We start from the raw sequence: 144179 nt of genomic DNA on the forward strand, positions 1-144179 counted from the left end.
AAAAATTTTACTTTGAAACCAAATTATTTCAAAAATAAGCACTTTGACTTGATCAAACTTACAGATCATATAAACACAACATAAGTAAAATAATTCGTGGAGCGGTAACGATTAATTTCATTTAAGTTGCTAATTAGGGGGTGGTCTTCCCGATTTTTTTTTTGCAAAAACAAAAGGAACTAACTTTATTTTGAGCGTAACTTGCTTAAATTTAATGCTAGAAACTTTTTGTAAAAACAAAAATAGCTTTTTTTAAACAGTTCAAAAACAGTTATTATGGGTTTTCCCCAAAAAGTGCTTAATTTTTTGGATATTTTACGTGGAAAAATTCTATTTGAAATTTGGTGAATATTAATCTATTTTTCAGTGGTTATAACTCTGGTTCTACGAGATCCAGAGACCTAATGCGTACACCATTTTTAAAATTTTTTTATGTGCTATATTTTTGCTAAGAACGTTTTTTTCGACAAAATACTTACTTTTTGAGTTATTTGCGAAAAACCGTCCAAAAATGTGGTTATTTTGTTGAAAAATGAACATATTCACTCGCAAATAACTCGAAAAGTGTTGACTTGGCGAAAAAACTCTATCGAACAAAAGTTACTTAAAATTAGTCAGTTTACCCATTTCCGGGCTTATTTTGGACATATATTTTTTCACCACCATGAGGGGGTGAAACTCACCCCCAGGGCAAAAGCACACATCGGCACAATATCACTTTTTTTCTTTGACATGTAAGCTATGCGTATGCCAAATTTCATGTCAAACCAAGCGGTTCTTTAAAATTTAGAGCAAAAACCGTGAAAGAATGGACTATATAGCGGACGAACAATAATAAAAAATTATCTACGTTTTGGGTTTTTACGGTATTTTACGCTTAAAGGTCGTTTATATGACTCATTAACATAGCCCCCTGTATACATTTTCACTATTAAACCATTTGCATCGATAGAGCTATTATTATCTCGTTTTATCTCTCCACTCGCACCAAACTGTAACTTGATAACAACTAATCAATGCTGTTCTGACGTTTGTATTTTCGGGATTTCTAAATAAACTTCCTGATTCCTATTTTGCAGTATCCATTCATCACGATGGTGTCCTAGAAATCTTGTTGGTCTAGACTTTCCGGCTTCTTCCATCTCCCGATAACCATGCGCGTTTCTCGAATCTTTCGCAAAGCGCAATTATTTTGAATTTGTGGTGCCTTTTTGTCGCGCTAGGCATTTTTACAATTTTTGGTAGGATAAACCTACACATTGTTCCTCAATATGAAACTGATCTTGTTATTACTTTTCGTTTTGTGTACCTTGATTTTTAAAAGTGAAAGTAATGTAAGACTGAAGGCGAATGAAGACTGGCGAGCAATGGAAAGAGCTAAAAGCATGTAAGTATGCCAATACATTTTAATTAATTAATTTAAATGAATACCCCATTCAACACGTTCTGTGCCAATCTAATTCATGTCGATTTTTACGAGAGCCGTTTACTTTTCTTGTTATATAAACGTTGAATTTTTATTATTTGCAAATATACGAGTAAAGTTGGTATTTTTAAATCATTTTTGTATGAATACAACTAGTATTGGATGTAAACGCACTAGAGCAGCGTTTCCCAAAGTTTTTTGGCCGAGGAGATCTATTCAGGACAGAAATTCTGTAGGGAGCACTTACCATATTGCACTTGAAACCTATATAGGTGTCACAAAGAACGAGAGATATTAGTTAGGGGTGGGAGAGTATTAACCATTACATTTTCTATTCACTTTATTCAATTTTTTTTTCAATCGCAAACATAAGAAACTTAATTACATATAACGAAAAACAAAAATAAATTGAACACACAGATCCTATTTCTAATAGTGTTGCCCAAATGCAAGACCAAGATGAGACTTAGACAGTCTTGGTCTTGGACTTGCGGCAGTACACCTAGTCTTGGTCTTGGTCTTGGTATTGCTGTCCCGGTCTTGGTCTTGGTCTTGCAGCAAGAGTCTTGCAAGTCTCGCAAGAGACTAGGGCCTATTAGCATATTGCCTATTGCATATCTTTGATCAACGTAACAGAGAGGTACATTTTAAGCTGGAATATCATAGCCATAGTAAATACCAGCCAAATTAATAAATATCTACACCAGCGGTTCTTAATCTGTGGTGCATGTACCACTAGTGGTACATATCATTATTTGCGGTGGTACACAAAACGCAAAAACAGCCAAAATCAGCCACAGTTATTATAGTTAATTAGATTACCTAGCTATTTCAGTTTGGTGGTAACAAAAATAATAAAAAGTATTTTGTGGTACATGACTCAAAAAGAATTACTGATCTAGACAATTGACACCGGGTGGGTTTGAACCCACGATCTAAGTGATCCGTGCCTATGTTCTAACTAATTAAAGTTTATTAAAAACTTATGTATTTTATGTATTATGTATAACATAATGTTAAGAAAATATGAGGCTATCGTTTTAATTTCAGTATTTTATAAATGCTAGAATATTCCACAGAATGATCATGTTTTGAGTATTCCTGTGATAAAAAAACACAGTTTGATTGGTACCTACACCCGGTGTACAATGACAATAATTGATTTGTCGAGCAACAATATTATTGCAGCGATATTTATAAAAATAAGACAACATATTAAAAAAATCACTTAAATCGGACAACATGTTTAGGAAATTCGAAACATTAACAATGACCCGTTTATAAGGTGGTGCGTAAATTTTTTGGAGAAGTGTATATCGTTATTAAATAATATTTCGGTATTTTGTTAGGGTATCCGGCATTATAATATTTTCTTTTGTCTCGGTATCATATTTTAAATATTATACGCGATACGCGCTGTTTCCGCAGATTTTGTTTAACCGAGTGACCTCATAGCACATTCAGCAAAAACAATACATTTTTACTTACTATTCTATATACCGATAAGATTTGTGTGTTTAAATTCCTAGAAAACTAATAATGAAAAAAATTAATTACTTATTAGGTATATTTTTTATCAGCTAATTTTAAAAAGTTTGGATACGATATTCGATATTACTATCGGCGTCGCAAAGCAAGAATGTTATGTTATGATCAGAAGGCGACTATTCTCATAACCCGGATAATTAATTTCAGAGAAGTCGTCTGCTGGGAAGGAATGTACAAAATATTTTATTTTTACATTGTAATAATGACCTCTGATTACGTGTCAAATAATGTGTGAAGTGTTCTTTAAATGGATATTTTGATAAGCTATGTATGTTTATGGTATTGTTCGTAATGCGCATAAGTCCAATTTTCAAAATTTTTGTGTTTCTCATAGAGTATCTAAGAATATAGTCGAACTAATATAATACTTCCTAAAACGACCCTCAGTTCTAACTTCAAGACGCAAGAGTCTCGCAGGCTTAGTCTTGTTCTTACTCAAGTCTTGCACGGTAAGTCTTGGTCGTGGTCTTGCTAAAATTAGGTGATCTTGGTCTTGGTCTTGGTCTTGGTCTTGGTCTTGGTCTTGGTCTTGCGAAAACGCAAGAACAAGACCAAGACTGCAAGACCAAGACCGATTTTGGGCAACACTAATTTCTAAAATCTTAAAAAACGTAATGTCTTCATTTTAATGTGAAGAATGAGGCTGCCTTGCTACGAAAAAATGCATTCGGTGACATTAATGGTAATTAATGTTTTAAAACTTATAAAATGATGACTTTCAACCGTCAAATATTTATAACAACTGTGTGTTTAATTGTATTAATTTGTACTTACATAAATAAATTACAATAAAATTTTGGTTTTGAACAGTTTTATTCATGAAATAATCGCAACAAATTTCACTCGATCTCTAAAATTATTATCGAATTTTTGCCCTCGTGACACTTTGACATAAACTGACTCCACTTCGGGTCGTGAAATTAAAATTGTCAAAGTGTCACTCGGGAAAAATTCGATAATTTTAGAGCTCTTGGGCAATTACTACTGACAATGTGCAAAAATTTATGTCAGATAAATAAAAGGAATCTTTTTAAAATGTGCGTTAGAACACAAATTTATTATTTTCACACAAAAAGCATAATTTTACCAAGGCATATTAATCATTGGAATGTAAACTGTAAAGTAGATGGAAACAGCGAATAAATTAAATTAACAATAATTTTACTGTAATACAACTAAAGTTTTCGTGGTCTCCGTCCACAACAATAGGCGCCAAAGTGTCTATTATCTATTGATCTCGGTCTTACTGTTGTGTACAGAGATGCTGCAACGATTTAAAATTTTGTGAATCCTGTAATATCTCTTTTATGTAATACTCTATATCTCAAATATTATTTTAATTTTTTTTCTTCCAGTATCTTTATTGACTTTTTAATAATCGTGATTGAACCAGTTTAAAAATTAATAATTGAATTAAATATTTCGATTGGTATGGGTATGCCATTCCTAGGTCATAGATTTTTAAAAATAATAATTTTATTGAATGGTGAAATCGATTTTAAGGGCATGGGCGCAAAATGTCGCCTGTCAAAATGTTCAATGTGTTTTAATTGTATTCATTTTTTTCCAATCCTGAGAAAACTAATACATATTTTTGAAAAATTTAAACGCAGAATGAAAGATTACTTTATATTACTTTATATTACTGAGGGCCGGAAGTCCCTGGAAGCTTGTGTAATGTTTATTTTAATAAGTTACAGGGGTGAAAATAAAAGAGAAAATTTAGTTTGATTTTGAATTGCAAATATATCATTCAAAAGAAGGTTTTTATTTATTCTAAGTGACTTTAGGCCCTCGGTAATAACGTAATCTTTCATTCTGCATTTAAATTTTTCCAAAATACCTATTAGTTTTATCAAGATTCAAAAAGAAAGAATATGTACAGGGTTATTCACTATATTTTGACCCCCCTGTAAACTGCTTTATTTACAGAATTAGAAAAAAATATTAAATACAACAGTTATTCGATTTTTAAATAATGATTTTTTGACATATATATCATACTAGTGACGTCATCCATCTGGGCGTGATGACGTAATTGACTATTTTTTAAAATGAGAATAGGGGTCGTGTGATAGCTCATTTGAAAGGGTATTCAATTCTCTATTCAGTAATATAAACATTAAGATAATTATTTATACAGGGTGTCAATAAAAATTTTTTTAATTAAATTTATTGACACAAAAAGAAGAATGTATGTAATTTATTTATTTCAAAATATCTTCTACTGCTGTTAAAAAACAGAAATAAAAGTTTATTGCACAATAAACATTGCTTTTTACTTAAACTCAATGTTTAAACTGCCAAGAGGCAGATGGGTGGCAACTTGAACATGGAATTTAAGTGAGAAGTAATGTTTATTTGTTCAATTAACATTTATTTCTGTTTTCTGACAGCAGTATAATGTATTTTGAATTAAATAAATTACATACACTGTTCTTTTTGTGTTAATTAATTTAATTAAATTTTTTTTGGACACCCTGTATAAATAATTATCTTATTGTTTATATTACTGAATAGAGAATTGAATAACCTTTCAAATGAGCTAGCACACGACCCCTATTCTCATTTAAAAAATAGTCGATTACGTCATCACGCTCAGATGGATGCCGTCACTAGTATGATATATATGTCAAAATATCATAATTTAAAAATAGAATAACTTTTATATTTAATATTTTTTTCTAATTCTGTAAATCAAGCAGTTTACAGGGGGTTAAAATATAGTGAATAACCCTGTACATTTAAAACACTGAAACATTGAAAATTTTGACAATGAAAATTTTGACAGGCATCATTTAGCGCCTTTCCCCTTACGAGGAACGGAGCAAAATGCCAAATTTTGACGCATGTCAAAATTTTCAATGTGTTTTAAATGTATAAATTTTTTTTTGAATCCTGAGAAAACTAATAAATATTTTTGAAAAATTTAAACGCTGAATGGGAGACTAGATTATTACCGAGGGCCGAAAGTCCCTGAAAACTTCTATAATGTTTATTATGATAAGTTACAGGGGTGAAAATAAAAGAGAAAATTATTTAGTGTGATTTTTAATTGCAAATACTTCATTCAAATAACCTTTTTATTTATTCCAAGGGACTTTCGGCTCTCGATAATAAAAATATTCTTTCATTCTGCATCTAAATTTTTCAAAAATACTTATACTCTGGGCTAATTAGCAAAATACAAGGAAAAGTTATTTACCAGCAATTTTATTGCTGGAATCGAATCTTATTATTGTATGTATTAATAATATAGGTACGCAAAGTCTGCAGATAGTGTGCTACTTTTTTTAAAAACAAAATGGCGCCAGAAAATCGTGCTTTTTTCAATTTTTGCTCTATAACTCCAAAGATTTTAACTTTACACCAAAAACACCCAAATAACAATTCACCGCAATTAAGTTATGCATAGAGACGTGTTTTTCCCGATTCACTTCGACGAAAACTTTCCCCGGAAAAAGCGGGTTTTTCCAACAAAATCTTTAATTTTCAACTAAAATTTTAGATAAGTATTTGTTAATCAATAAATAAATAACTTGGTAATGTAAAAGCCCTTTTCGTATGGATTATAATTCCACAAGCCGATGGAAATTGAATGAACAGTTTAGCAACAATTGAATTGTTAATTAAAAATTTATGGTCGCTATAATAACGACAATAATTATGATGCATAAGAATAACTATGATTTTTTCATAAAAAGACACTATACCTATCTAATGTACTTTACAGAATTAAAATTGGACTATTTAAGCGGCCTCAGGAATATTTTAAAATTATAAACAATTTTTTTGCTAATAAACAAATACAATATCTCGGGAAATATTAAACTAAATTAAATTGTGGAAACGGTATTCCAAAAACAGCGGAAGGACGCTTCTTTTAAAAGAAAAAAACGTTTAATTGTGACGAGTGGTTTCTGAGATACAACCGGTCAAAGTTGACCGGAATTTACGGCAAAGATATAAACAATAGGATCATAATTTTTAAAGCATCACCTTTTTATTTTTGTCCTCTTTCTCCACACCAATTTTCATATCTTTAAAATACTCATAACATATAATATTATAATAAAAACTATCGATAATACGTGTGAAAATTGCCAAAAATAGCAAAATTCCAATCAAAAATTAGGTTGGAGAAAATGTAACCCTCAAAGATCAAAATCGGTATACGTTAAAAAAATGCATTTTCTCGGCTTCTCATGAAGCAATTTCCTTCATTCTCTTTTTGTTCCCTAATAACTCGAGTAGAGCCATCGAACTAACTCATTATTAAATGTCAAACTTGCTTTTGTTTTGTTATAATAGATTAATTTATTTAAAAGAACAGAAAACTACATATTTTTTCCAGTTGTAGGCTTTTTTTAGATAAACTTACTACAAGTGTACCTTTTAAAGTTAAAAACATAAATATTCTCATTTGAAAGCTGTATAATTATTTAAACAATTTTTATTTAAACAAATTAAAATTTTGTGTTATAATAAATTAATTAACTTATTATAACAAAACAAAAGCAAGTTTGACATTTAATAATACGTTAGTTCGATGGCTCTACTCGAGTTACTTGGGAACAAAAAAAGAATGAAGGAAATTGCTCCACGGGAAGCCGAGAAAATACATTTTTTTAACGTATACCGATTTTGAAGTTTGAGGGTTACATTTTCTCCAACCTAATTTTTGATTGGAATTTTGCTATTTTGGCAATTTTCACACGTATTATCGATAGTTTTTATTATAATAATATATGTTATGAGTATTTTAAGGATATGAAAATTGGTGTGGAGAAAGAGGACAAAAATAAAAAGGTGACGGTTTGAAAATTATGATCCTATTCTTTATATCTTTCCCGTAAATTCCGGTCAAATTTGACCGGTTGTATCTCAGGAACTACTCATCATAATTAAACGTTTTTTCTTTTAAAAGAAGCGTCCTGCCGCTGTTTTTCGAATACCGTTTTTCTAATTTAATTTAGTTTAATATTTTCCGAGATATTCTATTTGTTTATAAGCCAAAAAATTATTTATAATTTTAAAATATTCCTGAGGCCGCTTAAATAGTCCAATATCAATTCTGTAAAGTACATTAGATAGGTATAGTGTCTTTTTAAAAAAATCATAGTTGTTCTTATGCATCGTAATTATTGTCATTATTATAGCGACCGCAAATTTTTAATTAACAATTCAATTGTTGCTAAACTGTTCATTCAATTTCCATCGGCTTCTGGAATTATAATCTATACGAAAAGGGCTTTTACATTGCCAAGTTATTTAATTATTGATTAACAATTACTTATCTAAAAGTTTAGTTGAAAATTAAAGATTTTGTTGGAAAAACCCGCTTTTTCTGCAGAAAGTTTTCGTCGAAGTAAATCGGAAAAAACACGTTTCTATGCAGAATTTAATTGCGGTGAATATTTATTTGAATGTTTTTGGTGTAATGTTAAAATCTTTGGAGTTATAGAGCAAAAATTGAAAAAGACACGATTTTCAGGCGCCATTTTGTTTATAAAAAGAGTAGCACACTATCTGCGGACTTTGCATACCTATATTATTAATATATACAATCATAAGATTCGATTCCAGCAATAAAATTGCTGGTAAATAAGTTTCCCCAAAAATGGCCTATTCTCCGATAATCAGCCCAGACTATTAGGATTGAAAACTACTTCGTCTCTGCAAAATAATTATTTTTCGAAGCTCTTTCGATCGTATCTCGGCTTCTACGCATTCAAATGAGCTTTACAAAGTCTCACTTTAAAGCTAAGGGGGAGGGGGGTATGGTTTGATATCAACCTTTTAAGCACATTTTTGTGATTTCCTTTAAACTACGGTAAATTATTATTTTTTTAATTAAATGAGCATATTAAGTACAACTCAAAGAATATTAAAAAAAAATGTTCAATAAAAAATATCAAAAAATAAACGGTGACAAATTTTTATAGACATCTCAAAAAAAGATTTTTCGGTGTAAAAAAACGTGGTGAAATAGCCAAACTCGAACAGATTAAAAATACCAAAATATACTATTCCGGAAATGATGATCCAATACATCGCAATGGAGTAGTGATTGTTGTGAAGAAGAGCTTTACTTGTATATTTTACTTCAGAGCTTCCTTATTTAAAGCTTTGTGTAAATCAGATAATATATTATATTAATAACACAACAATAAATTTCAGGGTGTCCATGTGGGCCAAAAAAATAGGCGCCAAACTTCAGCAGTTGAGCAAAAAGATGACAAGAGAAGACGAGGTAGAAAAGGTACATTACCTAAGGTCTCATCTAGCGCATAATAGATCCTAATTTATGTTATTTTTAGAGCTTTGTAATACTTGAAGACAAACTAGTCCAAGAAGATGCAGCAGATCTAATACACGACGTAGCCTATGATATTGAGACAATGATGAAACAAAAGGAAGAAGCTGTTCATGTAAGTTTTATTCATAAATTATATTAATTTCTTGCTATATCATTCGACAATGTTCACTCCCAATTTTAAATAATTTTATAAGTCAATCCTGAATAATAATTACTACTCTCCATGCTCTTCCCCACTCCTTCAGAAAACAGCAATACAATAATCAAATTGAACGAAAAATAACTCTCTCTACTACCCTCTTTCGAAGCGAATAGGCGAAAAAGACTCTCTATCTCTCTCTATCTCTCTCTATCTCTCTCTCTCTCTCTCTCTCTCTCTCTCTCTCTCTCTCTCTCTCTCTCTCTCTCTCTCTAATTTCTTCTCTGGACCTGAAAAGACCCTTCCTTTCTCTTGTATTGTCTATTAGTAGGAACCACTAGTACCACTAGATTTCGAGACAACCGTCACAGAATAAAAAGATAGGCTTCCCACGCTCAGATATCTGGAATTGACAATGAGGACCAAAGGACGGCAGGTATGCCTCGGCAGGGACGCCTCGTCTCGTCCATGCTTTTCAACGTTTACTCCGAAAGAATTTTCAGAACCCCACTTTCTGAAAAACAAGAAGGAATAATTGTGAACGGTGTAAAGTCATCAATAATTTGCGATATGCGGACGACACAGCACTCCTATAGCTTCTACTCAAGAAGATCTGCAAACATTACTTAATAGTGCCGTTGAAAGTTGTAGGAAGCAGGTCTGGATCTGAACATACGAAAACCCAAAATATTGGATTTCAGTTAAATTTAATATCAGTTAAATTGTAACGCAAATAATCACGGTGAAATTAATTCCATAATAGAGCAGTCCAGAGACGCAGCTAGAAGGATATCCAAGGTATTATGTAACAGAGACCTAAAATTGGCATTGACACCTAAATGTGGTGCTATAGAAGAATTTAAACAGTTTTTTGGGTGGAGAAGATTAGAAATTCTACAATACTAGAACATCTCAGCAAGACTACTGAGATTATAAAAAGCATTAAGAAGAGAATGTTGGAGCATTTCGGACATGTAATGAGAAGTCCCAAATATAGATCGCTACAAGATAATATGCAAGGGAAAATAGCAGGTAAACGCAGTCCAGGACGAAAAAGGACTTAATCGTTGAAGAACTTGTAAAATTGGTATGGTATTGATACAAGTGTGCTATTGCTGGCAGTGAATAAAATTAAGATAGTTAGGATGGTAACAAACGTTGTGAAACGACATGGTCCATGAAGAAAAAGAAGAAGATCAAGAAGCTCGGACAGATAACAATCCAATTTATATTCTAATAATACAATGGTATGTTAGCAGTTATTTTTTATTCCAAGTTAATGGCCCTGGCAAAGCCAAAAGTCCAGTCATGTTTCCTAATAGTTTTATCAACCAATGCTTACAGTATGAGACATGGTACATTGGGATACAATAAGTTTAGTGTGTTTGTAAATGCCTAAAGGTTTTTTTGGTTAGTTATATTTATTAGATATTATTGTTTTTCTTTAATTTACCATTTTTATTTTAATTTAAAAGTGAGTGGAAAAAATCGACTCGATTATTACGATAAGTTCGCCAGAAGTTATTTACAGGTATTTTTCTTGTTAGCATTAGAAGTCTGTTGGAGCAAATTTAGGAACACAGGAAAGGCTTACCTTGAACTATCAGCATGTGTCGTTCTCTGGTAGAATGCTCTCCTGTCTCATTGAATCTACCTTGAACTAAAGTAGCGCATGTTTGGATGATTACTCCATTAATCCATTGGTTCTGCATCCTCCATATATTTTATCACTCCGGAAAATCTTCTGATCCCGGCGACGTCCACATATTCTAATTCTCACTTACTCCATCGTATGATCCTTTCTATAGTACAGCTCTATTATATTCAAGATAAAGAAGTCTGAATATATAAATTAACCCGCGAGTAGTCGCGCGGTGAGATGAATCTCAATTTTTATCCTTTTCGCGATCACTTGATGAAAAATTTTGCAATTTTAAAAAAATTTCGTAAGTGCCCCGAGGAAGGGTGTAGTAATGCGTAGGAATTTTTTTTCTTCTTCTTTTTGTGGAATTTATGGCTTTGGGGAAAGCCAATTAGCTTTAACCCGCGAGTAGTCGCGCCGTTACATAGAATCTCACATTTCATTTTTCGTAATACAGTAAAACCTGTCAGTAACTTAGTCTTACACTTTCCAAACATTAAAATATATCGTCATGTTTATTAAAATATATATAAAACATATGATGCACTAACATGAAAAGTAGTAAGAATCGGCAAAAAATCACAAAATGCACAATAATTCTATACACTTTATAACACATTTTTTTGTTAAACTTCTTTGGGCTTCTTTGAAATTAAAAGCAAAATGGTGTAACACAATCAGCCAATCACATCGAGCAATTTTATCATGTAACAAATTCGAGCATGAGCAGCCTATGACAGTATCATAGTCATATCACAGCCACCTAAAAACATAAAATAACTCGGATAGATGTTCACTTTGGTTGTGACTAAAACTCCGATACTACTGTATAAATTTATATTATTTTGTTTATTATGTTTCAGAACATCGCCGATTACATGGAATTTATTCATTATCATCGTAATGATACACCGTTATTTGAAAACGGCACCTATGAGTATTTTAATGCTGATAATTTAACTTCTACTGATTATACTCCTGAAGCTTTGGACGATCTGCATTCTATTATTCTTAATGTAAATATGGCTTATGTTTAAGTGCTTTCTATTAGATATTAAGTAGATTTTAGTCTATACAAATTAGATGAGTACCTACTGTAGATAGATGCTATTAGTTACAAAGTAGTATAGTATAGGCAGAATTTTACTAATAAAATCCTATTTTTTATGTATGTTTATGTCTTACAAACATTATTACAAACTTGATTTTTATTATTTTTCACATTTAAGTGCAAACATTTCCAAGTATCGATATTTTTCTTTTATGTTTAACGGTTATTAGTAATAGTATATTTTCCTTTTAAAGGATTCATTTATATTTTTAAAATGTCTGTGAATTTGCGACAACAGGTGAATTTGAAGTTGCCTACCTAATAGAGTAGATGCAGTTTGTTTTATTGACGGCACCGGAATTATAATGATCCACGATAATGATCTTTCTCTATAAAATTCTTATGTCAAATTCAAATTGCTTTTAGTGGAAAGTTCACAGTATTTGAAGAATAAAAGACAAATTTTTGTTAAATATCAATAAAAATAAATTATTTTCGTAAGTGTCTGTGTTATTTCTCTGGTTGGTATGTAAGTATTTTAAAAATTAAAAACATAAATATTTTGTTTTAATATCTTTAGCAACAAAATTATTAGATAAACTACAGTTTTTAATCTTTTCATATCTACGAATAGGGTACAATATTTTTATCTCTTTGTTCAGTCTTAATAGAATACAAATAATTATTGTAGTTAATTAAAAATCATACCTATTTTACTAGAAAATTTAAAAGATATATTTTCTGATTCAGGAAAAAATATCGGTTATAAGACATTATTATAATTGATACTATTATAATACATAATTATATTAATTATTATTATATTTGAGAATATAGAACATGATAAATGACAATTTTATCTCATAACTTTAATTAATTCAAACCAAACAAGTTTTGTGATCTACATAATTTTTGCATTATTTTTATTATAGTGCTAGTCCATTAACTCACGGTAAAATATTGCAAAACCTCCGAATTTTCAACATTCGATTGACATGAAATTTGGTATACACATAGTGTAGGGGAGTGCTATAGATTTTCATTTCGGAAAAAATCAAACAAGATAGAACTTTTTGTAATTTCATTAAGAAATGTTTAATAAACAATATATCAAAAAGTTCTACTCGAGAAGTGGGTGCTTCATTTTTTATTAAACAAATGAATTGCGAAATTAGATGTTTTTTTTAAATAACTCCGAAAATATAAACTTTAGAAAATAACTGACTTGAACATTAAAAAATTCAGAAAATTTTACAAAAAAAAACCTTATATAAAGATTTTTCTAAAATTTAATCTGTAGCTTCTATAGTTTTTTATTTATAACGCTAAAGTCACCCTTCTCACAAACATTGGCGCACTGTAAACTAGAGTTCGGAGAAGTGCACGGTTGAGTTATTTTAATGTAATTCTTTAACTAATGGATCAAATGAAATTTTACAAATTGGACATAAAGGAAGACTAATTAGTCTATCTTATGGTTATAATAGAAATAAATAAAATATATGGACATAAGTACGGTGTGGGCGGAAAATGAGACTTATATGAATTTTGTTTAAAAATTATTTAAAAAAGTGTAACATATAATTTTTCTTATAAACTCTCAATTTTTCACAACTTACCTTTCAAACATTTTACTAAGCGATGTTATATTCAAAAAAAATCTCAAAAATTTAATTTAAATGATACGACACGTTTCAAAAAATGTAATTTTTGAAAACTTCGTAGTTTTACAGAATTACCACCAATTTAAGACGGTATTACTCATGTTTGAACAGATTTATTACACTTTTATAGGTAAGTTTTCAAAGCTTGGGATGTAATATTTAAAACGCACTAAATTATTTTACTTTAGAGATGAAATTAACTATTTCTTTTTGAGAAAATTAAGAAAGATAACAAAAATTTATTAAAAAAACCGAAAATTACCAGCTAAAATAATTTTTATACGAAGTAATCAAAACTTTTTTCTGTAAAACTTACCTAAAATAAATTTAATAATAAGCTTTAACAATAATAAATGTTCAACAAAAAAAATTTTTAGCTCTTATACAGTATGTCTGCGTAAGTTGAAACCTATTGATAACTTTTTTATTATCAGTTTTGCGAAAAAGAGTATTGTTTATAAAATACTCTCCATCGTATATAATCTAAGATGCAATCATCAAATACCAAATTTTGTTAATTTTATACGAGGTATGTCAAAAAATATTAATTTCACTCAAGAGTAAATTACCTTTATATTTCCCAATATCGAAAATTGTTATTAAGAAAAGTTGTTTTAAATTAAAAAATATGTTTCAGTGTTCAATTACATCCTTCTAATTAAAATCTTTTGAATAATAAAGGCACTTAATCATAAGAAAAATTTATATTTTTTACATACCTCGTATAAAATTGAAAACGTTTGATATCTGATGGTTGTATATTAGATTTTAGACCAGGTAGAGCATTTTATAAAAAATAACTTTTTTCGTAAAATTGATAATAAAATAGTTATCATACCTAATTTTAATAAAATGATGAGTATCCGTAATTTGAGAAAAAATTGGATTTTTTTTTTCGATTAGAATGATGTAGGTAATTGTATATTAAAACATAGTTTTTAATTTCAAACAACTTTTCCTAATAACATTTTTTGATATTTTGGAATATAAAGGTACTTTACTCTTTAACGGAATTCATATTTTTGACATACCTAACTCGTATAAAATTGATAAGATTTGATATCTGATGGTTGAGTTTTAGATTTTTGACTATCCAGAGCATTTTATAAAGAACAACTTTTTTTCGTAAAATTGATAATAAAAAAGTTTTCCATGTAGTCTCTAGCTACGCAGACATACTGTATAAAAGCTTCTGTATAAGAATTTTCAAATTGTAATGCCATATTCGGATTCAGCATAATCAAAAACAAAATAGAAACATATTTGATGAAATAAAATGATGAATTTAACTATATTTTTAAAATTATTTATACAAAACAATTGTTATTTTTTAAACAATTAATAAACAATTAGCGGCCAAATCTGCGAGTAGAAGTTTTTAATTTAACATGTATATAAACTACAAAAAAAAAGTTTTAAAAAAATATAAGCTTGTTTGAATTATTCCGAAACAATGCATGGTTTCGTTCTAATCCCCCCTAAGTTCTAAGCACTCCCCTATAGTAACATGTCAAAGAAAAAAAAAGTGATGTGCCATTGTAAATTTGTTACGTGAGCAAAAGATACGCTTTTGCCCCTCATCGCGCATCAGTGTGCTATGGGGGGGAAAGGGATGGCCTGGGGCATTGGAGCGAGGTGGGGTGATCCCTGTTTACACTCGGGTCAAAACACCTCGCCCCAATGAATTGTTACACCCGAATGTACTCTTTCGAGAGGGTGGACATTCCCACAGGTCGGGTTAAATCAAATTGCTTGCTTGCTTGAGATACGCTTTTGCCCTGGGGATGAGCATCACCCCCTCTCGGGGGTGAAAAAATATCCTTTCAAAATAAGTCCGGAATTGGATAAACTGACTAATTCTTAGACATTATTGTTCTGTGGAGTTTTTTCTATAGCTTTCTAAGTCATTATCATTACTTTTCGAGATATTGGCGAGTAAATATGTTCATTTTTCAACAAAAACACGTTTTTAGTCGGTTTTTTTAATTCAATATTAGAATAAAATGTTGTTTGGTTTTTTTACAATAACTCCGGTTATTTTAAAGATACCGTATCCTGTCTAAAACCATTTTAAAGAAAATTTGAATTATGATAAATCCATATTAATCACATATATTCAAAATCTTTGGACTTTATAAGGTAAAGTGTTAATTTTTTTTTAAAAACCCTATATTTGTACTTTAAAAGGATTTACAAAAATTAAAAAATGCGCTTTATATCTTGATCTTTTTTTTTCAAAAAACATGCATTTTAAACCTGTCCAACTTTTTAAACATAGAAATAATACTATAATAAAAGATATTATAAAAGGAAAACGATATGCATATTTTAAGAGGAAACAGTAGCGATCAACAGGTAGCGAAAACGCGTTCCAAGATTGCGGCTGTAATTTTGAATATTTTTTCGAAATATTTGGCACACATAATCGTAATATAATAAAGAATGTCGGTGCAGAGCCCAATTTGAAAAATATATTAATATGTGGAAATTACTCTGTAATTAAGTACAATATTAAAAAAACGAGCTTGTACCGCCATTAATAAGAACAAAAAAATACATTTTCTTCAATTAAACTTTTTTATCCGATGAACAGATTTTGTGTCATTTTGGAACTACTAATGAAATAAAAAAAAAATTAGTAGTTCCAAAATGACACAAAATCTAGGCATCGGATAAAAAAGTTTATTTGAGGAAAGTGTATTTTTTTTTGTTCTTCTTAATGGCGTTACAGGCTCGTTTTTTTAATATGGTATTTAATTACAGAGTAATTTCCACATATTAATATATTTTTCAAATTGGGCTCTGTACCGCCATTCTTTATTATATTACGAATACGTGTGCCAAATATTTCGAAAAAATATTCAAAATTACAGCCGCAATCTTGGAACGCGTTTTAGCTACCTGTTGATCGCTACTGTATCACCTTAATTTTAATTCTGGTGGATGAGGGGTTAAATATACTGGTAATTTTTTCTTAAAATACATTAGTCATCATTTTTTGCACCATATCTCGCTTAGTTTGAATGAATATTTATCAAAAAGCGAATCTCCTTGTTTTTTTATAAGCTACAAAAATATTTGTTATAGTTTTTTTTTTCGTTAGATGCATAGTTTTTGTATTCGTTAAAAACAACTATACTAAAGCAACTACATATATAAATCCTTATGATATACAGGGTCGCATAAAATTTGCGTTATGAACCAAACGGTTACACGGTTTTATTTTTCTTGCTAATATTATTAATTTAGCAATCTTAATATAATAACACAATCATTTTGTTGTAGACAAGGCGAAAATGGCGGGTTCGTTAGAAAAAATATTCCCATGAGCTTTTTTTTGCATAATCACATTCGTGAGACATCCCAGAATAAGGTTCAAGAAGTTGCCCAAGTGAAAAGTGGTACTTTTTTTAACCATTTTTTTTAATCAAATTTGTGTTAGGTTTTTTGGACCATTCTGGACAAAAAAGGTCTCTTGTAATTTTTCTCTAAAGTTGATCGTTTTCGAGTTATAAACAATTTAAAATTGAAAAAAACGAAAAATGGCGATTTTCAAGGCTTAATAAATTGGTTAAAAATTATTATTCTGAAAGTCAGAAAGTGACTAAATCAAAGTTTAAAGCCCCCCTACAAGATTCTGAAGAAATTTTTGTCATACTTTTATTACTAAGCTGTTATTTTTAAGTAATAATAATGAGCGCCAGCACGTATTAGGCGGCCGTCTATGGTGAGTGCGAGAGAGATGCCATTCCAGCAGTCCAATGGGGCATCTTACTCGCACTCACATTTACAGCCGCGTTACTGCGCTCTTACCGCTTATTGTTAATAATTAAAAATAACAGTTTAGTAATAAATTAATGACACAAATCTCTTCAGGATCATGTAGGGGGGCTTTAAACTTTGATTTAGTTACTTTCTGACTTTCATAATAATAATTTTTAACCGAGTTATTAAGTCTTAAAAATGGCCATTTTTGCGTTTTTCAAATTTTAAATTGCTTATAACTCGAAAACCATCAACTTTAGAGAAAAATTACAAGAGACCTTTTTTGTCCAGAATGGTCTAAAAACCCTAAAATAATAATTTTTGCAATTTGATTAAAAAAAATTGTTAAAAAAAATTGGACCACTTTTCTCGTGGACGACTTCTTGAACCTTATTCTGGGTTGTATTACAAATGTGGTTATGCAAAAAAATCTCATGAGAATATTTTTTCCAACGAACCCGCCGTTTTCGCCTTGTCTATTGATCTTTGTCTAAGTTTTTATATATGATTTTTTCTTTATTTTAGAATGAATGCCATTGGAAATGTGAACAACCAAGCAAGTCAGATCTTACAAATAACAAGTTTGCAAATCCAAAAAGAAGACTTAAACTTTTTGCTCCACGAGACAATGAAGAAGGCAGAGAATGCAACTGTAAGCATTTACCAGAAAAAGAAAGACCTCGGCGTACATATGAGAGTCTGCCATTAAAAGATGATTCCAGGTTTGGGACTAAGGTCAACTTGGATATTAGTATTGCTAAGTTAGCATTAAATGTATACGAGAGAGGTGAGTTTACCTATTATTATTTATTTCAATCACGATTACCCCATATTCACCGTTTGTTATTATTAAGCATCCGCTACAGAACCTCTGACGAAAATCTACTATGCTGTCGCAAGATCAATGAATGTTGTATGAGCATTTCTTTTCATTAGAGAAAATAATATTTCCTAATATTAGGCTATTGATTATGTTCAAAATAAGAGAGCTAAAAGGAACTACAACGTTAACGAAATTTTATTATTTCATATGGTCAATGGACATCTATGTATGAAAAAACCGCGGAGTGCTACAATTTAAATGGGTGCGTTTTTGAGAAAAGGGTGAATTAGTCCCTAGGCATAGGGTGAAGTAGGGTGAGTTCTATGCATTTTTGGTACAAACACGTCTACAGGAATATTATTACAGGTTAAATTTACTATAGAAATATCACTTTTTAAAGTAAAAAAAAAAGTTTTTACAAAAATATATTCAAAAGAAAAGCAAGAAAAAAACAAGAAAGAAAGCAATTTTGTTTTTTGTTCCATAATTTTTTTCTGCAGTGATATAGGTATAGACATTACTTGAGTGAAAAATAACTTCCATCCTTACTCTTTAAAATGACGTCTGGTAAAAGCCTCTAGAGTTTACAGTTTTCGAAATAGAATTTTTCAAAATTCGCCGTTCACAGCATTTTTTGCCATTTTCCCCATTATTTCGCAAACATTGTTCTGTAACTTTTTTCTACGCATTTCTAGGTATATTCAATGATACATTTAGTAGAAACAGAAGTCAATTACCTTTAAAATGGTCTATCGCATAAGGTTGTGCGACTATTTTTAAGCAAGTTATGCTTTTTCAAGGTTTTATACTTTTAATGATTTTTTATACTTATCATTATTTTTTAAATTTCTCATTATGACTTTTTTTTCTTATATATTTAGGTATATATATTATGGAATAAAAAAAGCTTATTTCCTTTACTTTAAAATGGTGTATTGCAAAAAATTTTAGGAATATCTTCAAACAAGATATCCAAGGGTATTTGAAATTTGAGAAACATTTTAATTAATTTTTTTTTATTTTTTTTTTTAAATAGAAAAATATTGCACATTATAACATAATTTTTAATTCCAAATAACTTTTCTTAATAAAACTTTTCGATATTTTGAAATATAAAGGTACTTTGCTCGTACACTATTGACAACATTTTATGTCTGATAATTGCATCTTAGGTTTTAGACTATGCAGAGCATTTTATAAAGAATAATGTTTTTTCATAAAGTTAATAATAAAAAGTTTTCCATATGGTTCCATCTTAGTGGGACCTATTATTGCATTTGTCACATTTTGAAAAAGCATATCTTGTAAGGAAAATAAGCGTTCTTTTTTATTACACAATGTATATACCTAAATATACAATAAAACAAGTTATAATGAGAAATTTAAAAATAATCGCAAAATATATCAAAAATCGTTAAAAGTATAAAGTTTGAAAAACCATATCTTGCTTAAAAATAGTCAAAATAGCCTTCTACAAAATGTAACATTGCATATACCTAAAGTTGCGAAGAAAAAAGTTACAGAACAATGTTCGCGAAGTAACAAGTAAAATGGCCCAAAATCGCTGTGACTGGCAAATTCTGTAAAATAATATTTTGAAAACTGTAAATCACAGAGCCTTCTGTCAAACGCTATTTTAAAGAGAAAGGACGAAAGTTTTTTGTCTGTGAAGCAATGCCTATACCTATATCCCCGTGGAAAAAAGTTATGGGACAAAAAACTAAATTGCTATCTTTCGTGATTTTTTCTTTTGAATATACTTTTGTAAAAGAAAATATTTTGACATTAAAAAAAATATTTTTTACTCTAAAATATGATACTTCGATAGTAAATTTAACCTGGAACAATTTTCCTGTAGACGTGTTTGTACCAAAAGTGCATAGAACTCACCCTAATTCGCCCTGTGCCTAGGGACTAATTCACCCCTTTCTCAAAAACGCACCCGTTTAAATGGTAACACTCCGCGGTTTTTTCATATTTGGAGGTCCATTGACTATATGAAACAATAAAACCCCGTTAACGTTGTAGTTCCTTTCTAAAATACATATCCCATATCATAAATCAATAGCCTATATTCCATTCTCGCAAACATCTTCATCTAAACCTAGGCGTCTCTTCTAAACACACAGTCTCATTTTTCCAATCACGCAATTTAAATTTTTGGTCCTTTTCTTGTCTTCCAACCATTTATTTGTTAAAAGGAAAGGAACATTTTGACGCCTGTCAAAGTTTTCAATGTATTTTAAATGTAATCATTTTGTTCGAATCCTGAGAAAACTAATAAATATGTTTGAAAAGCTTAAACGCTGAATGAAAGATTACTTTATTACCGAGGGCCGAAAGTCCCTTAGAATGAGTAAAAAGGTTCTTTTGAATGAGATATTTGAAATTAAAAATCACACTACATTTTCTCTTAGTTTTTCACCCCTGTAACTTATTAAAATAAACATTATACAAGTTTTCAGGGACTTTCGGCCCTCGGTAAGAACGTAATCTTTCATTCTGCGTTTAAATGTTTCAAAAATAGTTATTATTTTTCTCTGGATTCGAAAAAAATGAATCCCCATTTAAATACCATTGCAGCCGAAAATACGTACCCATTCTCGGAAAGGATTATTCGTTAAGGAAAAAGTATTATTTCATAGGAAGGTCAATGTAAATGTCAATATCTGTCTGTCTGTCTGTCTGTTTCTCTCTTTCTCTCTCTCTCTCTCTCTCTCTCTCTCTCCTCTCTCTCTTTTCAGTCTTGACTGAAGGAATGTAGTAGTTTCTTTTAACTCATGCATAGATCTTTTGCATAGTCCTGTAATTTGGTCAATCCATGTTGTTGGAGATCTTCCATGAGATCTTCGGCCGTCTACCTTTCCTTGAATAATAAGTATTTCCATGTTCTCTGTGTCTTCTCACATAACATCTGCAAAGTATTTTACTTGTTGGAAAGGGACTTTGCTGGAGAGACGTTTTCTGACCTTTAACTCGTTTAAAATTTAATTATTTGTTGTGTAGTCGGTCCATGAAATTAGTAACATTCTTCTCCAATAGAACACTTCAGTGGCATCTATCTTTCTTCTTTCCGCATGTCTTAGGATCCAAGATTCACATCCGTATGTCAGTATTGAGAATATGAAGCACTTAATCAAACTCATTTTTAGAGTTCGTGAACTGTGAGAGTCCTTCCATATTTTGGTCTTTTTCTAGACCACATATTTATACGTTTTATTTTTTCGTGTAGTAACCCTGTTTTTGTGATTAATGATCCCAAATATAAATATGAGCTCACAACCTCAAACTGGTCAATCGTGTTGATGGTTGTTATGAAGTCTATCCACTATTATGATGTACACACATACATACAAACTTATATGGAATCACCATGTATTTCAAAGCAATATTTATTTCTTTTAAAAAACTTGTTATTGTTGCGAATAATAAAGGTTTTTATTGAAAATAAACAAATCGATAAGACAATAAGATAGTACAGCTCGGTACGGTATAGGTTATTTGCTTGAGTTGCAAATTGAACGAAAATAAATAAACTAACTTTTGCGTCTAAAAACGAAAATATGCCTCATGTGGGGTTATAGAACTTACAACGGGGAAAGATTATTGGTCTTGTGGAGAAAGTAATGTTCTCAGAGGGACATAGCTGTAGAGCTAGGCGTAACACAGAGCGTTCTGTCCAAAATCTATGCTAGGTAACAGGAACTAGGAAAGATCAAAAATAAAGCAAGGAAAAGTCGCCAAAAAGTAATAGCGGCTCGCCACGATCGTTTAATTGTCCAATCAGCTAGAAAACACCCAACCATTTCTCACCTGCAGCTCAAAAGGCAGTTTTTGGAAGCTACAGGTGTAACTTTTTCAGTTGAAACGATAAGAAGAAGAGTTCGTGCCAAGAAGTATACAGCAGGAGACAGTTACGAGTTCCCAAGTTATCCAGGCAGCACAATATTGGTCGCCTAAATTGGTGTCTTCACCACCAAAACTGGAACATTGATAATTGATAAAATATGCTATTTTCAGGAAAAGTCAGGATTGGTGTAAAATCAGATGACCTACGAAATCGTGTATGAGGTCGAAGAAGACAAGCAAGAACGAAAACTGTCAGATCTGTTCACAAATATACAAGGGGAAGTATAATGTTCTGGAGAGGAATTGCGATCCGTAAAAAAACTCCTAATTTTCATCCAATCAACTTTAACTGCTCACAGGTATGTTGATAACCTGTAGTTAGGCTCTGGAGAGATACGAGAGGAGAAAATTTAATTTTCATGCATGATAATCGACCTCCACATACCATTAGAGTGACTAGAGACATCATTGAAGCAGAAGACATACCTTGTTTGGAGTGGACTGCTTGTTCACCCGAGCTTAACACTATAGAGTATTCGTGGGATATGCTTAAAAAAAATTAGAGCTCGCCGGGATAATCCACAAAACACCGCATGGCTAGTATAAGCTGCTTTTGAAGAATGAAGCAACCTACCATAACAAAATGTTGAAATTTGATTAGGAGCGTGCCCACTCAAACTGATAGGACTGGAGGTGATAACACTGACTACCAAAAAAATTTAAAAAAAAATAAATAAAAACAATTTAAACATTATTGGTTTTACATTGAAATTTTTTATTCAATTGACTTTAAAACAACTAGTTTTAATTTGTTTATTAAATACTTTATTGTTTTATTTAATTGTTACATATTTGTTATTAAATTAATTTTTATTGAGATGCCCTTTTTCCCTCCTTTAAATGTCAATCATAAATATTACCATCTGTGGCTTGTTTCTTAGAAGCAAGCTTTTCTTTAGAACAAATTATGTCACCATTTTGTATATTTTAGAACAAGATGTACTAGAGGGATTAAGATGGTCTGAAGCTTTAGATTTGGTATTTAAAGAAAATTATAAGAATGATCATACACTTACCTGGCAGTACTTTGCTAGTCCTAAAGGATTCATGAGACATTATCCAGGTATGTATTAAAAAAACCCAAATGAAAGTTTATACAGTGCATTCATAAAGTGTGGAAACGGTCTATTATCTCATGACTTAATTATTTTCAGAGTTAAAGCTCTGACAGGCCGATTTTTAATTTTAAATTACGATTTTTTGACGTATATCCTATAATAGTGACGTCATCGATTTGGGCGTGATGACGTCATCGATGATTTTTTTAAATGGGAATAGGGGTCGTGTGATAGCTCATTTGAAAGGTGATTCAATTCTATATTTAGCAATATAAACATTAACATCAATATTTATACAGGGTGGCCAAAAACATTATTTATGAATTAAATTAATTGACGCAAAAATAAGAATGAATTTAATTTATTAAACTCAAAATACATTTTACTGATGCCAAAAAATATAAAAAAAAATGTGTATTTCATAAACAAACATTGCTTTTGGCTTAAATTAAATGTCAAACAGTCTTCCACCTGCCTCTTCGTTTAAACATTTAATTTAAGCAAAAAACAATGCTTATCTGTCAAATAAACATTTTTTTTTCTCATTTCTGACAGCCATTCAATGTATTTTGAGTAAAATAAATTAAATATATTCTTCTTTTTGCGTCAATTAATTTAATTCAAAAATTATTTTTTGGTTACCCAGTATAAATAATGATGTTAATGTTACTGAATAGAAAATTGAATCACCTTTCAAATAAGCTACCACACAATCTCTATTCCCATTTAAAAAATCATCGATGACGTCATCACGCCCAAATAGACGACGTCGCTATTACGGGATATACGTCAAAAAATCATAATTTAAAAATAAAAATCGACCTGTCAGAGCTTTAACTCTGAAAATAATTAAGTCATGAAATAATACACCGTTTTCACACTTTATGAACGCACTGTATATTTTGTTCACTTTCTTTTTTAATGCCTCATCAATGTTAAATTTTTGTATCGTTTTTTAATGAGTAGTTGTTGTACATATTTTAAGTTTTCTTTACTTAATATTCCTTAAATATAATTGTATTGTCTTTTATGCAATTATTCGGGAAGATCTACTGATTCTGCACTGCATATCGAGTAGTGGAACAATTGAAAGATAATAAAGAATCCGCCCTAGGTATATCCATAGACATTGAAGGAGCGTGTGATAAAATCACCTTCCCAACGATCACCCAACAGCGCAATATCAGGAATATCCCCCTAGCCGTGAGCGAACGAATATTCAATATGCTCTCCAAAAGCGCAATAAGCATAAATAATGTAGAAGCCGTTTTGGTTAAAGGCGTGGTTATGAGGGAGTATCCACAAGGAGCGGTGCTATCACCATTCCTCTAGCTAGAACATTGTTCTAGACACTTTGGTTGATCAACTCAGAAGCAACGAATTCTACGCAATAGTCCTCTTTACCAGAAAAAGAAGCGTCACTTTTGCCCAGGGTGATCGCCTGGATCTACACTACTTTCATTAGGTCAATGCTAACTTACGGAACTATTGCTTGGGTACCAGAAGTACTACAGGCAACAGCGATCAACAAAATATACCATATTCAACGGTTGGCTAGCCTATTAATATATCAAGTGTCACGAAAACAACACTAACTGCTGCAATGGAGTTGCTCATTGGGATCACCCCGCTAGACATATATTTATAAAAGAGATGGCGTTGTTAACAATGGTACGATTCTGCTCAGCGGGTGCAAAAAATTCAAACATGGCAAATACATATTCCATATACACCGATGGCTCCAAAATGGAAGAAGGAGAATAAAGTGATACACTGGCGGTCAAAAAATTTAGGTCACTAGATGAATTATACAAGTTTGATGCATCGAATTTCCTAAACCTGTTGTCCGATTTGAGTGATTTTTTTTTTGGTGTTATGGCTTTATTATTTATGAATCTCAGTGTGTTAATATTGTTGCTAGACAGGTAAATGTCATTTTATACCGGGTGTAACAATAATATTGTGTTTTTTCCTTAAAGTTTGGAACACTCTGTGGAATATTATAGCATAGATAAAATATTGAAATTAAAACTTAATTGTAGCCTTAGTCTTTCTTAACATTTTCTTTTTTGATTAATTTGCTTACGGTAGATAATAAAAAAGTTAGGTACTTTAACAACTAGCCACGTTCTTTATCAGTACAGGGTGTTTCTAAATAAGTGCGACAAACTTTAAGGGATGATTCTGCATGAAAAAAATAATGACCATTTGCTTTATAAACATATGTCCACAAATGCTTCATTTCCGAGATACGGGATGTTGAATTTTTCTTAAGAACTGACGGTTTATTTGTTGCTCTAAAACCGGTTGAGATATGCAACTGAAATTTGGTAGGTTTTAAAAGGTAGTTATTGAGCATTTTTTGACATACAATTAAAAATTGTATATTCATCATTGGCGTGCATACGGGATGTATCTAAAATATTTATACCCGTATGCACGCCAATGGTGAATATAAAATTCTTATTTGTATGTCAAAAATGCGCAATAACCTACCAAATTTCATTTGCAAATCTCACCCGGATTTAGAGCAACAAATAAACTGTCAGTTTGTAAGAAAAAAATTAAACATCCCGTATCTCGGAAACGAAGCATTTGTGGACATATGTTTATAAAGCAAACAGTTATTATTTTTTCATGCAGAATTACCCCATCAAGTTTGTCGCACTTATTTAGAAACACCCTGTATTGATGAAGAACATTGTTAAAGTACCTAACTTTTTTATTATCCAACATATGCAAATGAATCAAAAAAGAAAATGTTAAGAAAGTCTAAGGCTACAATTGAGTTTTAATTTCACTATTTTATTTATGCTATAATATTCCACAGAGTGTTCCGAACTTTATGGAAAACACACAGGATAATTGTTACACCCGGTATAAAATGACATTTACTTGTCTAGCAACAATATTAATAGATTGAGATTCTTAAATAATAAAGCTATAAGATACTAAAAAAATCACTCAAATCGGACAACAGGTTTAGGCAATTCGAGGCATCAAACGTGTATAATTCATCTAGTGACCTAAATTTTTTGCTCGCCAGTGTATGTGGGCAAAATGCCAGCGTAGTTCCATACCCGCAAAAGAGATAACCCGAAAAGGTATAGCCGGTAAAGCCATAATAATAACCTAACCTTGAATTTGAATAGACCCCTCAGGTTTAGCAATGGATTGTCATGAGTCACTGTCTTAAGCTCCGGATGGCAATAACATCATCTTGAGGTGGGTTAAAGGGCACAATCGAAATAAAAGCATTGCTGACTAACTAGCTTGGAAGGCGTCAGGCCTAATACTCTTAGGACCTGGTGATATTTTTGGCTGGTCAACTACAACAATCGCGGTAATGGTCAAATGTCACTCCCACACGCAAACATCGAAAAGATGGAAAGAAGAGCAAGGATAAGGTTTGAAAAGTCAACATCAAAGATGTACTTCGGAAAATTAGGAAAAACGGAGGCTAGGAAGAACCTGCACTTGACAGTTGGTTTTTTTAACTGGTCGTTGTCAATGACCTGTCACAACAAACACCTGCCACACTTGAGCTAGTAGATATATTATCCATATGCAGGAAGTGTGAACGAAGAGATGAAACTGTCGAGCATGTCCTATGTCAATGCGGCTATGTTCAAAGTTAACGTCAATATGAGAGTATGCGTTCAGCGAGCCCTGGTCTACACGACATCACATGGATATGTACCCTGGTAACTTGTCCACCTGCCTGGAAATTGAGGATGGACAATGAGCTAAGGACGACAGCTCCGTGGGAAGATTCACAATGGATCAATTGTGGCCTAAATACTGTGGGACTGGTCCTCCCTACTCTACAGACAGATGATTTTGCCAAATCATTGTACATATTAATATTTTTTTTACTTTTTAGCTGTTCAATGGGAGGATGAAAACTACAAAAAAACCTATGACTTCCGCACACGAACTTGGTACACAGAAGCATTTACTTCTCCAAAAGATATAATCATACTGGTAGACAGATCAGGATCTATAATCGGAACAAGACGAGCCCTGTCCGACCAAATTGTTAACCAGATATTAGATACTCTCAATGACAATGATTTTGTTAATATCTATACGTTTGCAAATTTTACTGAGCCCCTTGTGAAATGTTTCAATGATACACTCTTTCAGGTAACAATGGTTTTTATAATTATTTATTGGTGGAAAAGTCTATTTTTCTTTTTGATATGCCTATTTTTCTGCACGTATCTTCGCTCAAGGTTCACGATTCAACTAAAAAAGGACAAAGAAGACAAAATTGATCCGTGCCTCACACCACACATGATTTTCACTTATTTGATGTGTTCGCCTTCAACTCTGAGGTTTGTGGTATGGTTCCAGTAAAGGTTTCTAATTATTTTCAGATGTTGGTTGTTAATTCCTGCTTCTTTTAATATTTTCATCATATTGGCGTGCTGTACTCCATCAAACGCTTTCTCGTAATCAACCAGACATGGGTATATATCTTAATTGACGTCTCTGCATCTCTGGAATAAGACTTGCACTGAAAACAAAGCCTCTCTCGTACCAACATCATTTATGATCCTGAACTGGATGGGGGAAATTTGACATTCATACAGCTTGTAAATTCTCTTATGGATTATCTGGAATCATAAAACTTCTTCTTCTTAAGGTGCCTTCTCCATTACTGAAGGTTGGCTATACCTACAGCAAATTGCTCTCTATCTTGAGCGGTTCTATATCGAATGTGTGTCCATGCCTGTTCAGTCCCTTGCGTCGTTCAGCCAGGAGCATTTTCTTTTTCCCGGACCTCTTTTTCCTTCCACTTGCCCTTCCCCTAATAACACAAAACATTCCAGGAATGTTCCTAGAAGGTACACACAGGACATTGAAAACATTCCTGGAATGTCCCCAAAAGCACACGAACGTCCCTGGAAAGTCCCAGGAAAGTGCTGTGTCAGCATTTTAAACATTCCTTGAATTTCTTGTTGGAACATTCCATGACTGTCTACGAATGTTCTTTGAACATTCACAGTATATTGTTTATACTGAATGTCTTGTTGAAACATTCCATGAATGTTCTTAGGACATTCAAAGTATATTTTTTAGACATTCTCTGAAATACATCGTCAGTGATGTGACAATACCTCCTATATGTTTTTTCATGAGTTTTGCAGGAGACGAAAAACATTTTTTACGGTCACCTCCTGTTTTCATACGCAAGTTTTGACTTGTTTTGTAGTAAATAGATAGTTGAATGTACTACAAAACAAATCAAAAAATATATGAAAACACGAGGTGGCCCAAACATTTTTCATCTCCTACAAAATTCATGAAAAAGCAGATAGGAGGTATTGTCACATCACCGACGATATACCAGAAGTACAGTAGGAAAAATGAAAGAATACCCATGAACGAACATATAAAACACGCTGTATTTTCCTGTCACCGTGTCACACAAAAAACTGGTCAGCACAAGTACATGTAATAATTATTGTTACTTGCACTGGACAACTTTCTTTGTGACACGGTGACAGAAAAATACAGCGTGTTTTATAGTTCATTCATGGGTATTCTTTCATTTTTCCGACTGTATATGTAGCCATACCAAATAATACATCCTTGATAAATATAAACATTTTTATTGCACAAAATCTTGTCATATATTTTTTTCCATAATCATCACTACGATGACGATTCATTGTATTGAATTGTTCATTAGAATTACAATCTGGTCATAACTCTGACTAATGAGCAATTTTAATTTAGCCTAAATTACTACTGTTCCTTAAAATGAAGAGCTTACCCATAGCGTCTCTTATCTAATCTAACAGGCACACAAGCACTATGCTCTGCTTTTCTAACCGCACTATTCTAACATACACATGCACACAAGCATTATGCTCTGCTTTTTACTATCACTCAAACTAGTTCAAAAGGCTTTGTCCTCTTCAATCTTCTAGTTTGCCCAGTAGTATCCAGCAGCTGGATTTCCTCAATATTCTTGTAGGTACTTACGAAGTTGTTGCTTGTGACTTCCAACTTTACTCCAACTTTAAAAACAAATCCAGCTGTAAAATATTTATGTGCCTGAAGGCTTTTGTATGCTTTCATCTATAATAGTAATTTGGTGAAATGCACTTTATGGTAAAATCCAATTCTGACTGAATTGTATATGGATCTAAATCCCCAATTATTTTCAGCTTCAATAAATATTTAAAACAATAAAAGAAATAATGTTATTGCTTGCAAAATTCATCAATATTGATAAATATCAGAGAAAAATGAACATTGATAAAAATTGTTTGCCCTACCTTTCTCCAAACATCTGGTGTCTCCAATAATAATTTCCTTAAATAATCACTTTGCAGTGTGGTAAAGTTTATAAAGTTCACAAAATACAGCAAACGAAATCCAAATGAATCCAAAATATGACGATAAACAGTGAAATGATGAAATGAAATGATATTACAAACATAACCTCTGTAACCTGTATGCCATGCCAACCAGAACCAGACAGAAGTCACGTGGTTTGGATTGCCTAAATACATATACACGCGCAGCAAATTTGAAAATGAATGCAAATTGAATATTAAATGGCCTCTCTTAAAATATAGGACATTGGTAGTATGTTCATAGAATGTCTTGTGGTAACATTCCACGAATAACTTAATCAGATATTCACCGAATGTTCCTTGAATGTCCAGTACATTCAAACATTAATAGAACTTTGATAGTACATTCCTGGAATGTTTTGTGTTGTTAGGGTCCATTATGAGTCGTAAAAAGTTGTATCTTTCTCCTCTGTAAATATGTCCTAGATTACTCGTTTTTTTTGTTTCTTACAGTATTTAGGAGTTCCCTCTCAGTCCCCATTATTCTCATCAGTTTTTTGTTGGCCACGTGCCCTGTCCAAGAGATCTTCAGCATCTTCCGAAAACCCATATCTCAAAGGCTTCTATACGCCTCATACTTGTAATTCCGAGAGTCCATGTTTCCACTTCGTATAACAATATGGAATAAATGAATGTTTTTTACAAATGTGTATCGGATATACAGGGTGTCCCCGAAAATAGTGCGTTCCTTAAAGGTATAGGTAGAAGGCACAATGTAGAGCAAAAAAGTCTTATAACATTTTTTTCTAAATTGATCCGTTTGACCAAAAAACGGAAATATATATTGATATGCAAATTGAAGTCTAGCAACAACGCGCAACTCAAAAGTCTAAAGATTAAAAAGTAGGTTTGTAGGTCAGTTGCATCTGGTAGGTAAAATAATGTAAATATCAACCAAACCCATATCCATTATTTTGCAGGTAGGTACCTACGATGTCAACAACCCCAAAAATCACACCTCAAAGTAAATAAACAAGGGGGTTATTAGGTTAAATTTCCACAGTCACAGCAAGTTCTTCTAGACTACGTTGCCATGTCATTCAAATTTATGAAAATAAAAATTCACTTATATGGAGAACAATGTAATTTTTTTCTTGGAAACGGTTAACTTTGGAAATAAAATGTTATAGGACTTTTTTGTTCTAAATTTTGTATTATATCCATTCCTTAAAGGACCGCACTATTTACGGGGACACCCTGTATAACGATAAGGTGAAGCTTATAAGGAATTTTTTCATTCTATAGGATATTCTATACGAGCACGTATTTCGACCTCGTGGTGAAGATCGCTTGTTATCCAGCCAGCAACCAAGATACAGTCGAACCCGCTTATTGGAATAGCTTTCGTGACAAGCAAAATTATTCCTATAACCAAGATATTCTAATAACCGATCGTTAGTGGCTAGTAAAAAGGTATCGGGGTCACAAATTTTTATTCCTTAAACCGGGATATTCCTATAAGCGGTATTCTAATAAGCGGGTTTGACTGTACTGGAATCTTTGTGAGGGTTCTATCTGTTTATTATAGATACGAATAGTGGAGTCACTGAAGGTTTTCACCTCCGATTTCGTTGAACCTTCATCGATTTTCATGAAAATTGGTGAGTAGTTAGAAGATACTTCAAGCAACAAAGGTGACATGATGCCAACTTGCGCTTTTACCTTGGGGGTGGATGCCACCCCTTCTCATGGGTGAATTTTTTTATTAAAAAAATACTAGAACTCGATAGAGGGGCAACTTCTAAGCAAAATTTGTTATATAAAGTTATTAACATAAATCAATACTTTTGGAGTTAATAAATATCAAAGATTTTATTTTTTCTTAAAAAATTCATGTTTTAAAGCTGTTTTTCACGTATTACTCAAAAACTATAAGCTTTTGTAAAAAAGCTATTATTACCAAAATTAAAGATAATAAAAAATTTAATACACTCCCGACTTAAAGAACTAAACTAATATTATTTCAAAGTGAGTTATGGGTAATTGAATGTATATTTTTTTCGACGAGTACTGAAATCTAAATATTCAAGCTTACATAACGGGAAAAGGATGCATTTTATAGAATATACTTGTTAAGCACTTGTCAAAGTACTTCGGAATACCTATCAAATGGGCTTCAGTAGAAGTTAATAGCATCAAAATTAAGCAAGTTATAATGAAAATAAGAGAACCCTTTCGATTTTTTTAGAAAAAAGTGAAAAATAAGACATACTCCATTTCCACAAAAATTTAAATTTGTAGTAATCCTCACAAGAATTTCTTTAGGTTAACATAGTTAATGATTTCAACAATTTTGACCGGTTTAGAATGCATATTTTTGAAAAAAATGTGTAATTAAAAAAAATCAGAATTTTTAAAATTTTCCTACTTTTCATTTTCTTTTGATAATAACTCCAAAAATGCTCAATATACGTAAAAAATGATATATAACTATATTTTAGTTTTTTCTGTTACAAATACTTTACCTATTTTACTATTTCCGTAGAGTAAAAAATAACCGAGATAGAAACGTTTAAAATTTCAATTTTGCTGCGAGAACCATGTAACCTGGACCCTTTAACCTTTTATTTTTTTTTTTAAAGTAAGAGGGAGTATTTTGACGTTTTTTAATAGCTCTTGGAATCATGTTTTAACCAGTTGTTAGATGAACTTGCTACCTTAAAAATTAACGGAGTTATTTACAAAGAAACAATAACATTTTTTAGAAAAGTTTTTCAAAGATACATTTTGAAACATTTTTGGTGCATAAACTTTAATGCTATCAACTTGTTCGAGCGCCTATTTGATAGATATTTCTATGAACTTTGACAAATGTTTAATAAGCCTATGTTATAAAATGCATCATTTTCCCGGTATTTAAGCTTGAATACTTAGATTTGGGTACTCGACGAAAGAAATATACATACATTCAATTACCTATAACTCACTTTTAGTTAACATTGAAAGATTTTTCTAGTAATGAATTTATTTGATTTTTTATTAGCCTCAATTTTGACAATAATAACTTTTTTGTAAAAACTTATAGTTTTTGAGTTATTTATGAAATATCGGTTAAAAACATGCATTTTTCTCACGAAAAATTTAAATCTTTGATCTTTAATAACTCAAAAAGTTTTGATTTATTTTAATAACTTTATATAACAAATTTTGCTTATATTTTGTCTCTCTATCGAATTGTGCGGTTATTTTTAATAAAATCATTTTCACCCACGAGGAGGTGTGGTATCCACCCCCAGGGTAAAAGCGCAACTTGGCACCATGTCACCTTTGTTCCTTGAGATATTCTCTAACCACTCACCAATTTTCATGCAAATCGATGGAGAACGAATTCGGAGGTAATAGCTCATATCTACCTTCAGTGACTGCACTAGAATATTAATGTCGGCATTTGTTGCACGTGTAACAGCCATTACTTTTGTTTTATATGTGTGTATATTCAGCCCCGTAAAGCTTATCGTACAGTAAAGGCCGTCCGCACACAGAGTTACTAAAAAGAAACTAAACTAGTTGGTAACTAGATTTACCAACTGGTTACTAAATAGGACTCGCACACTACGCTACTGAAAATTAATAAAAACGAGTCACTTCTTGACTGTACGAGTAGCTTTGTAATATAGTGTTTAAATTTTAAACCTTTATACCTATTATACAGTGATGAGCGTGCTAATAACCGGCAAAATAGCGCAAAAGATGGAAAACATATTAAATTGTGTCTTTAAAAAGAAATAAAACTAGTAGAGTTGTTAAATTTAGCGATAATAACATATAAATTGACATTATATTGATTGTTTCCCACCTTTATACGTATCAGAGAAGTATGTCAACTAAAACTGTCACTGTGACAGTGGCATTTCTCAAATTTGTCGGATATATCTAAAGGTGAGAAATAATCAATATAATGTCAATCTATAAGTTACAATCGCTAAATTTAACACCTCCACCAAGTTCATCTCTTATTATCTCACAACTTAATATGTTTTCCATATTTTGCGTTATTTTGCCGGTTATTAGTGCGCTCATCACTGTATTATTGAGTGTTATTATCGCGTTAAAAATGTCTAGTGATTCAAGATATTATTCTTTATTATTATAACAAAAGACGTAAAATGCAGAAAATAGGTGGTGTTGTGTTCATCCTTACGTTGAAAACAATATACATTGCAGAGCCTTTGTCGCTGCAAAATAATTACAAGAAAGTGATGCTAAATTTCTTGCATTTTATAGGATGCCAAAAAAATCTTATTTACATTTAGAACAATTGCTCGTACCGCCAATTCACAAGAAAAATACTTCAATGCGATAATGTGTTGGAGTGGAACAAAGGATTTTAATAACCCTCAGGTAAGGAAGTAACATTTATTTAATTTCTTTAAAACAAAACATAATAAAAACCACTAAACTAATAATATCTACTTAAGATATCGGTACCTAAATTAAACTTAGTATTAGGTACATATCTGTATTTATTATACCGGGTGTCCACTTATATTTTCCCCCATTTTAACTGCCTATAACTTCTAAACAACTCAAGATAGAAAATATGTGGTTTTCACTGAAATGTTTTATTTTAGTAAAAGTTTTGTTTGAATGGATTGAATTTTTTATATCGCTTTTAAATAAAAAATGGCGGATTTTTGACAAAAAACGTTGTTGACTTTTTTTAATGAAACATCCAATTTTTTTTGTAAATTGAAAGAACGATCATTAACCTATCCAGCGATATAGAGTTTTTTTAAAATCGGTTGTCAAATGACTGAGCAATTAATTTTTAAAATAAGAAATGCAATGTGGAAATCACATAACATAATAGCCCGATCAGGCAACACAAAATTTTACGAAAACCTCCAAAAAAATAAACGAAGGATGAATATTTGGAAATAGGTAGTTGAAATTGTTTATTATTATACAGGGTGTTTCATTCGGAAACGGAAATACTTTAACGGTGAATAGAGGTCATCGAGCCGGTTTTAGATATACTACATTGTTTGCCCTACCGACTTTTATAACCGAGTTACAGGGTGTTTTATCGATTTTGCCCATTTCTATCCTAAGCCATAACTTTAGAACCACCCTGTATATTTTTTTGATATTTGGTACACATATGTCTCATTCAAACCCCAAACGACCGACATACTAACCATAAGAAAAATCCAGGTCCGGATTAACAAAAAATTATAAAGTAATTGTGACCTTAAAAAAACACCCTGTATATTCAAATTTTGAAAATCTTTTTGCATATTTGAAAAGAGCACAAAAAAGTAAGTTTAACGGTTTGCTTCAATTTTTCGGTCAGATAATTTTATGACTTTAATTTTGAAATTATATCGAATTTTTTAAGAACTCTCACATTAAAAAGCAGATATTATTAACTTTTAGTTATAAATTATTAAAGTTAATGAATAAATAGTCATTTTAAAAATAATCAATACTTATTTACCACATTGGAACGACCCAATTACTAATGACAAGAAAAATCCAGGTCCGGATTAACAAAAAATATAAAGTAATTGTGACCTTGAACCAACACCCTGTATATTGAAATTTTGAAAATTTGTCTGCGCATTTTAAAGGAGCATGAAAAGCTGTGATTAAAGATTTATTTTAATTTTTGCGCCGTTGATTTAATTACATCAATTTTGAAATTATATTGAAATTTTAAAGAATTCTGAGATTAAAAACCAGATGTTATTAATTTTTTAAAATTTAATGTTATTGAATCAATACTTATTTTAAAAATACTTAATACTTATTTACTACGTTGGCTTCATGGATTCTATGGACTTGTAGCTGTATGCACATCGTTAAAAATTAGAATTGCGAGAATTGGGATATTTTAATGATTTAGTAAATTATTAAAAAAAAACAGCTATATCTAATAACAAAAATTCTTTTAAAGAATTCAACAATTTACCATAAATTAAAAATATTTGAACTTGCCCAAAATGTCCGCCATTTTGTTCGATGCATTTCCTTGCTCGTTTTAAAAGATTTCGAATCGATTTTCTAATTACATTGGGATTGTTCTTAATTTATCTGACAAGCTTTTTGTCATCTTGGCAGAATTAATGAATATGATTTCAAAATTGCCATAATTAAATTATCTGCGCAAAAATTTGACATGCACCTTTTAACGCAGTTTTTTATGCTCTTTTAAAATACGCAAACAAATTTTCAAAATTTCAATATACAGGGTGTTGTTTCAAGGGCACAATTACTTTATATTTTTTTGGTAAACCCGGACCTGGATTTTTCTTGTGATTAGTAATTGGGTCGTTCCAATGTGGTAAATAAGTATTGATTATTTTTAAAATGAGTATTTATTCATTATCTTTAATAATTTATAACTAAAAGTTAATAATATCTTCTTTTTAATGTCGAGAATTCTTAAAAAATTCAATATACAGTAGAACCCCGATTATCCGTGCCCCTCGGGACCGAAGGGTGGCACGGATAATTGAAAAGCACGGATAATCCGAACATGTATTTCTTATGTATAATACATATGTACGTATACACATACATATTTACCTACCATAAAAAATAACAGAAAAAAATAAATATTTCATTATGAGTCTCTCTTTCGTCATATACAGTTTCCGTCAAGTGATTTACGATGACGCTATTTTGATAAATCCTCAAAAACGCAACTTGAGTAATAGAAAATCATAACACTGATAATCCGCAGCACGGATAATCCGCACCCGGATAATCGGGGTTCTACTGTAATTTCAAAATTAAAGTCATAAAATTGTCTGGCCGAAAAATTGAAGCAAACCGTTAAACTTACCTTTTTGTGCTCTTTTCAAATATGCAAACTGATTTTCAAAATTTGAATATACAGGGTGTTGTTTTAAGGTCACAATTACTTTATAATTTTTTGTTAATCCGGACCTGGATTTTTCTTATGGTTAGTATGTCGGTTCGCTTGGGTTTTGAATAAAACACATGTGTACCAAATATAAAAAAAATATACAGGGTGGTTCCAAAGTTATGGCTTCGGAATGAAATGGGCAAAATCGATAAAACACCCTGTAACTCGGTTATCAAAGTCGGTACGGCAAAAAATGTAGTATATCTAGAACCGGCTCGGTGACCTCAATTCACCATTAAAGTATTTCCGTTTCCCAATGAAACACCCTGTATAAGAAAAAGTTTACAATTCTACATCCCCTCCATTTTACAAAAATTGGGAAATACGGGTGAAAAATATTTTCTCGTGAGTGAAAAAATATACGTTCAAAATAGGCCCGGAATTGGATAAAATGACTAATTCTAAGCAACTTTTGTTTTATAGAGTTTTTTCACTAATACTTTTCGAGGTATTTGCGAGTGAATATGTTCATTTTTAACAAAAAAAATACATCTTTATGGAAGGTTTTTCGCAGATAACTCAAAAAGTAAGTACATACTCTAGCGAAAAAAATATTCTTAGTAAAAATATAGCTTATAAAAAATTGAAAAAATTGTGTACGCCTGAGGTTTGCAGACCCAGTATAAGCAGAGTTGTAGCTAATGGAAAGTAGGTTCTTCTTCGTCAAATTCCAAATCGAATATTTGAATGTGAAGTAACCAAAAAACCGAGTACTTTTCGGGGAAAATCCATTACATCTTTTTTAAAGTGTTTAAAAAAGGTTTATTTTTGTTTCTTAAAAGAACTTGTAACATTAAAAGTGAGTTGCGCTCAAAATATTGTTGGTCCCTTTTAGATATTGGTACAAAAATCGCGAAAATCACCCCCTATTTAGCTTCCCAAATAAAATTAATCGTAACCGCTTCACAAGTTACGTTACTTATGTATTGTTTATATTATCTCTATAAGTTTGATTGATTCAAAGTGCTCAGTTTTGAAAAAAATTGGGTTTAAAATAAAACATTTTTTTTAATTGTGAAAAAAAAAATGGAATTGTTCATGGAATTAACTTAAAAATTATTAGTAATACCAAAAATCTTAAAGAGTAATAAAATGTACGTTTTGCTTTTCTCAATATTTTTCATTTTCTGTTTTCTTGTTATACTAAAATTGATTATGCTATGGCTGTTCAAATTTTGCCTAAACTCGTGATTAGTTACTCGTTCAAGCCATTTTAACTTCAGCTTTTTCAAAAATAAGCACTTTGAACCGATGAAACTTACAGATCATATAAATATTACATTAGCAAAGTAACTTGTGAAGTGGTATTTTTACCAAAAAATAAAAGAGGCCAACAATCTTTTGAGCGTAACTTACTTACTTTTAATGTTACAAGTTTTTTTAAAAACCAAAAATAATCCTTTTTTTAAACACTTTAAAAAACTAGAAATTAATTTCCCCGAAAAGTGCTCCGTTTTTGGGTTATTTCACATTGAAATATTCGATTTGGAATTTTATGAAGAAGAACCAATTTTTGATTAGCTACAACTCTGCTTCTACTCGGTCTACAGAACTCAAGCATACACCATTTTATTCAGTTTTTTATAAGCTATATTTTTGCTTAGAATATTTTTTTCGCTGAAATACTTACTTTTTGAGTTATCTCCGAAAAACCGTCAAAAAACATGTTTTTTTCTGTTAAAAATGAACATATCACTTGCAAATGACTTAGGGAAAAAACTCTATAGAACAAAAGTTGCTTAGAATTAGTCATTCTATCCAATTCCGGACTTATTTTGAATGTATATTTTTCACCTTCGAGAGGGGGTATTCCCCTCTATTATTGAAAAATGGAGGGGATGTAGAATTGTAAACTTTTTCTTATATAATAATAGACAATTTCAACTACCTATTCCCAAATCTTCATCCTTCCTTTTTTTGGGGTCAGATTGTTCTTTGATCGGGCTATAATATCAATTTGCTTAGTTATATTATTTAGTTATGTGATATACACGTTGCACCTCTCATTTTAAAAATTAGTTACTCAGTCATTTGACAACCGATTTTAAAAAACTTTATATATCTGGATAGGTGATTGGCCGCTCTTTCAATTCACAAAAAAATATACTGGGTGTTTCATTAAAAAAAAGTCAACAAAGTTTTTTTCAAAAATCCGCCATTATTTTTTCGTGATTGAAAGCGATATAACAAAACTCAACCCATGCAGACAAGACTTTTACTAAAGTAAAACATTTCAGCGAAAACCGCATATTTCTATCTTGAGCCGTTTAGAAGTTATAGGTAGTTAAAATGGGGGAAATTATAAGTGGATACTCAGTATTTCCCATAAGTTCATAATAGACTGTTCTACCAATTTCGCGTGTTAAACTCTAATAAAATATCACAACAAACTATAAACTAGTCCCCAAGCGACCTGCACGTCTACAATAGTCCGCTGTCGACTGATCACTGCTGACCGGCTACTAACTAGTAGCGCTGTGTGCGGATACTAATTAAATACATGACCAGTGACTAATTATAAACTAAACTTATTGGTATGGTAACTAAAGTTACCAACTGGTTTCTTTTTAATAGCTCTGTGTGCGGATGGCCTAATTCTTCGCATTTTTGACTCCTGGTGTTTTTGAAGATGCAATAAACTTAGACTTCAGCCATTCCATTAGTATTTCTCAAGAGTTGTATATGTTGTTGAGTATCTTTGTGATTATTGCTATTGATTCGTTATCCATTAGTTTGAGTAGTTTTGCTTGTATATTATTGGGGCTGGCTGCTATGCCATCATTTAATTGGTCTAAAAAATGACATAATGTGTTTTTAGGCAAACGAAGAAAATTTGAGATTACTAAGGCAAGCTATTCCAGTTTACGAAGAAATGTTTGCAGCAGATTTAACTATTGGTATTAGTAAGGCATTTGATATTTTAGAAAATTTCAGAAGGACGCAAACAAGTATGTATTTTAAATATGTCCAGTCAAATAGTCTTTTTATTTCATTTGTTTTTTATTACGGTATTTATTTCTAGTATTGTAAGGGTAGGCGCAAATATTTTACGGCTATCCCTACTTTTTCTTTCTTTCCACGGCAAATTACGTGTAGTAAAATTCTCACTAGTATGGAGATGTAAATATTAGTGGACAATAACATTGTTATCATTAACATAGAGATGGCTTTTGAATGTTCTTGGATAACCGTTATAATAACCGTAATAATATAATTATTTTTTCACTAACTTTGTATTCAGTGATAACAATAATTTATATGCTATACAAAAAAAGAATAAATAGAGAAGAAGTGATAAAGTTATTGTTAACAACAAAATACTAAGATCGTAGAATATATCCTGGTTTATTCTGTGCTTGGATCTTCCATAAATAATAAACAATAAATAACTTTTTATTAATTTCACGTCTTATACCAATTATTTATCAAATAAACTATCAGTATTGTCTAATAAATAAACAATTTAAAATATTCCTGAAGCAGCGTCAAATATTTAGTAGCCCTGTTTGTCACTGTATTGTCACCACATTCTGTTCAACTAAGTGCGTTGTATGACAAAGATAGCAAAGTTGGAAAATTTCACCACGGATATGGTATTTATGTTTTTCGAATCATGAAAAATCTAATAAATATGAATGTAAGATTACATTAATATCGAGGGTCGAAAGTCCCTTAGAATAAACCAAAGGTTTCTTTTGAATGAGATATTTGAAATTAAAAATCGCACTCAATTTTCTCTTTTTTCACCCCAGTATCTTATTAAAATAAACATTATAGAAGTTTTCACGGACTTTCGACCCTCTGTAACAATGTAATCTTTCATCCTGCGTTTCCATTTTTTAGTAATATGTATTAGTTTTCTCAGAATTAAAAAAAAATGAATGCATTTCATGAATGGTCCGAGATTTTGCGCCTACTCCCCTAAAACGCGTTAAAATGCTTGCAAGTTTTTCTTACACTATTTTTATGACAGCATAGGACAATAAATTGTAAAAACAGTTCGAAGTTTTAAATCCGAAGAACTAAAGGCTTCTACTGGGACCAAGTTCTGGTAAAGATGATTTAGAAGAAGACGAGGGGGAATATAAAAGCTAGTTTAGACGCTGCGATAAATGCGAGCAATTTATCGTAACGATCGAGTTGTTTTAATTTATCGTCGTGTGTAAATGGTACATCGCAGCTTTAAAATTGCATTTTATTATCTGTCTATTCTTCTATAGTATTTTTACTACAAAAACGTTATTACGTAGGTCAAAATTTTTGACGTAAGAGAACTGTCAAAACATTAGAATGTGACTTTTCATTATTTCCATGTTTATAATAAACACGGCAATAATGAAAAGTCACATTCTAATGTTTTGACAGTTCTCTTACGTCAAAAATTTTGACCTACGTAATAACGTTTTTGTAGTAAAAATACTATAGGTAAAAATATTAACAAACCTTTGTTCCCGGTACTCGGATAGTAGTAAAAAGAATAGAAAATGAAAATGAAAAACAGACTTTATTTCAATGCGTTCAGTTTTTCAATAATTTCTCTTTTTCATTTTAATGAATCTCTTTTTCTAGGTGCTAATTGCAACCAGGCTATAATGGTAATTCATGAAGGGCTTGATTATGACTACGATAAAGAAATATATGCCAATAGAAACTGGAAGAAAAACTTTCCTGTGCGAATTTTTACTTACCAACTAGGTCAGGATACAACAGACGCCAGAGAATTGGAATGGATCGCATGTTCAAATATGGGTAAGAGTTATATTTTTATTCTTCTTCTGATAGTAAATCTTCTTGGAGGAGACTACTAACTCAGTGAGCTTTATTAGTGGACTGTTTAGCATAGGGTGAATTTAAAATAAAAAAATAACAGTAAAAAACAGGACCTTAAAGTAAATTACAATGGAAACATTTCCTACCTTGTCACTTCTCGTTGACCAAGCTGGAGCAGGCCTGCTATTCTTCGTACTGCTATTGTTGAGTTGTAGAAATTACTCGCGAGGACTATATTTATTTTTAATACACTTGCGTACCAAGAGAGTTGGTTGGCGAATGTCTTTAAAAATGATACGAGTAGGTAGGTAATTATATACAAAAATCTTTAAGTTTTTTACTTGAAAAAAAGATAAAAATGAATACTCACTGAATTAGGTATTAGTCTACTCGTATATACGGTGTGTCCCAAAAACTAATAAATAATTAGAAACAATGGAAATAATAAATTCTTTCACTACTAATTAATTAAAATATTGAAAAGAAAATGAATTGAAATATTCTTTACAAAATCAAGAAAATTTAAAATTGTTATTCCTAGTGGTGTGGACGAACCAGATAGCACCATATTATATTGAACATATATATGTTGATTGGCAACAATCTCGCAAAATAAAGTCTATCTTTTGCAGCTATGAACAGTGAATGTGAGTTCAAAACAGTCCAATATATTTTTTAAAATTTTCAACCAGGTACGTTTACTTGTGGCATTTAAGGAATAAGAAGTGGAGGAAGACGAGATCACCTGTATAGACCAATCAAGTTAGTAAAAAATAAGCCGTTTTTCGACATAATTGAAAAGACGAGATTTGACAGTTGAAATGTGTAGTATGAGATATTACAAAAAGGCTACCATCTTGGGATTCATCAATTTTTTAGTGGAACATTTTTTAAATAAACAATCAAAACGTCAAACTTAGTTTTTTGCTCATAACTTAAAAACTTGTTTATTTAGAAATTTGACGTCCACAGGTAACTTTTTCAGAAAAAAAAGATACATCGAATGAGATACACCAAATTAAAATCGGTTAATATACAAAAAAGTTATTGCAAAACGGACGACAAAATTACTGTTTTTGAATATTGTTAATAACAATTTTATTGTTTATTAAAATATGTTTAAATATACCTAAACTTGAGGGCATTATGGTGTTTGAATGGTATGCAAAAAATGGTCCAGATCTGTTAAGTAGTTTTTGCAAAATTTAATTTGTCTATAAAATTTTTTGAAAAACGAGCTAAGTTCTGAGGTTGGTCCAGTTAATATGGCTGAATGTATCTCAATAATCAGGGACTCATTTCCTTCGTTAAGATGTATACTAATACCCTATGAAAAAAAAAAGTAAAAAAAATTACATGTACGTACACAAAATTATTTGTTAATAAATAGCAGTTTTTAAGCTTATAAACAATTACAATAATTTCGTAGAAATTAGATCAAATTAAATGGCAATAAAAAATACTTAAACCTGGTTAAAATACACAACTTATAAAAAAATTTTTAGGTCCTACGACCCTTGGGGTCTGAGATAGCCCCTTTTTTGAAAAAATCACTGTTACGTTAATTAACAACACTAAGATCTGAAATTAACCAATCTTTTATAAGAAAAGTCAAAGTTTTTAACAAAGTTTTTTGCAAGAAAAAATGTTAAAAATTATTTAAACAGTATTGTTATAAAGAGAGAGTATTTTGCGTTCCGATTAAAGTAAAAAAAATGATGGGCGCAGCCGAATGAGAATAAATTCGCGGACTAGCATTCGCTAGCGCTAGACCGTTGCAGCCAATTTTTAACATTGACAGTATACCGGATTTGAAGCTTAATATTATATTTATATATTTTGGTAGAAACTTGAATTTTATGAATATTATTATGTTGCACATTTATTTAGTAAAATTATATTTTAAATAAATAAATTTAAAAAATAACAATAAAAAGGCCACAAAGTCAAAATATGCAACAGAAAAAAAGTTACGCGACCTTATAGACGAGTGGTACTCCCCCCCCAAAAAAAAAACGCTCATTTCTCGAGATATCAACCACGGTGTAGTGAAAGGCTAATTTTGGTCTTACTTTATACTTTTGATGGTGCTGAAAACGAAAATGAGTTTTATTTTGAATTTTAGATGGGGAAACATTGTCAAAATCGCAATTTTACCCTAAAAATAAAAAAATGAAATCAAGTTTTTCTTAAAATTAAAAGTTACACCACTTTTTTCTATAAAACATTTTGTTCTCTGTACTCTAGATTTTAACTTAAAATTAATTAAACAGCTAAATTTCAAATTTTGTTATTCAACTTTTGCGATTAAACTTTGCAATTCAAGAATCTGCACCTTTTACTTCAAACAATTTATAACTTTCTTTATGGCAAGACAGAAATATTGAAGCAGGTCCCATTGTCTTCAGAAAGGTGAGAAATATATACTATAAAAATATCAGAACAAAATATTACAATGGAACAGAGTTGTAGCAAATTAAACTCAAAAAAACGTGATTTTTTTTTATTTTTAGGGTAAAGTTGTGATTTTGATAATGTTTCCCCACGTAAAATTCAAAATAACCCTAATTTTAGTTTTCAGCACCATAAAAAATATAAAGTATGACCAAAATTAGTATCAGTATCTCGAGAAATAAGCTTTTTTTGGGATGTGCTGCTCGTCTATAAAGTCACATAACATTTTTCCTATTGCATATTTTAAATTAAATTTTTTTGGAAAACTTCTTCATGAATTATATTTTATTTCTGTGTTAATTAAAATTATAAACTAAAAAGTTTGTCACTCAACTTTTTTAAGTAGACATGAAACTAATGAAATCTGACGACAAAATGTTTAAAAATTAACAACTTCTCTTTTAACGTGTTGAGTCATTTTGGACAAATCTCATTGTTATTTAAATGCTTCAAAGATAACACAGTAAAATTTTCAAAAGGAAATATTCACAGCGACTAAAAATACAGTGCATTAAAATTGAAAAATCATCAAAATTTATTTTTCGCATTTTTGCATAAAATTTGATTTTTGAACATGTTCCATTAATTCTAGAAAAAAATTAACTCCATATTCGGATTCAGAGACCTCGAAAACATAAGTAATGACGAAAATTTGTCATTCACTTTAAAATGGATTTTTGTGGTCGGGATAACGTAATTTTAATAGTTGCTGCCGCATGCCGGTCACCAACCGCGCCCACTATTCAGTCAGTCGACTACGCCCGCTATTTTTTACTTTAGTCGGAACGCAAAATACTCTGTGTTTATAACACTCCTATTTATACAATTTTTAACATTTTTTCTTACTAAAAACTTTGTTAAAAACTTTGACTTTTCTTATAAAAGATTGGTTAATTTCAGCTCTTAGTGTTGTTAATTAACGTAACAGTGATTTTTTCAAAAAAAGGGGCTATCTCAGACCCCAAGGGTCGTAGGACCTAAAAATTTTTTTGAAAGTTGTGTATTTTTATTAGCTTTCCGTATTTTTTATTGCCATTTAATTTGATTTAATTTCTACGAAATTATTGTAATTGTTTATAAGCTTAAAAACTGCTATTTATTAACAAATAATTTTGTGTACGTATATGTAATTTTTTTTTTACTTTTTTTTCATACGCTGTTAGTATGCATCTTAACGAAGGAAATGAGCCCCGGATTATTGAGATAAATTCAGCCATATTAACTGGACCAGCCTCAGAAATTAGCCCGTTTTTCAAAAAAATTTATAAACAAATTCAATTTTACGAAAACTATTTAACAGATCTGGACCATTTTTTGCACACCATTCAAACACCATAGTGCCCTCAATTTTGGGTATATTAAAACATATTTTAACAAACCATAAAATTGTTATTAACTATATTCAAAAACAGTGATTTTGTCATCCGTTTTGCAATAACTTTTTTGTTTATTAATTGATTTTTATTTAGCGTATCTCATTCGATGTATCTTTTTTTTCTGAAAAAGTTACCTGTGGACGTCAAATTTCTAAATAAACAAGTTTTTAAGTTATGAGTAAAAAACTAAGTTTGACGTTTTGATTGTTTATTTAAAAAATGTTCCACTAAAAAATTGATGAATCCAAAGATGGTAGTCTTTTTGTAATACATACTACACATTTTAACTGTCAAACCTCGTCTTTTCCGTTATGTCTAGTAAAAACCTAACTTGATTGGCCTAGTAGGATTATAATAATTTTACACAGGGTAGGGAATATTAGTCTAAGAGCTAGCGAACCCTCCGAGTAACGGTCTTCCTGTAAGGATAGAAATTTGTATAAATGATAATTCATAGCACATCAAGGCTAAAAATCATGACCTGGCATTTATCAGCCCTGTACGTGTATCTACCAGGTGAATCGAAAAGTGCAAAGGGGGAAAAAAACTTTCTCCTGTAAAGGGGGTTATTTACTTTATTGGTAGCTCTTGGAATCGGAGTAACCTAGTTGAGTCCCAGAATTTATAATCCGTATTTCTAATAGCCAAGTTGAGTCCCAAAGATGGGTAAATTGAGTCCCGTGTCTACCTGGGGCTTAGTCGGTGTACGTAATGATTTCTAGGAATTAGAAAACAATAATTTATTTTAGAGCATATAATTTTATTACAAAAATGTATACCTACAATATTTACAAAAAGAAATATCAGCTAGAATTACATGCTAATTCATTTATTTAACTATTCTAAATTTTTCACCTACACTTTTGAAGTAATCAAATTTTGATATTAATCTATTATTTAATTTTAAAATTTGTTCATCTACAAAGTTTTTTGATGTAAGGGTTTGTGCAGAATAATTTTTTTTACTTTTTTTTGTACACTTCTAATTTTAACATACGTTTCACTTTGAAAGTCTATTAAAACTGTTAAAAATTGAAAAATATGAGGATGAGCATAATAAAATGATGAGTTAAACCTGGAATGAAAACTCTCACATGCGTTCGTCGTCCGTTGTAAACTGCTTGACATCTCCGCCCATATTTCTGGCGGAAACTTAGCCGATTCTGAGACATAATTATCGACCAGATAGTCCGCAAATTCTACTATTCTATGATTTTGTGGGTGTATTGATGATAAAGCTTCAACAAAACAATCTCCTACATCTTCTGGGTTGAGAAATGGCATTCCAAAGCAGTATGTTAAATATTTTCCTACATCACTCTCTTTGTCTTTGTATAAGGATGTTAAACCTAGTGCCTGAATTTTGCGCCACCTGAAAAAAGAAGAAAACATCATTAGAATTACAACAGTATGACATATGGAAAATAAGTAAAAAACACCGGAAAACAAAAAGCATATATACACATCATCATCATCAAAAATACTATTCAAATATTCGTATGTTAAATACTTATCAGAACCAGGAAAATTACAAAAACGTGGCATATGGAAAAACAGTAAAAAACACCAAAAAACAAAAAGTTTACATACACATCATCATCATCATCATTATCATCAAAAAAACAAAAGATTCAAATATGTCAAATATGACTACTTATCAAGACCAGGAAAATTACAACAGCAGCGTGGCATATGGGAAATCAGTACAAAAAAAACCAAAAAACAAAAAGCACACATACACTTCATCATCATTCAAAAAAAGGATTCAAATATGACTACTTACCAGGATTGTCCTAAATGGAATCGGCAGCCCTTCAATGAAACATTAGTCCAAACTTCAGTGACACTTTGCTGAATTGCTTCTTCAAAATCTGCAAATACCGTTCTTAAAGCGAGTTTTTTATTGCATTTCTCAACTTGTTCTGTTAGGTATTTAAGTGCCAGTGTATATGTATGTTTTTGTTTATTTGACAATAAGAAGAAAACCAAAGGTATATAATGATCTTATTTTAGACCATGGATGGAGGACATTTGCTTAAAAAACTTTGGGCAATATTCAAAAGTTCCATCTATATAAATGGTGTCCAAATCTGCTAAAACTTCTAAATTGCTGCTACAGGAAAACATAATAATTTGGTTTCCTATGTCGTTCACCATTAGAAAATCCTCGTTTTTGTTGGTTTATACTGGAAATGTTTTTAATATATCATGAATTTCCTCCATACTTTTTGGTAATTTAGGCAGAAGAGATCGTCGGGCGTTATACATATTTTTTCGAACCAATGCCACGTCTTTGGTATAGTCTGTTCGCTAAACTCAGACGCAACTTTCTTGATATTTTAGTCGGTAATTTCCCCAATTTTAGTAAAATTGGCAAAAAATAATTACTAAATAGTTAATAGTCACTAAATAGTTAGTAATTTTGCCAATTTTTGCAAAATTGGCAAAAAACAAAAAAAATATCGACTAAAATATCTAGCCAGTTGCGTCTGAGTTTAGCGAACGGACTATAGACAAGGTACTAATATCTCCATTTCGTAATTCCTTTTGCAAAATTTTCATAGGTCTTTCACCAATGTCTTCTACGGCCTTTCGTTTTAAGGAGTTACTTAACATTTGACGGTTAAGTGCATCTTCGTTTAATTCGCTATGGTTGTGTTCATCCCGAATTTCCGTCACTACGTAGTCACCTTGGGTTTTTAAAAATGCTTTACATTTTTCTCTCGTCTGCGCACAACACATCCAATGCTTGTCGTTATTCTTTAAAGATTTGTGAAAACGATATTTGAAGCCATTTAACACAATCAATTGTTTTCCTTTTTCACTAAGAACAATTTTCACTGAACTCATTTTGGCAATCAACTTAACACCGTATGGTATACAGATAGATCACACCATACTAAATATTTTGTAGGATATTGCTTTTTTATATTTGATTACCATAAATGCATAACCAATAAAATCATTTCATTCCTCTATTGTTATTCCAGGTAATAACAATATTTCTAAATATGCTTAAGTACAAATTAGAAAGTATTTACAAATTAGAAAGCTATTAAAAGGCAATTAGAAGGATTACGATGCGCGGGACTCAATTCGACCATCTAAATATTTTGACCCTTCTTAATTCAGGTATATGGGACTCAATTTACCTATGCCCGTTGGAATTTGTGTAACTTTAAAAAGAGGTAGTAGGGGTGACTGAAGTGTAAAAATGTCTTAAATAATGTAGGGGGATATATCATTAAAAAACAAGCTCAGACTTAGGCGACTAATTCCGAAGGACCCCGCAGGCTGCCCGGATCCCTGAGGGTTTGAAAGGGTTTGAAAAGTGTGAATGTGAAGGAAGCAGTAAAAGGGGTGGAAAGTAATATTGTAAATGTGTTAAGAAAACAGTTGTCGATGGAGTGGTTGGAAGTCCCGATTGAACGAAACATGGCGGTTGACACAGTTCGGACTTTTTTTGTTTTTTTTTATTATTTCTAGGTCCTCGTACAAGTCCAATTGTAAGAAGTCTTTCAGTGGAACATAAATAATTTATGTTCCAATATCAATTATTGATATTTTTATTTTATTGTACGGGTGGTATTTTATTTTAAAATGTGATAAACTATAAGAATTGATTTTAATAGATGGTACGTTTTCTAAGTGCTAAGTGCTACAATAAAATATAGAAATAATAACAGAAGTGAGAAAGCAAGATAATGTTTCTTTGGTGTCTTTTTAGGTTATTGGGGCAATATAACAGATATGGGGGACATACGTGAGAAAATGCTCCAATATCTTAATGTTATGTCCCGTCCCATAAATTTAAAAGCTGACAAGAATCGAACATTTATATGGAGTTACCTTCACGTGGACCTTGCAGATAGAAGACTGTCAAACTGGCTGTGGAAAAAATTTGAGGGCATACGACAAAGAGATGTCTTCTTAGATTACATCAAAAGGGGTATTTTTCGACAGAATTTGATGTTAACCAGCGAAAAACATATGCTTTTAAAAGAGGAATACGTAAGTAATAAATATGTTGAGTCTATTATCATTGTTTAAAAAGAAGAGTTGGTCAACGCAATAAATAAATTTATTTGATTCTAATTGAGACAGTCACCAGATGTCACCACCATTTCTGCCAGGGTTGCAATGTCACGCGTAACTACGATAAATCCAAAATGCATGGAGACCAAGTTGGATACGACCCTATTCATAACACACCAACTCGCATAACATATTAAGGAAAATAAATACATGGAAGAATATTTAGAAATTGAATTAATGATGTCATGCTACTATTCGCTCCGTGCGTGACCATGGTGGGGATACACGAAACTCTGCCAGCGCCCGTAGCGGCAAAATATGACAACTTTAGCGAATAATGATTGAATAATAATTTTTTTCAATAGATATTTCGCTTCCATTATTATTGCCGTTTTGATTTTTATTATTTATCTCTATATTTGCATACTTATAAAAACTTATACTGAAATGATGGCATCTCCTGAGGTAAAATATACCGGAAGTAAAATGAGCCTCCGTTTGGATCCCCGGGTGAGGAATATCTCAGGGGGAACACCATTGCAGGTTAGAAAAATCAGGATAGGGTCGTAGAATCTTGGTAGTCTTACAGGTAAGAGTCTGGAGTTAGTGGATGCGCTCAAACGAAGGAGAGTTCAAATTGCTTGCATTCAAGAAACTAGGTGGAAAGGTCAAAGGGCGAAAGAGCTAGATGAAGGTTACAAATTGTGGTATGCAGGGAGTAGTAACACTAGAAATGGGGTTGCATAATTGCTGATAGTGAAATGAAAGATAACGTAGTGGAAGTTGTAAGAACGAGTGATAGAATGATGTCAGTGAAATTTGTAATTGATAAAGAGGTATTGAATGTTGTGTGTGTATGCTCCTTAAACAGGTCTGGGTGAGAATGAAAGAAGAGCTTTCTAAGACCAATTAGGAGACGTCCTGAGTGATATTCCGTCAGAGGAGAAAGTTATAATAGGAGGTGATTTCAATGCACCTGTGGGCCAAGCCAAGGCAGGATACGAAGCAATACATGGGGGATTAGGCTTTGGAAATAGAAATGAAGCTGGAGATTACATGCTTGAATTAGCAACAGCATTGGATATGGCGATTGTTAACACATTCTTTAAAAAGAGAGAAACTCAACTTATTACCTACAAAAGTGGACAACATCAATCCCAAATAGACTACTTCATGATAAGGAAAGAAGACATACGTGAATGCAAGGACTGCAAGGTAATAGTTAGTGAGACACTAAGCCAACAACATAAGCTGCTTGTTCTGGACATCGAAGTAAAAAGCGAAACTAAACAAAAATATCGGAGAGGACCACAAAAAATCAAGTGGTGGCTGCTAAAAAATGAGAAAGAAGGTCTATTCAAGAGAAGAATAGTAGAAAAGACATGTTGGAACATGAAAGGAAGCCCTAATTCAATTTGGAGAAAAATGGACAGTAGTATTAGAGAGACTTCTATAGAAATATTTGGGAAAACGTCAGGAAAAAAAGTTTGAGGATAAAGAGACTTGGTGGTGGTAAAACGAAGTACAAGGAAAAATAGAAGAGAAGAGAAAATTATACAAAAAGTGGCAAGAAACCAGATCCGACATAGATCTTCAAAACTATATGGTGGCGAAAAAGGAATCGAAAGTAGCAGAAGCAAAAGCCAAAGCAGAAGCGTATTCAAACCTATACGATCAACTTGATACCAGGGAAGGCGAAACGAAGATAATATATAAAATAGCCACACAGGGGAAAGAAAACAAAAGATTTTAATCAGATTAGATGTATCCGAGATTAAAATAATAAAATACTAGTTCACGAAAGGGATGTCAAAAAGATATGGAGAAAGTACTTTGACAGCTTATTAAATGAAGAATTTGACAGACAGCATGTAGAGTCAACGGAGACAGTAGCAGCAATGGTCACCTAAATAACAAACGAGGAAGTGGCTCAAGCGCTTCAAAAAATAAAGCAAGGAAAAGCGGAAGGACCAGATGATATTCCTGGGGAAGTATGGAGAGCATTGAGAGAGACAGGAACAAGGTGACTAGCAGGTGTATTTAATAGAATTATCGAAGTTGGACAAATGCCAGACGTATGGAGAAGCAGTATACTGGTACTTGTTTACAAAAACAAGGGAGATATACAACAATGTACAAACTACAGGACTATAAAACTGCTTAGCCACACCATGAAAATATGGGAAAGAGTAATTGATAGACGGATACGTGAAGAGACCGAAATATCCGGGAATCAATTTGGCTTTATGCAGGGCAGATCAACAACAGATGCAATTTTCATTATAAGGCAGTTGATGGAAAAATACAGGAGTAAAGAAACAAACGCTCGTATGGTATTCATTGATCTTTAGAAAGCATATGATAGAGTTCCTCGAGAGATGCTGTGGTGGGCTCTCTGTGGTGGGAGTCCCTGGTGAATAAGTATATATTTTAAGGGATATGTATGAGGGAGTAACGACTAGTGTTAGAACAGGTGTGGGAGAGACTGATAAATTTCATGTGAAAGTAGGATTGCACCAAGGCTCTGTGCTTAGTCCGTATTTATTCTCATTAGTTTTGGACCAGATAACAGCGAAACTACAGGGTAACATTCCATGGTGCTTAATGTATGCTGATGAGGTCGTGTTAGTAGGAAATAGTGAAAGAACAAAAACTGGAACAGTGGAGGCAAGCTCTGGAGGAAAATGGTTTAAAACTTAATAGGACAAAAACAGAGTATTTTAAATGTTCATTTAAAGATGGAGTTACTACAAATAAAATAGTATCTTTGAATGGTGAACTGATTGTAAAAAGCAATCGTTTTAAGTACCTGGGATCAGTATTACAGAGTAATGGAGAAATAGATGGAGATGCATGCAGTAGAATTAGGGCTGGATGGATGAAGTGGAAAGAAGCAAGTGGTGTGTTGTGTGACAGAAAAATTCCAATGAAGCTGAAGGGAAAATTCTATAAAACAGCCATAAGACCGGCTATGATGTACGGAACTGAATGTTGGGCAGTGAAGAAGAAAGAGGAACAACGAATGCATGTGACGGAAATGAGAATGCTTAGATGGATGAGTGCAGTGACAAAGAAGGATAAAATTAGAAATGAGTATATTAGGGGAAGTCTAGGTGTGGCACCAATTGATGCGAAAATGAGAGAGCATAGGTTAATATGGTTTGTTCATGTTCAACGTCGAGACGTTAATCACCCAATACAAAGAATAGCTGAAGTGCAGTTTCCTGGAAGGAGTAGGAGAGGAGGACAAAGAAGACCTGGGGGGAGACGATAAGGCAGGATATGTTGGTAAAGGGATTGACATTGATATGACACAAGATAGATTTGTGTGGAAAAATGCAAATAGGGAAGCCGACCCCGCATAGGGATAAGGGCAAAGAGAATGATAATGATGATATCTATATTTTCACACTCACTTTCATTCATTCCCCGATCTGGTCGTATATTCCTATCGTCAGCTTTTTCCATTTTGTGTTACACACACACCACAAAATTAATAGTTTAATAGACCCAGCGAATGCAAAAATTTTATACTAATAATTCAGACTGCCTAATTTCTGCCGATGTACACTTAATTAATGTTAACACTGACAACTAAACTATTACGAAATAGTAAAGGGAAACCCTTAAAATTGATATTTTCTTCAGATAACCGAGAACTTTCAATAATCCGTTTTTTAATTTGACGTTTATTTGACATTCGAACTTATTGTTTGTATAATAAATTTTATCAAAAATGGTAAATAAATATTACATTAACGTCAAATATGTCATATGTGTATTATACAGGGTGTCCCGGAAAATAGTGCGTTCCTTTAAGGTATGAAGAGAATACACAATTTAGAACAAAAAAGTCCTATACTATTTTTTTCTAAAGTTAACCTTTTCCAAAAAAAAGATAACATTGTTTTCCATATACCTGTATTTTAATGTTTGGAAATTTTAATAAACTGGCAACATCGTACGCACTACGGAATAATAACAGATAATAAGAACTCGTTTGTGATTGTGATTTACAGAATTTAAAATAATCCAACCTAATAGTAGGTACATATGTATTTACTATTTGTTTTTGTTTACTAGAATTATTTTCTTTTGAAATGTATTGAAATACCTATTGCATAATTTTAAACGAATTACACAACTTTTAACATAAAAACACATCTTTTAACTAAACTAGTATTAGGTATTTAGTAAGGTTTAAATGTGTTGAATGCTGAGTATTGCTGAGGGCTTTAACTGAACTAGGTACATAGTTTACAGCGGAACTTAAATACACCAGATAATGTCTCAGTAATTTGTTTACTTGTGAACTGAAATAATTAAGTTGTACTTGCTTGAAAATAATTATTATACTGAGTAGATGTTCCAAGTAACCCACTTTCACAAACATCATTCTTACGACGAGAAATACCGGCATAATATTTTGAAAGAAATTAATTATTATGCCTCTCCATTTAGTGATCTGACATAAATAATCAACGTAATAACATAATAGGTAATACACTCACGATCTGAAAACATTTTCGGCATTGACACTAAACAGGATTTTTTAAAACTATCTGTTTACTATCTGTCTTATATCTATTTACATGGGACATGGGACTGTCTATGCTATAATTTGCACACAGTTGTCAGATTTAAATTTGCATACCAAAATGTATTTTAATTTTTTGGTCAAACGGTTGCATTTAGAAAAAAATATTATAAGGGTTTTTTGTTCTACATGGTGCCTTCTACCTATACCTTTAAGGAACGCACTATTTTCCGGGACACCCTGTATGTTTAACGTCAAATTGTGTTCGTCAAAAATTTCAGGCGACTAGGCTAGGTGTCGCGTCAGTCATGCACGGAGCGAATACACTATAGGTACATATATAATAGCATGACACCATTAATTCAGTTTCTAAATATATTCTTCCATATACTTATTTTTTTTAATATGTATGCCAGTTGGTGTGTTATGAATAAGAGCGTATCCAACTTGGTGTCTATGCATTTTGAATGTATCTTAGTTACGCGTGACGCTGCGACCCTGGCAGAAATGGTGGTGATATCTGGTCTCGATTAGAATCGAACAAATTTATTCATTGCGTTGACCAACTATCCTTTTTTAAACAATAGTATTATGGCTTATGCCGCACTGATAAATTCAAAGTTTTTATCATTTTTAGACTTATCAAACTTACCTCTCCTACCAAAGAGATAATTCTGCATACGATTATATGACCACAGTTTCTTTACCTGTGTTTGCAAGAAGACCACATGAAGTAAGTATGGTGTTTAGAATACTGTCGTGAATATTAAGCTTTTTAAATGTTGAATGGGTTGCATGTGAGAGTTCATTTTAAATGAAGTAAAAGACAGACGTACTCTCAATCATTTATTGTAACTTCCGACGACCGGTTTCGCTCTCTAAACTATGCAGAGCATCTTCAGGTCAACGGTTACAAGTCACTAAATGCTACAAATAAAAAACCAGAGTTAGAACAACCTCTGGTTGTAAAAGATGCTAAAGGTCCATAAGATCAAGCCAATGTTGAACAACATACATAAAAGTAGTGAAAATAGCAGACAAATACACATGCATGTAAAAACGGGGGCTATAACACACGTCCCCAAGCTTACAAACACATGCAGATGTATATCGTCTATAATCATGCAATTATAACGCGTCGTACTTACATTCGGATACAAGGAGCTACTACCTCAGTATTCATTAACATGATGTTATTGCTTAAGTTATGCTAATGGGATATGGTGGAATGGACGGAGAATGTTACAAAGGTAAACAAGTTTATGGGATTTGGGAATTCTTGAGGGTGAAGAGATAGTTGTTGAGAGACAACCAACAAATCTGTGCTTGTTATTGTGTTTGTGAAGTAAACTTTAGTGAATGTCACATATACAATTTTTTTTTAAATTTTTGATGGTTTTAATGGTTTTAAAAATTTCTATTTATTAAAAGATTTTATTTTTATTTATATTTGTCCTAATTCCTACATTGTTGTCTATCAATTCAAATTTATTACTGTTTTTATTATATGACTGCTAATTTAATATATTTTTAGCTACAACTTTTTAAGCTTTCTGATTGGTCTTCCCTTACACGACCACTACTCCTTTCATTAAAACATCTAGAAGTACTGACCTTAACAATTTAGGTTACAGCTGCACATCCACATCTAACATACATAATACACATTCTACCCGTCTTGATCCAAACGTTGTTAATCTTACATTAACATATACATTAATAAATAGAAGTCTTTTAATAAATATAAATAAAAATAAAATATTTTAATAAATAGAAATCTTTAAAACCATTAAAACCATCAAAATTTTTTAGACATTCACTAAAGTTTACTTCACAAACACAATAACAGTCACAGATTTGTTGGTTGTCTCTCAACAACTATCTCTTCACCCTCAAGAATTCCCAAATCCCATAAACTTGTTTACCTTTGTAACATTCTCGGTCTATTCCACCATATCCCATTAGCATAACTTAAGCAATAACATCATGTTAATGAATACTGAGGTAGTAGCTCCTTGTATCCGAATGTAAGTACGACATGTTATAATTGCATGATTATAGACGATAAACATCTGCATGTGTTTGTAAGCTTGGGGACGTGTGTTACCGCTCCCGTTTTTACATGCATATTATGTATTTGTCTGCTATTTCCACTACTTTTGTGTATGTTGTTCAACATTGGCTTGATCTTATGGATCTTTAGCATCTTTTACAACCAGACATTGTTCTAACTCTGGTTTTTTATTTGTAGCATTTAGTGACTTGTAACCGTTGACCTGAAGATACTCTGCAGACTTTAGGGAGCGAAACCGGTCGTCGGAAGTTACAATAAATGATTGAGAGTACGTCTGTCTTTTACTTCAATTAAGCTTTTTGTTTAAATATGTATTATGTTTACATACTTATATTATTATTTTTAATTTTCCTTTCACATCCAGTCTAATAAAGATGGTGAGATTTTAGTACGACATTGGTTATGTTACATAAAAATAAAGATCGAGAGATGTTTCTGAATAAATAAAACGAACATTAATATACTCTATAATATATAAAATACAAAGTTCAGTTAATCTCTGTTTATCTTATCTCAGGGATTTACAGTTGGTTCACAGAGGGAGATCCTGGTTAATTCTGAGCATTAAAACAACCTATAAATACAAATATTTATTGAACATAAAATAAAACAGAAAATAAAGCAAAATATAAGGAGAATTTAATGACTATTGCAACTATTAACTATAAAATATAAAGTACTGTCAAGACTTAAAAAGACTCTAACTTATCACATACAATACACCGTTGTTACCTTGCAGTATATAAAATATGAATATCCAATACATCCTGATGAATAAAATGCACCTACGTTAAGCAAGAATCAGATTATGTAACGTAACCTTACTATATTAATGTTATCAAATATGAGGTGAATAATTTATACCCTGAAGTGTCAAATACCTACTTCTTGCAAGTCTACCTGTGGAATTAACTAAGTACAATAAGTATATCCTGTATTCACTCTGTTAATAGATAAATACCCTCGTATTGCGCTATATTCAGGTGTACAATGAGGGTAACAGGAAGATCTGAACAAAATGGTAGGTATAGCTACCATGCTGTATCTGTACCTACAGTACAGGATAGATGGTATATATAGAAAGAGAGGTTATGTTGTTATTGATACCGACTTATGGGCCTCTGTTCTTGCTTACAGTTTTGTAGGGGGGTGTTCCAGTGGTGGTGACTCTGGTTACACAATGTGTTGGTTGGAACTACCAGTTGGTTACTAGCTGTTGGACAGCTAGTATGTCTTCACGAAATTGACCTGAGTTGTTAGGTGGCCAACAGGGAGGGGTTGTAACAGGACCTTTCCTCAACCGCGGATGATGGACTAGCGTGTCTCGAGTTGGGGTTATGTCACAGTAACTACAAAATCCATTTGCTCACAAAATCTATAGTTTTAAATCCGTCTTAGACGATGGTTTTTTCGTAAAACCAAACTATTTTATGGCGGATGATTCTGGATTAGCAAAATACAACTTAATTTTGCAATGCCGAGCACTGTCGTCAAGACAAAAGACAGACAGGATGTCATCCGTCTTCCCTTATGTCATTCGATTCCAAAGCGAACATCGAAGCATGGAACCACGGTTGACTTAGTCACGTGACAAGAACCTATACAAAGATTGTGAGTCAGAAAAAGATAGCGGTACACACATTTCTATGTTCTCTGACATTCCTAAAACAACTCAACCAGGTAAAGTAGCCAGGGGGGTTTTAAAGTATTTAAATGTCTTGTGAAGGTTGCATAAAAAACCGTAACAGTTGACAATTCCATTCTGGCTAAACCCTTGTGGGCACATATGTGTTTCTGTATATATTTTTCTTCTTCTCGTAGCATTACAACCTTAAGTGGGTCTTAGCTGACTGCACAACTCAAATGGTCGTCCTTGATAATTTGGTCAGTAGGTAGCCCCATGGTTCCTAAATATGACAATGTGTTATCTCTCCATCGCTTTCGTGGACGTCCTAAGGACCTTCTTCCTGTCAAGGTTTCCTTCCAGATTAACTTGACAAGGCGGTTATTAGGGATTCTATGAACATTGCCTCATATTAGACGTTGGGATTTAATTTCTTGGACTACGTACCTAGCTCTAAACATCCCTCTGACCTCAGAATTTGTTCTCATTCGGTATTGATTAGTAATCGGGTCGTGATAAGATTTTTCTGAGGATTTTTGTCTCAAAACATCTTTTTCATAAATGTATAAACATTTTTAATCGGGGAAAACGGGGAAATCGGGGACGAGAGGAAAAATCCCCGAAACCGGTATATACTCTTCCTGCACTCTCCGATTTAACTAGAGTATAATGCCGCTGCGTTTTCGGATTGCAAAGAAATTGAAAATGTTTATACATTTTTAATTCATTTACTCTTTTGTGGAGTACTAAGGAATTTTTCTCGTTGGAATTTTTACCACGCTGAGCAGATGGGACGTGAATTATTCAAAATTCCCTCATTTCGTCTCGGCACCCGTATGGATTTATAATTTTTGAAAATCACGGGGGGTAGTAACCAGAGGAAGTTCCACCTGTTGTTATTCTGGTGGTATGGGAACGATATTTATTGTCGTTTTCTGTGCTACTTGATTGATAACTTATTTTGTAACATCTTTTTCAGTTTTCTTTCCATTGCTTTTGTCAGCGTCTACATCTCATATCCATACATGAGCGCCGTTTTTATCAGTGTTTTGTATTGGGACCGTGCAAGTTTGGCAAAGCGACACCTATTTCTACGCTCTGCAATTTTATTCGCACTTTTAATTATATTGGCCAATTATATTAGTCCTGGTTACTGGATAATTGTCAAGGCCATAGTCCAAAAAAATAATAAAAAGAAAAAAATAAGATTCAGGTTATGTTGTTAAAACGTAAACAATTATTGTAGTCAATAAAATTAGTTATTAAAATACAGTAATGCAAGCAAAATACAATTAATTAAATTTACCTTTATATAATTGCATATCATATCAATATTGTAGAGCAACATATAATTTTTCTTCTTCAATGACAGTAGATATGAAATGTACGTCAATTTGACAATTTCAATTGACAATATGAATTATTTAAGAAAGTTGCAATATTTCTCCGCTATTCGCGCAAGATCGTTCCTCAATTCCCTTCCAAGTACTTGCACACCGCGAATAGGTACTTGTGATTTTGTATACTTGTATTTTGTATACTTGTACATTGTGATTTTTGACGTTCGTGTTAAGGTTTTTAGATTTAATAAGGTTGTGGAGGCTATACAATTATACATGCATCTGTTTGTTGCTTGAATTCTCCTTTTATACTGGACACCTTAGAGATTTTTAACAGAGTAAGTAAAATGATCCTAAAGCGACAGTAACATATTATTTCGATCTTTTAGTATCAACTGTTGGGCGTAGCAGGCATAGATGTTCCCTTAAGTTTATTTAAACAGCTCATCCCTTACGAAAGGGTAAGGACTTAACATACATATTTTTTTGTTGTGTTAACGAATTGAATTTCAGTTAGGGGTAAATGGTTACGCCTTTATTGTTACTAATAACGGCTATATTCTTACACATCCGGATCATCATACAGAGGTATGTATTATTTTGTTTATTTCATAAAATATAAACTGAGTTACTTCATAAGTTCACAGTTATTTAGCACCAAATTTTGGTTGACTATCATTAATTCTTCAACTGAGTAAAAGAAACAAGGATTAGAAGCCAGTTATTGACTGGTATCTTCCTCAGAAAACTCTAGTTGCTCTTTAGAGTCCGTTTAGAGAAGCCTTTCTCAGGGCCAGCAGCTTAAACATCACATGATTTTATCTAAAACCCTGTAACATTATAATAACTTTACACCATTCAAAGGGTTTTTATCCGGATATTTTTAGCGGCTCAACCATGTGTACCTTGTAAACAGCACTGATGATGGAATTGCTATTCCGAAAACATTCTGTGATGTACACCGAAAGGTACTTTTTAATAAATATGCCTTTTTTAAAGGATTTTTTAATAAATTTTCTGAATTTGGGATAATTTACAAATACAGTGGAACCCCGTTAACTCGGATTAATCGGGACCGCGGCCGATCCGGCTTACCAAAAATCCGGGTTAGCCGGAGAAAATGGTAAAAATTAATATAACATGGTATGCTTACAGATAAACTCCGTTATAATTGTCACACAGACACTGGTAAACCACGTTCGCTTTAAGCACAAAACCACACATACAAAGCGTCGTCGAGAGTCATTTTTAGCTTTATTAGCTTTGCACCGATTGTCCAAACTGTCTTTTGTTATTATTTTGAAACAAAATTTTTCGATTTTAGTTCTATTTTTCTTCCAATCCGATACTGTAGATGTACCGACACCACATGATGCTGCAATATTCGCTCTATCAATTCTACTTAATGCTTCTATTTTATTTCCCATTTTTGTCACTACAACATTTTTACGTTTTGCTGCTCTTACGTAGACAAAAAACACGCAAACACAAAATCTGAATAGATTTACGAACGGAAGCGAACAATACGACTTTACTACACACAATACCGTCTCTGATGTTATGTTATTTAATAACAGTGATGACTAAGACTATTGTTAAAAAAATAATTTTAATAGTCTTTTAGTTTCTTCTAAACAATGCTAAGGCAGTTTCAAATAAATAAAGGATACTAGAGGTGCCTGTTGTTTTCGATAACACGACAATGAATGTGGTGTGCCATGAGTCATTATTTTTACTATGGTATATGTTGTTCAAATTACACAAATACCCATTATCTCTCAAATATTACATTACATACTTTTTTATTGCTGAAATGTTTGTCTGATAAAAATCGGTCCGGGTTAGCCGGAGTTCCGGGTTATCGGGGGCCGACTTATCGGGGTTCCACTGTACCGTTATTATTTTAGTTTCAGTATATTTTAAAACCTACGTTCAATCGAGTAGACATCTTAGAAGTAGAGATTCTAAATGATGATAAGGAGCCCAGAATGTTTGGAGACTCAGTAGTTAAGGTGAGCTGTTTCTATAAATAATCATTACAAGTTTTATGGTTACGCCTATTCGTGGTTTCTATTATATACTTGCAAACCAAGCGAATGATAAATAAAAGAAGACACGGGGAGGTCTAGAAATTGCACCTCACTACAGTGCACAGATTCTAAAAGTGCCTGTGGGGGATGGCGTCTATGCGCAATATTAGTCTGTGAATAACGTGGTATTTAAGTAGTCTTTGAGTGTGTATTTTTATTAGTTGTTGGTTAGTTTATTGTACTTACTTTTTCTTCTGTAAATTATCTAATTATTTTAAGAGCTTGTGTTTTCCTTCTTTTTGTTATTTCCAATTCAATATAATTTGTTTTGTTGTTAGATTATGTTAGATTATGTATAAATCGATTCAATGTTTTCCTTTCTTTCGCTAAATTTTGTTGGAGTTGGGAAATAGGTATTTCTATTATTCTGTTCTACTTAAATATTTTTCCCCTTCCTTCCCATTCCCCATTTCTTTCACTCTTGTTGATATCATCCGATGCCGCTATCTACACTCACCGGCACAAATTTCCGCCACCCAAAAATTTTGATTAAGTTTGACAATCTATAACTTTATTATTTGTACTCCAATTTTCAAGATTCTTGCATCAGTTTGTAGGTACGTGTATTGGTGTCGTTTTTTATTATTCCGGTAACAAAAATTTTTTGCTTAGATGGCATTATACGGGGGTGAATGGAAGCGTTGTATTTTCTCGTAATTTTAAAAAATTCTCTGAAAAATTTTAAGGGCTGATTTTGTTTCATACTTCTTTTGTATTATCCTGGACTACGGTTTTCTTTTTTGAATTATCCAAATATCTCTTTTCTTGTAAGAGCTGTAAATAAAAACACTGCTATGAAGGTTTTTTTAATTAAAAATATCAAACTCACTAAAATTAACAAAACAAAACAAAATTAACAACAAAACCAAACAATTCAATAGCGGGTATGTCCACCTCTTGCAGCAACGACTGCTCGCAATCTGTTTGGCATCGAATAAAGATGTGTTATCCTTGCCCATGGAATAGCCCGATATTCCTCTACCAGGACCATAACTGTACCAAATTTTCTGGACGCCTAGGATGACGGCGAATAGCTTTTTTAAATTCATCCCATAAATACTCAATAGGATTGAGAACTGGGCTGCATGCGGGCCATTCTAATCTTATCAATCCAACCTCTATTTTATGAGTCGATCAGTGTTTTATTTACAAAATATGGTACAGCTCTTACAAGAAAAGAGATATTCGGATAATTCACAAAACAAAATTTTAGTAATGCCTCCGGGATAATATGACAGGACTATGAGACAAAACCAGCCCTTCTATTTTTGCACAGAATGTTTTAAAATTAGGAGGAAATACAACACTTCCATTCACCCCCGTATAATGCAATGCAAGCAAAATTTTTGTGTTATCGGAATAATACCAAACTATATCAATACATGTACCTACAAACTGGTGCAAAAATCTTGCAAATCGGAGTACAAATGATAAAGTTATAAATTATCAAACTTAATCAAAAATTTTGGGGTGGCGGAATTTTGTGCCGGTGAGTGTATTTCATAAAAAAATTTGACTTGGTTAAAATAAGATATTAAAGTATAATACTTTACGCTATTTTTTTTGTACACTTTAAAATCATGTATTATTACTACAAAAAATTGAAATAAAACCTATAAAATGGTTGAATTTGTGATGTATATCTGTATAATTTTCGTTGCTATTGAAATGAGAAAAACCACTTCCATGAGAAAAACAAAAATTAATTTACAATCTCTCAAATAAGACTATAGTCTGGTTTTAAACCAAGAGGAGTAATTCAAATTTCCCGCGCCGTAAAGCTTGTTTGTAATTGGTCCAAACTCAGGCAAGTTTACTCCACTGTTATCACATTTTGACACTAATGACATTTATAAAATTTTGACACTTTGGCATTTCATAGGTTAATTAAGTTCTATCAGCGATTTTTTGTATTTTCTGCGTTATTTCTTTAATTTTTAAATTTTTAGTCCCTTTTTATATAAAAAACAGTTGTTTTTAGAACTCTTTAGCGACGTATTAGTATAATATAATATGTATGGATTACCGTCAAAGGCCGATATGATCAACCAAAAAAGAAGATGTAGGTATTTGGTGATATTTCTAGCGACTTTCTTGGGTGTGAATCACAAACCATACATACTCATAGACGTTTCACGACCATGTTAATCTTTCGGATCGAATTAACGCCATCTCTTGATTGGAATGGGAACTAAATTGACAAATTTTAGTTATGTAGGAATTGCAAATTATAAATTTTGCGGGATTTTTGATGAAATTTCGCAGGAAATTAAAACAACAGAAAGACAATTCAATGTTTTACTGAAAACTTCAAATTATGTTCCAATTTGTTTTCAAAATGCTATACACACTACTGCCATGTGTCACGTGAAAGCACTGATGTGTAATATTGAGTTGAATGAAAATTTTGGAAAGAATCTTGTAGGATGATTGTTTAGATAAATACCTTATAATCTTTTACAAACTTCCAAAAATATATAAGCCCGAAATGTTGATGACACACTTGTCACACTATTTCAGGATCTATTATATTGTTTTTTAAATGTGGAGAAACACAACACGGGATGATCAATGTAAACTAAAAATTCTACTCACAAAAACGGAGAGGAGGTTAATACAATTGATTAAAATTGTGATTAAATCTAATTAAAAACGTAACACCACTATAATAAAATATTTAAGCCACAAACTGTAAAATAAAAAGTAAATAACAAATTAATTTAATTGTCAACTGTCAGTGGTTAAATATGACAAAAGAATTGACTGCCAGCGACATCTCTGGATTGGAATGGTAACTAATTTGCTGTCTTGACCTTGACAATTTACGTGAAACGTCTATGAGTATGTATGGTTTGTGGTGTGAATCTGTCTGTTTAGTTTATCCCTCTAGGTACAAGGCATGTACCTACTCCTGTCAGGCCAGATCAATATTTAAAACTGTTGATGTTGCCATAGTAACTTTAAAACACACTCGTTTTTGAAAGTTGAGTTTAAACAGGCTGAGGCGTACTTTAAATAAGCAAAATGGGGTACCAATAAAAAAACTAATATGTTTATTGTGATTTTTAGTTTCGAAAAAAACTAGTTAACCAGGAAAGCAGTGTCAACGTAACCCTAAAAGTCAAATATGCTTTGAATGACAATGTAAGTAAACAAATAAGTTGCAATCTATTAATTCTTTTTTCTACTCTCATTACTCTAGTATATAAATTTCAATTTCAATACCTGTATCATAATGAGCTTCATTATGATACAGGTTTTCATTATGATATAGAATTTTAACCGAAAGAATAGCGAAATGACGTGTATCAAAGGTGGCACATGCGCAATGAGCAACGTCAAGTCAATTGCATACGGTACAATATTTTAACTCAATATTCAGATAATCCAAAAATCATTTTAAAATACAAAATATTTAATTACGATATTGTTTATATAGAATGTTAAATAAGAAACAAACCATCAATGTATACCACGAATATGGGGCATGCATTTTGATGACACGGTGACTTCTGCGAAGTAAGCAGTAATAGTATATTACATACCTAGCGGGAAAGTACTCTATTTCAGCCGAGCGGCAAGGTAGTTTACCGAGGTGCGAAGCACCGAGTTAAACTACAGACGCGAGGCTAGAATGAGTTCCCGCGAGGTTTGTATACTATTTTACTCACAATCGGTTAGTAGTTTATGGATTTCTAATACTCACAATCTACCAATAATAATTTCGTTTCAAATATCTGTATCCATTTTCATTATGTGTTAAGATGAATTATTTTAAGTAACCTGTGAGATCGTTGCTAGGTAACAAAACAAGTTTGTTGAATCTGACATTTAGGCGATCACGACACCATTAATTGTACATATAATCAAATTGTGTTTATTTTACAAAAATGTCTGATAGTGAATTTGAATGTACTTTGACAGATGCTAGCCGGGAAAGTACTTTCCCGGCTAGCTGGGAAAGTAAAGTAAGTAATAAGTGGCTTCCTGATTACTTCAAAGGTTAGAAATCAATAAATTACTAACCGATTGTGAGTAAACATATTATTATATCATACATGTACAAACTTGACATAGAAATGTAAGTAAATTGTATACAAACATATCGATCTAATAAATAGATACAAGGGGAATAATATACGGGGATTATTGCCTATTAGTTAGATTGCGAGAGATTCAGTTTGGGGTTCAGTGAGAGGTTTGGGGTTGCCTGCCACCTAGAGTAATATATGATCAGTGCCGTCATCAGCTGAGTACCATCCATGTTAAACAACTGTCGCTATTTAACAACCAATAAAATACTGATGGGTAAATAAGTATATTCCTGCTGGCCAAACCCATACCAAGGGCAAATACTACGCTACATCTTCATAATAAGTTTTGTACAAGTACAAAATAAAGCACCGCTCATCCCAAGAAGTATTGACGAAATAAAATGAATTTTGGAGAGAAACATCATATTACATAGATACAAGATGCAGAAAATAGCATTGCCACTTTCATTTATAAAAGTAAAGCTGACATGAGAGAAGTTGAAGAGTTGCCAGCTGACAAATATATTTGATCGCTTGGAGTGTGGCGTAGACACCATAGAAAATTAATGTATGACTGTGATTAAGGTATGTTGAGAATAAATTCAAGGAACAACATATTATTTACTATCGACAACACGCAGATTGAAAACGTGGAAAAATGTATGCATCTTGGAAGTGCCATAACAGAAAACGTAGATACAGAGAACGATATTCGTATGATGATACGAAAAGCTCAACAAGCATTCAGTATGCTCAACCCTGACTGGGTCCGTATTCTTGAATTTCAGGGAGTAGAAATGGTAAGAGAAAGTGACGTAAAAGTAGGCGTGGCTCCCTAAAACCGAAAATGCTGTATTCTTGAAAAAAATTCTCTTAATCTTTGAGAGAAATGTCACTCCCCAAGGGAGTAATAATTTCTACTGGTAGTATGTAAGAGAAATTGAAAATGGGAGCGAAAATAACAATACATAACCTTAAAAAAGCGGAGAGAAGTTTCAAAACCGTTTATTTTATTTCTATATCTGCTTTCTTCAATATCCATGTTTCGAATACCTAATATTATGTGGCTATGGGAAAAATTAGAGCTCTTACCAGCTTTTAATTTGTTTGCATAGTTATGGTTAAATTTTTCCAAATTGTTACGTTTCATCATATTCATAGCTGTTTTTGTGATAGTTTCTATGCATCTCTCTGTCACATAATAATATAATCTTTTCTATCTGACATATTTTAGCTGATCCAATTGTATCGAACTCTGGTTTTTAATTACAATTTAGAGAGGTTTTTTATTGAGAGTTCCCAATGTCAGATTTTGTTGTTTTACACTGAAAGTCCACTGATTGAAGTTTACACTTCAATCCACATGTAGATGTTATAATGTAACTTCTATAAATATACAGATTTATGGATAAATTTCTATCTATCTCCATATCTATAGAATAATGTCTATTAGATATCCATACAAAGCTATTCCAACAAGTCTGAATTATAGTGACTTCGAAGTAAATACATATTGGGATATTGGGAAGTGCTTCAATAACCAATATTTACGAATTACAAATGGTAACAACTCGATAACGTTCAGTGAAGATGTCACACATATAGTTTGTCATAAAATGGTAATTGTTTTAGTTCCATTAGTGTAACAATTCGAGTTATTTCATTTTGTAACTGATTTTTTTCCTAAGTGTTTTATTTTCTCAGTTGCAAACAGTTAGATTTCTAAATTTTACTCTTCAGATTTAGCTTTGAATGTTAAAAAAATTCAAAGACTGAATCTCCAAGGACAGATGATGAAAGAAAAATTTTCGCAAGAAGGCATATATTTATATATTTTTCCTGTAATGGAATCTCATTACTGCTGAGCTCGCACACAGGGAATATATTTACAGGGGGGTTGAACTTATCTGAAATGTATCGGTTGTATCTACAGCAGTGCACAGAAAATAATTGTCAGTATATTAAAGAGCATTTACATGGAAATATTTTTCAACTTCAATACTCAAAGCTGTAGTATGTATGTTGTTTTGACTTGTTAGCAGTTCAGGTTGTTCCAAACGAAGACAGAAGTGACTTTTTTTATAAAAGAGGGCTTGCCTGTTACAATAATTACACAATTTACGATGTACATAATAAACAAGGATATTGTTTTTTATGGCACGACGGGTAGATTGTAGGGGTGTTAACAAAATAGGTGGTTGTTTGTTAAAATATTTGAGCGATCATGTTATAGTAAAATGTCATATTTGATTTTATTTTATTTATTCAGTTAAGCTCATTTGTACCTTTCGGCATTGGGCTCAAAAACGTCATATTTTACTCAGATAATTGCACTGGTCAAAATAAAAATAAATTTATATGGGCTTTTTAATCATACATTGTCTTAAATACACATATTAAAGCATTACTCGTAAGTCCTTTGTGGTAGGACACATCCAAAACTAGGGCGATACAATGCACGCTCTTATAGAATGTGAAACATAAAATGCTCTGAAAGTAGGACCACTGTATGTGCCTTCACAACTAACACCTATATTAAATTTGGCAAATAAAACTGGAAAACCCTATATTACTATTGAATTTCGAGATTTCATGGATATTAAAGCTTTAGTTAAAAACACAGCTTAACTACACCAAAAATAACAGCGGGGAAACAATGAAATGGAATGGTGTGCATATTGTTAAAGTAGAAAAATTAGCCCCCTACACAATTTTATACAAAAAAATCATTTTTTGAGAAGAAATTCCAAAGTATAAATGTTGACTGGAGAACAAGAGGATAGCGAGCACATATTGATATCAGACTTCTCATACATATGCTGATCAGTTATAATCAACGTATAATTTTATTATCGATAAATAAATATCGTCGCCTCAAAGCAACAGTAGGATATGTCATATCCTACTGTTGCACTAGTGCACCGATCAACCAGTTAAGTGATATTGGACCGATGTGATGTGTGTGTATATACGCATATACGGTGCAATCATGCAACAGTAGGATATGACATCCTACTGTTGCTTTGAGGCGACAATATGTAAGTGGGTGTACAGATATTCCAGCCCTCATAAAATTCTTTTTTATACATAAAAAGTGTATGATCTCTCATTTTTTTGTTTTAACATAGTGCATAGTATTTCATGTGGCCAAGTTATAATCATATTTTTTGTGCTATTAAAATCATCTTTTGTATTATTTTATCCTGCTGTATAACAAAATGAATTTAAATAAAATAGATTAAAAAAATATGAATTTAATTTGTTGGTTACTTATTTACTTATTTATTCTACAAAGTTAGGTAGGTATAGTTTTATATATATTTAAAAAAACAACCAATAGAGACACTGAATAACAAACAAAACATGTAACTTTAGTGAGAACACGAAAAATCTTTGTCAACGTCGTGTACATACAGAAAGAGGAAATAAAGGCTGGCTTAAGCTTAAACACAGTTTAATGTTGAGTTTAAGAAACTTCAACAAAGAAATAAAACAGGTAAACAATAATACTACTATCACAGCATGTATATGCAAAGAAATTGAAAGCCACAATCAAAACAACTAAACTAGCCAAGAGATCTATTTAGGAAAGTACTCAGATACTCTACAGAAAAACTGTTTCTTTTTTGTTTGTCGAAGTCGAAAAATGGAAAAATCATGTAATGTAAACAAAAACAAATGATCAGGTTGACAGTGACAGTTGACGGTATCATGTCATTTGCCAATATTTAACTTTTGTGATTGGTTCAAATTTTCAACAACAATCCGGCAACACTGTTCGCAGTTTCTCTCATTCCTTTCTACTCCCTCGATTCAAGAATACAGCTTTTTAAAATCGAGAGAAATTATGAAGGAGTAGAAAAGTGAGTTAGCGTAGTGGGGAGTAAAATTTTCTCTCGATTCAAGAATAAGCGCACTGGAGGTGTGACGAGTATACTACAAGTACAAAGATCCGAATATTCCAGTCAAATGTCGTGTCTGTTCCAAGGAAATGGTCTGTTCCAAATCCCCAAGGAAAAAGAAATAGAGATAGCCCAGCACAAACTTAGAGAAGATCCATCATAGACGAGATGAGAGGTCAAGGAAAGTCTTGGAATGAGGTGAAGACCTTATCGCAAAATAGAACCCGATGGTATGTTTTCATAGCAGTTCTTAGCAGTTCAAGAACCTTATTAATTGAAAAATCAAACAGAATATTTAGTTAATAAAAGAATTGAGAGCCAACTATTTTTAGAAGAAAAATAGTAAAACATAACAGAAAGTTAACAAAATTAATAAAATCAACCGAAATTGGTATAAAATAATTATTCAAATAAAATTCAAAAAGATGTGACGCATGACATTTATAACGTTACAATATACAGGGTGTCCAGAAACTCTACCTACAAACGAAGACAGGAGATTCCTCAGATAATTTTAAGAAAATTTAACCCAATTCACCTAGTCCGAAAATGCTTCTTAAGGGAGCTAGAGCTCTTTGAAGATGGCGCCATGAAATTAGTTTTTCTTAAATACCTCCAGAACGCTTCTATTTAGATAAACGAAAATTGGTATGCTTATTTACTTTTCAGAGATGAATCGATTCCATCTATGGCAAATTTCTAGTACCGGTCATAGGCGTCCGTTTTGGGTAGAGCAACGGGTATTTTATCACATAACTTTTTTGTCCTTAACTTTTATGCATTCTTGACACCGGATTAATAAATTGTGAGGTATTCTAGTACTAAAAGGTACTCTTGCTTTAAGTGGTAGGACACACTGTTTTCTAGAAAAATCGATTTTAAAGTTTTTCGTTTTTGGAATTTGAAAAAAAATTGAAAGAACTTTTCAACAAAAAACGAAGTATTTTACCAACATAAAGTAAGAGTAACTTTTAGTACTCGAATACCTCATAATTTATTAATCTAGTGTCAAAACTGCTCAAAAATTCAAGACAAAAAAGGTATGCTATAAAATAACTGTTGACCTACCCAAAACGGACGCCTATGACCAGTACTAGAAATTCGCAGTTAATGAAATCGATTTATCTCTGGAATATAAATAAATGTACCAGTTTTCGTCTTTCTAAACAGTTTTTTTTTGAATTTTTTTTTTTATTTAAAAAGCGAAAAATTTTCAAATCGATTTTTCTAGAAAACGGTGTGTCCTACCGATTTAAAACAAGAGTATGTATCCTGACAGTGTCAGGAATGCATAAAAGTTAAAGATAAAAAAGTTATGCGATAAAATAACGGTTGCCCTACCCAAAACGGACGCCTATGATCGGTACTAGAAATTTGCAATGGATGGATAAGTTTAATATCTTGTAGATAAATACGCGTACCAATTTTTGTTTTTCTAAATAGAAGCGTTCTGGAGGTATTTAAGAAAAACTAATTACAAGACGCCATCTTCAAAGAACTCTAGCTCCCTTAGGAAGCATTTTCGGACTAAGTGAATTGGGTTAAATTATCTTAAAATTATCTGAAGAATCTCCTGTCTTCGTTTGTCGGTAGAGTTTCTGGACACCCTGTATATATGATCTAGATAAAATAAAGTTGTAATATAAAAGTTTCCGCTCGTATTTTTTAATTTTCCCATCTAATCAATGTTATTAAATATTCATAAACTCTATTAAATTCTTTATTGCATCTTAATATTTTCCATTATTTGTGTTTTTTCTTTTTTCACAGAAACGGTTGATGTTTGCTCATAGACACTACTATTTTGCTGCAATTGGACCTTTCACACTCTGCGTTGTACTGCCGCATAAATACGGATTTGACATTGTTAACAAAACATTGTTAGAGCGTCCCAGTGTCAAAAGCAGTGCTTCTTCTTTAGCTTCGTCCTATTGGAAAGTACATCCAGATTGGTAACGCATAATTGTATATGTATGTATGTGCAATTCTGAACTTAGTATTTTGAATGTATTTTAGGATCTATTGTAAAAAATGTGTAGGTGATACCCCAGAAGATAAAGTAAGGTCCGCATTCAGCTTGAATGAAAACTGTAAGTAGAAGTTTTTAGGTTTTACAATAGTATGCATAGTTTTTAGTACATAATTCAAGAAAATGTAAATATTACCCGTTTAAACTGTATGTCACGACTATGGTTTTGGATGACATTCATCATTCGATTTGCTTTCGAACTTATTACGTTTTGGACGTCACTTTTGGTAAACTGGTCCATTCCTTAATCAGAGCCACTCGAAGCTCTTGTTGTATATGTTGTTGGAGCAGATATACGACATCTCACACGACTTTTGAGAAGGCTCCATCATCATCATCATTCTCTTTGCCTTATCCCTATGCGGGGTTGGCTTCCCTAATTGCATTTCTCCACACAACTCTATCTTGGGTCATAGCAATGTTAATCCCCTTTACCAACATGTCCTGCCTTATCGTCTCCACCCAGGTCTTCTTTCTGCTTAACACTACATCATGAGCATACATTAGGCACCATGTAATACTACCCTGTAGTTTCGCTGTTATCTGGTCCAAAACTAATGAGAATAAATAAGGACTAAGCACCGAGCCTTGGTGCAATCCTACTGTCACCTGAAATTTATCAGTCTCTCCCACACCTGTCCTAACACTAGTCGTTACTCCCTCATACATATCTCTCACAATCTTTACATATTCGCCAGGGACTCCTTTCTTATTGAGTGCCCACCAAAGAATCTCTCGAGGAACTCTATCATATGCTTTCTCAAAATCAATGAATACCATATGAGCGTTGGTCTCTTTATTCCTGTATTTTTCCATCAGTTGCCTTACAATGAAAATTGCATCTGTTGTTGATCTGCCCTGCATAAATCCAAATTGATTATCGGATATTTCGGTTTCTTCACGTATCCGTCTATCAATTACTCTCTCCCATATTTTCATGGTGTGACTAAGTAGTTTAATAGTCCTGTAATTTTTGCATTGTTGTATGTCTCCCTTGTTTTTGTAGACAGGTATTAATATACTGCTTCTCCATTCGTCTGGCATTTGTGCAACTTCTATAATTCTATTAAAGAGACCTGCTAGCCAACTTATTCCTGTCTCTCCCAATGCTCTCCATACTTCCCCACGAATATCATCTGGTCCGACTGCTTTTCCTTTCTTTATTTTTTGAAGCGCTTGAGCCACTTTCTCGTTTGTTATCCTGGTAACCATTGCTGTTACTGTCTCTGTTAACTCCACAGGCTCCATATGCTTGAGAAGGCTCCATATGCTCAATAAAATTAAGGTCTAGACTTTGAGCAGGCCAGTCTATTTTTGAAACACCAACATCTTCAAGTTACCCTGTTACAATCCTTGCCGTGTGTGGTCTCGCATTATCTTGCATTAGGTAGCAGAAACCCATTGCCAATAAACAGTATGGCATCTCATGGTGTTGTATGATCTCCGTTAAGTATCTGTGTGCTGTTAATGCACCCTTCTTAATAAAGACGAAATCCATGTGTAGATCGTGAAAAATCAAATGATGCTGTTGCCTTGCGCTGAGGTCAGGTATATACATTATATATGCGTGAAAACGTAAGATGTCTTATGCCGCTCTAGCAGCACTTATCGTCGTGGTTGTTGATCAGTTTTCTGAAGCGCTTCAGTAGCTTTCTGAAGATAAGGTAAACCTACAGCTATGTTGGTATTAGATAAGTTTGCAGCATTCGTGAAAACATTATACTTCTTATAGCGCTCTATCAGCACATTTTCTATTACTTTTTAGTTTTCCGGGGACCTTTCGGCAGTTTTCAGAAGACTAAAATACGGTGTATCTATTTTTGACCACGGATTCATATTAAGAGCGCAAATATGCATAAAGTAAATCAGTAAATTTGTCTCTGTTCTTTCATTAATAAATATTTTCACTTCTCTGTGAATTAATGTGCTTGACGTACACTGAGCACTTGAATCCAATAACTTCAGAGGGCTCTAGCTTCAGAGTAATACTTTTTAAGACCTAGGTCCCGAACTTTAGTTGATCGAACTTTTTTTAAATTTGACAGGGCCCATTTTTCCATAAGGATGGTTGAGCTGTCACTTTAAAAAGATAAAACATGGATAAAACTTTAAACATGATTTTTAGATATACTCTGGGCTAATTAGCAAAATTCATGGAAAAGTTATTTACCAGCAATTTTATTGCTGGAATCGAATTATAAGATCCTATATATTAATAATATAGGTATGCAAAGTCCGCAGATAGTGTGCTACTTTTTTCATAAACAAAATGGCGCCGACAAATCGTATTTTTTCAATTATTGCTCTATAACTAAAGATTACGACAAAAACACCCAAATAAAAATTCACCGCAATTAAATTATGCATAGAGGTATGTTTTTCCCGATTTGCTCCGACGAAAATTTCCCTCGGATAATGCGGGTTTTCCCAACAAAAACTCTAATTTTCAAATAAAGTTTTAGGTAAGTAATTATTAATCAATAATTAAATAACTTAGTGACATCAAAGCTTTCTTGGTATAGATTGTAATTCCAGAAGCCGGTGAAAATTAAACGAATATTTTAGCAACAATTCAATTGTTAATTAACAATTTACAGTCGCAATAAAGACCAAAATAATCATGAGACATTGATCAAACTTAAAAAGATTATAAAGATGTGATGCCTATTTAATATTTTGTTGACAAAATGTAATTTTTTTATTTTTTTGCATAATCTTTAAATGTTTAAAAAATAGTTATAAACAAATTAACATTTCTCAGAAAGAATTTTATTTTTATTACTTTTATTTACTTTTATTATAAGAATATTATTCTAATTTTAAAAAATACTTAAAATGCGTATTTCAAGGGTCTAGAAAATGAATGCTTCAAAAAATTTTTCCAACCATTTGCAAAAAAGTTATGAAACAGCAAAGTAAATATACGATCTCCGTTGTTTATAATTTGTTTTAATTGTTTCAAAGCTTAAAAGTGAGTCTGTGGTACAATCTAATTACTCACAAAGAATATCAAATATTAGTTCAATAGTTCTATTTTATACAAAGATTAAAAATACTTTTTTTTGTAATTTTTAGCGCGAAAGTAGGCTCGATACAGAGCCGGAGATGTTCACTCGAAGCGACTGACACGCTTTAAACTCGCGCGAGTTGTTTATGTGGACGGGTATAATACATAATACATAGCTACGGTACTGTATTAGTCTATTTTCGCGCGTGAAAATTAAAAAAAAAATATTTATAATCTTTAATTAAAATATAACCATTAAACTAATAATCAATATTTTTTGTAAGTAATTAGCTTGTACTTTAAACTCACTTTTACGCTTTGAAAGAATTAAAAAAATTATAAACAACGCAGTAATCGTATGTTTATTTTGCTGTTTCATAACTTTTTTGCAAATGGTTGTAAAAAAGTTTTAAAACATTCATTTTCAAGATATTTGAAATACGCATTTTAACTATTTTCTAAAATTAGAGTATAATAAAAACTTTCTGATAAACGTTAATTTGTTTATAACTATTTTTTAAAACATTTAAAGATTATGCAAAAAAAATAAAAAATTTATATTTTGTCGACAAAATGTTAAATAGGCATCTCATTTTTATAAGATTTCAAAACTTGATCAGTGTATCATAATTATTTTGGTTATTATTGCGACCGTAAATTATTAATTAACAATTGAATTGTTGCTAAAATATCCGTTCAATTTTCGCCAGCTTCTGGAACTATAATCCAAACCAAGAAGGCTTTTAAGTCACCAAATTATGTAATTATTGGTAGATAATTATTTATCTAAAACTTTATTTGAAAATTAAAGGTTTTGTTGGGAAAACCCGGATTTTCCGAAGAGAATTTTCGTCGGAGCAGATCGAAAAAAACATATCTCTATGCAGAATTTAATTGCGGTGAATTTTTATTTGAGTATTTTTGTTGTAAAGTTAAAATCTTCGGAGTTTTAGAGCAATAATTGAAAAAAACACGATTTTCGGGCGCCATTTTGTTTATAAAAAAAGTAGCACACTATCTGCGGACTTTGCATACCTATATTATTAATATATATAATCATAAGCTTCGATTCCAGCAATAAAATTGCTGGTAAATAACTTTTCCCAAAAATGGCCTATTCTCCGATAATCAGCCCAGACTAATAGCATATCTTGAAATCTACCTATTCATATCTATTAAAAAGTCATTTTTAGCATCCCTTCTGACTTCACTCCTATACGATATGGAAGCCACAAAATGGTTTGACGAATATGGCGGGTCTGACCCCGTAGAAGAACAATTCGTCATAGATTATCAAGTTCACAAAGTGTTTTTAGCCACCTATTCGGGATTGACCAGATGGAGAAACTTTGAGGACATCAATAATATAAGGGAAGAAGATGAAGATAGTTTTGAGAAGAGGAATAATCGAGCTATTGATGAGGACTGGTATCGAAGAGCTGTGGAATTGAATTTCGGAGATGAAAGTATGTTTATATATTCAGTTCCGTGGGAAACATCTGGTGAGTAATAACATAATACGCGATTTCTGTGAAACCCGTTATAGGTCTTGCGTCTTGGGCCCACACAAAAATAGTATATTATTCAACGAGCATGTAATGATGGCTATTACTCACGATGATGAAGTTTGCGACACGAGCCGTAGGCGAGTGTCGTAATTCATCAGAGTGAGTAATAGCCATTACATGCGAGTGGAATACTATACTTTTCTACGACCTTTTTTTATTTTAATTAGTAAAAAATTTAATTATCAACTACTCGAGAATTAAATTATAATAATTTACAAAAATACCTAAATGCTATTTACCCCTAGTACGTGGCTGAATAATTATTAGTTGCCTACTAACTTAATTCTTATTTATTCCTATAACTAAATTCTTATTACTTTCTTTACTAGAAATAGTCAATAGAGGTTCTATTCGTTTCCGAAAAATTATAAGCTTAAATTTGTACCTACTTTCAGTGAATCTAATAAATAGGAAATGGCTGTTGTCGGTGGTAGACAAGGCGAAAACGGCGGGTGCGAAGGGAAAAATATTCCCATGAGATTTTTTTGCATGTTCACATTCGTGAGATATCCCAGAATAAGGTTCAAGAAATCGCCCACGTGAAAAGTGGGCCAATTTTTTTTTAACAATTTTTTTTAATCAAATTGTAAGAATCAATATTTTTGACTCGAACAATTTTTTCTTTAATTTTTTGGACCATTCTGGACAAAAAAGGTCTCTTATAATTTTTCTCTAAAGTTGATCGTTTTCGACTTATAAGCAATTTAAAATTGAAAAAAACGAAAAATGGCGATTTTCAAGGCTTAATTACTCGCTTAAAAGTTATTATTATGAAAGTCAATATATGACTAAATCAAAGTTTAAAGCCCCCCCTACAAGATCCTGAAGAAATTTTTGTCATTATTTTATTACTAAGCTGTTATTTTTAAGTACAGTGGAACCCCATTAACTCGGATTAATTGGGACCGCGGCCGATCCGGGTTATCGAAAATCCGGGTTAGCCGGAGAAAATGGTAAAAATTAATAAAATATGGCATGCTTACAGATAAACTCCGTTATAATTGTCACACAGACACTGGTAAACCACGTTCGCATTCCACACAAAACCACACATACAAAGCGTCGTCAAAAGTCTCATTCTTAGCTTTATTAGCTTTGCACCGATTGTCCAAACTGTCTTTTGTTATCATTTTGAAAAAAAAATTCTTCGATTTTAGTTCTATTTTTCTTCCAATCCGATACTGTAGATGTACCGACACCATAATATAATGCTGCAAGATTCACCTTTATCAATTCTACTTAATGCTTCTAGTTTCTTTTCCATTGTCACTACAACATTTTTACGTTTTGTTGCCCTTATAGACAAAAGACACGCAAACACAAAATCTGAATAAATTTACGAACGATTACAAAACACGACTTTACTACACACAATACCGTCTCTGATGTTATGTTATTTAATAACAGTGATGACTAAGACCATTGTTAAAAAAATAATTTTAATAGTCTTTTCTAAACAATGTTTCAACTAAGACAGTTTCAAATAAAGGATAATACAGGTGCCTGTTGTTTTCGACAATGAATGTGGTGTGCCATGAGTAATTTTTACTATGGTATATGTAGTTCAATCCGGTTCCATTATCTCTCAAATATTATATTACATAGAGTTGGTACAAAACCTCGTGAACCTTGAAAATGCGTATGTATAACCGAAATAAAATGAAGCCAAAAACATACGACTATTTTATTTGCAGCGAATTGCGCGACAGGGTCCCATCTGCACCCTGATATTTTCAGTAATGTCGGATTCATCAATCGTTTCGTTCGTATATTGACGTCACCAAATGAATGAATTAGGTTCACTAGATTTTGTAACAGCAATACATTTTTATTGTTGAAATGTTTGTCTGATAAAAATCGGTCCGGGTTAGCCGGAGTTCCGGGTTATCGGGGGCCGACTTATCGGGGTTCCACTGTAATAGTAATAAGCGCCATGCACGTGTGCGGCCGCTGTAAATTCTGAGTGCGAGAGAGAAGCCATTCCAGCAGTTCAGTTGTGCATCTTACTCGCACTCACATTTACAGCGGAGTCAATACGATCTAACCGCTCAATGTTATTAATTAAAAATAACAGCTTAGTAGCGAATTAATGACACAGATTTCTTCAGGATCATGTAGCGGCGACTTTAAGCTTTGATTTAGTCACTTTTGACTTTCATAATAATAATATTTAACCGAGTTATTAAGTCTTAAAAATGGCCATTTTCGCGTTTTTCAAATTTTAAATTGCTTATAACTCGAAAAAGATCAACTTTAGAGAAAAACTATGAGAGACCTTTTTTGTCCAGAATGGTCCAAAAAACCTAAAAAAAAATTAGTCCGGGCCAAAAATATTAATTTTTGCAATTTGATTAAAAAAAATTGTTAAAAAAAAATTGGCCCACTTTTCACGTGGGCGACTTCTTGAACCTTATTCTGGGATGTCTCACGAATGTGATTATGCAAAAATATCTCATGGGAATATTTTTCCCAACCAACCCGCCGTTTCCGCCTTGTCTATGGACGTATTTCATATATAGTTATTATGTATATTTACATTTAACTAATATAATATAACTATACATATAACATATTTAACACAATATAACTTGAAAAACAAACACAATATTAGTTATAAATTCCAATTACCATAAACAAAATGCGCTAATATCACTGTCACTAAATTAAATGATAAACGTCAAAATTTTTAGTAAACAAGATGTAAACGTAAAAAATATACTGACATTGTTACAGTTAAAATTCCTTTAAAAATTTTTCGAAGTTAATTATTGGTATAAATTACAATAATTATTGTATTAAATAAACAAGTTTAAGTAATTTTATTGGCAGTTTATATACGATTAATATTAAAAGTGGCATACTCCACTTGAATCTAACTTCAGCCCGTGAGTAATGACCCATGAGTGACTTCAGCCCGTGAGTAATGAATTATTACTCACGGGTACAGTAATGGGTGCTATTATCTATGAAAAAATAGCGAATAATGAGCATGTTATTAAACGGTCGTAGAAAAAATTTGTGACATACAAGTGACAGAAAAAACGTTCTTCTGTGATTATTATACATTGAACTTAAAAAATTATGTATTACTTGACGGGTATTTGTATATTAACGACTTATACTTAAAGATGTATAATTAGTTGGCGATCACAATACTCTAAATAAGCGGTTCTCAATATGTGGTACATGTACCACTGGTGGCACGTATTGTTATTTGAGGTGGTACACAAAACGTAAAAACAACCAAAAACAGCACCACTATTATAATTAATTAGATCACCTAACTCATCGCCAGATACTGATATAATACCGAACGAACTGCTGAAATACGGCTCGGTCAGAAACTCACTAATTGCAGACAATTGCTCGGACAGAGCAGAAATACCACAAGATTGGCACACCAGTATCGCAATGCCGATTTTTAAGAAAGGATATAGATCATGCCCGGACAACTACAGAGGAATAACTCTCTTAAATACGACAATGAAGTTATTCACAAGCATACTCAAGGATAAATTGTAATCACAGATAAAGAACCAAGGGCGGATCCAGGGAGGGGGCCATGGCCCCCTCCGAGAATTTAAAAAATATATAAGTTTAAATATTTGCAGTTCAAATGTTTTTAATTGCAAACACATGTACAAAACAGGGGATACATATGTTTTCTGGACTAGAATTGAACAAAGACAGTAACAGAAGCTTCAAGAATGGCATTGGATGTTTTATAAATTAAAATGTTGATAATTTTACAAAGTACCAATTGTTAGAACGACCTTGACAGTCATCAAAATCGTATCAATTTCCATATTCTATACACACAAAGAATAAAAAAAGAAATGAACTGTTACTTGGGTCACTAGCACTTAGAACAAAGGAGTTGGTTAGTATTTTCGCACAGCCAAAAGGAATTGTTTTACAAGTATTGCGTTTTATTTTTTTATTGAAAAATATGGTCACAATAAAGGGATGACAGCCCAAAGCCTTGTCATGAAACCTTTAACATCTTTCACCAAACTCATGAGCAAAGACGGAGCCATACAAACCCATGAAAAACATCATACCACAAGGACTGCGTTCAGCTTGAGCTGGATTTTCTACAAAGTTATCGCAACCCTCGAAAGTCAGTCATTAACCGGATAGACTCTCAGAGGTCTAAACAGATACCAAAAAAAAAGAAAGACTACGACCAATAGTAGGGTCTATAGTATTCTTATCTTAGGTCGACAAAATATTCCTCTAAGGCAGGCCGCACATCAAAGAAACATGAAACGTAAATTACGTTTCATGGAAATAAACCACTGCTAAACAAATATACGTCCGGCCATTTATGAGACTCTCCGAAAATAAAAATTTGTCATGAGCATGAATCACACTCGTTTCATTGGTAGGCGGACTTTGAGATTTGTTTAGCAGTGTTTTAGTTTCATGAAACATGTTTTTCGTTTCATGTTGCATGTTTTTCGTTTCATGTTTCTTTGGTGTGCGGCTTGGCTAAGAGACCATCGTGATGATGGCCATCTACTTCTGGACAAAGATGCTGGATCTAGCAATGAGGGGAATTGTTAAAGTTTAAAATTGCATCTGGAGATAAGACTCTTAAATAACACCTATCCACAGCATCTTCCTGAGCAACATACATAGGTAGCACCAGTCAAAATCAATTAATAACATGTTGTGGTGAAGAAATAATTAAACAAATAATGAATCATGTTCAAAGTGCAAATTATTACTCTGTGATATTAGACGAAACGACCGACGGATCGTACGTGGAACAGCTTTCTCTAAATTTGAGATACATACACAATAATAACATCCGTGAAGACTTTGTCAAGTTCAGTGGCGCTTATGAGAACCTTAAAATAATTAGTGAAAATCAAGAAAGAGGGAAAGAACAATGCCTGACAGGAGAAGCATTGGGAAAAATAATATTAAACTTGTCGAAAGAACTGCACTTGGATCCGAAGAAATGTGTAGGAATCGGTACTACGGCACGAATAGTGAATTTTAAGGCACTTCTTACACACGGTAAAAGTGTGTGAAATGTGCCTTAAAACTCACCATTCTAACAATAATTCTTAAAAATTACCCCCCATACTTCCAGTACCTCTCCCCAAAAAAAATTCATGGCCCCTCCCGAAAATCGGTCCTGGATCCGCCCTTGTAAAGAACAGAGTAGAACAGCAAGGATTCAGAAAAGACAGGTCGACAACGGACGCAATATTTGTTATGAAACAAGTGAAAGAGAAATCGATAGAATATAACAAACCTGCATATATTTGCTTCGTAGACCTAACGAAAGCATTTGTCAGAGTCAGACTTAGCGATATAATAAAGAAAGTTAAGCAAAAAAAATACCGGCAAACATTGTTGAAGTCATAAAACAAATGAACAATAACAACACGATAAAAATTAAAACAAACGGCACCACTACGGCCAACATACCAACACCAGGAGGAATCAGGCAGGGAGACAGCCTCGTTCTATTTCTATTCAATATGCTAATGGATGAAATAAGATAAGATGTGGAATCGCTACAACTAGGATACAGACTCGGCCACAGTAAAATCAGTATAGTGTGCTATGCGGATGATGCAGCCCCTGATTGCAGAGGATGAGGATGACCTACAAAGACAACTTTATCGATTCTCAAGCATGTCGACGACTCAACATGAACATATCCACCCAGAAAACAAAATGCATTACCATTGCGAAAGACCCAATTCGATACAAGCTCGTGGAAGAGGGGAAACCCATAGAACAGGTAAACCAGTTCAAATATCTAGGTGTAGAGTTATCAAATTATCATGACCCAGCCAGAGACCTCAGAGGATAAATTAACAAGGCCGCTGTCTCGTCCGGATGTTTGAGAGATGTGGTCTGAAATAACCCATATATGAGAATGGACAGCAAAGTTAGAATTTATAAAACTTGCATCAGATCTGTTATGACGGAGGAAATTGAATCAATAGAATACACCAATAAAACCAAAAGCATGCTACGAACAACCGAAATGAAGAAACTAAGAGCAATAGCAGGGAAGACAAGAAGAGATAGAATACGAAATAACATCATCAGGGAACAATGTGGTGTGCTAGATGTAGTCAGATGGGGCAGGCTAAGACGAAGAGAATGGTTAAGTCATGTGAAAAGAATGGAGGAATACAGACCACCAAGAATTGCTCTAGAAGGAAAACCAACAGGCAAGCGTCCACCGGGAAGACCGCCGAAAAGATGGAGAGATAGCTGGCAGTCTACCTCTCAAGAAATATTTCAACGTCGGAATTAACAGATCGACAGACCTACAACAAGTATAAGAAGACGAAGAAGATCACCTAACGAGATTATTATTTCAGTTAGGTGGTACCAAAAATAATAAAACGTATTTGGTGGTACATGACTTAAAAAGATTGATAACCGCTGCAATAGATAACCAATCAATGACCTGAATAAAGATAATTTGACACAAAATCAATCGATCGTCACAGTATGTTTACAATATCATATGAATATGGTAAAATGACAATTGTAATTTCTAGGTTAGTATTTTTCAGCGACATAAATATAAATATTTTATGTCATTGGTAGGTTTATTCGGACATTGTATAGTGAAATTTGATCGTATATTTATTTATTTTTACACTTAATTATTTTAAATATTAATATTCTTGCAAATATTTGTATAAATATAAATATAAATACGAGTATTCTGACGACTGTCAGATACAACTAAAATGTCATGTAATGATTTGCAACATTCTTAAAATCCTATATGACGTCAAAATTAAGGACGCACTGAAAAAAGGATTTGGGATCATCTGTATTTCCCTCATGAGACTTTTTTTATTAGTTATTTATATCGAGTCGGAAAACTTTTCAATTTCGAAAAATATTCGGTAGGGGGCGTTTCGTAAATATAGACAGCTGGAGTACATTTAAAAATTTGTGGGGCAATATTACCAGTTAATGTAAATATTTTTAACAAACAGCCTTGTAAAAAACAGCTGTGAAGGTATAAATTTTATGAAATTTACCATTTTACTTGGGAAATAAGCCACAATTTACGTTGGAAGTGAAATTTATTTGACGTTTCGATTTCCACTTCGGAATTCGTTATCAAAATAACGTCAAAGAAATTTCATTACCAACTTAAGTTGTGGCTTATTTCCCAAGCAAATTAGTAAATTTCATAAGATGCCACAAAGAAATAACTTCAGAACAACATATAAATTTTATCTCTATATGCACATTCTCCATATAAGGGCGCTCTATGGAGTCATAAATGATGATTTTTTGCAGGATTTTTTAATAAAATATTTTTTTCAGACAAATGTTTAAGGGTATGACATCAGTTGTCAGACGCACCAAAGTTTAGAAACCTCTATACAGGGTGATTGATTAGTAGGGTAAAGCTCAATAGCTCCGCTATAGTAATAGATAGCAATAAAAGTTAAGAACAAAAATGTTAGCCACCTTTGAGCTTCACATTACAAAATTAGTTATAATGTTACAGGGTGTTCGATAACAGAGTGGCAGACCAAACTTTTGTTTTTTTAAATGGAACACCCTATATTTTATATTAAATTCAAAATCTTGTTAACTTCTCCATCACAAAAATATAAAGGTTTGTTATGTTATACAGGGTATTTACAAAGTTATAACCAATTTTGTATGAAAATCGTAACAAGTTCAACTCCCTGTATAAATAAAAATGAGCAAAACAACAATGGTTTATTAATGCCATATTTTTTAACGTATTGTCAAAATTTTCAAGAATGGTCGATATTGCCAATTTTCTTTATATCATCAAATACAGGGTGAGTCAAAACGCAAGTACATTATTTTCTCAGTAATTTTAAATGGAACCCCCTGTATTTTATATCACTATTAAAAAGTACCATTACCGTACTTTAATTTTTAGATAACATTCCCTATGTCTAAATGTATTAGTTTTCGAGATATTTCCATTTTTCAATGGACCAGTAGCATGGCCACCCAAATCACTAGAATTTAATAAACTGGACTGATTTTTTTGGGGCTACTGATAAGATGAAAAATAGAATACAAAGTGTATTTCGATGTGTTAATTTACAAATGCTCCGTAGAGTAAGTTGCTCATTCAATGATCGTTTTTAGGCGTACATAAATGTGTTAGAAGGTAATTTTGAACATCTTATGTAATTAAATATTAAAAACATTTTATTAAAAGTAGCTTCTAATTTTTTCAAAGATATTTTTTTGCAAAATGTATTACTGATAAATTATGTTTCGTTCTTTATTTGTTACATTGTTACATTTACATACAAAAGTAGTGTTTAATTGTCTTCACAAAATATTGTATTTTGTGTTTGTGTGTTTTTTTGTAAAATTTATTACTAATTTTCTTTGTTTATTTGTTGCATTTACATAAAAAGATAGTTTTTAATTGTTTCAAAAATGTTGCATATAGTGGTTGTGTTGTTGTTTGTAAAATGTATTACTAAAAAATGATTTTTATTTCTTTATTTGCTACAGTGTAGTGTTACATTGATTACCGGATTGATAATCAGTAATCTTCAATTGTCAATTCAGTTATGGCTTACTTAAAATTTAGATACATTTAAACACCTAAAATAATTTGCTCTGAGAAATGAAAATATCTCGAAAACTAATAAATTTGGGCATAGAGAATGTTATATAAAAATTAAAGTACGTTAATGATACTTTTCAATAATGATGTAAAATACAGGGTGTTCTATTTAACATTACTGAGAAAATAATGTACATGCGTTTTGACTCACCCTGTATTTGATATAAAGAAAATTAGCAATATTCATGATTCTTAAAAATCTTGACAATAAATAAAAAATATGGCATTAATAAACCATTGCTGTTGTGCTTATTTTTATTTATACAGGGAGTTGAACTTGTTATGATTTTCATACAAAATTGGTTATAACTTTGTAAATACCCTGTATAACATAACAAACCTTTATATTTTTGTGATGGAGAAGTTAACAAGATTTTGAATTTAATATAAAATATAGGGTGTTCCATTTAAAAAAACAAAAGTTTGGTCTGCCACTCTGTTATCGAACACCCTGTAACATTATAACTAATTTTGTAATGTGAAGCTCAAAGGTGGCTAACATTTTTGTTATTAACTTTTATTTCTATCTATTACTATAGCGGAGCTATTGAGCTTTACCCTACTAATCAATCACCCTGTATTTACGAAACGTCCCCCCTCCCGAAAATTTTCCGAAATAAAAAAGTTGTCCGACTCGACATAAACATCTGAATAAAAAAAGTCTGATGAGGGAGGTAATGCATTTTTTGCAAATGCAAAAAGAAAGTTATTTTATAAAAATATGTATTACAATGGATTATCTGAAAATATATTGGATAGTCTCTGGATAGTCCACAACCGCTCCATGTTAGAGATTTTGAAAAGTCCAGATTCACCCCAACCTCACAGATGATATTTAAAACTTATTAGTTTGAACCTGGAAATTTTGAAATTTGGACCTTGATTTCGCAAATTTAGGAACCATGATTCAAATGGAAAGTGGAATCCTACTTAGTGAGTTCGTCACATCATTACTTAGAATTGATTTAAATAACAATAGGCTATTGATTATGTGTTTTTAGAGAGGTTCTACAACGTTAAAAGTGTTTTAATATTTAAATGGATCTCGAAATATGAAAAAAAACTCGGAGTGCATTTAAAGAGATACGTTCTTGAGAAAGGGGTGAATTCGTCCCTATACACTGCGGTTCATTAGAGTGAATTCTAAGCATTTATCGTATATGTAGATCCACAGAAAATATTCAAAATTAAATTTTATACCGAGATATCACCTTCGAAAGTCAAAACATTTTATTTTCTTTAGAAAGATATATTCAAAAGCCGAAGCAAAAGAACATGAAAGAACACTATTTTGTTTCTTGCTCCATACCTTTTTTACACGGGATATAGGTTGGTATAGGCATTACTTCATGGAAAAAACTCTCATTCTTTCCTTTCAAAATGACGTTTGGTAGAATTATTTATGATTTTTAGTATCCAGGAAGCAATTTTTCAAAGTTTGTCACTCACACCACTTTTGGAGATGATGCCAGAGTTATGCAAAAACAATTCAAGCAGATATCATAGAGATAAAATATGGGAAAACAAATATGATGACGAATCTCGTCCTCAATGAAAAGTCCTAATAGGAATCGATAAGTCGTCTATAAAAGTTGTAGAAAAATATTGGTATCAGCTACTCGCGAAGAATATCTTTAGGTTACGTTGTATGTAGTTGGAAAAATAATCGTGACGTTTATAGAGTTATCAGCCAACTATATAATCTTTATTTCTTTTACCAGCTGACGCCAGTGTCGAAAATCAAATTTTACATTTCTGTAATAAATATTATCTACTATATCTACATACAGCATACTTATGTAATTAAAATCTTTTTTTTTTGTAAGCATTTATTAACAATCAGAATTACATATTCTATGAGTTAATTTGATAACAAGTACAATAACTTATATCAATGTAGTATTGTACACTAAAATGGCGTTATGAGGTACATTACCCAGCGGTTTCACCTCAGTTTCAGCGAAGATCTATGGGCCATAATCTTCGCAATTTTCTGTTGTTTAGTGGCTGCAGTAATGGTACTATTAATTGGTTGGGGTGGCCTTCCAATTTCTCGTGGTGTCTGTTGGCTCTTTCTTGAATTTCTGTGCTGACTAACGGGATGTTTAGGTCTGTATGAAGGGTTTGGTTGGAAATGTACCACGGGGCATTTGCGATGGTGCGTAGAATTTTTGATTGAGTTCTTTGGATAATTTTTGTGTTTGATTTGCTGGCACAACTCCATAGTTCTATACCGTACGTCCATATAGGTTTGATGACTGTTTTATAAATCAGCAGTTTGTTCTCAATTGAGAGTCGAGATTTTCTACCTACAAGCCAATGAATTTCTTTCACTCTCAACTCAATTTGCTTCTTCTTCTTTAAAATGTGTTGTTTCCAGTTTAATTTAGAATCAAGATGAAGCCCCAGGTATTTAACGATGTTCTGTTGTGGTATGTTGACTTGATTAAGGCTAATATTTGGGCATTGGTCTTTCCTTAGTGTGAAAGTTATATGTGTTGACTTATTTTCATTAGCTTTTATCTTCCATTTCTTTAACCACTGTCCAATTTGGTCTAGGTGTTCTTGAAGTTTTAATACTGCAGCTCTTGGATCCTCTTCAGTTGCAAATATTGCTGTGTCATCAGCGAAAGTTCCAATGGTGGTTTGTGGAGAGGTTGGTAAATCGGATGTGTACAGTACATAAAGAAGTGAACCCAATATACTACCTTGTGGGACTCCTGATTGAATTTTGTTTCGGTTTGATAGTTCATCTTCCACTTTAGTTTCAAATTCTCTGTGATTTAGATATGATTTTAATAAGTCAAAATATTTGTTGGGTAGGGATTTTTTGATTTTATAAAGTAATCCTGGATGCCATACCTTATCAAATGCTTGGCTGATGTCCAGAAAGGCTGCTGTGCAATACTGTTTATTGTCCAAAGCTCTATTAATTACATTTGATATACGATGGCATTGTTGCACTGTAGAATGACCTTGCCGGAATCCAAATTGGTGTTCTGGGATCCAGTTTTGGAATTCTAGGTCGCTCATAATTCTTTTAAGTAACAGCTTTTCAAGAAGTTTTGAGATTATTGGCAGTAGACTTATTGGGCGGTATGATGAAACATCCGTTAAAGCTTTACCAGGTTTCGGTATCCTAATTACTTGGGCAATTTTTAGTGATATAGGCCAATAATTAAGTCTTAAGATTGCATTTAATATGTACAATAATTTCATTATACCTTTTTTAGGAAGTTGTTTTAGCATTGTTGCTGTTATGAGATCAGTGCCTGGTGCCTTCTTTTCATTCAAATGATTAATTTCATCTTTGATCTCCTTCGGTGTAATTAAAGTTAGTCGCTCTCGTTGATTAATTGGTAAGGCTAGTTCCTGCTCTACTTCTTGTACTTGGTCATTGTCGTGTGGCTTGAAGACTTCAGTTAGATGTTCAGCAAATAAATCAGCTTTTTCTTTGTTGCTTTTTGCCCATGGTCCTGGTGGTATTGAGTTTTTCCGAATTGGAGGTGAAGTATTTATTGGTTTATTTTTGTTTTTGACTGGTTTCCAGATAGAGTTATCTTGACGCGAAAGGTTTGATACATAGTTTTCAAATGAGTTGTTTCTCATATGTTCTAGGGCTGTTTTTAAGTTTCTAGTTTTGTTATTATAAATTGCCCTGTCGTCTGGTCTGTGAGTTCTTTGCCAAATTGATCTGGCTTTTCGTTTTTCTGCTACTAATTTTTTTTTTTCAAGAGGAATGTTGGTTGAAAATTTTTTTTGTCCAGGTTGAGGGGTAGATTGTTTGGCAGCATTTTGAAGTAAGTTGATTAGATTATTAGTTTCTGTTTCTATGTGTTCGGGAGTTTGCAATCTCACTAGTAGATTTACTTCCTGTTCTATGATTAGCCGGTATGTGTCCCAGTTTGTTTTGAAGCTATGCAGTCGAGGTATAGGTTTTTTTATTATCACTGTTGTGCTAATTGTAGCAATTATAGGACTATGATCTGATGATAAATCAAAACTTGGTACTACATCTGTATATGATTGAGATATTCGGTTTGTAATAAAGATATCCAATAGGTCTGGTGTTTTATTTGGATCGGTTGGCCAATATGTCGGTGATCCCGTCGATAGGAATGAGTAGCTTTTATCCTGGATAACTTTTGCTAGCTCTCTGCCTTTAGTGGTTGTTAGGCGTGAACCCCATAGCGTATGTTTACAGTTGTAATCTCCACCTGCTATAAATTTTGGCCCTAGAGTTTCGAAAAAGGGTAGAAGATCTTCTTTTGTAAATCTATGCCTGGGCGGACAATAAATTGCTGTGTCAGTTATATCATATGGAAGAGTTTGTATTTTTATCGATGTTGCTTGAATGTGATTTGTTTCGTATTTTAGCATTTCATAATGTTTTATAGTTTCTCTTATCAATATGGCTGAACCTCCTTGGGCTGTACCATCTGGGTGATTTGTGTAATATAATTTATACTTAGGTATCTTGAAGTAGGTTCTGTCTGTAAAATGGGTTTCACTTACTAGTAGTATGTCTATGAAATTTTGTTCCAGAAATAGTTTTATATCTTTTTTATGATTAGGAAGACCATTGGCATTCCATTGGGCAATTCTTATGAACTTAGACATTGTTAGTTTACTTTATTTACTAGCATGGAAATCATGTTGAGCACCATACTGTTTTGTTGCATTAGCTGGTTAAATAAATTTTTAAACTCTTCTAGAAATTTGGTAAGTATACTCGCTGTATCTTCGTTATTGTTCTGATTATTTGCTGCAGCTTGAGCGTAACTTTCATACTGATTCTGAATCCTGGGTTGTGTATATATTCTGGGTTGTGTATGTATTTGATTTATTGCTGGATTTAATACGTTTCCTCTGTTGTGATACCTGTTATTAATATTATAAATTTTTTGGTAATGTTCACATCCTTTATAATTTTCGGGGTGATCCCCACCACCTAATGCACATTTTGCTGGAGTTTCTCTAGTCTTCTTACAAGTTGTGGTATTGTGAGCTCCTCCGCATTTGACGCATACAAATGGTTTATTGGTAAATTAAAATCTATTTAATAAAATAAAAAATAAAATAAAATAAAATAAAATAAAATAAAAATAAAAAATTGGTAAATTAAAATTAACATCTAAAAATAAATTATAACTCTTTAAAAATAATAAAAACCTTATCTTGTAAAAGGTATATCTAAAATCCCTAAAAAGGGCTGTATCACAACAAAACGTTTTCGGAATCGATATTCCATAATCAGTGTTATCACCTAAAATAAGTATAACTCTATAAGTAAAACAAACGTGAGGTTAAATTGTGACAAAAGTGAAAAATAGAATAGATAGTTATACTTACAGTAAGATAGTTGTAATTACAGGTAAAAACCCTTAAATTGATTTTAAACAGTTGGGGTTACATTATATTATCCGATATTAAAGGATGTTAAAAATATTTGCAGATCAACCCCTTTCATCACATGACATCAGCCATATTGGTTGGGAAATTGTAGGTAGAACCTTACGTGGCAGAGTTTAGGTGACAACTGACCGGAATGGCCCTCTCAAGGATGTCAGCACTAGACTGACACCGTACCTTGACAGAATGTAATAATATGTGTAGTTACTTCAGCCAAAAGAATTTAAATTTTATGTTAATATTTAAAATAATAACAGTAGTGAAAAAAAAATTTTGTTGGGATTAAAATTAATCTACGCTGAACAAGTATGATGGATAAAAGTTAAAAATTATAGAATCAAACAGAAGTGAATTGATACTTTCTTTAGGTTAGGCAATTATCATCACTTCTTTCATTATCATTCATACATGTGGTTGAAAAATTATAAATTTGTAAATACAGAGTTGTACTTTTTTAAGATATTAAGATTTATAATTTTTCAATCTATGTAATGATAATTGCCTACCCTAAAGAAAGTATTAATTCAGTTATGTTTGATTCTATAATTTTTAACTTTTATCCATCATACTTGTTCAGCGTAGATTAATTTTAATTCCAACAAAAAAAAATTTCATACTTTTATTATTTTAAATATTAACATAAAATTTAAATTCTTTTGGCTGAAGTAACTACACATATTATTACATTCTTTCAAGGTACGGTGTCAGTCTAGTGCTGACATCCTTTAGAGGGCCATTCCGGTCAGTGGGTCAGTTGTTACCTAAACTCTGCCATGTAAGGTTCTACCTACAAATTCCCAACCAATATGGTTGATGTCATGTGATGCCAGGGGTTAATCTGGAAATATTTTTAGCATCCTTTAAAATCCGATAATACACTCACCGGCACAAAATTCCGCCACCCAAAATTTTTGATTAAGTTTGACAATCTATAACTTTATTATTTGTACTCCGATTTTCCAGATTCTTGCATCAGTTTGTAGGTACATGTATTGATGTCGTTTTTTATTATTCCGGTAATAAAATTTTTTGATTAGATGGCATTATACGGGGGTGAATGGAAGCGTTGTATTTTCTCTTAACTTTAAAAAATACTGTGGAAAAATTTTGAGGGCTGATTTTGTTTCATATTTCTTTTTTATTGTCCTGGAAGTATCACTAAGGTTTTTTTTTTAATTATCCAAATATATCTTTTCTTGTAACAGCTGTAAATAAAAACACTGCTTTGAAGGTTTATTAAATTAAAAATATCAAAGTCACTAAAATTAACAAAACAAAACAAAATTAAAAACAAAACCAAACAATTCAATAGCGGGTATGTCCACCTCTTGCAGCAACGACTGCTCGCAATCTGTTTGGCATCGAATAAAAATGTGTTATCCTTGCCCCGGGAATAGCCCGATATTCCTCTACCAGGGCCATAACTGTACCAAATTTTCTGGAGGACTAGGATGACGGCGAATAGCTTTTTTAATTTATCCCATAAATGCTCAATAGGATTGAGATCTGGTCTGCATACGGGCCATTCTAATGTTCTAGAATCTAATATCGACACTTTTTAAGTATTGAGTATTGTATCGGTTATGCCAATGAATTATCGTATCGAGTATCCATATCGGAAATACTTTCTTATAAAAATATCGTATTGATACTAATTTCGATACGATATCGATACAATACTCGATAAAATATCGACATAAAGAGGATTATACATCTGAGCTGCGTAGGCTTTTTATGCCCACTTTTGCATGATTGGCAAATGGACAATATTCTAAAAATATTATACTTATAACTTAGATTCTTATAAAAATTGAATATGGCTGAGTGCTTCTTTGAAATGTTTGAAAGTCGACTAATACTTACCAATTCTGTATTGTTTAAAAACTACTTTTAAAAAGATAGGGAAATTCCCGGAGATTCGGAATAAATTGCAATTCAGTATTTGTTGAAATTTTTTTTTGCCTCATCATCACTCACTTCCATAATATTGCCACAAATGCCACATGATATAAACATGATATGCTTTTTCTCATGAGGATCTTTCAGTGCGTCACAGTTTTTCGATTTCTTTCTAACGCATTAAATTGCATGTGACAGAAAAAAACGCACGTCGGTGATTACATTTCGTCGGTGACATTTATAATATTTATTCTATTTGTCAATAGATGGCGCTATAATCGAAAAAAAATTATTTACGAATTATATAATATATCTACGAATATAATCTGTTCAATTTATAAGACTGTACAAATCAAAGAAATACCATTTTAAAAATGCAATAAACACAATTGATTTGATTTTATGCCAAATTGCAAATAAAATGTGACAACTGTCAGATTTAACTAAAATGTATATTATCACGTACTTACCTTTTTTTCTATCATTTGTGACGCATTGAAAAATGCTCATGAAAAGAAGCATATAAACAGTGTAAGCATAACCGTCATTTACTCACTCTCAAAAGTTGCAAGTTCAGGGCACTCAAGTGTAAAATTAACAGCTGATGCTTGGGTTGCAGATCACTTATACTATTATGTAAATAATTTTTGTTTACATTTTTTTTCTGGATATCGATATCGATATTTTCAATAATATCGAGGCAAGCGTATCAACAATACAAGAGTATTGTATTGATTTCAGATAATGAGTATCGTATCGACATTAATATTGCTAAGTTATGTATTGTATCGGTATCGTATTGGTTTTCGATACGATATCAATAAAATATCGATATTTTTATCGAATATTGTGAAACTCTATCATCTATATCAATATAATATGGTATAATTTATACTTGGTTTATTGTAATTTATATGTTTAAGGTTATGAAAATAATACAATGATTACGAGTACCAAAGCTATATTTGTGGAGAATGGCGATCTTAAGAGCCCGGTGGCGGTTGTAGGACTTCAGTTCAATCACAGAGAAATGTATGAATGGTACAATGATATTACTACGCAGGTATGATATTTTAAAAAGATCGTCTCAATAGAATCTGAAGTAATATAGATAATTGTGGTAGTACAGCAATTAGCGCATTTTTGATTATTGTGTTGAAGTGTGGAAACAATGCACATAAACTTGACAATTTACTAATAGCTGAGCCTTTAAGCATCATATGTCTAGATCTCAATTTCAAAATTTTCTTGGTCCATCTTCCATTTCTGTCTCCGGCAACATGGCTTGCCTAGTTCCATTTCATCGTTGGAATCCTTTTAACTGCATCCGTAACTTCACTTTTTCTTCTAACTATTTCAACGTTGACCTCTGCATTGCTTTTGTGCCACTTGTATGTTATTGGTTATTTGTTTGCTAAAGGTTAATGTTTCTACTCGTTACGTTAGAACCGAGCTCGTTACTTATCAAAGACCTTATTTTGTAAGTAGGTATGTGGGAATATCTGATCCAAACACTTCCCTCAGTTTTCTGTTCATGTTTTTGTTGTTGTTTATTTGGGTTTATATGACTGCGGACACTAAATCCATTCGCCAATTTTACTGTTTTTTATTTTATTAGTCATTTTTTCGTATCTTATCCTAAAACTAATACTAATATTATCTCTAATAAACGATTCTACTAATAAATATTTATTTTTGTATTTTTTTAATAATTTTTAATAATATATTTTTTTTATTTATTTTTTTCTAAATGATATTCTTAGAGTTCCACAGCAAAAACTGCAACATTCTTCTTTAGTTCTTTAGCCCCCTACTCAATTCGAAAGCTTTTTACTATGGACTATCCAAGTTCGTCATTCATTTTTATCTACATATTTTTTTTATTATATATTTTTAATTATTATATATATTTTTTTCCAATTATTTTTTTTTATATTTTTCTTTCTTTTTTATTTTTTTTATCTGTTCATGTAAGTATCTGTTTAACTCTGTCATTTGATTGTCTCTTCCTAATTTAATCTCGTGGTGCAGATAAATCTTGAGAAGAATTGGTACAGAACGACAACTGCTATGCACAATTAAGCAGAGAAAAACGGGGCACCTAATTAGAAACAAAAGATACCAGTTTCTGCAAACCTTAATTGAAGGAAAGATCGAAGGAAGAAGGGGAGTGGGCAGGAAGAAAATGTCAAGGCTCCGTAATGTCAAACAATGGACAGGGCTAAAAACATAAGAGACCTAATACATATTGCAAGAGATAGAGAAAAATGGTCAAACGTGATCGCGAACATCCATTGTTCAGAAATTCATCACTTCTATTGACTCCAGTATTTTCCCAATTATTGTTTCTTATATCACTAGGTAATAAAACGATGAATTTTTAGGAGAGATGGTGTCTCCTTGCCTCCAAGAGAAATGTGTTTGTGTCGCCATAGTAGATTTTGGCTGCAGCTGTTGCGCTATTATATACATTCCGAAGAAGTTACGCACCTATGATCAATACTGCACTGTATAATATAAGAGGTCTTAATATGGAGCTATATCCGACTAAGTCAACTGCTTTCTCAAAATCTACAAATATGAATATCAAAATGTATGTTGTTGTAGTCTATAACTTTCTCCATCAAGGACTTACTTGTAGGTGGCCATTGGTTCCAAAGCCATTAGGTTTGTTCTAGTGGTTGGTGAAAATCTAGCTTAGGTCCCAGTATTTTAGTGACTACTCTCATAAACAGCTTGTATGAATGAAATAACAAGCTGATAGGTCTGTAGTTTCCAATTTTTGTTAAATTTACTTTTTTATGCAATAGAATTCTATCAAAGGGGCAGAAATTTGAAAAGAGTTTGTTTTGTAAAAAAAGTTTTATTATTTCACTTCCAATTCCACCTTGCTTAAGTGTTTTGTTGTTTCCCATACCTTTTAACGCTGATTCAATTTCTTCTTTGGTTAGATCTGGAAGGTAATCTGATCGTTTATTTGTATTTACAGGGACTTCTACCTTTGGAATGTGATCATCTCAACTATATAATATTCTACACTCTTCAATGATTTTTTGGATCTCTTGTTGTTCAAGTGTAACAAGGTCCTTATTTATTTAACTTATAAATATTCTTCATTCCTGTCTTTAACTTTGGTTTTAGACTTTTGTTTTGTTTTATACTAATAATTATTGTTTCGTTAGAGTTAAAAATTATTTTGTTCTTTCCTAATGGTTGTTGAAATGGTTTGTTTGAATTCCTTAGCCCTGCTTTGTTTGTTGTGTGCTTATGTTTTAACATATATTACTTATACTTATTATTATACATATTTTTCTTGTAGTGTCTATCCGTTTCGGATGTTGGCGACCATCATGGCAATCTGTAATTTTTCACACTGCTGCTCTGAAAATATTTGTAGTGGTTGTGTTGAACCACGTACGTAGATTTTTCAGCCAGGAAATCCTTCGCCTTCGTGGTCCTCGTTTTCCTTCTAATTTTCCCTGTAAGATTAGTTGCAGCAGTCCATATCTTTCACTGTTCCTCATGATGTGACCGATGTATTCGATTTTGGCTGTTTTTATTTTGATTAACAGCTCTTTTCCTTTTTGCGTTCTCAGCAAAACACCCTCATTAGTAATGTGGTCGGTGTAAGATATCTTCAGGATTCAACGATCAAGCCACATTTCAAAAGCCCCAATTTTCTTGTAGGTGGCGTCTGTGAGAGTCCACGACTCAACTCCTTACAACAGTATAGGAAATATATAACATCATAGTAATCTGATTTTTATGGGTATCGACAAATCATGACATTTGAATAATTTTGCCCTTTTTTGAAATGCAGATCTTGCTTTATCTATCCTACATTTGATTTCTATGGAATGGTCCCAATTTTCATTGACGTTCGTACCAAGGTAGGTGTATGTTTTTTGTTTTTACTCTTTCTATTTGTTGACCATTCACACTGATTCGTTCAAATTGCTGTTCATTCATAGAGATCATCATACATTTTGTTTTCTTAGTGTTTAGTGAAAGTCCGTATCTCTGACTGACTTCTGCGATTCTGTTCATTAGCTCTTGGAGGACTTCAGAACTGTTAGCGAATACCACCGTGTCATCTGCGTATCATATATTATTGATACGTTCTCCGTTAATTCGAATTCCGGTTTCAACATCATCCACTGCTTCTTGAAAGATTTCCTCAGAGTAGATGTCAAACAGCAGTGGGGATAGTATACATCCCTGACGGACACCACGTTTGATTTTGATATCGTCGGATTCTCTTACCTCTGTCCGGATAGATGATGTTTGAGTCCAGTACATATTGCTGATAATGCTTAAATCACAGGTGTTTATTCCAATATTGGTTAATATCTCCATCAGCTTGTCGTATTTTACTGTATCGAACGCTTTATGGTAATCAATGAAGCATGCATAAATATCGCAATTTACGTCTCTACACCGTTGAAATAGCACTTGCATACTAAATAGAGCCTCTCTTGTACTCACTGCATTCCGAAAATTGAGCTACTGTGTTCGGCTGATGTTTTCTTCGCACAGTCTATATATCCTTTGATGTATAATTTTTAGAAATAATTTTAAAATATGACTCATTAAGCTATTATTATATAAATACTATCCTTTTAATATACAGTAAAACCTGCCATATCCGGATCAATGTGGCGACAGACCGATCCGGATATGAAAAAATCCGGATATCAAGACCACTACTTCTTTTATAGTCTCTGAAACGTTTTCTCCTTCATACATTCCAGTAATCAACGCCGTCAATAACTTTCGTCGATAGACACGTTTTATAGATTCTATAATACATTATTTCGCCATCTTTTAGTTCTTCTTTTAATGTGTTGTCCAACAGCAGGACTGCCTTTCTCGGTAGATTTCGGTAGATCTGGACTGCGCAGAACCGTCCGGATATCGGGAGGTCCGGATATGACAGGTTATATTGTACTAAGATAAACACCATTTCATTTCAATTCGAGCTACCATAAGTCTTCCTGATGAGAGATCTAACCTCGAAACATGTGTAGGATAATGGTAAAGCTCGATTTTAAAGAAAAATATTTCCCATTTTAGTGTAAAGAAACTCGATGTAAAATAACCTGCAAGCACAAAGATCTAAACTGCTATATCCTAGACAATAACGCCTACATCGTTCTCAGCGATGAACCTGAATATATAGGAAGATATATCGGAGACATCCGACCGGACATTCTATCAGATCTCATCGACGATAAAATTTTCATACCAACAAGAATGTTCGATTATCAAGCAATTTGCCAAAAGATTCCTCCAAAGAAAGAACCGGAGGCTGTGCGCATTCGAAAAAGGAAAGAGAAGATGGCGGCGAAAAAACCAAAAGCCAGAGCTGTGAAGAGTTCTGCTGCGCCTACAGTTGTAAAAGTAAGTGAAAATTAATAACTAGCTATTTTAAAGGTATAAAGGTAATTAATAAACTCTGACATCACCTCTGTGATGTAACTTAGATCAGGGCCGTGATTCTAATTCAAATTTCGAGTGAAAACAAGTCGCAATCAATATGGCGACGTTGAAATGCACTGTGCGATCCTTGTGGATTTTAGTTGAAATAACGAAATGATGTCACAAATAGCGACTATCGAAATTAATAGCGACTCCAAAAAAGTGATATTATAATTTCGGGTCAAAATTATTGTGACACGGACATGAACGACATGAATGAATGGCCGAAAGCGAGGTTAGGTTTAGGTTTGGTTTAGGAGATGGGTTTTGTTTGTTTCTTGCAAGGAAAACTAAAGCAAAAGGTATTAATATGACTGGGTTTTATGGAAATTTGCTGGTTTTGGGGGAATTAGATAGAATAGTGTTAAATTAGAAATATAATAAATATAATAATTGAGAATTTCCACAATGTGAACTATCAACTCAATGAAAGATGTAAGGTAATAATCTGGGAAAATTAGTATAAAACAAGGAAAATTATGTACCAGCTATTTTATTGCTGGACAATACTGGAATCAAATCTTAAGATTTCATATATTAGTAATATAGCTATGCAAAGTCCGCAGAATGTGTGCTATTTGGTTCATAAACAAATTAGCGCTCCGAAATCTTATTTTCAATTATTGCTCTGTAACTCAAAAGATTTTAACGTTAAACCAAAAACACTAACATAAAAATTCACTATAATTTAATTCTGCACATAGATATTTTTTTCCGATTTCAGTCGGCGAAAATTTTCCTCGGAAAATTCGGGGTTTCCAAACAAAATCTTTAATTTTCAACTAAAATGTTAGGGCAGTAATTATTTATCAATAATTAAATAACTTGGTGACATAAATCTTTTTTGTTATGAGTGTCTTGAAGATATGAAAATTTGTATGTACAAAGAGGACCGAAATAAAAAGGTATTGGTTCAAAGATTGAAATCCTGTTGTTTACAATTCTGTCGCAAATGCCGGTCAAATTTGACCGGTTATACCTGGAACCGCTCCTCGCAATTCAATTTTTTTTTTCTTCGAAAAGGGCACAGAAGCCGTGCCCTTTTCAACAGCGTTAACTTAATTTAATTTAATCTAATATTTTCTGAGGGGTTCTATTTGTTTATAAGCCAAAAAATTGTTTCTTTATAACATTCCTGAGACCGCTCAAATAGTCCAATTTCAATTCTGTAAAGTACGTTGAATAGGTATAGTGCTTTTTTATACGAAAATCATAGTTATTCTGGTGTATCATAATCTTTCTGGTTATTATTTCGACCGAAATTTTTTAATTAACATTTTAATTATTGCTAAACTATTGGTTAGATTGTCGTCGGTCTCCTGATATACGCTATGAGCTCGTAGGTAGAGGGGATAATTAAAAATTCGCGAGCGCCAGTAGTGACAAGTCTGTAAATTTTTACTGGAAATTTGACGTTCTGCATTAAGACTTGCATATAATTTTTACTAAATGTCTCACGAAAGTTGCTGTATTAAAGACTGCAAAAGTACTGGTTACAATAGTAACTGTGTATTCGACAGATTTCCTGTCGCTAAGCATAAAGTTACATTATTTGCGAGGGCAGAAAGTTCATAAGAATAAACAAAAAATTTCTTCTGAATGAGATATGTATTTGAAATTAAAAATCACACTAAATTTTCTCTTTTTTTCGCCCCTGTAACTGATTAAAATAGGCAGAAATTTTTAGGGACTTCAGGGACTCTGAACCTCGACAATAATGTAGTCTTTCTTTCTGCGTTTAAATTTTTCAAATATAATTATTGGTTCTCTTAGGATTCGAAAAAAAGTGATGCAATTGAAAAGAGTTAGCCCGAAATTTTACGTTTACGCTCTTAATTAATTATTTAAGTGCAATAAATGCATAAGTTAATATTTAAGAAGTATTATACTATAATTATATTAAATTATTATACTTTTTGCAGAATAATTTTTTTCTAATAATAACTGTCAACATAAACTTCAAAACCGTAAGCAAAATCTTAAAAATAATCATAATGAATAATAAATTCTGTTCTTACTGATATTATATCGATTACAATCCAATTACTTCTTTACGTTGTAAATATTACACGATAAGAATTAAATAATAAGTTTGAAACAATTATTATTTGCTTTTCTCCTATCCTCTTTTTTACGGCCGAAACAGGAACACTAGTCATCCGTTAGATGGCGATACCAGCCATACCAGCGAAACTCACAGAGGATAGGCAACACTTTTTCCATCCAGCGAAATTTCCGGCGAAATTTATACTAGTAATCCGTTAGGTAGGTGGCGATACCGGCGAAGCTCGGAGCGTATACAGAGAGGGGCTAAATTATGGAATAAATTCATTTTCTCTAAAATGGACGATTTTAGAGAAAAATCCCGAAACAGGTCGATTTTTATTTTTGAATTAAATTTTTTTGGCATATATTTCAAACTAGTGACGTCATCCATCCGAGCGTGATGACGTAATTGATAATTTTTTTAAATAGGAATAGGGGTCGTGTGGTAGCTCATTTAAAAAGGCGTTTAATTTTTTATTCAGTATTATACACATTAATATCATTATTTATACAGGGTGGCCAAAAAAATTTTTGAATTAAATTAATTGACGCAAAACGAAGAATGTATGTAATTTATTTAACTCAAAATACATTCTATTGCTGTCAGTAAATAAGAAAAATATGTTTATTTGCTTAAATTTGCTCTTAGCTTAAATGTTCAAACTGTCAATAGGTTTTTGATTTAATTTAAGCGAAAAGAAATTTTTATTTGTAAAATAAACCTTTTTTCTATTTTCTGACAGCAGTACAATGTATTTTGAGTTAAATAAATTACATATATTCTTCTTTTTGCGCCAATTAATTTTATTCAAAAATTATTTTTTGGCAACCCTGTATAAATAATGATATTAATGTTTATATTACTGAATAGAGAATTGAACGCCCTTTCAAATGACCTACCAGACGACCCCTATTCCCACTAAAAAAATTATCGATTACGTCATCACGCTCAGATGGCTGACGTCACTAGTATGAAATATATGCCAAAAAATTGTAATTTAAAAATAAAAATCGATCTGTTTCGGGATTTTGCTCGAAAATCGTTTATTTTAGAGAAAATGAATTTATTCCATAATTTAGCCCCTCTCTGTATAATCTACTATAAAAAATCTCACATGTCATCAATGTATTTAATTATTGATAAATAATTACTTCGCTAAAATTTTAATTGAAAATTGCAGATTTTTTTTAAACTCTGATTTTCCGAGTAAAATTTTTGTTGAAGGAAATCGGAAAACAATAACTTTGTGCAGAACTAAATTACGGTGAATTTTTATTTGAGTATTTTTGGCTTAAAGGAAAAATCTTAGCAATTACAGAGTACTAATTGAAAAAAAAAGATTTAGGAGTGCTAATTTCTTAACAAATAAAATAACACACTTTCTGCGGACTTCTCATACCCCATATTACTAATATATGCAATCTTAAGATTCGATTTTAGCAATAAAATAGCCGGTAAATAACTTTTCCCAAAAATGGCATTTTTTCGATAATTTTCCCAGACTATCAACAAATGTTGCGGTGGTTGCGTAGCCAATAAATCCAATAAACCGGAGCGCCAACCCAAATTCTGAGCAGTGTCAAAATGATATCGTTAATATCCCCAGTCAGTTGTAACTAATATCGAAATGAATAAGAATCGCTATAAATTGCGACCATCATGGCGGTGTCGAAATTCAATAGCGACCTCGAAATGAATTATGTAGAATCAGGTATTCCAGTAAGCCACTGTGCATCCGCTAGGAAAAATATTCCGATTCGGATTTTTTGCACAATCTTACTCAAAAAGGACCGCTTTTAACAAATTTGCATGTTGCCAGGACCAAAAGTGGGTCAAAAATTTTTTAAACGTTTTTTTTTTGTTTTTTTTTCCTAAAATTATTGTTTTTGCATGGAACAAGGTTTTTTTAGGTTTTTTGGATCATTCCAAACAGAAAAGGTCTTTAGTGACATTTCTCTAAAGTTGAAAGTTTTTGACATATAAGCTATTAAAAATTGAAAAATTGCGAAGTCGTCCATATTTAACCCTCAAAAACTATGTGAAAAACTGAAAAATTGAATGTTGCGAAGGTAGGTAGATATTCTTTAAACATCGATTGATGAAATTCCGAAGAGTTTTTTGCAATACAATATTCAAAACTCCTGTGTTTTTTAATTGCTAATCAAGCGTGCGCGACACTATTTTCCACCGACAGTATGGTGCAAATGAAAGGAATAAATTCGTTATTTCGTAAACCGGCGACTTTAAGGAAAAATCCCGAAACAGGTCGATTTTTATTTTTAAGTTATGATATTGTGGCATTTATAGCATCATACTAGCGACGTCATCCATCTGGGCGTGATGACGTAATCGATGATTTTTTTAAATGAGATTAGGGGTCGTGTGCTAGCTCATTTGAAAGGTTCTTTAATTCTCTATTTAGTAATATAAACACTTATATAATTATTTATACAGGGTGTCCTTCTACTTCTTTTTTTTTGTCAAATAAATTAATTTAATAAAAATTTTTTGGACACCCTGTATAAATAATTATGTAAATGTTTACATTACTGAATAGAGAATTCAAGAACCTTTCAAATGAGCTACCACACGACCGCTATTCTCATTTAAAAAAAATCATCGATTACGTCATCACGCCCAGAAGGATAACGTCACGAGTATACCATATATGCCACAATATCATAACTTAAAAATAAAAATCGACCTGTTTCGGGATTTTTCCTTAAAGTTGCACACTTGACAACGCTTGAAAACAAGCACGGTACACCAAGAAGAAGAAGTTGGTCTTTAATGTAGTATCCGAGACATTTAAAGTGAGTAATTCTCTCTGAGGTTGGCGATTAAATATAATAAATTGTATCTTAGAAGGTTCATTTTTGGACCCGTCTCTCTTCATGTCATGTTTACGCAATCCAACAACTCTTAAAGACCCTGAAGGTGTATTGCATAAGCTAATAGACCTGGATCCCGCGTAAGAAAAAAAAGTTGATTAATAGCAAGCTGAAAATTTGTTAATAGCTTAACGGTGTCTAGTCGGACAAACATTGATGCACGGGAACACTGGAACAGGGTAAGTTTTAACGGTGGAACATGATAAACGTGTCGTCCGACAAAAAGGTTGGGCATTTTACCGAGTCCGACACGTAGAACATGTCACATCACAGGAACTATGTTGGTGATGAATAGCAGTCTGATTTTTGCATAAGAGTTTAATGAAAGGTTAAAAAAGCAATTGGAAGTTCTGTCGGACAAAATGAATGGGAAATTTTCCTAGTCGGACATTCTAAACATGTAAGATATAGACAAAAATGTTGGTGATAAGTAGCAAGCTAATTTTGATTTGTTTATGTACAAATTATATTTTGTAACGCAAAAAGTTATATGTCGGACAAAAAGTTTGGGCAAATCGAAGGAAATAAATAAAAAACTTTTTTTCGGAATGACTTAGTCACATATTGATAAAGCTATTTTAGTTGTATATTATTATTTATATTCACATATTTGCATGTGCATATATATAAATGCACACTCCAAAAACAGTGAGGTAAGTATCAATGCATGTAAGTAAATATTGCAAAACAATTATTTTTTGGGTGGAGTTTGTTCTAGATATTCTCAAAATGACAATAAAAAATGTCAAAGAACGTGTGGAAGCAATCTCTTAGGGTTTTCTAATTAGGCGCATCAGAAAGTAAGGAAAATTTCCTACAAAAAACGTTGTATACATTTTTTTCCATACTCAAATCTTAACTTTGTAAACGACATTGAAAAATGTGAAGAGTCTAAAACTTTGGTGCTTATAAGAATAGACGTAAATATGACACATTATGCTTAGAAGTATGTATTAGAAGGCTACATTTGTCAGTGTGACACTTTGTGCTATACAAAGTAGTATTTGAAAGTACATGGTCTCTAAGTTTCTGTTTGCCATTTGTGTTGGAAATTAAAATTTATATTAACTATGGAGTGTTTTTGTGTCTATTTTTGAGTGTCAACAGTTTAAATTTTAAGTCGCCACAACAAAAGTGAAACCATTCAACGGAACATGTTTGAGTAATTTTCGAACATTTTACAAAGTTAGTAAAATACTTTGTCATCAATTCAATGATATTCAGTTGCCAGATAATTGTGAAAATTCTATTGAATATCATTCTTCGTGCTATAATGCTTTGCTTGATTGAAAAACGGTACCTAAATAAATTATTACTAAAATTGTATACCGTAATTTTTCTCAACTTTCTACAAATGAAATATATAATATGTCACATGGCTAGAAATAATTTGCTGCCAAAATAAATCGATTAGTTTAAATTTGAAGTTACGATTGCAATTTATTATGAATTATTGTCAAAAGTGACAGTTTTCCTTAAATGGAAATGTATTCATAGACATAAGGGTAGACAGGGAATACAGTGCAAAAAGTCGATAGGTGGTCTATCTATCTCTTTTAACCAAGCGATCCCGCGCATGCGGCAGACAAAGATAGCTAGAGCACTCAATCCATAATATAATAATTTGCCTGATCTACTATAAATGTATTACAGTGAGGTATCTAAATGATGTTGAGATAAATCGAAAGATATCGATTGTAATTGATTGCAGGTACTTTTGACATAGAATAATCACCCCTTATTGAAATTTCAAAAATTATTTTTTTAAATTGTCCGACTACAAAATCTACCCCTTATTTTTTTCCGACAACAGTCATTCTTGGTAAGGAATAATTTACTTAATTAAATTTCGTCTTTGTCGGAAAGCTATTTATCACCAGCATTTTTGTCTATATCTTACCTGTTTAGAATGTCCGACTACGAAAACTTCCCATTAATTTTGTCGGACAGAACTTCCAATTGCTTTTTTAACCTTTCATTAAACTCTTATGCAAAAATCAGACTGCTATTCATCACCAACATAATTCCTGTGACGTGACATGTTCTACGTGTCGGACTCGTTAAAATGCCCAACATTTTTGTCGGACAAACATTTTCTCATATATTACATAACGTAGGCTATCGAATAAACTTAAAAACAACTTGCTATTTTTCACAATCATAAACTTGTCAGGACGATACGTTTATCATGCTCCACAGTTAAAACTTCCCCTTTTCCAGTGTTCCCGTGCATCAAAGTTTGTCCGACTAGACACCGTTAAGCTATTAACAAATTTTCAGCTTGCTATTAATCAACTTTTCTTTCTTACGCGGGATCCAGGTCTATAACAGTATCGTACCTAAATGTGTTAATATAAGCATTAAATTGTATTTATCATGAAACATTAAATTGATCAAAATATACTACTAATCATATCTACTTTTTCAGATAATGAATCATTTTTGGGCTTTAAAAGATTGGCTTGTAACTACATTTTATCTTCTCTTTAATGTAGTGACAGGTCAAGAAGATGAAATCTATAATAGCACTAAAGAGGAGTATATAAACTTTGCTAAACTAATAATCGAAAAAACAGTACCAACGCCCTGCGATCAAGAAAGATGGTTGTTTAACTTAAATACCAGTGCCAAATTTCCATTTAGTCAGTTTGTAGAAGGGACAAAATTTCAATGCAGTTGGTAAGACTTAAATTTTTGTAAACCTTTCTAGAGTTTTCTTTAAATGATTATGTGATGGGTATATCTTCATAGATATAATAACCTGTAGATTAGCCTAGCTATGGGCCGCTCTGTGCATCGAGGTGTAACGCCATTTTGAGTGGTCTAACCATCTATGTCCGTCATATGAGCGGTATCGCTTAGTAAAAAGAGATAGATAGTATATCTTTCAGGACAACAGACTCAGTACAAGACAGGTTAAAATAAAAGAAATGTATTGAGTATATTTATGTACAGTTTAAACGTATAAATTAATATTACATTACATAGTTTCCCACCTTTAGACGCCTGTGACAGGAGTACTTTATAAAATTTTACTGTCACGGTTACAGTTATACTTCTCTGATACGTTTAAAGGTGGAAAACTATGTAATGTAATGTTAATTTATACGTTTATAACGATTATTTTCATCTCCACTAGTTCATCTCTTTTTGTTTCGCAATGTATTATGTTTTCCATCTTTTGCGCTACTTTGCCGGTTATTAGCACGCTCATCACTGTATATACATAATTACACACAGACTCATAGCCCATTACACTTTAATCCAATGATCAATTACAATCAAACATCAACAGACAATCACCCATCCGCCAGCTCCGGGTCGAAGATAGCAGCTACTGCTCACTGCGCTTACAGTTCCGGCGAAACACCTCTTCACTACAGACCACTTTCACCTCGACAGAGTTCCGATTCATTCCATCTCATAACTGCCGCTGCTCGGCCACCTGCTGGCAGCCGCTGGGTGAGTTCCTTTCAGTTCAGTACATTGATTGGAACTGATTTCGTGATTCTCCTTTCTCTTCTTAAATAAACTCTCTGTAGATCACTCTTTGGTTCAGTCGGAGAGGTGGCACGTAGTGGGGCTGAGCGGCTATCGAAGCGCATACGGTTGCTTTCTGACGAGCTGTTCAATGCCGAGCGGAAGGATATCTTTACAATTCCCACGTACTTAGCTAGTGATTTAGTTAAGTAATTTAATGAAGTAAGTGTTTAGACAAATCGAGTAATTTAGTAAATAAAACTTTTCTGCATTAAATCGACTGTACACGCACACTTCTTAAACTAATATGTAACACTTAAGAGATACTAAAAGCGAGGCTGTCAAAATCACTATGTATGTGCATATAAATAAAGCACGTATTGCTCAGTATGGAACTGATAGGGGGGGAGGTTCTTTAGGAAATATATTGATAAGAAAACAATATACAGTGGGAAAAATGAAAGAATACCCATGAACAATCACATCAATCACTTATTTTGTATTTGCTGTCTTTTTCTATAACAAACGTTTGTTATTTATAGAAAAAGACAGCAAATACAAAATAAGTGATTGATGTGATCGTTCATGGGTATTCTTTCATTTTTCCGACTGTATGTATCTAATTACTGTAATTATTGTACAACAAACACACTTATTATATTTCTAACTTACGTAAAGAGGGAGAAAAGGTAGGATGAGCTCATCTTATTTTTTCTTTCCATATTCATTCTCCACAATGTTTACAATTTATGGTATATAAACACATTTATGGTATATAAGCGTAAAATATATACAAATTTATTCTAAATTTTATTTTAGGCCTTACGTCATTGACAAAATTCCAAACACAAATTTACTGTTCCTGGCAACAAACGATGGAGAAGAAGCTTGTAAGGGCAGATTTACTAATATATACTCAAACGAACCAAAAGAAGTTATTTATAACACGTCTCTACCGTGTTATATAGCAACTATGAATAATTATACGAGACGAATGTATATGGATTGTCACAACAGAAATAAGAAGGTAATTTTAATAAGTATTAAAATTAGAATTATTAGGAGTTTTCTGTTGGTTTTTGTTTTTCGAAATCCTATTTTTTCCATTAGAAGGCACAAACTTTTACGTTTTCCATTGTTCTCTAGGATTTTTTCACTAAATTAATACTTTTCGAATTATTTGCGAGTAAAATATGTTCATTTTTCAATAACAAAAACATTAAAAAAAAACACATTTTTTTATGGTTTTGAACAAATAACCCAAAAATTAAGTATTTTATCGAAAAAAACTTTATAAGCTAAAATAAAGCCCATAAAAAATTTTAAAAAATGGTGTCTACATGAGATCCCTAGACCCAGTAAAAGAAAAATTGTAACTAATGAAAAATAGGTTTATACTGGCCAAATTTCAAATTTATTCGACTATTTCAACGTGAAATAATAACCAAAAATTCAAGCACTCTTCGGGGAAAACTCATTAAAACTTTTATAAAGTGTTTAAAAAAATCTTTATTTTTGTTTTTTAAAAAAGTTTTTAACATTAAAAATAAGGAAGTTACGCTCAAAATACAGTTGGTCCTTTTTTTGGTAAAATTGTGAAAATCGCCCCCTAATTAGCATCCCAAATGAAACTAATCGTTACCGCTTCACAAGTTGCTTTACTTGTGTATGTATTGTTTATATGATCTGTAAGTTTTATCGGTTTAAAGTGCTTATTGTTAAGGGGGCTGTAGTTAAAAGGGCTTAAACTAGTCCCTAATCATGAGTGTATGCAAATTTTGAACAGCCATATCTTATTCAATATTTGTCCTACAGAAAAACAAAAAATCCAAAATATTTAGAAAAGCGAAACCTATATTTTTTTACTGTTTGTGATTTTTGCTATCACTAATAAATTTTAAGTTATTTTGTAAAATAAGCATTTTTTTTTAATTTAAAGTTAAAAATTTATTTTATAACCAATTTTTTTCAAAAATAAGCCCTTTTGTCCGATGAAACAGATTGTATAAATAATACATAAAGTAACTTATAAAGCGGTAACGATTAATTTGATTTAAAATTAGTGGGTGATTTTCCCGAATTTTTTTCACCAAAAAAAAGGGACCAGCGTTATTTTGAGCGTAACTTGCTTACTTTTGATGCTAGAAACTTTTTTAAAAAACAAAGATAAATATTTTTTACCTTTAAAAAAGTTGTAATCAGTTTTCCCCAAAAACTGCATCATTTTTTGGTTTGTTCACGTTGAAATATTTGCTTTGAAATTTGACGGACACGAACCTATTTTTCATTACCTACAACTTTGCTTCTGTTGGATCTAAAGAATTCATACATACACCATTTCTTTCACTTTTCCAGTAGCTATATTTTCGCTAAGAACGCCTTTTTCCATAAAATACTTAATTAGTTATTTGCAAAAAAACCGCCTAAAAACGTGTTATTTGTTAAAAAATGAACATATTTACTCGCAAATAACTCAAAAAGTATTAACTTAGAGAAAAAGTGCTATAGAACAAAAGTTGTTTAGAATCAGTCAGTTTATCCATGTCCGGACTTATTTTGAACTTATATTTTTTCACCCCCAAGAAGGGGTGAAACTCACCCCCAGGGCAAAAGCACACATCGGCACAATCTCAATTTACTTCCTTGATATGTTACCTATGTGTTTGCCAAAGTTCATGTCAATCCAAATGTTTCTTTAAAATTCGGAGTAAAAACCGTCATTCAATGTAGGTACTAGAAATATTTTCGTAAAAAATACATACAATAGTTTATAAATACACTGGGGTGCAAAATTAACCGGACACCTTAAAAATGGGTCATTTTTGATGTCTCGAATTTCCAAAACCTGTTGTCCGATTTAAGTGATTTTTTAATATGTTATAGCCTTATTCTTTATCAATATCGCTGTAAAAATATTGTGGCTAAACAGGTAAATTCTCATTGGATATTGGGTGTACCAATGAAACTGTGTTTTTTTCTTAAACTTCGCATCACCCTGTGGAATATTCTAGCATTTATAAAATACTCAAATTAAAACCCAACTATAGCCTTATGTTTTCTCAACATTCTGTTTTTTGATTCATTCGCTTAAGTAGGACCATAGAAAAGTTAGGAAATTTAACAACTAGCCATGTTCTTTATCAATACAGGGTGTCTCTAAATAAGTGAGACAAACTTTAAGGGGTAATTTTACATGAAAAAATAATGACAGTTTGCTTTATAAACCTATGTCCGCAAATGCTTCATTTCTGAGATAGAGGGTGTTGAAATTTTTCTTACAAACTGACGAATTGTTTATTGCTTAAAAACCAGTTAAGATATGCAAATGAAATTTGGTAAGTGTTAAGACGTAGTTATTGTACATTTTTGACATACAAGCAAGAATTTAATATTCACCATTGGCGCGCATACGGGTAATAAAAGCCCTCATATTACCCGTATGCGCGCCAATGGTGAATATTAAATTCTTAATTGTATGTCAAAAAATGTGCAATAACTACTTCTTAAAACTCACCAAATTTCATTTGCATACCTCAACCTGTTTTAAAGCAATAAATAAATTGTCAGTTTGTAAGAAAACTTTCAACATCCCCTATCTCGGAAACAAAGCATTTGCAGACATATCGTTGATAAAACAAACTGTCATTATTTTTTCATGCAGAATTACCACTTAAAGTTTGCCAATTATTATTTAAAAACACGCTGTATTGATGAAAAACATGGCTAGTTGTTAAAGTACCTAACTTTTTTATTATCCAACATAAGCGAATTAATCACAAAACAAATTGTTGAGAAAACATGGGGCTATAGTTGGGTTTTAACTTCAGTATTTTATAAATGCTAGTATATTCCACAGGGTGATGCGAACTTTGAGCAAAAACACAGTTTGATTGATACACCCGGTATACAATGAAAATTTACCTGTTTAGCAACAATACTATTACAGCAATATTGTTAAAGAATAAAGCTATAACTAATTAAAAAGGTCACTTAAATCGGACAACAGGTTTAGGAAATTCAAGACATCAAAAATAACCCATTTTTAAGGTGTCGGGTTAATTTTGCACCCCAGTGTATTTTAAAAATAATGGATATATAATATATAAGCGATATGTTCCTCTTTGGATTTTTCAACTTATTTTGGTATATATAATCCATTAATTTTTGCAATATTCCTTGATTATTTTTTAGAGTGGTTACCCTTTGGAATTTCTTTTACTGATTCCAAAACCTTTTTCTGGTCAAATTTTCAATGGCTATATGAATTTCCTGAAAAAATATTTACTTAGCTTCTGCCAAGCTAAAATAATACGGGATTGCCAATATTCACATTAATTCGCACAATACTGTAATATACTTAAATATGTAATAAACCAGGGCGGATCTGTGAAAAAACTCCTATTTTTTGATGTGCGAGGTGGCATTCGGATTTTTGCAGATAAAGTTAGGTGACAATTTCAACAATAATAATTGACTTATGCTCCTTCTCAAATATGCCCGGAACAATAACAAATAAATTAAAATATTTAAAAATTTCGAAAAACATCGATTTTTTTTCTACTTTCTTTGCTTATAACTTTAAAACGATTCATTTTGGAACAAAGTCGTAGGGAAATAAAATAAATAATTGTGGATTCGACCGTTACTTGATGGAAGTTCATTTTATCTAACAATAAAACACTGAAAACGTTTGTTTTCCATACTTTCACAAAATTTATTACAACTATGTGACTACAGGTTCCTCAAGTGATTTAGATTACTATGGGTTTGCCTTTTTAAAGTCTTTAACTGAAGTGGTTGAGGAGTGGGGAGCTGTTTGTCTTGAGTTGGTCATTCAGAATTATATCTGTATTTTTCAGTTTATTAATTTCCATAGATTCTAATAAAGATAGCTTAATGCCTTTATTTTGAATATGCAGAATTTGAAACTGTTCATTAAAATAATGATTATGATCTAGAAGGTGAAGTGCGTATGTAGAAACAGCTGTAGTCACATAGTTCTAATAAATTTTGTGGAAGTATAGAAAACAAACGTTTTCAGTATTTTATTGTTAAATAAAATAAAGATAATTTAATTTTGTATGATAAACGACTGGTTAAAAATGTCTTAAATTATTACCCTTTCTGCAAAATAGCAATAAATACAAAATAAGGGGGCAAAATAAGCCCGTTTTTATTCAATGTTTTTCAACCACTTTGGTTGCACCTAGAACTTTTGTAATTCTCTTAGAAAATTCTTACAAAATAATTCAATCGGTCAAAAATTTCATTAAAATCGACCTGATAGATTTTTCAGAATAATTTTGCAATCTAAATTTTTTTAAAAAAGTTCAAATTTTTTAAAAACTTTATGAAGAAAAAGTAGATTATTAAGAAGTTTGCTAATTTTTTTACATATAAAGAGCTTCTCTACCTATCTAATACACTTTACATAATTAAAATCGGATTATTTAAGCGGCCTCAGCACTGTTTTAAGATTATAAACAATTTTTTGGCTTATAAACAAATACAGTGAGGACGTTTGAGTTGGCATAAATTCATTTTCTCGAGAATAGGCGTCTCTGGAGATAAATCCCGAACAGGTCGATTTTTATTTTTAAATTCTAATTTCTTGGTATAAATATTATACTAGTGACGTCATTCATCTGGCAGTGATGACGTAATCGATGATTTTTTTTAAATGAGAATAGGTGCTGTGTGATAGCTTAATCAAAAAAATTTTTATTACTAATATAAACATTAACATAAATACTTATACAGGGTTTGAATTAAAAAAATTTTTGAATTAAATTAATTTCAATATTTAGATTAGGTCATCACACCCAGATGGATGACGTCACTAGTAGGATATTTATGCCAAAAAATTATAATTTATAAATAAAAATCGATCTGTTTCGAGATTTACCTCCAGAGTCGCCCATTCTCAAGAAAATGAATTTATTCCAACTCAAACGTCCTTACTGTATTTGTTTATAAGCCAAAACATTTGTCGTATTTAATCGTATTTAATAATACGATTTTAATTCTGTAAAGTGTATTAGATAGGTAGATAACCTCTTTATATGAAAAAAAAATAGCAAACTTCTAAATGGTTTACTTTCTGTTCAGAAAGTGTTTAAAAATTTGAACTTTTAAAAAAAAATTAGATTGCAAAATTATTATGCAAGGTCGATTTTCATGAAATTTGGTGGACGGTTTAAGTCCGTGCTAAAAATTTTTTAAGCGAATTATGAAGGTTCTAAGTGCAACCAAAGTGGTCGAAAAACATTGAATAAAAACAGTCTTTTTTATCCCCTTATTTTCTATTTATTGCTATTTTGCAGAAAGGGTAATAATTTAAGACATTTTAAACCAGTCGTATATTATACAAAATTCAATTATCTTTATTGTCTTTCCCTACGACTTTGTTCCAATCGTTTTAAACGATTGGAACTCGTCTTAAAGTTATCCTTTTAAAGTTATAATCGTTTTAAATTTATAAGCAATGAAAGTAGAAAAAAATCGATATTTTTCAAAATTTTTAAATATTTAAATTTTTTTATTAATGTTCTGGGCATATTTGAGAAGGAGCATAGGTCAATTATAATTATTGAAGTTGTCACCTGACTTTATCTGCAAAAATCCGAATGCCACCTCTCACATCCACCTCAAAACAGATCCGCCCTGGTCTAACTGCAGAACATATTTGCTAACCATTGTTGTTAATATTTTAGGAAGACCATCTAAATCAAGAAAGTCGATATTACTGCGGACACACATGGTGCTAAAATTGCGATATAATAATCACCTAATTATTTTTAAATTGTATTTATTAAATTGAAGGAAATACATTTCTTTTTTTTTCATACTGCTTTTGCGATTCCAAGGATGTCTGTGTAGGTACTTTTTTTACTGTCAATCTATGTAGTATATCTGATCTTCCAGTATCACAGGAGATTAGTTTGAACAAAAAAGAATGTGTGTGTACTTTGTGCGCACGTAAGAAGTGATACTTTTATTATATGATTTCAACGAAATAAATATACTTTAAACAGTTTATTTGTATTTTATTTAAATATTAAACTAATTTTAATACTTACCACTTTCAAAAATTTTTTATTAAAACTACACCAAAAATTAAAAAAAAGAAGTAATATGAATTGTTCGGATTTGAACGTGGGACCTCTCGATCTGTAGTCGAATGCTCTACCAATAACCTACCACGGCTCTGTTTACGTCACTTCTCTGCTGTGTATATAATAGTGAAATAGCAATCTGATTTTTGCATGAGAGTTTAATCTCTGTTTGGAGAGTTTAATTCTGTTCTGACGACAAAATAAATGTGCCGTTTTCGCGGTCTGGCCGTTCCAAATTTTTAATCTGTTCCACAATTAGAACTGCCCCTGTTCCAGTGTTCTCATATATCAAAGTGTATCCAACTAGACACCCTTAAGCTATTAACAAATTTTCAGCTTGCTATTAATCAACTTTTTTTTCATACGCGGGATCCAGACCTATATCTATTATTCGATAAATCGATTAATTTAGTTTTCGAACCAACTATGTTGGTCACGTACCGTGGTCACGTGATAGTATTTAAAGGAGGAGAAAGGCTTGGTAGTACGTCATCACCGCGCGCGATTTGAAAATTAGACTCGACATCATTTTAGCTCCTGTAATATTTTTAAAGGAAAAAATAGCAAAAATAGCTTCAAATCATGGTTGGATTGAAACAGTTATGCTAAATGGTATAAATGGTAATATTGGTATTATTTACATTACTTTTACGTGAAATACATCTAATTTTTCGACGTCCATAAAATACAGTGAGTAAAATTCAAGAGATACGTATTTAACCAACACCGTTGTAAAATTTGGTTTTCCAAAATATTTCTTAAAATTTAACCAAAGGAAGTTATTTCTGTTTCGTGATTATTACGTGAAATAAACGTACCTTTGCGATGTAACCGACATTTACACCTATTATAAAAAACATGTACTATATTCGTCATTATGATTTTATATTATTCTAATGTCAAACATGTATAAAGGCCGCACTAATATATAGGTGAATGATTTGGCACTGAAATACGTTTTTTTCCTGTCATAAATCACCGAGTTACGTATTCGTTAAAATTTGCCGTAAATTTAACGTAATCATCACGTACAGTAGGAAAAATTAAAGAATACCCATGAACGAACATATAAAACACGCTGTATTTTCCTGTCACCGTGTCACACAAAAAATTGGCCAGCGCAAGTACATGTAATAATTAGTATTACATGTACTTGCGCTGGGCAATTTTCTTTGTGACACGGTGACAGGAAAATACAGCGTGTTTTGTATACCCTATTCCACGAATATACGCCTGTTTTGGATTATTTCGACAACGAATATTTTACTGTGCAAAATAAGAAGAACGAAAGTAAATTGCAAATTACATTGTTGTTTATTGGAATAATTATTAGCGCCATTTACTTTCGTACTTCTTATGTTGCACAGTAAAATATTCGTTGTCGAAGTAATCCAAAACAGGCGTATGTTCGTGGAATGGCCCATATGTTCGTTCATGTGTATTCTTTCATTTTTCCGACTGTAACTGGGCTCAAACCTGTTTGCTGGGTAGGTTCGGAGGTAGGAGTAGGATCTGGCAACAGCCCATTATGCTTTAATGTTAAAAACTTCCCCAACCAATAGATTCAACGAAGAGCTAATCTTGAGAGGCCAGCTAGATCGCCAGATTTAATGCCCATGGATTTTTTTCGGTAAAAACAAAGTATATGCAACACAGCCAACTAGCATTGCAACCTCAAAGAAAGGATAACTACAGAAATACAGAATATTTTATCTCAACTTTTAAACAGAGTTCGGGAGATGTTTTATAGGATACTGTTATTGTTAACAAAAAGGTGAACAACATTTTGAACATTTATTATACTGTCTTGAAGAAAATTATAAACAATTTCAAAATGTTACCTTGTATTAGTTATAATAGACCTGACATTATATAACTAAGGCAATAGTAAACGCGGCAAAGACTCACGAAGAGTTATAGCGCCATTAATGATGATGATGTATTATTGCTTTTCTGACATCTGATTTTAGCATACTAGGAAATCTGTCTAAATGGTTGTCACAGGTAGTATCTGTATGTGTGGTATTTTCTCGAAAAACATCGTCAAAAAGGAAAGGTCACTGATGTATTAATTCTTTGCACTGTTGTTCGTGACCACAAATTAATCCGTCTGCGTTTTTAGGTACGTGAGCATTTTTCAGTTTTCTAACTCCGGAAATATATTTAAATTTCTTTTGGAGGTTGAAACCATCATGTATTTTTTTGAGGCTATCTATTTTTTTTACATGAGTTCTCGAGCCAAGATAATTTGACTTGATTAATTTTTCTTTTTGAAAGCTTGTTGATTTCACGGTATTTGTTAATATTTCTATTTTTATGTTTGCGTTGATCTTGCACCAAGTCTAGGATTTCCTGTGTCGTTCACTCATTTTTTGCTAATATTGTAGGTAATTTCAAAGACTCCCTCTCTCTCACTCTAAAATCTAGCTTTGTATGTCGAACCAATATTCTGTTCTGCTTTCTGAAAACTGTATTTTAGAACTGCTTCCTGGGACTATTGTAACATTTTGCAAGATGCTACCGGCTGAATTACCAACAATTAAGCTGTTTTCAGTTCAGAGGCACTCTCCATAAATAAAGGAGTGAGACAAGGATGCATTTTATTTCCAGTGTTATTTAATATGTACTCTAAACATATCCTCAAGCAAGCGCTGGGAGAAATACAGGAACGAGTATTAGTGGACGGAATGCTTCTAAACAACATTAGATATACCGACGACGCAGTAGTTTTTGAAGAAAGCTTGATAGTTTGCAAAGAAATGTTGCGCATAACAGATATAAATAGAGAACACGGACTAGATCCCGTACAAAACAAAGTAACTGTATTCAGTAAGAGTAGTCAGTACGCGCGAAATATTAAATATATTGCTTTTGCTTAATCAAAAATTAATCGACAGGGTGGACAGCTACACATACCTTACTACCAAGATACACAGCCAACCTGAGAAAGTGGTTCAATACATGTAAAACCGGACTATTCCAAATAGCAGCAAGTAAATTTAGGATAGCCATGGTGATCGCCAACATCCGGAACGAATAGGCATCGTAAAAATAAGAGTTATAAATGAACGTCGGATACTTTTGGATTTACTTCGTATGTTTACGATTCAAAACTAGTATAGTCGATGTTCTAAACGACCAAGATTCGCTGGTATTTGGAACAAAAATGAGGAAATATAACACACGTACGAAGTTTGTCAAACGTATTAAAGACTTTGAAAATCTTACAATCGCCATGCGGCGTTATGGCGATTGTGAGATTTTCAAAATCTTTCCTATGTTTGACAAACTGTAGTTTTATGTACACTGACCGGCACAAAAAATGGGTCATATTTGATGTCTTCAATTTCCTAAACCTGTTGTTCGATTTAAGCGAATTTTTTAATATGTTATACTTTAACAAAGTCGCTGTAATAATATTCTTGCTGGACAGGTAAACTATCATTGTATACCGGGTGTACCAATCAAACTGTGTTTTATTCTCAAAGTTCACCATACCCTATAGAATATTCTAGCATTTATAAAACTCAACTATAGCCTCAGGTTTTCTTAACATTCTGTGTTTTGATTCATTCGCTTATGTTTGATAATAAAAAAGTTAGGTACTTTAATAACTAGCCATGTGCTTCATTTACAGGGTGTTTCTAAATAAGTGCGATAAACAAAATAAGTGCGACAAACAAAATAAGTGCGGTAAATCTGCATGAAAAAATAATGGCCGTTTGCTTTATAAACACATGTCCGCAACTGCTTCGTTTCGGAGATACTGGATGTTGAATTTTTTCTTACATACTGATGATTTATTTATTTCTCTAAAACCGGTTGAGATATGAAACTGAGGTTTGGTAGGTTTTAAGAGAGAGTTATTGCACATTTTTTGACATGCAATTAAAAATTTTATATTCTCCATTGGCGCGCATACGGGTAATATGACGGGTAATATCACCCGCATGCACGCCAATGGAGAATATAAAATTCTTAATTGCATGTCAAAAAATGTGCAATAACTGTTTCTTAAAACCGAATTTCATTCTCATATCTCAACCGGTTTTAGAGCAATAAATAAATCGTCAGTTTGTAAGAAAAAAATTCAACATCCAGTATCTTGGAAACGAAGCATTTGCAGACATATGTTTATAAAGCAAACGGTCATTATTTTTCATGCAGATTTACCCCTTAAAGTTAGTCGCACTTATTTAGAAACACCCTGTAATAGTGAAAAACATGGTTAGTTGTTAAAGTACCTAACTTTTTTATTACCATCAAGTTTTTTAAACCTGAGGCTGTAATAGTTTTAATTTCAGTATTTTATAAATGAACCACCTGAAGTCACAGAAATTTTTAACACAACAAATTACAACCTGGACAGCTTACAACATGAAAGTACGAGAACACTATATCAACGAAGACTAAATGAAAAATTAGAAGATATAATCCAAAATGTATCCGTGGAAGAAGTGTACAAAAATATAATAGACAGTATGCAAACAGCCGCAAAAGAAGCGCTTGGTTTAAAATCCGAACGCCACAGTAAAAAGCTATGGTGGACCGAAGACATACAAAAGCTAATAATAGAGAAAAAGAAAGCGTACGCACGGTGGCTAAGTACTAAACATCAAGTAGACAAAGACAAATATTTGGACCTACGAAATACAACAAGAAGAGCAGTAACAGCAGCAAAAAAAGAAATGTGGGATAGGAAATGCCAAGAGATCAACACTTATATAGGCGGAAGGAAGTGTTCAGAGACATGGAAATTTTTAAACAAAATAAAGAACACAGAAAGAAATACTACTTCTATTCAGTTAATATCAACAGAAAAATGGAAAGAATACTACGAGAGTTTGCTAACAGAAAGTAGAGCCGAATATACCACCCAATCACCAACATAAATATTCGTTGAAGGCGAAGAGATAGTAGTGGGAGTTGATATGGTGAAGAAAGCTGTAAATGAACTAAAAAATGGTAGAGCTCTAGGGCCAGAAAATATTCCTGCCGAATTAATAAAATGTGGCACAGATAAACTCTTTCAAGCACTTACTTGATGTATGAACAAATATATAAACGGTGTCACACCACCCAGTTTATGGAAATTAGCTTATATTTCTTCCATTCATAAAAAAGGAAATAAGTTGGATTGCTCAAATTACAGAGGAATATCGGTAACTAGTACACTAAGCCGGGTGTACGGGCGCATTCTTAGAAATCTCATTGAGATGGAGTATAGGGAACAAGAAGAAGAAGAACAGGCTGGTTTCCGCGCTGGAAGGACTTGCACAGATAATGTCTTCTGCCTAAAACAATTAATTGAAAAAAAATCAGCAACCAATCAAGAGACCCATCTCATGTTTGTTGACCTCCGTAAAGCATACGACAGCGTTCCTGTTACTAAATTGTGGAAATCACTACAAAAAACTAACATCAGCTACACTCTAGTCAACGCCTTAAAAAATCTATATGAAAATTCTACATCACAAGTAAAAATTGGCAACACACTATCTAAAAAGTTCATAGTTAACAAGGGTCTGCGCCAGGGCTGCTGTATTTCACCAACTTTGTTCAAGATATATGTTGCAAAAGTACTAAACCAGTGGAAACGTAAATGCCACGGTATAGGTATAGACCTCGGAGAGGTTTGTTTATATACCTTACAATTTGCTGATGACCAAGTGATCATAGCTAATGATAAAGACGACCTACAGTATATGGCAAGAAAACTAAAGGAGGAATATGAACAGTGGGGCTTGGAAATTAATGTGGAAAAAACTAAATACCTACCCATAGGAGCTGAGTTATCCAATATCGAACTAGAGGATAATGAACAAATCACATCCTTTAGTGAATACACGTACCTGGGAGTAATATTCGATAGAACGGGAAAAGACGATGAGCAAATAAAGAAAAGGGTAACACAAGCTAGAAGAACAATTGGCTGCCTAAATGGAATACTTTGGAGCTCCGAAATAGGAACACAGCGAAAATACAATATCTAAGAAACACTTATTAAAAGCAGCCTAATTTACGGAGCAGAAACTTGGAGAATAACTGAGAACAACAAAAAAAAATTAGAAGCTGTAGAAATGGATGTGTTTAGAAGATCGTTAGGTATATTCCGTAGGGAAAGAGTTCGAAATGAGGAAGTAAGACGACGAATTGGAATAGATGGCTACTTAACAACAGACAAAACAGTTGATTTGATTGAGAGGAAACAGTTGATTTGGTATGGTCATGTTCAAAGAATGGAAGACACAAGATTGCCCAAAAAGATCATGCAGTGGGTACCACCAAACCGCAAAAAACGAGGAAGACCCAAAAAGACATGGAAAGAAGGGGTCACCAAAGCAATGAGTGCAAGGGATCTTAGAGATGGCCAATGGGATGATAGAAGGACGTGGAAGTTAGGCATCGGACAACGTCGAAAGACGTTCTAAAACCGATACATAGATATTTTATAAATGGCAGAATATTCCATAGGGTGTAGTGAGCTCTGAGAATAAAACACAGTTTGATTGGTACATCCGGTATATAATGATAGTTTACCTGTCCAGCAAGAATATTATTACAGCGATTTTGTTAAAGAATAAGGCTATAATATATTGAAAAAATCACTTAAATCGGACAATAGGTTTAGGAAATTCAAGACATCAAAAATTACCCATTTTGTGGGGTGGCCGTTTTTTGTGCCTGTCAGTGTATATCAGTCATTATTATGGAAAATTCAATTCTATGCATTTTCTATCTGTATGAATTTTAAATTGAATGCATTTTATGTATGAATTGTAAATTTTACCTTGACCTACATGTTTATGAACAAAGTTCTTGATAATTTCCGTGTTCGGCTCCGTTCTAAAAATTCCTATACTTAGGGGAGATTGGTTCCTATACTTCTTCTTCTTCTTAAAGTGCCTATCCGTTCCAGATGTTGGCGATCATCATGGCATTACCGCAGCGCGGAACAGTTCAGTGGTAGTCGTGTTATACCACTTTCGTAAATTTTGAAGCCAGGAAATGCGTCTTCTTCCCGGTCCTCTTTTACCATTTACCTTTCCTTGGAGAATCAGTTGGAGAAGGCCGTAACGTTCTTGATTTCTCATTACGTGTCCTAGATATTCTAATTTTATTACTATGTAAATTTTCATTAAATATTTTACTAACAATTAGTTGGCTGTCGTAATACAGTGTAAATTCCACGTCACGTTGTCTATCTGTCTTTTGACACCTTTCAGAAACATCAATCATTTTGCAATCAGTTGCCATTAAGTCATTGAAATGTGATCAACTCAATTTGGATCCCACGTGTTGGGAAACCTATATACCTTACCTTAGGGCATTATCCTGTTTGCCATGTGACCATCACAGGCCTTTTTATCGAAGTATGCACTTTTAAGGCATCTATATTATATGTAAAGGGTTTTTACCCAGATATTTTTCTTTTGTGGCTCAGGTAGCATCCAGTTTGTAAGTATAACCAACTTGCTCTAACCTTTGTCAAAATTTAAATAATAACTTTATATTCATTAAATCGGTTATACTTATTTTTAGATCGAACACTGATGATGATTTTTTATAAAAATCGAAAACGTTTTGTTGTGATGTAGCCCTTTTAAGGGATTTTTAATAAAAAAATTTTATACCTTTTACAAAGGATTTCTTTCCAATTTTTTAATTTTTTTTGTTTTGATGGTTATGAGAATTTCACACTCTTTTCCCATTCTACGCAAGACTTCCACATTAGTAATTCGGTCAATCCAGGATATACGTAAGATGCGCATATAACACCACATTTCGAAAGCTTCGAGCCGATTTACAGATGCAGCAGTTAGTGTCCACGCTTCCATTCCGTAGAGCAGAACTGTGAATGTAGCATTTCAACAGACGGTATTTTGTTTTTAATGATTTGTCCCGACTGTTGAAAATGGGTCTCATTCTAACGTATGCTGCTTTCGCTTTTAATATTTGTTGTTTAATTTCTGTTCAGTGGTCCCATTGGCTATTTAAATTCGTGCCTACATATGTATATTGCTCAACTCTTTCGATATTTTGTTGGTTGATTGTAAGTTGAGCGTTTAGTATTGGTTTTTTACTAATTGTCATAAATTCCTATACTGAGATGGGGAAAACCTACCGGTTACAACCTAAAACCGGTTTTTTTACTTCGCAATAATCGATTTTCCGGTATTTTTGTCCCAGTTTTAATCGGTTTTTTCGTTTTAAAGTAATAACCGTTGAAAAACCGGATAAGTTACCTCTGGAAAAACAATCAGTTCAGAGAAAAGATGAGAAAGTTTTTTTATATATTATGGAGTCCGTACCTATATATTATTCCACACTCATATATTTACAAAGAAACATCATAAGCTTATACAGGGTGTTTCATTAATAATTGTCAATATAGTAACTGGAGAAACCTTAGCACAAAATACGAAGACTTAACCTAAAATACTTAAATAAAATGTGGTTCCTTACTGAATTACAGGGTGTTTTATCTAAAAATTAGAAACTATTTTTGTTGAGCATTTTAAAACTGTTCGACGTACCCTTTTCATACTTGGCAAAAAATGCGAATACTATACACCCTACTAAATGATGATAAACAAACGTTTCTAGCTACTACCAGATGCGTACGACTGGGGATAGTGAATGGTTGAACCTTTTCAAATTCTACGCCACTGGAGGAAATACTATTATAGTGCCATTTTTAGATTCTCCAATACTTTCTACGTAAATAATATACTCCTCATTGGTAACGATAAAGTCATTAGTTTTCCAGATATTTGAAGTTAAATATTAAACGGCACAGTTATTTTGATTAATCTACGATATGATTCATATGATTAAAATTTAAAAATTATTTGTACCCAGCACTTTAAAACTATTTGGCGTATCCTTATCATACTTGGCAGAAAGTGTAAGTACTGTACACCCTACTAAATTAAGATAAATAAACGTTTCTAGCTACTACCACAGGCGTACGACAGGGGATAGTGGCTGGTTGACCCTTCCCAAATTCTACGTCACCGACGAAATTGCTATTTTAGTGTAATTTTTAATTTTTCTATACTTTTTATGTAAATAATATACTCTTTCGAGATATTTGAAATTAAAAATGACGCGACACAATAACGACGCGACACAATACATTAATCAAAATAACCGTGTCGTTTCATTTTTAAATTCAAAGATTTCGAAAACTAATGATTTTATCGTTACGAATGAAGAGTATATTATTTTCATAGAAAGTATTGGAGAATCCAAAAATTTAACTAGAATAGCAATTCCGCCAGTGGCGTAGAATTTGGAAAGGGTCAACCATTCACTTTCCCCCGTCGTACGTCTCTGGTAATAGACAGAAACGTTTGTTTAACATAATTTAGTAGTTTGTACAGTGCCTATACTTCCTGCTAAGTATGAAAATGATGCATCGAATAGTTTTAAAATACTGAGCAAAAATAATTTTTAAATTTTTAGATAAAACACCCTGTAACTCAGTAAGGAATCACATTTTATTAAAGTGTTTTGGGTTAAATCTTCGTATTTTGTGCTAAGGTTTCTCCAGTTATTATATGGACAATTATTAATGAAACACCCTGTATAATAACATCTATAAGCTAGACAGCTACTACTTATGTATATGTTACGGGCAATAACGTAAATCCGGCCAATAACGTTAATAACCGGTCAATGTTTACAATGGCCTGTTGAATTAGTCATTGTCGACAATGGCCGGATATTAACGTTATTATCCATAGAAGCTGGACATTGATGATAATTTTAAATTCTTGATAACAGTTCCATCATTGTCCGGTAATGTCAATAATGCCGGTTGTTAATCGGTCAATGTTGAAATTTAGACTAAAATATAGGTTATGTTTATTATTTGCTTCATTTCTGTGCTCGTGCTGAAATTACTCGTAGTAAAAAGTGTTACAAAATGCCATGGTTCACTATCTTGTCAAAATAAAAATGATTAGTCTTCAAAAGCTATCTTATATCAAACCAGCTGAAAATGCGAGCATTATCAAAACGAAAACTTTGTTTATTTGCGTATTTTAATTCATAATATGCAAAATTGCTATTATTAAAATGTGTTTAGAATTAAAAATTAGTTTTAATGGGCAATTATATCATTCTAATTTAAATGTTGTGAACTATAAAGGTACTTTATTCTTGATCGAAATTCATATTTTTTATATACCTCGTATAAAATTCATAAAATTTGATATATGATAATTGCATCATAAATATTAGACCATGAAGAGATTTTTATGAAGAATAACTTTTCTTCGTCAAATTAAAAATAAAAGAGTTATCAATGAAAATGTTTTTGGTATCCATAATTTGAGAAAAATCTTCAACTATTTTTTTCCATTAGAAGGATGTAATTGCACATATCAGACCATAATTTTTTATTCCAAACATTTCATATAGTCGGTTCGCTAAACTCAGACACAACTGGCTAGTGACTTGAGTCAGTAATTTTGCCAATTTGGCAAAAAAAATACTAAATAGTTAATAATTACTAATTAATTAGCAATTTGGCCAATTTTGGCAAAATTGGCAAAAAACAAAAAAAATACCTACTAAAATCACTAGCCAGTTGTGTCTGAGTTTAGCGAACCGACTAGATACAATAATAACAATTTTCATTTAATTACAAATGGAACAGTTCATTTATCATTAGGTACTCCCATTAAAGGGAAGGCCGTATACTAGTATAAACCTTTTTAAAGTTGTTAATAAATTATTGCTTTCAAAATATACTCAAATTGTATTTTTGAACTTCTTATTTATTTTATATAATAATTAAATTCACTATCAAATGCCATTGATACCTATTTTATTAATACTTAATTTAAAATTTAGTTTGACATTCACGAAGTGTCAAACTCAAATGTAAACAACATAATATGCTTTGCTTAACAAATTCAGATTAAACATGCTGAAAATGCGAGCATTATCATAACGAAAACTTTGTTTATTTACGTATTTAAATTCATAATATGGTAAATTTCTATTATGAAAAGTTGTTCAGTATTAAATGCCATGTTTTAATATGCAATTATATCCTAATTTAAATATTGTGAACTATAAAGGTACTCTAACTCTCGAACAAAATTCATATTTTTTGACGTACCTCGAATAAAATTGATAAAATTTGATATATGATGATTGCATCTTAGATTTTAGACCATGCAGATCTTTTTATGAAGAATAACTTTTCTTCGTAAAATTAATAATAAAAGAGTTATGAATGAAAATGATATTGGTATCCGTAATTTGAGAAAAATTTTCAAATATTTTTTTATGTAGGATGTACAAGTAATAATTGCATATTAGAACATAGTTTTTAACTCCAAACAACTTTTTATAATAACACTTTTCAATATTGTGAAAAATAAAGATACTTTAATCTTGATCGAACTTCATATTTTTTGACATACCTCGTATAATATAGATTTGATATCTAATAAATATAAATAAATACAAAATAAGCAGTTTTCTGTGAAAATAGTGAACTGTAATTTAACATTACATTAACATAAATAAATAAAATTTGTTTATCTGACATTTCAATTTTATGTTGACGTTTAGTTGCGTCAAACGAAAACAAAGTAGAGTGTGGTAGAGTCAGAGATATGTAAAGAAAATAGATCAGGCTAGTCATATGCCACTCAATGCATCGGGGTGTAACGCCGATATCAAGTACGGTGGTCTAGCTATCATTGTCTGTCGTGCGAGTGTGAGCGGTGAGCGTATCTACCAAGAGGTGGGAATAACGGAACGACAGTGACACACAGGCCGCGGCCATCATATGCTAGAGAGAGAAAGCTAAGCGCCGGTAGAGAGAGATAGAGAGACCACCGACCCGAACTGTTCCGCGTTACGCTATTTTTCGAACTGGCCTAATCTATTCTGTTATATCTGTGGGTAGAGTTGACGTTTCTATCATAGAGGTATATATTAACATAGAGTGAGCCTAGCCTCCGCGCTTCATGACGACAAGATCTCATGGACTGGTTTGCGGCGTCTCTTTCTAACACATTGACCATTCCGGGTCACGTGACTTTCGACACCGTTGCTGAGGGGCAAAAATTGTGTTTTTGGTGTTATTTTTGCTATTTTCTCGTTTTTTTATAAAAAATCTGTGGTTTTAACTACAAAAATTTCAAATATTGGATATAGGACACCCTCGTAGGGGATGCAAAAACCCGGTATAATTAGAAAATCAGTTTCTTGACCCATATCGTCGTTGTGTTTACAGTGTATTGTGATCATATTGATTTAAAACATTTCGGTCTTTAAATGCGGCTGGTATTATAAAAAAAACTTACTTTATCTCTTTTACCTTTACTGGAACACTTTCAAACTGAACAAAACGCTGGTATTTTAATCATATTCTTAAATTAAACAATGGTTTTCTACACTTAACCTAGTTTGTTTACAATATTTTGCCCATCAGTCGCTGTCAAATGACGTCACCCTGGAATGGTCTATTGTATCGAGAAACCTAAGATGACATTAAGTCTGAGTATAGGCACGGAAGGGGAGGACAACTGTCGCAGCTTTACTATGCGTAAGAGTGAAACAGCACTAATCCAAATAAAAAAGATGGTGTCGTCACATCGCTCTGAATGACACTCGGTCTATGATAATATAGAAGTCTATGGTTTCTATGTCGGAAGAAAATGACAATTTAAAGGAGGCTTGTGACGTCACAATGACGACTTTGAGGTCGGATATCTCGAAGATGGTTCGAGATAGCAAAATGCCGTTCTTAGATTTGGATTCAGAAGACAAAACTATATAGGAATCCATCGCTAGGTGGCCTCTAGGTATTTGAGGAGCGGAAACGCAATAACACACACACTTTTGCGAATTTATAAACGAAAAGTTTTCGTTGAAAACTAGCCTACGTACTAGCAACAATTTCAGCTGACGTTTAGTGTGTCGACAGAAAATAAAAGGATTGTGACGTCAAATTTTAGATTTTGAGGTGTCTTATCTCGAAGACGGTTAGAGATATCGAAGTTCCGTTTCCAGATTTGGATTCAGAAGACCAAACTACATAAGAATACATCGATAAATCTGCTCTAAGTATTGCAGGAGCAGCAACGCACAAACGCACACACTTTGCGAATTTATAAACGAAAATTTTCGTTAAAAATAATAGGACATCATACCTAATTTATTTATCAACATTGGCATTTGCTTTTGGCCACTGTCATTATTGACCGGGTATTGATGTAAACTCTAATTTTAGGTTATTTTTTTTACAACATTGGCCAATAGCTAATGTTATTGTCGTTAATGGCCGGGCATTATCGTTAATAACCAGCCAGGGGAAATGGACATTCACGACAATGCCCGGTCTTTAACGTCAATGGCCAATCATTGTCCGTAACATATATATTATTATTCTTCAAACCTAGTATTGGCTGGACGATAAACACGTCACGTATTGCCTATAATACTATTCGTTATGTGCAAGTATTTGGAGGGGATACGAGAAACTATTGTGCGCGAATAGCGGAGAAATTTTATAACTTTCTTAGCATATTACTTAAATAATTCATATCGTCAATTGAAATTGTCATATTGACATATTTTATACTCACTGTCATTATGAAATCGGCATTAATATTGCTCCACAATATTGATATGGTATGCAATTATTAAAGTGAATTTAACTAATTGTAGGTATTTTACTTGTAATAGGGCATTTTAATAATTAATTTTATTTACTACTTACAATTGTTTACCTTTTAATATCATAACCTTATTCTTACTTTTTCTTCTTATTCTTTTTTTGGGCTATAGCCTTGACAATTATCCAGTAACCAGGACTAATATAATCGGCCAATATAATATAAGTGTCTACATGGTATTATAATATGAAACTATAATTGCGATTACATTGATTATTTCATTCATAGGAGATTCTGACCAATAGAAAAAAAATAAAGCTACAGAAATAAAAAAATTAAACTGATAATTTTTGATAATATCCCGTCGTCAAGTATATTACGTCAGATGCCCTTCGTTGCTACGAAAAAATACATTCGGTGACATTAATGACAATTAATGTTTTAAAAATTATAAAAGTGATGACTTTCAACCGTCAAATATTTATAACAACTGTCTGTTTAATTGTACTAATTTGTACTTATATAAATAAATTACAATAAAATTTTGGTTTTGAACAGTTTTATTCATGAAATAATCGCAACAAATTGCACTCGATCTCTAAATTTATTATCGAATATTTGCCCTCGTGACACTTTGACATAATTTCACTCCCCTTCGGGTCGTGAAATTAAAACTGTCGAAGTGTCACTCAGGAAAAATTCAATAATTTTTAAGCTCTTGTGCAATTACTACTGAGAATTTTATAATGGGAAAGGAGACGAGTAGGCAGATGAAACTTAACAATGGCCTTCCACAGGGTTCTGTCCTTTCCCCTTTACTTTTCAGCCTCTATATTGCTGACATGCCTAAAACCGACTCTCGGAAGTTTGGATATGCTGACGACTGGACCCTTGCAACAAGCCACAAATCTTTAGAAACTACAGAAATCACTATCACAAATGACCTATCCATCCTCAGCGTATACTTTAAGAAATGGAGACGACAACCAATTACTACAAAAACTGAAGTATCAGCTTTTCATCTCAACAACAAGCTGGCAAACATAGAATTGCGAGTGTATTTTAATAACAAGCTGTTGAAACACAATAAATACCCGAAATACCTTGGGGTGTCTCTAGACAGAACGCTCACATTCAGAGAACACCTGACGAAAATAGCAGCAAAAATTGAAAACACGCAACAATATAATACAGAAACTCTGCGGCACTACATGGGGGTCCACAGCATCAACTTTAAGACCCTCTGCTCTTCGTCAATTAAGCCCACCCCCAACAATGTGGCTACCTACCCTTAGTAATATAGCACCACCCAACCTACGCCGCGAACATGCATTGGTTAAAGAATATAACAAAATAATGGACAGTCGCCAGCTTCTAGTCCACAACGACATCCCAGATATTCTTGTAAAACCGTCTCCAATCCAGGTTATCCCCTCTACAATCTGCTCAAGCGCTGCAACAATCCAACTTTGACTTAAATACCCGATGGAAAGAAGATTGGGAAAGTAAGACAGATCCGCATTACCATAGTCTACCGGACATCATAGAAAAAACTGGCGAATTTGAACGTCCCCGTAAGATTTGGGCAGCCCTTAATCGAATTCGAACAAATTGTGGAAGATGTGCCGACTCCCTCTACAGATGGGGTAAACTTCCCTCGCCTTCTTGTGACTGCGGCGCTGCAAGGCAGACGATCAGACACATTGTTCAGGACTGCCCACGCAGAGCATACACAGGCAACCCTATAGACTTTGTAATGGCAACCGAAGGGTCAATCGAATATATAAAAAAATTGGACATCTGTTTGTGATGCATTGTATAATGCATAAATTTAAATATATTATGTGATGTAATTAAGCCAATCGCTAAATAGAAATAAATGAGAATTTTAGAATTATATTAATTAAATAACTAAACCAACATTTTTTATTATTAATAATATAAACTTTATGAATCAATCGTTTAAAATAAATACTCCAGAAAATAATAATTTTATTTAAATATATTAGACAATCGTACGCTACTGATATGACAGTTCAGTGTTGCTACATTTTTACTTCATTTCGTACACAATTTGATTCAAAATATATAGCTTTAAAACACTGTACTGTTTTTAAAAATACTTACATATTAAATATAGCTTAATTTAAAAACTATTGTAATTATTGTTGTGTACCTATTGTGATTGTGTTAGAAACATGCCACATCAAAATGCTTCTCGATTATTTTGAACAAGAACGAAATAATGGGGTCCCCTTTTACCCTTAATAACTGCAGAGAAGTAAGTTAAAGAATTTAAATTTCTTTATTATTTAGTTTTATTAAAAATAAAATTATTATTAGATTTAAAGTTTAGAAAGTTTTCTTATGAATTTTAGCGTTTGCAGTAGTTTTAAAATATTGAATGATCTATTTTATTGATTATACATACACTATGACAATATTGTTGTTAATTAATATATTTCGGCAAGTAATGAAAACCAATTGACATCATTAATTAGAATAAATAATTATAAGTAGATATTATTTTTACCGCAAAAATAAACAAAGAAAAATACAGTCGGAAAATAGGGCTTTTCATTCACAGTCACTTGTTCCGAGCTTCTGTCATGTGTCGTCTAATATTAATATATCTACGTCATACGTTATTGGTATTGCCAGTGATACAAACCAAAGACGTATGACGTATGATGATATTTACAGCCTATATATTATATAGCTCTATAGCGGACTTTTCATCGATTGTCATTTGATTCGAGCTTCTGTCATGTGTCACATAATATTAATATATCTACGTCATACGTCTTTGGTTTGTATCATTTGCAATACCAATAACGTATGACGTAGATACATTAATATTACACGACACATGACAGAAGCTCGAACCCATGAAGGATCACATCAATCACTTATTCTGTATTTGCTTTTTTTTATAACGAGCATTTGTTATTAATAGAAAAAGACAGCAAATACAAAATAAGTGATTGATGTGATTGTTCATGGGTAATCTTTCATTTTTCTGACTGTATCTGATAAGTAATGACATAAATGTGGCCATGATGAAAAGTCACATTCTAATGTCTTGGCAGTGCTCTGACGTCAGAAATTTTGACCTACGTAAGCGTGCTTTTTTAGTAAAAAACTATAGACTCATTTTCATCAATAAAGTGTTCTATTTATTGTCTGCGTTGATCTATATTTTTCGATCCATAAACCGCATTGTTTTAATTGGAATCTGTTGCAATTATTATTATGGATGAATTGTAAATTTGTTTGACTATTGTCTGCGTTTTGCAATAAAAAAATTTGTTTAATGGTATGCAAATATTGATTATTGTTATTCAGTTCTATTCTATAGCCCAGATATTTTATTTAGTATACTTTAAAGTTAATTTTAATTGATGCAAATAGCTACGCCTACCCCTCTATAACCTATGGCTGTGAAACCTGGGTATAACAGAGGAAGTCTAACTCAAGACATTCGAGGGAAAAACACTGAGAAAAATATACTGCCCAGTGCAAAAGAAAGACGACACATGGAGGATCAGGAGAAATGACGAAATTAATGAAATAAATGAATGGTACGATATTGTAAAATTTGTTAAAAAGTCAAAGATTGTCAGGTCCGTTGGGCCCACCATTGTTCTTGAATGTACTATTCATATTTACAGAATATTTCTAATATTCTTTTTTGATTTTTTATTAAAGTTAAATTTAAATTGTCTAGATTAACCCGCCATTACACGCGCTATGAGGAAATCCCTCACAATATTTGTTTATAACCAATGAAATTGTGTAAACGAATACGATAACCTTAAGCACCCAGGAATGCCTTTAGCATGGTTCATGAGAGGGTATGAAAAAGTTATAGAATATTTCAGGCGGTCAGTGTGCTGTGTGATAGTTGAAAGAAGAGACATCCCTCTTCAAGTGAGGGAATTCCTCACTGCGCGTACAATCACGGTGAAATCACGTTTCTGTTATCTCAAAGAAACTTTTAGGTTTTTATTTAATATTTAGGTAGGTTTAATTAAAATACTATTGTTTGGATTAGGTTAGGAACAGTGGCACACCGAGCGGGGGGTTTGGGGGTTAAAATCCAACCCAGAGCATATAGAAATATATATAAAAGAAAGTTGGAAAATGTAACTTGTCTTTCACAAATAATACAAAAAACTTTCGGTGCCCAAGCAAGGAAAATTCTAGGTGCGCCACTGGTTAAGAACCCATTTTTAAATTTACCTATTCTAATTGGGAAATAAGCCACAATTTAACTTGAAAAATTTATTTTATTGACGTTTCGAATTCTACCTCGGACGTCGTTATCAAAATACAAAATATTAATAGTTAATTACATAAATGCCACAAAGAAATAGCTTCAGAACAGTTGTTAATTTTAATTTGTATTTTTACGTAAATAACGTTAATTTCTTCAGTGGCTTGCTGAAATTGAAAATTAAGAAAACTTGCTTTTGATCTATGTATATTATTTTTACTTTTGTTTTGTTAAATTAATAAAAAAAATTGGTTTGCGAGACTTTCTGTAATATGTGAGTACAACCCATTTTGTATATGTTGACATTCATTCTTCCTCGAAATAAGTCGAATTTATGTAGGTGAGGGCGACGCTCATACGCGTGCAACCACGTCACAATAGAAGACGCGTGTAACGGCGGGTTAAAAAAGGGCTACTATAGTATGCGGTCTACCTCGAGAGTGCGATCTACCTGAAGTTAGTAGTACCTAGTGCAATAAAGGCATATAGCTCTCTAGAATCGCAATATTTCCAGTTCTCTATGCCCAGGACTTTTTCGGCTTCTTTATTTGTTCACAATTTTTTCGACCACAAACAAACAAAAGGAATCAACAGGATCATCTACACTTTGACCAGGGGCTAACATTACTTTGTGCCATTTGCTTTTTATTATGTCGCAGCATCGCATACGTCCTGTCAGTTGTGGTTGACTCTTCCAGTTAATTCCATCCTTAGTTTCAAAAATTACACAATCTGAAATTTGGAAACTTGTAGCTACACATTCTTCTTCATTATCGCTCAATACTACTTGCTGATCATCCTCTTCATTTGCTTCCGCAAGATGATCTTCAATTTCGGAGTCACTTTCAATGCCACCTACTTCAGGATATTCTTCGTCATCGGAATCCCATAAATTATTATCAATATCTTGCAGTTCTGCAGCTGATAATGATTTTCGGGACATTTTATTCGCACTATCTACTTTCACTGTAATTCAATATAATTTTAGGAGCTTAGTTGTCGACACTAACATCGGTATCAAACTACTGATAGCAGATGCATTATTTATTTCAAAATATGTATAGGTACCTACCGAACAATATTATTGCATGCCAACAATGATTATCAGTTCTTAAAATTCATTTAGAGTAGATATAACACATATTGTAAGCATCTCTTTGATGTTCACATCAAAGAGATGTTTACATTGTTTGTCACACGTTTAGACTTTATTATTAGATTTCCGGAATCATAAAAGTCGTTTAGATAATTCACAAAAACATTACCTGACTGCCAGATTAACTGCTGTAACAACGATTTAGACTTTAGGTATAAATACAAATAGGGTCCGACGGGCCCGTGTTGCCCCTTTACGTGACAAAATTCTCTCGACGCAATAATTTCAAAAATGATAATGTATATTTTAAATAGCTCATGACTATGTTGAAGGAAACATACTTCTAAACAAATTCAGTGATGCATAAAATTCAATAAAATTTTTGAAGTTATACTTCTTTACGGGCGATATGAGGGTGAATTTTTATATGTTAAAACCTATGATCCGGGCGCATGCGCATTATAACTTTGTTCTGATTGGATGTTCAAATGGCATGTCAAAAATTATCCAATATGGCAGCTGTAGCACAGCTGTGGTGTGGACAGTTGACGGTTTGGTTATGTAATGTATGGTTGTTGTGTGTTAAAATTTGTGGGAAGAGAAACAACAAAGGTTAGTTAATAGTTATAATGCCTTTTTGAAGTTATACTTCTTTAGGCGCGATTTCATTGAGGGTGAAATTTTAGTAATCTGCGCACACAGGCAGTATGGAGTTGGTTACTAAATGTTTTAATTTATGTATTTATCAGTCCAGAAACGGTGTGGAAAGAATATATTAGTGTTTTTAAATATATTTTTCTACAAACGTGTTAAAAATGCAATCTATAGCACTCCATAGGAGCGTTAAAAATGCTACTTTAAAGCATCGGTGCTTTAAAAATTTTAAGGCACTGCAGTTAAAAGTGAATTGTCAAATTGTGAAACGTCAAAATATTTATATTTCATTTAGTAACATTAATAGATATTAATAATACCTATTTACGAATGTTTCTTCTAATATTAAGGAATCACATACGTCAAAATAATTGTCAAAGTTAATTTAAATTTGGAAATCTCTCCTAAAAATATTAATTTTTGGCGGATTATTTGACTTATACCGTTCTAATTTAGTTTGTTTAGTTTTGTTAAACTTTTCCTTATTTAGTTTACATTTTGAAAGTGTTCATAAGTTAAACGTTACTTGAAAACTCCTCTATGGAGTCATCTAGTGGAGGCGAACCGCCTGATATTGAGAATTCGATGGATAGTAGCTGTGATTTACAAGATTTAAATGGATTTCTACCCAACCAGCCTCAAAATAAGATAAGTAGTAGTATTAATCTTAACAATATTAATGAAAAACAAAATACTTTAGTAAACTCAGATCAACCAGAAAAAACCAGGCCTGTTTATTTATACGAAAAAATTGATTTAGGACCTTTTTACATTTTCATTGAAAACTCCAGTTTAAATTTTACAGGAAAATTAAACGCTGTTAAAATAGGCGAGATCCTATTTACGTTACATCCAGAAATTGACAATTATATAAAAAAAATTGACTCAATCGGACGCAACCGAGTTAGGGTCTCATTTAAAAATTATAGTAGCGCAAATGCTTTCGTTACTTCCAAATTCCTTATTCAAAAAAATCTGACCGCATACATTCCAAAATTTCAATTGTTTAAACTAGGTGTAGTAAGGGATATAGATTCAGATATATCGGAAGAATATCTTAAAAATAGAATAAAGGAATTTGATCACCATTGCAAATTCTCGGTTGAGTATGTGAAACGAATAACAAGAAAAATAGTAGCAGATGACAAAGTAATATTTAATCCAACAAAATCAGTTATTGTGTCTTTTAAATGCCAGAATATACCAAAGTATGTAGTAATTAATCATGTCTTACACACTGTTGAAAAATACCAGCAAAAGGTAATTATCTGTTACCACTGCTATAGGTATGGGCACATGAGTAAGCAGTGTAAAAGTAATCCTCGCTGTTTTAAGTGTCATGAATCTCACCTTTCCGATTCTTGTCCTTTATCATCGTTTAACAAAAAATGTCTATCCTGTGAAGGTGAACACTTCACTAATGAATGGGAAATATGCCCAGAATTTGATCGCCAAAAGAAAATAAAACATTATATGTCTGAAAACAGCTTATCTTTTAAGGAAACAATTAAACTCTTTCCTAAGATAACTTATGCATCTATAGCAGCCAATAATTCCTCAATAAATTCTCATCAAACTCCAAATATGAATGCACCATCCTCTTCATATTCCTTTACTCAATTGTCCACGTCTCAAACATCTTCCAATCAGTTCGCTCTACCTTCAGTTTCAAATAGATATACAATAATAAAACCACCAAAATACAAACGACCTATCTCTTCCTCACCAGACCAAGTAACAATGGAACATCAAAAAATAATAAAGTTAAACCCCATGTCCAACAGACCTGGTGGTATTATCACCTCTTCTTCGTATCAATCTACATTTAATCCAGAACAAGGATCTAAAATACATGAACCATCAAAAGAATTAACAGAATTAATATCAAATATAGTTACAAGTATTATCTCTAATATAAATCACAAAAATTTTGAAATTCCAGAAAAATCAGTTCTAGTAAATTCAATTCAATCAGTTTTAAGTTCTCTCTTATATAATAATGAATAGATTGGTAATTTGTCAATGGAATTGTAGATCGGCTAACTCTAATAGAGAAAACCTTATCCACCTATTAGAAGACCAGAAAGTTGATATCGCATTATTATCAGAAACTAGATTTAAACCAGAAAAGTATTATAACTTTCACGGGTACAATATTGTCAGAGACGACCGCTTTTCAGTAACTGTTGGCGGTGGCTCAGCAATTTTAATAAATTCAAACCTATATTACGAGGAAGTCACCATGAAAGTAGATTTAATAAACGTCAATAAAGTAGCAATAAAAATAAAGTTTAAGTCATATACTGTCACATTTATATCTATGTATGTTCCCCCAGGAACCAAGTTATTGTTACAACAATGGAACAATTTCATAACATCTATAGAAAGACCATTTATAATAGGAGGTGACCTTAATGCTCACCACATTGCCTGGGGCCTAGACAACCAAACAGATATGAAAGGTAAAATCTTGATGGACTGTATAGACGATAATAATTTAATATTCAAAAATGATGGCTCTCCTACTTTCTTTAGGAACTTCTCGAAATCGGCAATAGACCTGACCATTTGTACTCCTGACTTAAACCACCTGATCACTTGGAAAACACTTCAAGACCTATTTGGTTCAGACCATACACCTATAAGAGTAGAGTTAGAGGATCAACCAACTCATACATATAATCCATATTCACAAAAGTGGAATTTAAAGAATGCCGACTGGAAATTATATGAACAGTATTCGGAAGATGTATTCTCTCAATTTAAAGATATAAATTCTTATGAACAAATTTTGCACAATATAAATACAACTGCATCCTACTGCATCCCCAAATTTAAAATAAAAAAACCGACTTCCAGAGGAAAATACTGGTGGGATTTAGAATGTGAAGAAGCAGTCAGAAGAAGACAGGAAAGTTTTTGTATATTCAAAGAAAATCCAAACCATGAAAACCTACTTAAGTATAAAAAAGATGATGCACATGTCAAGAAGATCACTAAACAAACTAAAAGAAATAGCTGGAGAGATTATGTCGGATCCCTAAATAGGTCAGTCCCTATTAAAGATGTATGGTCAAAAGTTAACCGAATAAAAAATAGAAAAACAAAGAACAAAGTCCCTGTTATTCTGTCGGAAGCTTCGTGGATAGAAGAGTTCCATCAAAATATCACACCGCCGTCTGCAGAATTAGTAATTCCTGATTTACAACTAAATGCTCTGTACGACTATCCAGAACCAATCCGTTTCCTAGTCAAACCATTTTCTGCCACTGAACTAAACTTTGCGTTGAAGAAAAACTCAAATTCAGCACCAGGTGCCGATAATATCCATTACTCGATGCTATCAAATCTTTCAAGAATTGGTAAGGCTGCACTACTAAATATATATAATGAAATTTGGATGCGCCGCATAAAGATTCCTGACGATTGGCACGTTTACACTATTATCCCGGTTTTAAAACCAGGAAAATCATCAAAGAATTGGGATTCTTACCGTCCAATCGGTCTGGCTTCCTGTATACTAAAAACATATGAGAGACTTATTAAAAACCGTCTGGAATTTTGGCTAGAAAAGAACGACCTATTACCAAGAAGTCAGTTTGGTTTTAGAAAAGGTAAATCCACACAAGATAGCCTCTGCCACTTTTTAATAGACATTTATAGTTCCTTTACTTATAAGAAAGCAGTTAGTGCTTTGTTCTTAGATATAAAAGGGGCTTACGACAACGTTAATCTTCACATACTATACGCGAAAATGTTGGAAATAGGAATACCCGAGATAGTAACATGGAACATCATTAACTTATACATTAATCGAGCAGTTCACGTTAGATTAAATGGAGATCAATCTAACTCCCGATACACATCTTTGGGACTACCTCAGGGTAGCATCCTAAGTCCTATATTATATATACTGTATACTGCTGACTTAGAAACTAAACTTCCTCAACACATAAAAATCCTACAGTACGCTGATGATGTTGCGATATATGCAGAAAATAAGTCAATAGATAGATGTAATAACTACCTTAAATCGACATTGAATATTATAAAAAAATGGGCTACCGATAATAACTTAACAATATCAGAGAGTAAATCAACCATTGTTACCTTTACTAAAAAACGATATGTTCCTCAAAGTCATCTACAATTTGATAATACTAGTATTCCTTATAAAACTTCAATAAAATTTCTTGGCGTATTTTTAGACTCCAAATTAAATTGGAAAGAACACACAAATTACATATTACGAAGAATGGAAAATGCAATGAATATCATGAAGACTGTAAGTGTCAGTAACTGGGGAGCTGATCCAAACATATCAATATTACTATACAGAAATTTGATAAGATCAATCTTAGACTATGGATCTATTTTTTATGGCTCAGCATCAAACTCTGTACTCCAAAAAATCGAGAGGATCAAAAATAAGGCACTTAGGTTATGCACTGGTTATCTTCGTAGCACACCTATATTGGTCATGGAATGTGAGCTTAATGAACCTCCACTTTCATTACGCAGGGAATACCTAAGTGAGAAATTTATAGTTAAAACAGCGGTTAACGATAAACTGCTATTAAATAAAATTGTTCATTTAACCACCTCATACCTAACTCATTATTACTGGGAAAAAAAGAAACTGCTTTTAGTTGTGGAAAGCTTCCTCAACGTTTCTAATTCCATTGGCGACATACACCAAATTGAACAAAGCTCGTCTCGAAAGCTAAATTATGAAGATTATTTATCTCCAGTTAACTGTCATTTAAGTAATATTCGTGCGACAGACTTCCTTACTAAAATAGACCACCTTCAGTGTGTACAAAAAAACTGGGGGAGTTATCAGAAATTATATACGGATGGTTCAAAAATGGAAGGAAAAGTTGGATATGCTATATATTACCCACAAAAAAATATAAAAATAAACAACAGATTACCTGATAAAATGACAATTTTCACAGCTGAACTCATTGCAATCAAAGAGGCATACAAAATATGTATTAATCAAAAAGAACTCAATTATGTTATATTTACAGACTGCCAAAGCATTGTAAAGACATTGAAATATAATGTACATAATTTTGCAGAAAATTATATCATCAGTGACATCATAGCAATGAACAGTGAAGCTTTGAAATCGGGCAAAAATATAATATTGTGTTGGATAAAAGCACACATTGGTATAAAAAACAACGAAATAGTAGATGATCTGGCTAAAAAAGCAACAACGAAGGAATCCACTCTGCATACTTATCAACTTCCTATGGGAGACATAATTTCTATTATGAGATCTATCAAACGGACGAAATGGCAGGAACAATACAATAATTCAGACAAAGGAAATTATTACAAAAAAATCCAGCCTACACTTCCCATCAAGACATGGTTTAATCAAGTTTCCAACAAAGGCTTTATCAAAACTATTTGTCGAATAAGAAGTAATCACTGTCTGACTCCAGTCTACAAAAGAGAAATAGGATTTGTAGATAATGATGAATGTTTATGTGGAGAGCTTGCTGATCTACAACATATGCTATTAGAATGTCCTTTACATTTTATTGAAATATCAAACTTTTTGCCAATCTAGTTCAAGTTAATGTACAATTTCCTTTTAATCTTATATACCTTTTACAATCAAACAATCTAGATGTTTATAAAATTTTGTACAACCATGTTAATTGTTTAAAATTAAAGCTCTGAGAAAAAAAGAAAAAAAAATTAAAAAAAAAAATAATTAAATAAAATAAAAAGTTACTAAGATCTAAACCTCCGCGAGGTTGAATCGGGTTTAGGTCTTAGCGCGATAAAAAAATATACAAAAAAAAAAAAAAAAAAAAAACTAAAAAAGAAAACTAAAAAAAAAAAAATGTTAAAAAATATAATAAAAAAAAAATAATAAAAAAAACAGAGTAAAAAAACAGAGTAAAAAAAACAGTAGTACTAATAGTTTTAAATTTAGATACTAAGCATATATTTTGTAAAAGAGAGAATTCAAAACACATTGACTGGCCAGTTGGTTGCTTAAACCAGTGCCAATAAAACATAAACACACACACAATATTAAGGAATATATTAATTTTATAATACATTTAAGTATGTAGTAATTTTCTTTACAATTTTTACTTACCAATTTGTTTTGTTTATTCCTAATATCGCCGTTGTCTAGCAAGTGTCTGCGTAGATTAGCGGTATGTGTATTTAGCTAAGGACCCGTTAGTACTTGGTTCAATTCCCACATAAGGAAATTTTTTTGTTTATTATTAATGGTTATTGACATCTTAGACTATTATTATATGGACTTATAAATGATTAAAAATAATTAAAAATAAATAAAATAATTAATCGGGATGTTGCCCAACTATTTACCGGGTTGCAAATTTATAATAATTGCCTATTTCAAAATGCACTTTTGAAATGAATTTTTCTTATGCACAAATGCAATTTCAGATTTCTTATTCATTACAATAGTTCACAAAATTTCCTGACATTCTCACGAATCCAACGCACCAAACTGCATTAAAATCCGTCTTACTGCGCCAAAAATCGAGAGTAAGGCCTTTTTTGTGCTTCAATGCCTCGACTAATTCGGCCAGAGATCGTGAGTTCGAATCCAGTGCAATCCTATACTTTTTTTATTTTTTTGAAAGCGGTAAGCACAAAATTAGTTTGGTGTTTAAAAAAAATTAAAACAAACTGTTTAAAGTATGTATATTTTTAAGAAATCATATAATAGAAGTATAACTTCTTACGTGCGTACAAAGTACACACACATTCTTTTTTTATCAGTTTATGATAAAAAAATTGGCGTCTCGGGCACATTGGACCCACCTTGCCCGGATAAGGGTTAAAGTAGGATTGCTATCCGTATTAAAGCGCTCGAAATGTGGTAGAGGGCTACTAAAAATTCCGTGGGTCGACCATATTATGAATGAGGAGGTGTTAAGAAGACACCTTTTAACACATAAAAAGTGTCTTTAAACATCGTTTAACATCGAAATGTCTCATATCTAGGACATATTTGAAGAGGCGACAAATAGAATCTTTTAAAAATTATTTTATTGGACAAAATTGAAGGTCGGAGTGGACCAGGTTACAAAAGACACTCATGGTTCAAAGTCATAAGAAACTGGAGTAACATACCTGATATCAAGATAATAATAAGAAGGGCGGAAGACGGGTCCTTACGTATAATCCAACCACCACGAATGCCTACACGCTGCGTAGCTTATGGCACCAAAAGAAGAAGATGGACGCAGAGAAATGGGTAGAAAACAAGCCTCGTGGTTTCAGAATATCTGAGACTGGACCGTGATATGAAGAGGAGAACAACTGTTCAGAATAGCTCAAGACAGAGAGAGAGTCTTGCTGAGATAATCGCCAATGTCAAGGGGACTTGATAGGCACGTTAAGATGAATGTCTACTGTTTGTGTCTATTGTGTCTAATTTTTAATAATTAGAATATGTTGATGCGGGTAACGCCACTTTTAAATTAAAAGGTTTATAGGTAACTTTATTTAATAGTAAAAGATGGATTTTATCCCCAATGGGGATTTCAATGATCTTTCAAATTTCCCTTAAATAGATAGGCTAGCTGGTTTTTGCTTCAGAGGTGTGCACGCTGCTCTCCTGAGGAAGTCTATAAGGTAGAAACAGCTGTCCAGGGATTGTGCATCCCTCTGAATCGAAAACAAGCAAAATCGGTCTTTTACTTTTCTATCTTTACTCAGATTTGAGTACTAGGAAGTTTCTTTTTGTCCTTTTCCTAGACGAATGAAAACGGAATGTGACTGCATATAGTATAGTCCTTTTTGTTTTCTATATTTGTCGTCTGCTGTCTTATAAATTGTAAAAGTCGCAGATTAAGGATGTACCAGAAAGAACTTCCAACAACAAAAGTTTCAGATTTAAATAACTATTTACCATTTTAATTTTTATTATAATGGTGATTTCTGTATCTGAGACTTTAAATTAAAACTTTATTTAAATTGTAGATATGTAATTTTTATTTGTGCTAGTAGTCATAGTGCGGCAGATTCGTGCAAATATTATAAGAATTGTGCATTTAATGATAGAAGCATATAATTTGGACCACATATACTACACATATAAAGGTTCAAAATTAGGTGGGACGCCATCTCAGATTTTGCCTTTTACAAAAATGGCGGAGATTCAAAATGGCGACTATACATAATATGTGACTAATAGCACGATAACTTTTGAACGAGACTTCAGATTTCAACCAAATTTGGTATATAGGTACTTTTTTGATGTATAAGATTGAGGTCTTGAACCGGAAGAACCGGTTTACCAGAATTTGTGTTTTTACTGTTTTTTTTTTATGTAAAAATATGTTGTTTCTTTTTCAATTCTTTCACCCTGTATATACTAATTTTTCAAAAAATTTATACCGGCGTTGAGAAGAGCGTAAAAATATTTTTTAGAAAATTCCACACCTGTAATTTTGAACCAATCAAAATACGTTATTTTGACAGATCACCATGGCAACGGAGGTATTTTATCGGAAATTTTTTGCTCGTGGGGTACCCAACAGCGAATTATAGTGGAAATTTTTTGACGTTGACAATAACAGAATATTTTTGACAGACTGGTTTTTATTTGTTTACATAATTTAGTTTTGATTCATTTTAGTTACAAAGCTAAGATGTTTTCTATATTCTTCGGACACCTCCTCTCTTCTTAATGGCGAAAATGCAGGACTTTGAATGTTTTCAATTAAGTTTCTATGTCTAATAAAATATATATAATATTTAGACACTAATTTATTTACCTTTTTCCCATTCAGTACTTTCAATTTTGCGTAGTTTAGTCGCAAATATTCGTGGACAATTTGAAACAGATTTTCTTTCTTCAAGTTGAAGCCACAATCCTCTATTAATTCAAATAAATAAGCCATGGTACGATGATTGATCTTTACATCAGATAATTTCACGCATATTTTGCATATTGTATGATTTTCAAATCGATTCATTTTTTAAACAAAGACATTGGTTTTACAGACTGTGCAATATTATTTATTGTAACAAAACGCGACTTTTTTTTTATGTTTTGAAGTGTCAAAATATAATGATCACAGCCTCCTATGATTGATGCTTGCTGACGCTGGTTATGAATTCCATACCATTAAAACGCGCATAACGCACGTTAAGAAAAACGCCAAAAAATAATTTTCTATCTTGAAATGGTATTCCCATGCAACTACAATGAGTAGAAATTACGAATTTGAAAGCCTAAATAATTGCTGACAAAGCTATTGCGCGCTATTAATCTGTTCATGCAGCTTCCCGAAAAACCTCTAAAATTATAATTTTCTACCACTTGTCCTAAGCTCAAGTAACTATAAAATAAAATAATATTATATTTTTTGTCCCTAAATGGCACTTTTGAGCTACTACAATCAGTGGTAATCAATAGTTTAATAGGCTAAGAGTCCATTGGTGTGAAAACAAACTGAATATTATTATGTAATCTGTTCCTGTAGGTATGTAACCGTAAAAGAAAATAATTTGCATTGTTGAAATAAATTTTAAAAATATTTGATTTCCCACCACAATTTGGTGTGGAATTTTCTTACCGAATACCACGCGAAGTCAAATTAATATCCGGAAATTTTTTTTTGATCATGAATATTTTTAGAAAATTTCCCTCGTCTGCGACTCGGGAAATTTTCAAAATATTCATGATCTCAAAAAAATTTCCGGAAATAATTTGACCTCTAGTGGTATTACTAGTGAAAATATTTTGAACTCTTTAGTTATATTAATTATCATTTAATACATGCATAACGTATCTTCACATGTAGGTACCTATGTGCGGCAGATTCGTGCAAATAATAATATAAGAATTATTGTGCATTTAATGGTAGAACCATATAATTTGGACCACACATACTACACATACAAAGATTAAAATTTAGATATGAGGCCATCTCAGATTTAATCTTTTACAAAAAATGGTGGTCATTCAAAATGAATCTGCCGCCCATAGGTACCTGTGAACATACGTTATGCATTTATTAAATGGTAATTAACACAACAATTCCTAAAAAATATATTTACACTCTTTTCAATGGCGTTATTACCTGTTTGAAAATTTATATATACAGGGTGAAAGAATTTTCATTCCCAGGTGGCGATGGCCCCCCATTCCCAGGGGCCATCGTAAGCAATACATACCAGGATGGAGTGAGGAAAGCCAAAACCTCTACGAAGAATATCTTGAAACCGGTGAAAGTGACATTGCGGACGAACTTCTCCTGAGCCTTGATGTAGCAAGAAGGAAGAAATGGACAAATGAAGTCGAATCGTTAGATTTCAAAAAGTCTAGCCGTAAAGCGTGGTCGCTCCTAAGAAAACTCGGAAGTGACAAACTGGCAACACGACAAATCCACGACTTCAACCCTAATAAAATTGCATCACATATAGTTGCCACCTCCAGAGGAGCATGTGATAAAAAGTTTACCACTACTATAAAAAGGGAGCTTAAACATCTAAAAGCTGCCTGTCCATCAGATACAGAGTACTACGCACCGTTCACTCCAGAAGAAGTCTCAAACGCCATCAAAGACATTAAACCTAACAAAGCTCCTGGTACAGATGGTATACCTCCCGAATTCCTGATCCATTGTGGGAAATTTGCAAAAACCTGGTTGTCTAAATTCTATACAGATATACTCAAAACAGGTAACCTACCAAACATCTTTAAACAAACAAAAATCATAGCCATTCTAAAACCTGGAAAACCAACAGACAACCCAGCGAGTTACCGCCCCATCGCTTTACTCAGTTCAGCTTACAAGCTCCTCGAAAGACTGGTCCTGAACAGAATCGGCCCAAAGCTACTTCAAAAAATACCAATTGAACAAGCAGGATTCAGGCCTCAACGAAGCACCACTGACCAAGTGCTCTCTATAACTACCTACATAGAGGCAGGTTACCAAAGAAAACTGAAGACGTCTGTGGCATTCATCGATTTATCGGCTGCATATGACACGGTTTGGAAAGATGGCCTCATCTGTAAGCTCCTGAAAATAATCCCCTGCAAAGCAACCGCCCGACTCATAAATACTATGCTGAGCAGTAGAAACTTTCGTGTAACCATGGGAACTACAGTGAGCAAACAGAGAACGCTTAACAACGGCCTCACCCAGGGCTCCGTACTTGCACCGCTGCTATTTAGTATGTATATAGCTGATATGCCCCCTACCAGATCTAAAAAATTTGGATATGCAGACGACTGGGCACTTGCAACTCAAAACTGCTTAATACAAAACTCCGAGGCAATCCTAACGGAAGATCTGGAATGCCTGGTTAAGTACTTTAAACAATGGAGACTTAAACCTAACCCCAAAAAAACCGAGGTTAGCTGTTTTCACCTAAACAACAATATCGCCCACACAAAACTTAAAGTGTACATTGATAACCAACTGCTCACGCACAACTATAATCCCAAGTACCTCGGCGTCACCTTGGACAGAACACTCTCCTTTAAGAAACATCTTGAGAACACCGCAGCAAAGCTGAGAACCCGTAACAACATCATACAGAAGCTTTGCGGGACTACATGGGGCTCAACAGCAAGTACACTTCGGTGTTCAGCCCTTGGACTCGTATACTCCGCAGCTGAATACTGCTCCCCTGTTTGGCTGAACAGCGTTCACACAAAAATTATAGATACTCAGCTCAATGTCGCCATGCGTCTCATATCTGGAACGATCAAGTCTACACCTGTGGAGTGGCTTCCACTACTGAGCCACATACCTCCACCTAACCTTCGTCGTCAGCATGCTCTGCTTAGAGAATTCCAAAAGCTGCTTAACAACCCGCAGTTACCTATACACACATATGTCGCCGACGCTAACTCACATCGATTGCGCTCCAGAAAACCTCCGACTAGAGATGCAATAAACTTGAGTTCCAACAATTTCCAAATGAACTCCCAGTGGAAGAACATGCAGAGCGACAGACCGAACCTAATAATGAGAAACACACCATGCATCACAGAAACTCCACCAGGTTTTGACCTCCCCCGAAAATCATGGTCAACTCTTAACAGGATAAGAACGGGTCATGGAGTCTGCGCAGATTCCCTTTATAAATGGAAAATGAGAACCTCTGC

At 32.4% G+C, this 144179-nt stretch overlaps 1 protein-coding gene across 2 annotated transcripts; it reads left to right on the plus strand.

Annotated features, from left to right (window-relative positions):
• Positions 1–1085: 1085 nt before the first annotated feature.
• LOC114325682 (voltage-dependent calcium channel subunit alpha-2/delta-3-like) lies at positions 1086–112295 on the plus strand. 2 transcript variants are annotated; one of them, XM_028273812.2, is made up of 23 exons: positions 1095–1387; positions 9155–9236; positions 9295–9405; positions 11938–12090; positions 18080–18341; positions 23218–23349; positions 27228–27490; positions 39405–39534; positions 41156–41335; positions 48914–49197; positions 54396–54491; positions 59186–59257; positions 59310–59384; positions 60704–60808; positions 63956–64030; positions 70593–70774; positions 70839–70912; positions 75052–75360; positions 92287–92426; positions 96437–96763; positions 104208–104458; positions 106079–106286; positions 111973–112295. In XM_028273812.2, exons 1-23 carry the CDS (start codon positions 1272–1274, stop codon positions 112024–112026), a joined length of 3681 nt encoding a protein of 1226 aa, XP_028129613.2. In that variant the 5' UTR covers positions 1095–1271; the 3' UTR covers positions 112027–112295. The 2 variants fall into 2 exon arrangements, 1 of the variants encoding a protein (XP_028129613.2); XR_007697002.1 differs by lacking the exons at positions 106079–106286; positions 111973–112295 and adding an exon at positions 100799–100957 and having other exon boundaries at positions 1086–1387; positions 104208–104462.
• The last annotated feature ends 31884 nt before the right edge of the window (positions 112296–144179 follow it).

The sequence above is a fragment of the Diabrotica virgifera genome, chromosome 3 (assembly GCF_917563875.1).
Source record: "Diabrotica virgifera virgifera chromosome 3, PGI_DIABVI_V3a".
In the NCBI taxonomy this organism is placed as follows: domain Eukaryota; kingdom Metazoa; phylum Arthropoda; class Insecta; order Coleoptera; family Chrysomelidae; genus Diabrotica; species Diabrotica virgifera.

Bases quoted from the DNA above. Each gene is read 5' to 3' on its own strand.
- LOC114325682 (XM_028273812.2), top strand. From the start codon at position 1,272: ATGAAACTGATCTTGTTATTACTTTTCGTTTTGTGTACCTTGATTTTT. The intron at 1,388-9,154 runs GTAAGTATGCCA...AATAAATTTCAG, and splicing joins ATGGAAAGAGCTAAAAGCAT to GGTGTCCATGTGGGCCAAAA. The intron at 9,406-11,937 runs GTAAGTTTTATT...ATTATGTTTCAG, and splicing joins AAAAGGAAGAAGCTGTTCAT to AACATCGCCGATTACATGGA.